The sequence below is a fragment of the Gorilla gorilla genome, chromosome 1 (assembly GCF_029281585.2).
Source record: "Gorilla gorilla gorilla isolate KB3781 chromosome 1, NHGRI_mGorGor1-v2.1_pri, whole genome shotgun sequence".
Classification (NCBI taxonomy): domain Eukaryota; kingdom Metazoa; phylum Chordata; class Mammalia; order Primates; family Hominidae; genus Gorilla; species Gorilla gorilla.
The window spans coordinates 44,981,369-45,125,547 of record NC_073224.2 but is presented as its reverse complement, the minus strand read 5'-3'; the positions used below and the strand labels follow the sequence as shown (position 1 = coordinate 45,125,547).

At 41.3% G+C, this 144,179-nt stretch overlaps 1 protein-coding gene across 10 annotated transcripts; it reads right to left on the bottom strand.

The window, feature by feature from the left end:
* Positions 1-52,899: 52,899 nt before the first annotated feature.
* On the bottom strand, positions 52,900-141,127 carry LPGAT1 (lysophosphatidylglycerol acyltransferase 1). Of its 10 annotated transcripts, XM_055370837.2 has the most exons (10): positions 140,883-141,097; positions 140,493-140,640; positions 139,372-139,636; positions 102,507-102,625; positions 97,019-97,114; positions 92,630-92,903; positions 88,561-88,617; positions 88,334-88,460; positions 60,409-60,515; positions 52,900-59,500 (listed from the first exon to the last, which is right to left on the bottom strand). In XM_055370837.2, exons 2-10 carry the CDS (start codon positions 140,562-140,564, stop codon positions 59,349-59,351), a joined length of 1,269 nt encoding a protein of 422 aa, XP_055226812.1. In that variant the 5' UTR covers positions 140,565-140,640; positions 140,883-141,097; the 3' UTR covers positions 52,900-59,348. The 10 variants fall into 10 exon arrangements, with proteins under 10 accessions (XP_055226812.1, XP_018885855.1, XP_055226833.1 ...); XM_019030310.4 differs by lacking the exon at positions 88,561-88,617 and having other exon boundaries at positions 140,883-141,127; XM_055370858.2 differs by lacking the exon at positions 140,493-140,640 and having other exon boundaries at positions 140,883-141,096.
* Positions 141,128-144,179: the final 3,052 nt, after the last annotated feature.

Here is a 144,179-nt window from a genome sequence, read left to right as displayed (position 1 = left end):
ACAAGGATGGACTGCCCCAACCGGTTTTTGTAATTTCCTGAAACCATACATTAATTTTACTAGAGGATCATAGCAGTTAAAGACTTAAAACAAACATTAGCAATTAAGACAGGATACCAAGATGCAACTGCCTGGTTAAAATGGATCAAATATTCCATCAGCATGTTAAACAAAAGCAATTGTTATGCTTGCACACATGGCAGGCCAGAGGCCCAGACTGTCCCCTTTCCACTAAGGTGGTCCTCCGTCGACCAGGTGTGGGCTGTATGGTAGCTCTTTTCCAGGATTCTACAGCATGGAATAATAAGTCATGCCAAGCTCTCTCTGCTATATCCCAAAGTCAGGCACCCTGCAGTTCAGCCCCCAAGGGCCATCCAGCTTCCGTCCCCCAACATTAAGTTCACTTCGTGTTTGTCACGACAGGGAGGAAACAGCATTCCTTGGAGACCTAAAGGGATGCAGTGAGCTTAAGAATTTTCAAGAGCTTATCAATCAGTCAGCCCTTGTTCATCCCCGAGCGGATGTGTGGTGGTATTGTGGTGGACCTTTACTGGGCACTCTGCCGAATAACTGGAGGGGCACTTGTGCTTTAGTCCAGTTGACTATCCCTTTCACCCTGGCATTTCATCAACCAGAAGGAAAAAAAATAAGACATCATAAAGTGAGAGAAGCCTCCTATGGGTCTTTCGACTCTCATATCTATTTAGACACAACTGGAGTCTCACGAGGAATACCAGATCAATTTAAAGCTTGAAATCAAATAGCTGCAGGATTAGAGACAATATTTTAGTAGGTGACAGTTAATAAAAATGTAGGTTATATAAACTACATCTATTACAACCAACAGCAATGAGCTTTTAATGAGTTAAAAAAAACTCATGTCAGCCCCAGCCCTGGGGCTACCTGACCTGGAAAAACTCTTTGAACTCTATGTGTCAGAGAAAAAATGGCAGTTGGAGTTTTAACCCAGACTATGGGGCCCTGGCCAAGGCCAGTGGCCTATCTCTCAAAACAACTAGACAGGGTTTCCAGAGTCCAGCCCCCAAATCTAAGGGCCTTAGCAGCAACAGCCCTGTTAGCACAAGAAGCAGATAAACTAACCCTTAGGCAAAACCTGAATATAAAGGCCCCTTTGCTGTGGTAACTTTAATGACTACCAAAGGACATCATTGGTTAACAAATGCTAGATTAACCAAGTATCAAAGCTTAAAATCCCCACATAATCACTGAAGTTTGCAATACCCTAAACCCCACCACCTTGCTCCCAGTATCAGAGAGCCCAGTTGAACATAACTGTGTAGAAGCATTAGACTCAGTTAGACTCTAGCAGGCCCAACCTCTGAGACCATCCTTAAACATCAGTAGACTGTGAGCGGTACGTGGACGGGAGCAGCTTCACCAACCCCTGCAAAGTGACTCTGAAGAAGACGACAAGCCCTGCTCCAGTCACACCCGGAAGCTGACTGGTCCACGCACGGCCGAAGCATGAGAAAACTCATCACGGGACTCATTTTCCTTAAAATCTGGACTTTTACAGTAAGGACTTCAACTGACCTTCCTCAGACTGAGGGCTGTTTCCAGTGTATACATAAAGTCACTGAGGTAGGACAAAAGGTTGCTACGGTCCTATTATTTTATGGTTATTATAAGTGTACTGGAACTCTAAAAAGAACTTGTTTGTATAATGTTATTCTATACAAGGTATGTAGCCCAGGAAATGACAAACCTGATGTGTATTATGACCCATCTGAGCCTCCCATGACCACAGTTTTTAAAATAAGATTAAAGACTGAGGACTGGAGGGGGCTTATAAATGATACGAGTAAAGTGCGAGCCAAAACAGAAAAAAAAAAGGTGCCCAAACAAGTCATCTTAAAATTTGATGCCTGTGCTGTCATTAATAGTAATGTTAGAAATAAGGTGTGGTTCTCTTAATTAGAAAAGAGGCTATATGGCAGAAAATAAGTACATCTGTCATAAATTAGGACTGTGTAGAAATAAATGTAAATACTGGTCTTGTGTCATTTAGGCCACTTGGATTTAAAAAAAATGAAAAGGATCCAGTCCACCTTCAGAAAGGAAAAAATGGCCCTTCCTGTACTAAAGGGCAATGTAACCCCTTAGAGCTAGTAATAAGCAATCCCCTTGATACTCGCTGGAAAAAAGACGAGTGTGTGACCTTAGGAATCGACAGGGCCGGACTGCATCCTTGAGTAAATATCTTGGTTCGAGGAGAAGTTTACAAACGCTCTCCTGAGCCAGTGTTTCAAACTTTCTATGATGAACTAAATGTGCCAGTACCAGAAATTCCAGGAAAAACAAGAAATTTGTTTTTGCAATTAGCCGAGCATGTAGCCCAGTCTCTCAATGTCACTTCATGTTATGTATGTGGAGGAACTGTAATAGGAAATCAATGGCCATAGGAAGCCCGAGAATTAGTACCTACAGACCCAGTTCCTGATGAATTCCCGGCTCAAAAGAATCACCCTGATAATTTCTAGGTCCTAAAAGCCTCAATTATTGCACAATATTGCATAGCTAAAGAAGGAAAAGAATTCACTCACCCCGTCGGACAACTTAGTTTTCTGAGACAGAAACTGTATAATGGTACCACAAAAAGTCACTTGGTGGAGTTCAAATCCCACAGAAAGAAATCCATTTAGTAAATTCCCAAAGTTGCAAACCGTGTGGACCTACCCAGAGTCCCACCGGGACTGGACAGCCCCCACTGGATTATACTGGATATGTGGGCAAACAGCTTATGCCAGATTACCCGGCCAGTAGGCAGGTAGTTGTGTTATTAGCACTATTAAGCCATCTTTCTTCCTACTGCCCACAAAAACAGGTGAACTCCTGGGCTTCCCTGTCTATGCTTCCCGCGAAAAGAGAAGCATAGCTATAGGAAATTGAAAAAATGATAAATGGCCCCCTGAGAGAATCATACAATATTATAGGCCTGCTACTTAGGCACAAGACAGCTCGTGAGGATACCGGACCCCCATTTACATGATCAACCAAATCATACGGTTACAAGCTGTCTTAAAAATAATCACTAGTAAAACCAGCAGAGCCTTGACTATTCTGGCCTGGCAAGAAACTCAGATGAGAAATGCTATCTATCAAAATAGATCAGCTCTTGACTACAGCTGAAGGAGAGGTCTGCAGGAAATTTAACCTTACTAATTGCTGCCTACACATAGATAATCAAGGATAAGTAGTTGGAGACATAGTTAGAGATATGACAAAACTGGCACATGTGCCCGTACAAGTGTGGCATAGATTTGATCCTGGGGCCATGTTTGCAAAATGGTTCCCAGCACTAAGAGGATTTAAAACTCTTATAATAAGAGTTATAATAGTAATAGGAACCTGCTTACTGCTCCCTTGTTTGCTACCTGTACTTCTTCAAATGATAAAAAGCTTCATCGCTACCTTAGTTCACCAAAATGCTTCAGCACAAGTGTACTATATGAATCACTATCGATCTGTCTTGCAAGAAGACATGGGAAGTAAAAATGAAAGTGAGAACTCCCACTATTGAGTGAGATTCTCAAAGGGGGGGAATAAGGGAGGAGACCACCCCTCATATTGTCTTATGCCCAATTTCTGCCTCCAAAGAAAGAAAAAGTAAAAACTAAAAGACAGAAATGAAATCCACAAGCAGGCAGCCTGGCGCCACACCCTGGGCCTGGTAGTTAAAAATCGACCCCTGACCTAATTGGTTATGTTGTCTATAGATTACAGACATTGGATAGAAAAGCACTGTGAAAATCCCTATCCTGTTTTGTTCCGATGTAATTACCAGTGCATGCAGCCCCCAGACACGTACCCCCCACTTGCTCAATCAATCATGCCCCTCTCATGTGCACCACCTTAGAGTTGTGAGCCCTTAAAAGGGATAGGAATTGGTCACTCGGGGAGCTCGGATCTTGAGACAGGAGTCTTGCCAATGCCCCCGGCCAAATAAACCCCTTCCTTCTTTAATTCAGAGTTTGAGGACTTTTCTCTGCGGCTCATCCTGCTACAGCATAAGCCGCCAAGCCCGGCCATAAAACATGTTTTAAATTAGAAGATGTTCTTTGCACTTTTGTTTTTCTGGAGGAATGTCATGGTACACAGAGTGAAGACCTAACTTAAGGAGGCCTTGGAGCCTGTCAAGCATACAATGATTCAGTTCTGTACCGGGCTGTGGCACTGCCTTCACTCCCCTCCACCCTGGGCAGAGGCAGAGGGCAGGAGAATCTGGTGAGCTGAGGCCACATGTCCACCTGGTGTGGCTGGTGTGGTCCACACAGCTGGAATGATAAAAGCACCGCTCTCATCCGTGCCAGGCCCGGTGCTACTCATGCTTCTCCTTCACTCTTCACCACATTCCCAGGACTGAAGCATTGGTTTATTCCCATTTTCCAAAAAAGGAAACTGAGGCTCATAGTGTTTAAGCCTCAAGCCTCAGGCCACCATGAATACTTCTCATCTGCAAAAGAGAACACCCAAATGTGCCCACCCACCCTACAGATTCTTGGAGGTCTGGCTCACTTATCTCCAAGAAAGCCCCCTCTGGACCATCCAGAAGCCACGAGATGGTAACAGTGCTTCCTCTGCAGGGGCTCTGATCGACCTTGGGTCTGCAAGGGGTAGCAGTCAGGGGTCGCCTGAGCCTAGCTCAGTGGGTGTGCTCCTCACACTGCATGACCGCATGCTGTGGGTGGGCCTGTGCACATGTGTTTGTGCACACAGAGGAAACGAGTGTAGGCGGGGATCGAGGTCATTTTTACAAACAGAAAAGCTGCAGCATCTCCATAATTCAGCTTGTGGGCTAGACACTCACCACAGAAAAAAGGAAGCCAGACCAAAACTGAACCACTGGACCACTGCAAGCCTGCCCCAGCAGGGAGCCAGTGCAGGACCCCTGTGAGAAATGGGAACTTTGTACTATCTTTATAGCTTTTCTATAAATCTAAAACTCTTCAAAAATAAAGCATTTATTAACAACAATGACAACAAAAGCATTGACTAAGCTCTGTGAACTGAGAATTTTGTTCTTTACCAAATGGGGATTTCTAACACATCTTTTCAAGTGGGTTGGCAGCATCTTGGAGCTTCCCATTGCTAACAGCGTGCTAATGACAACTGCCCTTAAAGGAGGCCTCCTGCAGAGCGCCCGCTGCCCCCATGACCCTCCTCCAGCTGTCTGTGAGATGAGCAGTGATAACATAGCTGCTCTTGGAGGAGCATTGTGTGACGGCCAAGGCCCAGAGGCCCCGAAGAGGAGACGCTGTTACCATCTCTATTTTACAGATGAGGAAACCCAGGCTCTAGAGGGTGAGAAAATGCCAGAGCTGGACCTACAGTTCTGCCTGATTCCAAAGTTCAAATCTTAACCACAGCTAAAGAAATAAAGCGGTATATATACATATATACATATACACACACACACATACATACATATATATGTATATATATACACACACACATATACATGCATACATATATATATATATATATATTTTATTTTATTTTATTTTTTTTTAATTGAGACACGGTCTCACTGTGTTGCCCAGGCTGGAGTGCAATGGTGCAATCATAGTTCACTGCAGCCTCAAACTCCTATACTCAAGCAATCCTCCCACTTCAGCCTCCTGAATAATTGTGATCACAGGCACACACTACCATGCCCAGCTAACTTTTTATTTTATTTTATTTTTGTAGAGACAGGCTCTCATTATGTTGCCCAGGCTGGACTCAAACTCGTGAGCTCAAGCAATGCTCCTACCTTGGCCTCCCAGAGTGCTGGGATTACAGGTGTGAGCCATCATGCCTGGCCTCATATATTTTATAAATATGAAGGCTCTCTGTACCTCATCCCAAAGGGTATGGTTTATTACCGTCTCTCAGGATTTTACACACTCAGGAAACCCACATACTTCGAGTTCTAGGAACCAAACCCATAGGCCAGAGTATGGCTGCCCTCCAAAAAGTACTGTGTGCAGTCTTTGTTGTGAAGTGCCTTCTCAGGGTGGCCCCAGGGTTTTCCCAGGCTCTTCCATATTGGTGAGGTTCTGTGTGTCTCCAGGGCTGTCAGAGCCCTCATGCCTCAGCCATCCCTGTAAGGGCAGGAGGACAGGCACAGACAGGTAGACACTGACTCCCTTTCTACCTAGGTCACATGGCACATGGCAGGGCAGACAGGACCACATCCAGACCAGGGCTTTGGTCACCAGGGAAGGCCATTAAACCACTGCATTATGTGACATTCTCTAGAAGCCACCTGGGCAGGGAGGCCAGGGCAACTTAGGTTTAGGGCCAGGTTAACTGCCATGGCTTTTGGGGAGAGAAAGTGACCTAAAATAAATAGATACAGGAATTTAATACAAATATGACAGCACACACTTGAATATGATTTGTAGGTTCTGACAACTCAGATGAACCTGGCTTTTCATGAAATCAGCGCTAACCAAACCAGGCATGTATAGCAATGGGAGCCCTTTCCTTCATCCCAACCTAGATCATTCCCTAATCCCTTTTCTATCCCATCCCGCTCAGAACTCAGCTCTCAAGAAGCTCAGTTTCATGATGACCTTGAATTTAATCTACCTTCCCTGGGTGCTTTAAGAGTATTTTTTCTACACTAGATTGATTTACAATGCCTTGTTTGTTTCTTTGTAAGCATTCTTGAGCCTTTCTCAGATGTCTATGTCAAGGCTTTACCTAAACTAATTGTATTGGGCCACAGCTGTGCACAGGGTAACCAAGAATTCTGGTCTCCCTGGGACCATCCCAGGTTTCAAGTCTGGGCAAACCTCTCAGCCCCAAGCAAACCAGGAGGGTTGGTCAGCTTAGCTATGAAGCTCCTCTTCAGAAGCCCTTCCAGCTGGTCATAGCTAGAGCAGTATTGTCAGTAAGTGGTGTAGACCCTCACATGTGGTCCTTGGAGAGCAACAAGGTGTCCCCTGGGAGCTTATTAGACATGCAGACTCTCAGGCCCCACCCGGCCCCGCTCATCAGAATCTGCTCTTTAGCACAGTCCCTGGGGGCTCCTATGCTTGTCACAGTGGAGAACAGCTGTGCTGGGGGGGAGACTTCCTGCTGAGAAACACAGTGTAGATGACATCTGCTTTTGAGGCACACTTCCAGGGGAGTCCCCCATTTGAACTTAGCCCAAAGCTTTTGGGAAGCCAGTAAAGCACTAGACTAGACCAATTTGAAACCATCCTAACTGGGGCAGAGATCAGTGATAGTCTCCAACAAGGCTCAGGAGGGCTGCAGGCATGTAGGGCACCCAGCAGAGCCCCCACACTGGCCTTTTCTCTCTGAGAATGCAAGGGAAAGAGTTAGAGGAATGGCCTCATATCTGCTCTAATTATACATACATATATATATATATATATGTGTGTGTGTGTGTATCACTCTTTCTATATATACACATTATATTATATATATATATATATATATATATTTCTTTTTTTTTTTTTTTGAGACAAGATCTCGGTGTTGCCTAGGCTGGAGTGCTGTGGAGCAATCACAGCTCACTGCAGCCTTGACCTCCAGGCTCAAGCAATCCTCCCACCTCAGCCTCTCCAGTAGCTGGGACTACAGGCACTCGTTGCTAGGCCTGGCTAATTCGCTTTTATTTTTAGTAGAGACGGGGTCTCACCATGTTGCCCAGACTGGTCTCAAGCTCCAGAGCTCAAGTGATCCTCCTGCCTCAGCCTCCCAGAGTGCTGGGATTACAGGCGTGAGCCACTGCCACGGGCCTCTAATTTGCATATAATGACAAATGATTCACAGGTGTTGGCACCTTAGCTATTGTTAGCTAGAAGTTATTTTTGACACCTCATTTCTGATCTTAATACCCTGCAGTTCTCAACTTGGGTGTTGATCAGAAGCTCTATAGAGCTTGTTGTTGTTGTTTTAAAATGCCTGGGGCACACCTCGTACTTCCTGATTCAGGGTCTGTGGTGAGGGTCCAGGTTTCTGTAATTTGGGGATGTCCCCGGGTGGTTCTGAGGGGCACCCAGGGACAAGGCCACCAGGAGAGGATCCTGCGCCGCGTTCAGCCCTGGCCTCTCGCTGCCATGCTGCCTGTAACCAGGTGGGGGCGCCCTCTCCCTCCTGGAGCTGAAGGGACAGCCCCGCCGCTCACCTACCTGGACCCGCACGCTCTTTTTCGCAGGGGGAGGGAGGTGTGGATTATGAGTCTGGACTCCGGAGAACTCAAACCCTCGGGAGGCCTAGAGACTGCGCAGTGTCCGGATATAGAAATATTGACCCCGTTACTGAAACAGTAACAGCAGACTGCAGCTTTTCATGGACAGAGATGTTCCCGAAGGTGCCACGGGGCCTGTTGGCCCAGGCCTGGGAGTGCTTTCTCAGAGCCCTTCACTCTGCACTTCAGTTTCTGCCCCCCGCCCGCTATGACTTGACTTTGAGAAGAGCTCAGGTGAGGTGAAGGCTCAGTGCAGGACTGTGGGACTTTTTCTCATAAAGTGTCATGAAAGCTCCTCCTAGGAGCCTTTGTGGACACAGCCTCCCCTACGGTGCCCTTGGGGCTTTAGAGGTGAGCTTCCAGGGGCCGGGCGACCCGCACTCCCTTCCCTCTAGACCAGATGGAACTGAAGGCGCTGCAGCTGAGGAGCTGCCTGTGGAGCACAGAGCGGGAACAGCGGTAGAGAGGGCAGACAGGGGGCCTGGCTCCAGCCCCGGCTTCCTAGGAAGTTGTGACCCTATGGCCCTCTCGGGACTCAGCTGTCCTTTCCATGTAGGATGGGTTGGTGCAGGTGATCTCCGCCTTGTGCTCTGGCTTTAGCAAGCCGTGATTCCCCGAGTGCTTTCATGTGGAGAAGGGTCCCTGTCCGCTAATGCCCCGGCAGAGAATACACGCAGGGCACACGCGTGCAAACAGACTTAGGACCCAGGTTCTGAGGAGTACGTTCCGGAAAGCTCCTCTGCCCTTCTTCTCTGCTGGAGGCACAGGCCACTCCCACCCCAGCAATGGTCCCAACACTGGGGACTCTCACCCATCAATGTCCTTGATGTGCCCGGCACTGTGCAAACTCTTTGCACATGAATCTCACTCCACCCTTCCCACAACTCCATGAGGAAGTATCACTATCCCCATTTTGTTTTATCTTAGTTTTAGAAGACAATTTTTATGTCAGTTTAAGCTATCAAATGTACCAGATCTGCTGAAATGTATAATTTTTGCCTTTTTCCCTGTTGGACTAAAATAGGGCCAACTGTGTCACCATTTGGCTTATAAAGTACCAAGCATTTTTCCATTAAGAATGAACAGATCACCGGGTGTGGTGGCTCATGACTGTAATCCCAGCACTTTGGGAGGCAGAGGTGGGCGGATCACAAGGTCAGGAGTTCGAGACCAGCCTGGCCAATATGGTGAAGCCCTGTCTCTACTAAAAATACAACAATTTGCCAGGCATGGTGGCGTGCACCAGTAGTCCCAGCTACTCAGGAGGTTGAGGCAGAAGAATTGCTTGAACCTGGAAGGCAGAGATTACAGTGAGCCGGGATCACGCCACTGCACTCCAGCCTGGGTGACAGAGCAAGACCCTGTCTCAATAAGAAAAGAAGGAAGGAAGGAAGGAAGGAAGGAAGGAAGGAAGGAAGGAAGGAAGGAAGGAAAGAAGAAGAAAAAAGAAAAGAAAAAAAGAACGAACAGATCTCCCCAGCACTTTGGGAGGCCCAGGCAGGAGAATCGCTTGACCCCAGGAGTCCGAGACCAATCTGGGCAACATAGTGAGACCCTGTCTCTACAAAAAAAGTTTAAAATTAGCTGGACGGGGTGGCACATGCCTGTGGCCCCAGCTACTCAGGGGAGCTGAGGAAGGAGGATCTCTTGAGCGTAGAAGGTCCAGGCTGCAGTGAGCCAAGATTGCACCACTGCACGGCACTCCAGCCTGAGAGATAGATCAAGACTCTGTCTCAAAAAAAAAAAAAAAAAAAAAAAAAAAAAAGAACGGATCTCAAGGTGGGACCAAATTAAGATTGGATTTTAAATCATCACCAAGTATTTAACACCTCTTTATCACATAACTGATCACCCTGAGAGGAAACTGAACTCTTCTAGAACATCAGGTACAGGCATGATTCAGTGTGACAGTGCATCGCAAAACAATGAATTCTAGGGTTTTTTGGTTTGGTTTGGTTTGGTTTGGTTGTTTGGCTGGTTGGTTTTTGTTTAGTTTTGTTTAGTTTTGTTTTGTGGGATTGGTTGTTTTGTCTGGTTGGTTTTTGTTTAGTTTGGTTTAGTTTTGTTTTGTGGGATTGGTTGTTTTGTCTGGTTTTGTTTGTCAAAAATTCTGGACATAAATGGCTCAAGATTTTGCTTAAAACTGCTGGAGCATCATCAATATATATTATTTCAAACCGCACCCTCACCTGCCCCACCCACCCTTCAGCCTCTGGGAATGGGAGTTGGGTGCTGGATTTTGAGGTCTGTGAAAACTCTTGAACAGTGAGATCTGATGAGCTTCTAGACTGCAGAACACGTGGAGGTGCTGGAGGGTGGGTGCCCAGAGAGGACGTGGAAGCCCTACCCGCTGCCCCACCCCTACCTCGCCCTATCCATCTCCCATCTGACTGTTCCTGAGTTGTGTCCTTTATAATAAGCTGGTAAATGTAGTGTTTCTCTGAGATCTGTGGGCCATTGAATCTGTGGGCCATTCTAGCAATTATTGAGCCCAAGGGAGGGGGCCATTGGAACCGCTAATTTATAGCTGTTTGGTCAGAAATACCTGAGACACAGACTTGCCATTGGCATCTGCAATGGGGGCAGCCTGGTGGGACTGAGCCCTGAAAGTGTGGGATCTGACAGGAGCTGCAGCTTGATAGTGTCGGAATTAAATTGTAGGACACCCAGTTGGTATTGGAGAATTGGTCACTGGGGGAAATAACCCAGACCTCTGGTGTCAGAAATGTTGTGTGGGTGTAAAGAAACTGTTTTTCTCATCTACCCAAGACCTTGTTTTCTGGCTAACTCCTACTTGACCTTCAAAACCCAACTCACGGCTCACCTCCTGGGGATCCTTCCCTGATCCCCAAGGTGCGAGGTAGGTGGTGCTCTTACATGTGTTCCCTGAGCACAAGCACATGTACTTACCTCTGTCAAAGCACGGAAGACACTAAATGGCCATGATCAATTTTTTTTTTTCTCTCTGAGTCTTAGAGAGCAAGACTGTGTCTTAGACAACTTGGGATCCCAACACCTGAAACACAGCTTGGCACATCACAAATGGGTAGTTTTGGTTTGTCAGTTCGATTACCTTGTATAGAGCCAGCGCTTGGAACAGCATGAGGTGTGGAAAGGAGCTGACGTGCTCACCTCGTCAGTAAGGCGGCACAGCATGCTGGCACTAGTATGGGCTTCGCGAACAGTCAGACTTGGGTCCAAATCTCTGCTTTACCATAACTCACTAGCTGTGTGCCTCTGGGCAAGTGTTTTAACCTCTCTGAACTTCAGTTGTCTGGACAAGCAACCAGGCGAGTGAATAATGTAACTTGCGATAAGGAGGAGGGAGGAGCAGGTCTGGGGAGGAGGATGTCGTTCCTGCAGACTTCCAACTGGAAACTCCTGTAGGCAATGGATAGATGATCTGGGAAGGAGACATTAGAGATCTGGGGTCACCAACAGGTAATGACAGTGGAAGCCACAGAGGTGAGTGAGGAGGAGGTGTCTGGAGGGGCAGGTGGAGGGGAGCCTGCAGGGTAGAGTGAGGTGAGCAGAGGGTCACAGGCGGACAGTCACCAGCGAAACAGAGTGTGCAGGGAGGGGGTCTCTATCTTCATGACTTTGCCAAGCTCCTATTCTGATGAATCTGAAACCAGCTAAATTCTGCAACATTCATTAAATGAGGAATCTAAAATAGCTCTCCAATAAATGATTTATGTAATTATTGGCTGCTGCTTTCATTAGGAGCTGTTGTTAACAGTGTTAAAAGTGAGGGGTTTTTTTAGCCTAATTGAATGAGAAAGAAAATTAGAATAGAGGAGCAAATTAGAGGTGTCCTCTTCTCCCCGCAATCCTGTGCAAGTATAAACACTGCCCACTGTGATTGTCTTGGAAGGAAGAGATGGGGGGTGGTGAAAGGGACTGAAATAGGGCCCCTAGGGCATGAGGAAAGATAGGTACCAGACAGCAGCAGCTCAACCTGGCCCAGCTGGGTCCATTTCCCAGAAATGACCTTCCTTTCTTTCTGTGCCAAATGAAAGAGGTAGTGGCGGGGTAGGGGGGAGGGGGTTATAATTTGTACCCACGATGGGACAGGCCCAGAAAGGGAAGTCCAAAATTGGAGGAGAAGCCATTCCTCTGGCCACTTTTGCTCTCGCCACGAGTGCAGCAAGCAAGGCTCTCTGAGGCAGCCTCCTTGGAGGACAGCTGTGTCCAGGACCTGCAGCACCTGAGCCAGGGGGCTTTACCTGGCCCCTCAGGCCCTCAGTCCTTACCTACCTGTCCAGGGAACAGCTGCAGCTGCATAAAAATTCCTGGGTGTGCGCCACTGCACTCCAGCCTGGGTGACAGAGCAAGACCCCATCTCAAAAAAAAAAAAAAATTTCCCACAGTAAATGCGCTGCCTGGGACACATAGTCCCTGCTCACACAGCCTAAAGGTAAAGAGCTATGGAGAACAGGAGCCTCCCACCACCTTCTCTGCAGGCCTCACAGGTCACAGCTTCCCACTGCTTCCAACACAGCTTCCTAACAGACGAAAAACCATTCAACAGAAGGCCTCCAGAAACTAAGGGAAAAGACCTATGTTTGTAAATTGTGCCTAGAAGCACAACTACTAACTACACCTCTGTTATGGGTTGAATTTTGTCCCTCAGAAAAGATATGTTGGAATCCTAGCCCTCAGTACTTCTCAATATGACTTTTATTTGGAAATAGGGTCTTTGCAGATGTATTTAGTTAAGATGAGATCACATTGGAATAGGATAGGCCCCTAATCCAATATGACTGGTGTCCTTATGAAAAGGAAAAATTTGGCTACAGACACACACACACACACACACACAACCCCATGTAAAGATGAAGACAGATTGAGATGATTCGTCTCCAAGCCAAGGAACTCCAAAGATTTGCCTGCAAACCACCAAAAGCTAGGGGAGAGGACTGGAGCAGATTTCTCCCTCACAGCCCGCAGAGGGAACCCACGCTGCTGACACCTTGATCTTGGACTTCCAGCCTCTTGGACTGTGAGACGCTAAAGGTCTGTTATGTAAACCTCCCATTCTGTGCTACTATGTTACTGCAATCCAAGCAAACGAATGCATCTCTGTCCAGATTACTGTGTGGGCAGGACGCAGAGCGTTACACCTTTCACACCTGTGAAAAGGGGGCCTCTTTCAGAAGGAAGAAGGGGAAGCTGAGTTTCCCAGCTTCCCCTTCTGGTTTCTCTATCCAGCCAAATTTTGCAGCTGCTCCCAGCAAGTCACATGCGTCCCTACTCCATGATCTGCCCGTGACCAGCTCTGCACTTGTTTATTCACTTACTCATGTTTCCTTGTCCACCTGTGCATTTGTTTTTTCGTTCACCCAACACATTCTCTTGCCCACACCTGTATGCCAGCTGCTGGTCCAGTTGCTGGGCACACAGCGCGAACAAGACAGAAAAGAGCCATGTCCTTGCGGAATATTCATTACAGTGGGAGGAAAGGTCGCTGATTAAACAATACTGACATCAGCGTAAAATGACAATGGTGGTTAAGTGCTGCCCATGACGGCAAGTGGATGCAAGAGCAATTAGCTGGCTGTCTTCATCGCCCAGCTAACCCTGACGTTGCCCCGGCCTGTTTGTGAAGCCTGTGCTTCCATGTGAGGACAAAGACCACTCAGGTGTAGAAGAGCCTCGTTGTGCTGTTAAGTGTTCTGCCAGTTGCAAAACATGCATCTTGAGCACAGATGTGAGCATTAGTTTGTGCCTGTCCCCACTGCAGCAGTGTTTTTGGCAGATGACTGAGGGATGCTCTGGCTGAAGTGGCAGGGATGCATGACGCCCTTTAGGGAGTGGATTTCCTGGATAAAGACCAAACAGTGATAACACTAGAGAGTTGTAAAAGCCCCAGGTGGTCTCTGCAGGAAGCTTGGGACCCCAAGTGTAGCGCAGGGCAGTGCTCTCAAAGGGTGGGTGCCGGACCAGCAGTACTGCCTGAGCTTTTGAGAAAGGCGAATCTGGGCCCCATGCAGACCTAATAATTCAGGAACTGGGAGGGCGCAGCAGGTGGCTTCACCATGCCCTCTGGGGGCCACTGATGCAGGATGCTGATGCTGCTGGAAGTTGAGAAGCCTGGGACGGGGTACAAACATGGCTCTGGGGATAAGCAGACTCCAGTTTAAGAACTGGCCTTCCACTTACTGAGGCTTAGTTCTCTTATCTTTTTTTCTGAGATGGCGTCTCGCTGTGTTGCCCAGTCACCCAGGCTGGAGTGTAGTAGCATGATCTCAACTCACTGCAACCTCTGCCTCCTGGACTCAAGCAATTCTCCTGCTTCAGCCTCCCAAGTAGCTGGGATCACAGGCGCGCTACCACACCCAGCCGATTTTTGTCTTTTTAGTAGAGACAGAGTTTCACCATGTTGGCCAAGTTGGTCTCGAACTCTTGACCTCAAATGATCCACCTGCCTGGACCTCCCAAAGTGCTGGGATTACAGGCATGAGCCACTGTTCCAGGTCCATTTCTCTCATCTTTAATAAGGACATAAAAATAGCACCTAACTTCTAGTACTGACTTCTAAAATTGCAAAGATTACATTAGGTAATGCATGTCAAGTGCCTGGGACCTAGTACAAGTTCCATAAACATTAGCTAGTTATTATTTTATTACAATGATAATTCTCCTGTGTGCTTATGGAGAACAGGCCTACTTAGCCTAAACATTGGAGCATTAGGAGGTTATCAAGCAAACCTCAGTATAACCATAGCCCTTTCTTGAGCTGGCTGCCTGCCTGCCTGGCCCTGTGCTCTCTGCCCACCAAGCAGAACTGGTGAGGCCAGAGATGCTTCCTGGCTCAGCACCTCCTTAGCCCGAGGGCTTATAGGACAAGAGTTGTCAGGAATCTGGGCCTCAACTTGCTCCAGGAACTGCAACCTACGATCAGGCTACATTGGCAAACTGTCATCACAACACCAGACAGTTCAAAATCAGTGCCTCATGCATGATCTAAACAAGGGTGTTGGCTTTGTGGGAGAAGAGGGCACGGGAGAGTGACATGCTAAATAGGTATGTGTGAAGGGCAGAGTGCCATAGAGTTTTCCATGGAAGAGCCTCAGCACTCCAGGGATTCATGTGCCAGAAAAGCCGAGTGTGTCTTGCCTCTTTGACTTCTTGATTAGTTTGTCCCTTTAAGCATCCCTATTTGTTTACCCAAATAGGAGGTTGCTCTAAGCTGTAATAAAGCTCTCAGCTGTGCCACTGCAGAGGACAGCTGCACAGGCAGGTCAGAAAGGCCAAAGGAGGCTTGCAAATGCACTAAGCTAATTTCCAGAACATGCACATTCTGTCCACCCCACTCCTCTGTACTGAAGTTTTAACTGAGTGATACTGGAGGAATCCTCCTGTGTCTTTAAGACTTCCAGGGCCTGCAGGGCTCAGTGGCTCATGCCTGCAATCCCAGCACTTTGGGAGGCTGAGGCAGGTGGGTCACATGAGGACAGAAGTTTGAGACCAGCCTGGGCAACATGGCGAAACCCTGTCTCTGCTAAAAATACAAAAATTAGCTGGGCGTGTGGTGCACATCTGTGATCCCAGCTACTCGGAAGGCTGAGGCAGGAGAATTGCTTGAACCTGGGAGGTGGAGGTTGTAGTGAGCTGAGATCACGCCACTGCACTCCAGCCTGTGTGATAGAGAGAGACTGTCTCAAAAAAAAAAAAAAAAAAAGACTTCCAGGGCTGGTTGCATGGTGCAACTGAGTCACGAACACACCTGCTTCCCCCACTTGGGGCCCAGGCACAGCCTTGTCAGAGGACACAGAAATGGGTTTTCCTCAGCACCTTCTACGAATTCCCTGGGAGGTTGTCAAGTTGTTGGGACAACATATCAGGTTCTCAGGTTCATCCTGTCCCAAAGGAGGAGACACAGACCAGTTTGGAGACGTCTTAGTCTGTGTTGTGCTGCTATAACAGAATACCTGAGACTGGGTACTTTATAAAGAACAGAGGTCTTACAGTTCTGCAGGCTGGGAAGTCAGAGGCGTGTGAACCAGAACAACTCCATCTTGAATAGGAGCTGGGTAAAATGAGGCTGACACCTACTGGGCTGCATTCTCAGATGGTTAAGGCATTCTAAGTCACAGGATGAGACAGGAGGTCAGTACAAATGCAGGTTATAAAGACCTTGCTGATAAAACAGGTTGCAGTACAAGAGCCAGCCAAAACCTGCCAAAACCAAAATGGCAACGGGAGTGACCTCTGGTCGTCCTCACTGCTGCACTCCTACCAGCACCATGACAGTTTACAAATGCCATGGCAACATCAGGAAGTTACCCTATATGGTCTAAAAACGGGAGGCATGAATAATCCACCCCTTGTTTAGCATATCATCAAGAAATAACCATAAAAATGGGCAACCAGCACCCCTCAGGGCTGCTCTGTCTATGGAGTAGCCATTCTTTTATTCCTTTACTTTCTTAATAAACTTGCTTTCACTTTGCACTGCGGACTCACCCTGAATGCTTTCTTGCGTGAAATCCAAGAACCCTCTCTTGGGGTCTGGATCGATACCCCCTTCTGGTAAGATGTTTCTGGCGACCACAGAAGTGACTATACAGCAGAAACCCCCGACCCAAAGGCTGACTTGGGGTAAGTGGTGGGGTCCAATAACATCTTTCTCTTGGACCACAAAAGGGACAATACTGAGGAGACCCCCAACCCAAAGGAAATAGACTGTTGCACTGATTTGGAGGACTTCGGGTAAGTGGTGGGGTACCCGGGTAAAGAATGGGATTGGGTTAGAGGCCCAACTTAGAGGGGTTAGAGTCTCTCCTAAGACAGAGTGGGTTAGAGGCCCCTCTCAATAAAAGGCAAGGACACTTTACCGACCTCGGGTTAGAGGCCCAACTTAGGAGGGTTAGAGTCCCTTTTAACGTTTAGGGGGTTAGAGGCCCCTCTCAGTAAAGTTCCTCTCGGCTAAAAACAGGTTACTGCTAATTAATCTGCCTTGCACTCTTTGCTGATAGTCGTGGGTGATGGGGGTAGGCATGTACAGGATCGTGGGACTTTGGCAGCTTTTTCCTCCCTAAACGGGGAAACTTGAGAGCTGATGGGATTGCTGGGAAAGATCCCTTTGCTACCGACAAGCAGCCACCTGAACTTTTCATTGTCGGCTGCAATGAGTGGGTCTTTCTCTGGCCTTCCTAAGCTCTTCACCTTCCCCACCCCGCCACAGCCAATACTTTCCTTCTCTACTTTTCCTTTCCTATCTTTCCTGTTACTCAGTGCAACCATCTTGCCCAGAGACCATGTGTTGAAACTCCAAGCCAGAGGCTGGATTAAAAATGACGGGGCCTATCTGGGGGCAAATTTAGGCCTTGCCAGTTTGATATTGGGTGCTACGCAGAGTGGATAATGTCTATGTTTTATCACACGTATTTTGCGATGGCCAGAATGAAAAAAAATAATTTTCCTTTATGATGCAACTTGGCCCTCAGGGTGATGGTGCCTCAAGCTGGATCACTAGGGGTACTCAGAGAAAGGGAACGCAGAAGCCTGGCATGCTGACAAAAGGTTAAGAATTTCTTACCAGTCGGATTTCTGGCTTCTCTCTCTCTGTGCAAACAGTTGAATGAATGGTTAAAAAAAAATGAAATAAATCAGTGTTTATCTCCTCTGTAAAGTTTTGATTAATGCGAAAAAGAATTCTAAGGCTAGTCTTAAGTTGGTGTGTTTTGCGCTATGGTTGGTTTTTCTGTGTTGAAGGGTACTCCAGGATAAAACACGGGCTTAGAACACCTGTAAGCCCGCTTTTCAAGATGACCTGCAAGCTGGTCAGTAACAAACTTGGCTGCAGGTCCCTGAAACAACCAAAAAAATTGGATGAAGTCTCCACCTTGTTTTATGTCCTTGGGAGCTTGACATTTTAACCATGTGGCCATACTTTCTCTTGGTCTCCACCTTCCAGGGAACAGGAATTTTAGGGTTCGTATCATAGTTAGCTCTAAATATCATATGAGATAGTTAAAAGCCTTTGCAAACTCAAAATTAATTACTCTAGACTCCTTCTGGGAAAGCACCTGGACACGGCCCTGTGCTCTAGCTCAGCAGTGAAGGTTTTGTCCTTTCCAGTGGCGATCTGGATTCAATCCCCAACCTAGAAAGTAAGTTGTTTCTGGTTTAATATCTTCGTGACCTTGTCTATTCTCTTCTCCTCCACAGACTGTTCTAAATTTTCCTTTCTCTAAGCACCTGGGAGGTTACCTTTGGTAAAATTCAAAAGCCAGAAATATCAGCCATTTGGCATAAGAAATTCTAAAAGTACTTTATTAAAGAGTGCTATGGTTAAAATCAGTTTAATTAAAAGCGAATATTCAAGCTCTAACAGCCTGGACCCCTTGGGAAAAGCAGGAAGCATCAGAGACGCCTTTCCTGGCCCCATTTTTCCAAGGGCTCCACCATAAAGCCAGTAATCCAATTAAGAAACAAAAACTAGCAAATGAAAAATCTTACAACTACCGTAGTAATCTTCTTCTGCCTTTCTGTGTAGCTACATATGTGTTGTGTGTAATGCTTATACAAAAGAGCTCTACTTAATTGGCTTAAACAAAAATAAGCACTTAAATCAAATATTTTGAAAGCAAAATAAAAACTGTAAATAAAAATTTAGTAATCTTTGGGAAATAAAAACAGCTTTAAAAATTATTGATAAGCAAGGCATGGTGCCTCGTGCCTGTAATCCCAGCACTTTGGGAGGCCAAGGCGGGCAGATCACTTGAGATCAGGAGTTCGAGACCAGCCTGGCCAATATGGCAAAACCCCGTCTCTACTAACAATACAAAAATTAGCCAGGTGTGGTGGCACACACCTGTAATCCCAGCTACTTGGGAGGCTGAGGCCTGAGAATCGCTTGAGCCCAGGAGGCGGAGGTTGCAGTGAGCCAAGAATGCACCACTGCACTCCAGCCTGGGTGATAGAGCAAGACTCCATCTCAACAACAACAACAACAACAGCAAATTATTGATAAAAACATTTAGTCTAAATTATGCAGGTTAGATATTAAGTTGTTAAATGCTTTAAGGTCATAAACTCCTTTTTTCTTTTTTTTTTTTTTTTTAGATGGAGTCTTGCTCTGTCGCTAGGCTGGAGTGCAGTAGCATGATCTTGGGTTACTGCAACCTCCGCCTCCTGGGTTCAAGAGATTCTCCTGCCTCAACCTCCTGAGTAGCTGGGACTATAGGCATGCGCCACCATACCCAGCTAATTTTTGTATTTTTAGTAGAGACAGGGTTTCACCATGTTGGTCAGGATGGTCTCGATCTCTTGACCTCGTGATCCACTCGCCTCGGCCTCCCAAAGTGCTGGGATTACAGGCGTGAGCTACCAAGCCCGGCCTAAACTGCTTCTTTAACTTTTAAAAATTGTTCAATTTACTTACCTGAAAGCCACTGGATTCTAGATAAGGCCTGGGACATGTGGAATTAGCCATGGCCCCTAACTATACAAAGAAGATTATAAAGAAAGAGATTTTATATAAGAAAGGATCTTGTGTGGTAAATTCTTGTCCTAAAGTAAAATGAATGGTTGTTTAAAAGGAGGGCAAGTCAGAAAGTCTGAGAATGTCTCAGATGGTCTGTGTAAGTCGTGAAAGGATTTGTGGAAGGGAATTTATATAAGAAATGTTGTATAATTCAAAGGTTGTTTGGCCTCCTAAATGCTTCATAAAATGCCACCGTGACTCTTACTGTACAACTTTCCTGCTTCAGTAAGGTAAGGCCTGGGGACATGTGGAGTTAGCTTGAATAGGTTAACTCTCCTAGCTGTGCTAGAGACTCAGCCCTTAGCTGCACTTCTGCCTGGTGTGTCCTAGGCTAGACTCCACACCTAGGATGCAATTAAAAACAATTAAAATTGCTTACTAGGAGAGTTAACCTATTCATCACCGCTATTCAGCCTGAAGAAGTGACAGAAGATGGATCTTTGTCCCTCTGCAACCCTTAGGATTAAGGGATCTCTTATAAAAGGAAGGGGGTCAATGTCAGGGGCATGTGAACCAGAGCAACTCCATCTTAAATAGGAGCTGGGTAAAATGAGGCTGAAACCTTCTGGGCTGCCTTCCCACACAGTTAAGGCATTCTAAGTCACAGGATGAGATAGAAGGTCAGCATAAGGTATAGGTTATAAAGACCTTGCTGATAACACAGGTTGCAGTAGAAGAGCCGGCCAAAACCTACCAAAACCAAGATGGTGACGAGAGTGACCTTTGGTTGTCCTCACTGCTACACTCCCACCAGTGCCACGACTGGTGTTTACAAATGCCATGTCAACATCAGGAAGTTACCCTATGTGGTCTAAAAAGGGGAAGCATGAATAATCCACCCCTTGTTTAGCATATCATCAAGAAATAACCATAAAAATGGGCAACAAGCAGCCCTCAGGGCTGCTCTGTCTATGGAGTAGCCATTCTTTTATTCCTTTACTTTCTTAATAGACTTGGTTTCACTTTGCACTGCGGACTCACCCTGAATTCTTTCTTGCTCGAGATCCAAGAACACTCTCCTGGGGTCTGGATTGGGACCCCTTTCCTCTAACACAAGGTCAAGGGGCCTGTATCTGGCGAGGGCCTCTTTGCTGCATCATCCCATGGTGGAAAGTGGAAGGGCAACAGCGCACTTGTGGGAGAGAGAGCAGGAAATCAAACTCACAGCCTCAAGCTCTTTTTTAATTGGCATAAATCCATTCATGAGGGTGGAGCCCTCATGACCTAAACACCTGCCATTAGGCCCCACCTCCCAACACTGTTGCATTGGAGATTAACTTTCCAACATGTGCTTTCACTTTCTAGGGGACACATGCAAACCACAGCAAGGCCCTTGACTGCTGGGATGAGGTCGTGGCAGGTTGGGATGCAATGGCCTTACTTGAGGCTGATGGGCCCTGGGCCTGTGTGTACAACTTGCTCTTGACTTAGGTTTCCCTCTGCAGGGGCTCTGATCCCTTCCCCCACCCCACCCCCTCTCCACTGCTGCACAAACAACCAGCAAAGGCTCCAGTACATTTCCCCATGTGCTCCCCTGGCTTCCCCACTGGGGCTCACAAAATGGGGTGAAAGAGCTAATACCCCAGCAAAAGATATGCCAGGCCAGGGTCAAACCAGAGGGAAAAAGAGTTATCTATCCCCTTTGACCTCACATTCAGATATCAATTTTCTCTGGTCATGCTGATTTCTGTTTTATTATTTATGTTTCTTTTGTTACTTGGATTCTTGAAAGCCACCTAAACTCATTTATAAAAAAAGACAGACTTTTTTTTCTTTTTCTTTTTTGAGACAAAGTCTCATTCTTGTCCCCCAGGCTGGAGTGCAATGGCGCAATCTCGGCTCACTGCAACCTCCGCCTCCCGGGTTCAAGTTCTCCTGCATCAGCCTTCCGAGTAGCTGAAATTACAGGCATCTGCCACCATGCCCAGCTAATTTTTGTATTTTTAGTAGAGACGGGGTTTCACCATTTTGGCCAGGCTGGTCTTGAACTCCTGACCTCAGGGGATCCACCCGCCTCAGCCTCCCAAAGTGCTGGTAATCCCAGCCCAGGCATGAGCCACCATACCTGGCCCTCTTTTTTTTCTTTTTAAAGTAAGTCTACTCTTATCTCAAAAGCAGATACAGTGTGATTCTGGGGGAGAAAATTATCCCCTAGTATGATGGGGCACAGTTACATCTAAGACATACGAGAAGGTGGGGGGTGCCTGTGGTGTGTTGACCGCTGTGCTCACTCAGCTTCTAGAAACATCCTTTTACCTTATTCCTCTCCCTTCTCCCTGTTCCTGCCACCCGCTTCCCCTATTCCCCATCCACAGAAGGAGGGTCAGATGCCGCTTGGGAAGAGACAGTTCTCTCCTGCTATTGCTTTGCCCCTCTGAGAGTTCTCACAGAGGTAAAGGAAGAGGGAACCCCCCTCTCATGGCCCCCACCCAGGCCCCTCATGCATAGGCCCCACAAAGCTCCTGGTGCACCCACCCTCACACGTGCTTCTGAAACCCTCCTCTCCCCACCTCACCGCAGCCTCAGGCCCCTCAGTGGCCCTCAGGCCTCCCCCTTGCCCCTTGTGTCTGACTCAAGCGCCCCAGCATCCTGTTGGATCTGACGCTCTCTCCCACTGAGAGCCCGGTGTGGGCTGCCAATCCCTGTTGGTAATAAACCCCTAAACCTGACTCTATGCCAGGCAGACACCTGTGTGATGGGGCTCCAGGCTCTGGGTCCATGTGACTTCTGTCCCAGGAGGCAGCCTATAGCACCGTGCACAAAAGCCTCCAGGCAGGAGCCCACTACTTGGGCTTAAATCTGCCACTTAACTGTGTGCCCTTGGTCAAATCACCTGACTGTTTTTTGTTGCTTGCTATTGTTTTTAAATTTTGTTAAAATACACACAACATAAAATGTACCATTTTAGCCATCTTTAAGTGTGCCGTTCAGTGGCATTAAGTACATTTACAATGTTGTTCAAATTACTACCATCCATCTTCAGAACTCCTTCCATCTTGCAAAACTCTAACTCTGGGAAATTCTGACACAGTCTCCAACACGGATGAACCCTGAGGACGTGTGAGTCGGTCATAAAAAGACAAATATTGTGTGATTCCACTTACATGAGGTACCTAGAGTAGTCACGTTCACAGAGGCAGACAGTAGCAAGGATGCCAGGGCCTGGGAGAGACAAGAGCAGGGAGTTGTTAAACCGGCACAGAGCTTCGGTTTTGGAAGATACAGAGCTCTGGAGGTTGATAACACAATAATGTGAATGTACTTAACTCTAATGAGCTATACACTTAAAAATGTATAAGGTGGTGCCAGACGCGGTGGCTTATGCCTGTAATCCCAGCACTTTGGGAGGCCGAAGAGGGCGGATCATCTGAGGTCAGGAGGTCAAGACCAGCCTGGCCAACATGGTGAATCCCCGTCTCTACTAAAAATGTAAAAACATCAGCCGGGCATTGTGGCGTGTGCCTGTAATCCCAGCTACTCAGGAGGCTGAGGCAGGAGAATTGCTTGAACCTGGGAGGTGGAGGTTGCAGTGAGCCAAGAACATGCCACTGCACTCTAGCCTGGGCAACAGAGCAAGACTCCATTTCAAAAAAAAAAGTGTAAGGTGGTAAATGTTATACTGTGCATTTTTCCACAATTAAAACATTTTAAAAACCCTGAAACTCTGTACCTCATCTCATTTTTTTTTTTTTTTTTTTGAGACAGGGTCTTGCTCTGTCACCCAGGCTGGAGTGCAGTGGTGTGGTCACAGCTCACTGCAACCTCTACCTCCCAGGCTCAAGTGATCCTCTTACCTCAGCCTCCTGAGTAGCTAGGACTACAGGTGTGTACCACCACGCCTGGCTAATTTTTGTATTTTTAGGAGAGATGAGGTTTCACCATGTTGTCCAGGTTGGTGAACTCCTGGCTTCAAGTGATCCACCCACCTCATCCTCCCAAAGTGCTGGGATTACAGGCATGAGCCAGTGCGCCCGGCCCCCTCATTTCTTTTTGCCTCTATTTCGTCATCTGTAAAATGAGAATAATCAGAATATCTACCTCCTAGGGTTGTGGTGAGGACTGGCCCAGGGAATCATTTTCCTTGGTGCCTGGCCATCTAATTGCCCTTGTGTTGGTGATTATGTTTCATGTTGAGAAGGGCAGGAAGCAGGTGTATTAGACGATGAACTTTCCTGAGGAAGCAGATAGGGGTGGAGTTGTAAGAAGGAAGTCCATTCCGAGTCCTTGGGCATCTACCCTGCAAGAGACAAGAGTTCATCAATATTTATTTGAACATCTGGATCCCAGGAGAACTGCTGAGTTTTCCTAATTATGTAGACTCTAATAATTTTGAATTTGTGATCATTTATAAAGAGAAGGCAGATGTTCCTGAGTCTTTAACCAGGCAACAGTGAGGCTGACCTCATTTTTGACACGTACTAGACACACACTAGGTTGAGTGCAGAAAATATTTCTAAATTTCTTTCTTTTTTCTTTTTTTTTTTGAGACAGGGTCATACTCTGTCACCCAGGCTGGAGTACAGTGGTGGAATATTGGCTCACTGCAACCTCTACCTCCCGGGCTCAAGCAATCCTCCCACCTCAGCCTCCCTGGTAGCTAGGACTACAGGTGCACACCACCACACCGGTTTTTTGTTTGTTTGTTTGTTTGTTTTTGCATTTTTGGTAGAAATGGGGTTTCACAATGTTGTCCAGGCTGGTCTCAAACTCCTGACCTCAGGTAATCTGCCCACCTTGGCCCCCCAAAGTGCTGGGATTACAGGCGTGTGCACTGGAGCCCGGTGATTTGGTGATTTCTAAATTTCTTAACAGAATAAACTGCCTCCCAAACCTTCAGCAGGGGTTTCTAGGAATACGGTTGTGAATTATCTCACCTTCTAGTTAAGCAGATATTCACAGTTATTTTTTCTTAATTCATTCTTTAAAAAAATTTTAATAGTTAATTTTGGTAAAATACACATAACATTTACTATCTTAACTTTATTTTATTTATTTATTTATTTATTTTTTGAGACAGAGTTTCACTCTTGTTGCCCAGGCTGGAGTGCAATGGCACGATGTTGGCTCACTGCAACCTCCACCTACCAGGTTCAAGTGATTCTCCTGCCTCAGCCTCCTGGGTAGCTGAGATTACAGGCATGTGCCACCACGCCCGGCTAATTTTGCATTTTTGGTAGAACGGGGTTTCTCCATTTTGGTCAGGCTGGTCTCGAACTCCCGACCTCAGATGATCCACCCACCTTGGCCTCCCAAAGTGCTGGGATTACAGGTGTGCGCCACCACGCCTGGCCTATCTTAACGATTTTTAAGTGTACAGTCCAGTAGCATTAAGTGCATTCACATTGTTGTGCAAACCATTTAAAAATATATATTCATAAAAAGTCTCATGAAACTATAAAATGTAATTACATTTAATAAAAAATTTTATTAAAAGGAATAAAATAGCCAGGTATGGTGGTGGTGCGCACCTGTAGTCTCAGCTACTCTGGAGGCTGAGGTAAAAGGATCACTTGAGCCCAGGAGTTCGAGGCTGCAGTGAGCAATGATTGTGCCATTGCACTCCTAGCCTGGGTGACAGAGCAAGACCCTGTCTCAAAAAAAAGCAACAAAAAATCAAAAACTAACAAAAAGGAAAAAAATCATACCTTTAAAATCTGGGAGATGTAGACCCCAATTCCGTGGAATCCCACCATACCAGCCAGAGGCCTGGACTCTCCCCTCCTCCCAGTACTCACCACATGACTGGGAGGGGGCAACTGAGCAGGGTCCCCGTTCTAAGGAAAGATCCAGCTGTAGATAGGCAGCAAAAGTAAATGAAGCAAAGAAAGGAGATTACTCCAAGGGGCTTTACAGCATCTGTTAAACCAAATGTTTTCTGACATTTGCAATAACTCTCTTGGGATCTTACTCTGAGGATGATAATGACCTCATTTCCCCCTAATTTCCTCCTCCAGCCAACCCTCAGGCAAGCCTGGGACATTCTCTTGAGGTGAAGAGATTGACAGAGCCTGAGGCTGAGAGGGGTGAGGGGCGGGAGGCGCTGCCTGCAGTCCAGTCCTGCAGATGTATACGTGCAAGCGAGTGGGCTGGCACGCTGCCACCGGGACAGAGACCTCCCAAGCCCCTCAGTGCCTCATCCCCTCCCTCTGCCCCCATCCTAATGTGGTGGCCACAGCACTCATGCTGGGAACCTGGAGACACTGGCTTTTCTTTTTTTTCTTTTTTTGAGCTGGAGTCTTGCTCTGTTGCCCAGGCTGGAGTGCAGTGGTGTGATCACAACTCACTGCAACCTCTGCCTCCCAGGTTCAAGTGATTTTTCTGCCTCAGCCTCCTGAGTAGCTGGGGTTACAGGCATGCACCACCATGCCCAGCTAATTTTTGTATTTTTAGTAGAGACGGGGTTTCATCATGTTGGCCAGGCTGGTCTTGAACTCCTGACCTCAGATGATCCGCCCCCCCTTGGCCTCCCAAAGTGCCGGGATTACAGGCCTAAGCCACTGCACCTGGCCAACATCAGCTTTTATCTTTTAGTTTATAGCTTTACTGAGATTATAATTGACGTACAATAAACTGGACATATTCGAAGTATACACTTTGATAAGTTTTGACATATGTATATACCTGTGAAACCATCACTACCAGATAGTGAGCATATACATCTTCCCTGAATGTTCCCTCCAGCCTTTTGTGATCCTTTCCTCCCCCTCAGTACCCCAGCCCCTTCCCCCCACTCTCAAGTAACCACTGATATGCTTTTAAATTATAGACTGATTTTCTTTTATAGAATCTTATATATATGGAACAGCACATTATGTACTTTTTTCAGTCCAGGTTTTTTCACTCAGCATAATTATTTTGATATCCATCTGTTGTTGCACATATCAATGGTTCATTCCTTTAATAGCCAAGTAGTATTCCTTTGTATTAATATACCATAATTGGTTTATACATTTCACTGCTGATGGATATTTGGGTCGTTTCCAGTGTGGGGATGATATGGTCTGGCTCTGTGTCCCCACCCAAATCTCATCTTGAATTGTAATCCAAATTGTAATCTCCACATGTTGGGAGAAGGACCTCATGGGAGGTGACTAGATCATGGGGGCAGTTCTCCCATGCTGTTCTCATGATAATGAGTGAGTTCTCACGAGATCTGATAATTTTATAAGGGGCTTTTCCCCTCTTTGCTCTACACTTCTCCTTCCTGCCGTCACGTGAAGAAAGATGTGTTTGCTGCCCCTTCCACCATGATTGTAAGTTTACTGAGGTCTCCTCAGCCATGTGAAACTGTGAATCAATTAAACCTCTTTCCTTTATCAATCACCCAGTCTCAGGCAGTTCTTTATAGCAGTGTGAGAACAGACTAATACAGGGGACATCACAGATAAAGCTGCTATGAACATTTGTGTACAAGTCTTTGTATGGACACATGCTTTTATTTCTCTTGGGTAAATACCTAGGAGTAGAAAGGTTGGATCACATGATAGGTGCATGTTTATTTCAGAAACTATCTCATCCTTTTCCAAAGTGGTTGTACCATTTTATAGTCCCACCAGCAGTGCACGAGAGTTCAGGTTGCTCTATATCCTTGCTAGTATTTGGTACTGAAAGTCTTTAATTTTAGACATTCTGCTAGGTGTCTAGTAATAACTCATTGTGGTTTTGATTTATATTTCCTTAACAGCAAATAATTTTGAGCATCTTATTTGTCATCTGCATATCTTTTGTGGTGAAGAGTCTATTTAAATCTTTTGCCTATTTTAAAAATTGGGTTGTTTATCTTTGAATCTTGAGAGCTTTAAAAAATATAACCTAAATACAAGTTCCTTATTAGATATAAAACTTGCAGTCTGAGATTTGTCTTTTCATTGTCTTAACAGTGTCTTATGAAGAACAGAAGATTTATTTTTAAAAGTCTAATTCATCTATTGTAAAATTGTATGGATTATATTTTGGTGTCATGTGTAAGAAATCTTTGCTTAACAGAAGGGCACAAAAGTTTTTCTTGTGAGTTCCTCCAGATATTTTGTAGCTTTGGTTTTACATTGATCAATTTTGAGTTAATTTTTGTATAGTAGTCACTCCTTATCTGAAGTCTTACTTTCCACAGTTTCAGTTACCCATGGTCTGAAAGTATTAAATGGTAAATTCCAGAAATGAACAATTCATAAGTTTTAATGTGCACACTGTCCTGCTCCGTCTCACTAGAGTTGTGAATCAGCCCTTCGTCCAGTGTATCCACGCTATGTAGTATGTATGCATAGGAAAAAACATGGTCTATACAGTATAGGGCCCTGTACTATCCCTATTCAGGCATCCACTAGGGGTTTCAGAATGTATCCCCTTCGGATAAGGGGGCTGCCTACTGTATATGGTAAAAGGTATGAATAAAAGTTTATTTATTTGCATTTGCATATCCAATTGTTGATCATCGTTTGTTGAAAATACTTTTTTCTTCATGGAATTGCCTTTGCACGTTTGTCAAAATGAGTTATGTATTGTTTTTGTTTCCTAGGGTTGCATAGCAAATTACCACAAATTTGGTGGCTTAAAACAACAGAAATTTATTCTCTCTCAGTTCTGGAGGCCAGACATCTGAAATCGATGTGTCGCAGGGCCACCCTCCCTCTGGAGGATCTAGGGGAGAACCCTTCCTGGCCTCTTCCAGTTTCTAGTGGCTCCAGACATTCCTTTGCTTGTGGTAGCCTCCATTTTTATAAGGCCGTCTAGCCATATGGCTCTCAGTGTGGCCCTCTTCTTATAAGGATACCTGTCATTGGATTTAGGGCATATTCAAAATGCAGGATAATCTCATCTTGAGATCCTTAACTTAATTACATCTGCAAAGATCCTTTTTCCAAATAAGGTCATTTTCACAAGTCCTAGTGAACACATTTTTTTGGGTGGGATATAAGTCAATCCACTACACACATTTATGTGCAGGTCTATTTCTGGATTCTTTTTTTTGTTCCATTGGTCTTTTCTGTCAATATTACACTGACTTAGTGTAAACTGTAAGCAAGGTATGTCTCTCCATTTATTCAGATCTTTTAAAATTTATCTCAGCAATATTTTATAGTTTTCAGTGTACAGGTCTTTCACATCTATTATCAGATTTATCCCTTTTAAAAAAACTTTTATTTATTTAATTAATTAATTTATTTTAGAGACAGGGTCTCCAGCTTATCATTCAGGCTGGAGGGCAGTGGTGCAATCGTAGCTCACTTCAGCCTTGAACTCCTGGCCTCAAGCAATCCTCCCACCTTTGCCTTCCAAACCTATTTCATATTTTTTATGTGCTTAAAAAGGGTACCTGATGGGGTTTGGCTGTGTCCCCACCCAAATCTCAGCTTGAATTATAGCTCCCATAATTCCCATGTGTTGTGGGAGGGACCCAGTGGGAGATAATTGAATCCTGTGGGCTGTTTCCCCCATACTGTTCTCGTGGCAGTGAATAAGTCTCACGAGATCTGATGGTTTTATAAGGGGAAATCCCTTTAGCTTGGTTCTCGTTCTTTTTCTTGCCTGCTGCCATGTAAGACATGCCTTTCACCTTTCACCATGATTGTGAGGCCTCCTCAGCCATGTGGAACTGTGAATCCATTAAACCTCTTTTTCTTTATAAATTACCCAGTCTCGGGTATGTCTTTATCAGCAGTGTGAGAATGGACTAATATAGTACCATTATTTTAATTTCAATTCATTGTTAGCATATACAAATACAATTGATTTTTGTATACCCACCTGAATCTTGCAATCTTGCTAAACTCACTTATTAGCTCTAGTAGCTTATTTGTAGAGTCAATCAGATTTTCTTCATATAATCTGAGAATAAACACAGTTTAACTTCTTTCTTTCTAATCTGTGTTTCTTTTCCTTCTTTACTTATGCATTGGCTGAAGTCTCTAGTAAAATGTTAATAGAAGTGGCAACAGCAGACATTCTGATGGGCTCTTGATCTTAGGAGGAAGGCATTCAGTCTTTCACCATTAAGTCTGATACTAGTTGTAGGTAAGGTGACCAGTGAGCTCGGTTTTCCTGGGACTGAAGGGTTTCCAGGGATGCACAACTTTCACTGCTAAAATTGGGATAGTCCTGAGCAAACCAGGATGTTTGGTCACCCTACTTGTAGGTTCTGGGTCTGTTTCAAGGATTAATTTTCCTCCTCATTATGGGTTGTATTTTCCAGTTTCTTTGCATGCCTGGTAAGTTTTTCATTGAATACTGGACATTGTGAATTTTACTTTTTGGATGCTGGATTTTTTTTTTTCTTTTTTAAACAGAATCTCACTCTGTCACTCAGGCTGGAGTACATTGGCACAATCTTAGCGCAATGCAACCTCCACCTCCTGGGTTCAAACAATTCTTGTGCCTTAGCCTCCCAAGTAGCTGGGACCACAGGCACATGCCACCATGCCAGGCTAATTTTTGTATTTTTAGTAGAGATGGGGTTTCACCATGTTGGCCAGGCTAATCTCGAACTCCTGACTTCAAGTGATCCGCCTGCCTCAGCCTTCCAAAGTGCTGGGATTACAAGCATGAGCCACCACACCCGGCCTGGATATTTTTTGTATTCCCATAAATATTTTAAAATTGGAATTTTGTTCTGGGATACAGTTAAACAACTTGAAACAGTTTTTTTGTTTTTCTTTTTTGTTTTTTGTCTTTTTTTTGAGATGGAGTCTTGCTGTGTTGCCCAGGCTGGAGTGCAGTGGCGTGATCTCGGCTCACTGTAAGCTCCGCCTCCCAGGTTCACGCCATTCTCCTGCCTCAGCCTCCCGAGTAGCTGGGACTACAGGTGCCCGCCACCACGCCTGGCTAATTTTTTTGTATTTTTAGTAGAGACGGGGTTTCACTGTGTTAGCCAGGATGGTCTCGATCTCATGACCTCGTGATCTGCCTGCCTCGGCCTCCCAAAGTGCTGGGATTACTTGCCCAGCCTTGAAACAATTTTATATTTCAGGTCTTCAAGATTTGTTAGGTGGGATGAAAGCAGTATTTAGCCTAGAGCTAATTCTTTTCCACTGCTGAAGCAAGATCCTCCTGAGTACTCTCCCCAATGCTCCGTAGATGATGAATTTTTCCAGGCTGACTGCTGGGGCTGGAAAGTAGTCCCAGCCCTGTGTGAGCTCTGGATACTCCTCTTTTATCCTTTTGGATGGTTCTTTCCTTGCACATATGCTGGTGAGTTCTCTGCTCAATACTTGCAGAGAAGGCTCTACAGATTTCTGGGGTTCTCCCTCTGTGTGACTCTCTCCTCTTGGGTACTCTGTTCTGTGTGCTGCAGCTGCCTCAACCTCCCCAGACTCCCAGCTCCTCCTCACTTACAAAATCTGCTGGGCTCCACTTTGGTATCACTTCCCTGCACATTTCTCTCCCAAGACAGCAAATAGGGCATTGTAAGGCTTGCCTTGTTTGTTTCCCATCTCTCAAGTATCACTGTCTTTTGTTGCCTGACACACAGGGTCTTGGAAACCATTTCTCCTATATCCCTCCATTGGGCTAGGAGCTCCCAGAAGGCAGGGGCTATGCCTTTTTTTTTTTTTTTTTTTTTTATTATCAGACTGGGTGCTACTTGAGAGCAGGCAAGATCTAAGCCTCTTCCTTCCTCCTCATCCTTCCCTTAGAGCATGCAAAACAAGCCCATTCCAACAGATACTTAACGCCATAGCATTTTATGGAGTGGTTATTCTCACCCAAGTCCATGTTTGCTTTCGTGTGACACAAATTAAGCTTCAGTCCCTTCAGTCTGCTGTTTCTTCCATTAGGTGGCTCCTGAGGTTACACATCCTCCAGGAAGTCTTCCTGGATGGAGAAAGATGACGTTTCTTGCCACGTTATCAGCCCAGGAGTTTGCAAATCCTCTTTCCTTTGTTTTCCATTATCACAGAGAACGCCTCAGAACTCCTCTCCCCAATCTCAGGCTTCCCCAGGAACATTTTAATCAACCCTACCAGTCCCATGAAACGTATGTGATTTACAGTTCAAATAACTTTGGGAAGTATTGCTGGCCACATCTCACCCATGAAGATTCACAGAGCATATGATGATTTTAAAGACCCTGATAAGTATGGTAGTACCGAAACCTGTTTGCTTTGTTGACACGTTTCCTAAATGTATTTGATCCCATTAACTCTTTTTGCTCTCAGAACCTCTCTGGATTATTTATTATTCCTAGGAACATACTTGAAGGAACACTAAACCAAGTCATCATGAACAAATATGAGATTCTTCTTTTTTTTCCCTTTTCCCTGAGAGCTCCAGAGATTGCATCAGATGAATGTTTGTTGGGTAAATGGTTAAATGAAATACGTGAAATCATTCTCAACAACCCATTGTGATTGTAACTGCCCTCATGGATCAGGTTGGATTACCCTGGGACTGCCCTTGGTCTCTCCCACTGCAGGTGCAGCTGCTCCCCCTACCCCGTGTTCTTCAAACCCCACTTTAGTGCATTTCCTCCTGTTTGGAATTGGTTGAATGCAACATGAGTAAGGCTGTGTGCGCAGACTGATAAGAACGCAGCTGAAGGGCAGGACCACAGTATTGCACAAGCTCAGGGGACACCCTGAAGTGTCCCTTGGAGTTGTAAGGGAGAGTCTACAAGTAGAAGCTCCATGGCTTTGTCATCTCTAGATCTCTGATCATACTATTCTTCTGCTTGGAATGCTGTTCTGCTCATTTATTTGTCAAAATTCTATCCAACCTTCATGGCCGGGCCAAATACTAACTCAATGAAATCTTCCTAGGTTCCTCAGGGAGCATTAGAATCCTCTATGTCCCCCCATGGCTTATCAGAGTCTGTCTTTGAACATGATTAGTTGTGTCCAGGCTTTTCTCCCAGACTAGAGTATGTATTTCATAAACATAGGAGCTATGTCTTACTCATTTCTGGATCTCTGGTTCTTAACACAGCACCCGGCCTGGAAGAAGCTCAGTGGTTGTTTCAGGAGTGAATGAATGAACAAGTGTACTGACACCCAGTGGAAACACAAAAGAGCAGGCATTCTCAGCCATTCTGGGAAAGTCTTAGGCGTAGCATAAAATAATTTTCAGGAACTCATGGCAGACTGACAAGGGAGGAAGAAAGTTTGGGACATTAGGGCACATGTGCATGTGTCATCTCTGGGTAAAGCCAAGGAAGTGGTGAGGCCCAGTTCAATGTCCAGCCTGCTGTGTGGATGTCGTCATGCTGCTGGACGTTAAAACCTGGTACATGAACACTCAGCATGTTTGCAAAAAAGGATCCAGAGTGCACACAACTATGCACACTCATGTATGCACAGGGACAACTTAGGCAAAAACAGGAATTGTCATATGTGATCACACCCACATGGATATCTGCAAACATACACTTGGATGGCAAGCCATGCAGAGATACTTGTAAAGTGCCCATGAACACACACATGCTCAGCAATCTTTGTGGCCCAAGAAACAAAGCTGAGTGTGATAATGGGTGTTAAGGGGCAAGGACATGAGAATCCCAAGCAAACATCTGAGCTCTCTCTTGATCACCAAAGTCAAATAAAGGTGTAAAAGCTAAATGTTGAACTACTCCCCACCCTCCTTTCTCTTTTCCAGAAAGTAGGACTTCAGGCAATAGGCAGGTGAGATCCTTACAGCTATTGCCGCCTATAAGGAGCACAGCATCCTGTGAGGATGCCCAGCAAGCAGCAAGCCAGTTCAGACCTTTATTTGCACAGCTCTGCACTAGATGGTAGGGAGGCCTCAGGGAGGTGGGCAACTTCCATGCTAATCTTCAACTTTGGGCCATGCCCCTACTGCAGTGGGGTTAGTTCTGCCTCCTGTTCAATGCTTATATCTTGCCTGTAATTTGTTCCAGCTCCTATCAATAGCAATCATGGTGGGGTGTGTGTGTGTGTGTGTGTGTGTGTGTGTGTGTGTGTGTGTGTGTGTGTGTGTCCATGTCCTCTGTCTGGCCAGGAGCTTCCTAAGAGCAGGGGTCATGCCTCCCACAGTTAGGCTGAGCATCTCTTTAGGGGAGACCATGCCTCTCCTGGGATCCTCCAGTGGGAAAAAAGCATTGTTTTTTGTTTGTTTGTTTGTTTTTGAGACAGTCTTACTCTGCCACCCAGACTGGAGTGCAGTGGTGTGATGTCAGCTCACTGCAATCTCCACCTCCTAGGTTCAAGCGATTCTCATGCCTCAGCCTTCTGAGTAGCTGGGACTACAGGTGTATATCACCGTGCCTGGCTAATTTCTGTATTCTTTTGGTAGAGACGGGGTTTCACCATGTTGGTCACGCTGGTCTTGAACTCCTGGACTTCAAGTGATCCTCCGGCCTCAGCCTCCCAAAGTGCTGGGATTACAGGCATGAGCCACCATGCCTGGCCAGAAAAAAGCATTGCTTTTTCCTTGTCTTCACACTCGCCAAGGGCCCTGAATAAGCGTGGTTTCTGAGTTGGGTTTCTGTCGATGATCTGTTGCTGTCTCACCCCTACAGATCTTTTGAGAAACCCTTGCTGCAGATACCTTTTCACATGGGGCCCTCGTGAGCCATCAGACTTTGGGATTCAATCTTTGGCAGGCTCAGAGGCCTGCAGGCCTGGGAACTGATGCCAGCTCAATCCTAGCTGCAGCACCCCAAGGGCTGAGCGCTCTCAGGTTTCTTGGCATATTTGAATCGCTAGGGAATTGTTGAGAACCTGAGATTTCCTTAATAATTTACATCCATGTTCCTCCCTTTACAGGATCACAGGGCCCTGGACAAAGTCAGTGAACATTATCCTGGGGTAACCCAATCTCCTAGGTCTGGTAACAACAACAAGGGAAACAATCCAAAGGATTACCTTGAACTCTGGCCAGCACCATGGGAGACTTGGACCTAGTGAAGGCCAGTGACCCAGAAGGGCCCCTTAAGCTCAGTAACGGGCCTCCACTTGCTGGGAGGTAAAGGGTAATTCAGAAAAAGAAAGCCAAATGCTTTGGGAGACTTAGGAGAAAAGATGGAGGCTCTGTTTTTCCCAACCTCGTAGCCTGGTGGGAGGCTGAGTGAGGTTACTCTCACCTTCTAGGGCACTGTCTAAACTGGAGTGTCTGTTGGTCATTCTTGTTCCTTTTCCTTCCACCTGTGTTCTGGGCCCTCCCCTTGTCCCATGGTTTTGCTTCTACTCCCTCCTCCTCCTCTCTCTCCACTGGCTCCATCCCCTCAACATAGAAACACTCCAGGTCTTTGGAATGTTAAAGTCCCTTTTGTCCTTCCAGTTGCTACTCTACCTCTGTCCTTCCCTTCCTGGATGAGCCACTGGAAAGTGACTAAGGACTCTATCCCCTTCCTCTCCTCCCACTGCCCACTGCCCCCTGGTCTCCTCCTCTTGCTCCACAGAAGCAGAGCCCCTCTGTGATTTATTTTATTTTTATTTTTATTTTTTTGAGTTGGAGTCTTGCTCTGTTGCCCAGGCTGGAGTGCAGTGGCACGATCTTGGCTCACTGCAAACTCCACCTCCCAGGTTCAAGTGATTCTCCTGCCTCAGCCTCCCAAGGAGCTGGGACTACAGGCATGCACCACTAGGCCCACCTAATTTTTTTATTTTTAGTAGAGCCAGAGTTTCACTATGTTGGCCACGCTGGTCTCAAACTCCTGACCTTAGGTGATCTGACCACCTCGGCCTCCCAAAGTGCTGGAATTACAGGCATGAGCCACCACACCCAGCCCCCTCTGTGATTTAAATACCCAAATACATCACAGACACCTGGGTGTTCCACAGGAAACTACAAACTTGATATTCGTCAAAAGCTGATTGAACACATCCTCTGCACCAGACATTGAACTATAAAGTCAATACAATGAGGGTCAAGAAGCTTATGACTTGATGGTAAACAGAGATGTAAACTGACTATTACCAGTCTGGTTGCTAAGGGATACAATTGATATATGCCCAGATGTTGTGGAACCCAGGGAAGACCATTGTACTGGGAGAGGAAGAGCAACTCGTCCTTCAGAGAAGGCTTACTGGAGGAATGGGACTGGAACTGAGGTCTGAAGGATGTGTAGAAAGTAAGAAGAAGAAATTGGGATTTGGGATATGGAATGCTTTCAGTTTCAAATGACAGAAACCTTACTCAGGCCACAGGAAGCAAACCAGGGAACTGTATAACTGGGACGACTGGGTGAAGCTGGCCTCAGACACACAAGCATTCAGGTTTGCTGCTCTCCTCAGACTTATCTCTGCTGCTTCTTCCTCTGTATTGGACTCATTCTCTCCTAATCAGGTTAGCTTCCTCCAGGTTTCAGGGGCAGCAGGGCCCTGGCCACAGGCAGTTCCAGGCTTATATTAACCGAGTTTTTTGGCTCCAGAAAAAAGAGAGAACTTTCCCAGCACCCATATGTAAAATCCCAGGGAAGGGCTCTGATTGGCCCAGCTTGGGTCATGTGCCAATCCCAGGTCAATCCTGTGGCTGGGGGATGGGTACTGTGACTGAACGGGCCTGGATCTGCTACCCAGCACTGGGAATAGGGGACAGGATACTGTGGTTGGCAGTTCCATTAGGACCACATGGAATGAGGGGGGATGCTGAGAACACTAAAGCAACAGATGTTCATAACAGAGAGCTTTCTAGACAGAGAGAATCACACATGCAAAACCATTCAACAGCCAGGGAACGTGGCTGAGAATTACTAGTAGTTTTATGTTGCTGGAACTAAGGATGAACTTGGGTGAGTGACAAGAAATAAACCTAGAGAAGAATGAATGTGGAGGGCCATACGTGCTAAACAATAGAGTTTGAATGTTATCCTGAAAGCTATAGAGAATCTTTCAAAAATGTTATATCAGATATTTGTATGATCAGGTTATATTATTTGTGGAAAAATCCTTTTGCCCATAGATCTATTCTCTTGCTTTCTTCCTTCAGTTAATGGTATCCTCCATCCCTGCAATGTCATGAACTAGAAACTGGGGGAATCTTGGGGCCATTTCCCTCTGCCAAGTCCTTTTTGGGGCCCCTCTCAAGGAGCCATTCCTTTCTATTCTGTGACGTTCCCTGTGTCTGTTCAGGCCTCTGCCTGTTCTTGCCAGGACTACTATGGTGGGCCCCCCTAACTTGTACCAAGGCATCTGCTCTTTCAGGGAATTTCCTGTTCCCCAACCTAGCCTGGGGCAGACTGGTTCTCTCTGCTTTGGTAGCTAATACGGTTGGATGTTTGTCCCTTCCAAATCTCATGTTGAAATGTAATCTCCAGTGTTGTAGGTGGGGTCTGGTGGGAGGTGTTAGGGTCATGGGGGTGGATCCCTCATGAATGTCTTAGTGCCCACCTCGCAGTAATGAGTCTCATTCTATTAGTTCACAAGAGAGCTGGTTGTTTAAAGAGACTGGCACCTCCTCCCTTCTCTCTCTTGCCCTCTGTCACCATGCGATGTGCCTGCTCCCGCTTCGCCTTCTGCCATGATTGTAGGCTCCCTGAGTCCTCACCAGAAGTAGATGCTGGCGCCACACTTCCTGTACAGCCTTCAGAACCATGAGCCAAAATAAACTCTTTTCTTTATAAATTACCCAGTCTCAGGTATTTCTTTTTAGCAATGCAAACAGACTAACACAGTAGTCCATATCCCTCTCCTAGCAGTTATCACCCTGCCTCATAACCATTTACCATCTGGCTCTGCACCATGTGCTGTGTGTGCATATGCTCTAAGGATGCCTCAGGGGCAGGAGCTCTGTTTTCACTGCTCAGCCCAGCTGCAGGGATAGCACCCAGTGCACTATAGACATTGCATACACGAATAAACCAACCCCAGCCCTTTAATAAGATTGGCAAATGAAAGCACCCTATAGCTTTAAAAAAAAAATGAGAAAGAAAAAAGTTCTAAGGCCTTAGAGAACCACTCTGAAACAAAGGTTTTTCCTCATCAACTTCCAAGCTTCCAATGCTCATGTTTTTTTGTTTTTTTTTTTTTGTTTGTTTTTTTTGAGATGGAGTCTCGTTCTGTCAGCCAGGCTGGAGTGCAGTGGCACGATCTCGGCTCACTGCAACCTCCACCTCCCGGATTCAAGTGATTCTCCTGCCTCAGCCTCCCAAGTAGCTGGGATTACAGGCATGTGCCACCACACCCAGCTAATTTTTGTATTTTTAGTAGAAACAGAGTTTCACCATGTTGGCCAGGGTGGTCTCGAACTCCTAACCTCAAGCGATCCCCCTGCCTCAGCCTCCCAAAGTGCTGGCTTACAGGTGTGAGCCACTGGGCCAGGCCCATGTTCTTTTTCTCTATCCTTCTGTCTCCCCTGTGTAACTCTCTACCTTGTCCGACTATGCATGATATAGAACTGCAATCTGCACTGTGTGTGGATGTATGTGTGTGAGTACATGCAATGCTTTATTTACCTGTTTTAATTTGAAAATGTGAACAGTCATGTAGTTTTTCTGAATTGTGTGGTGAGTTTGAGTTTTAATTTTCATATTACAATAGCCCTTGGTGGTTTTAATTTTCATATTACAGTAGCCCTTATAGTAGGAATACAGGTTTTGTATTCCTAACATAGCTGTATAAAAAACACTCCTTAAGGTGCGTGCACACACACACACACACACACTCATAGTCACTCACTGTATCCTTATTGTCCATGTTACAGGTATTGATGTAAAGTCCTTTAAGTATTTTTGTAAGAAAACGTTTCTAAGTTGAATCCTCTGAACTGAATATCGTGCCATAGAAAAGATATTCTCAAAAGCATCTCTTTGCAGCTCATGGGACTGAAAACATCCATGGGCTCAGCACAAATGCACCTAACACATTCCACTCCTTTTTCAGAGGTAACCATACGGAAATAAATGATAGGAATAATGCCGAATATATTTCAGTTATTTAAAAGCAAGTTATTTACATACTTAAGTACTTTGAGTACACAGAACAGCACCTTGACTTCACTTCTATTTGTTTACTCTGTTGATTTTTAAAAAATTCTGTCTGCTTTTTATGTAATGGGACTTTTATTATCAGAGTTGAATTCAGTATCTATTGCTTTGTAACAGATTACCCCAACATTTAGTGGTTTCAAACCACACGCGTGTATGATCTCCCAGTTTCTGTGTGTTGGGAATCCAGGCATGGCTTCGCTGGGGGTCTTACCCAGCTGCAGTCAAGGTTCAACTGGGCACTGATCCACTTCTAAGCAGTTGGTGGCAGGATTCAGCTTCTTACAGGCTGCTGGACCAAGGGCTTCAGTTCCTGGTCGGCTGTTGGCGGAGGCCACCCTCAGTTCCTGGCCATGTGGGCCTCTCTAACATGGCAGCTCACTTCATCAAAGCCAGCAAGAGAGAGAGCCTGCATTACAACCTCTTGTGACCTAATCACAGATGTGATATTTCATCAGCTTTACTATATTCTACTTGTCAGAAGCAAGTTACCAGATTCAACTCACACTCAAGGGAAGGGAATTACACAAGGATATTAGTATTGAGATATGGGGGGTCATTGGGGAAAATTTTAGAAGGTGGTCTTCTACAAGATGAAGCCATTAAAAAAAGAGACTATTTGAATACGTCACCTTTGCTCTTTTATATTGAATGAGAGCTCCATCAATACTTTTTTGTTAACCCCCTGATTAAAACACACTGGTTTACTTAAATACTTTATTCTCAAATATTAAATGGAAAACAAAACATGATTTCTTTATTTTTTATTTTTTTTTTAGATAGGGTCTCTTGCTCTGTCACCCAGGCTGGAGTGCAGTGGCACAACCATAGCTCACTGCAACCCTGACCTACTGGGCTCAAGCAATCCTCCTGCCTCAGCCTCTTGAGTAGCTGGGACTACAGGTGTGTGCCACCATGCTCAGCTTGATTTCTAACATTGCCCGGCTTGATTTCTTTTTTTTACTGACCTCTTCATTACCAACATGAGCTAACATTTATTTTTACAATGCGATGATAATTCAGACTGCTGTGGTTGCCAGTGACAGAAAACAAATGTGAACCTGTTTAGGCAAAAGAGGGGAAAGGGGAAATATGTTGGCTCAAGTAACCAAGGCATGGGAAGGGCCTTAGGCACAGCTGCAACTAAGATCCCCAGGTCCATCAGGCCTCCCTCTGCAAGCCCTGTGTCTGCTCTTCTCTCTGAAGGCCTTGTCCTCGTGGCCACCAGCAGCTTGATCTCCCAGCTTTGCCATTAGGATGGAACTGAGACTCACACTGTCAGGCCCTGATGTCTAAATTGCCAATTGGCTCTGTTTTCCTCAACTTGAATCACACACCCATCTCTGGACAAGTTGAATGCAGTCAAAGGTGTCAAGGGTTGGGCCCCAGAGAGTCCCTGTGCCAGGAAGAGGGCCCTACTAGAGCATGGTGGCCGCCATGGAGCCACATGATTGGAAAAGGCCAAAGCTGATCTGCCAGAATAAGAGAGAGGAGAGCTGGACAGGCAAGATAGCAGCTCTTTCCTGCCCTCACTGTCTGTCTTCCTTGCACATAACATACATACAAGGTGTATGTACGTGTGTAAAACTTGGGTGAGGGCCAGGCACTGTGGTTCACACCTATAGTCCCAGCTACTTGGGAGGCTGAGGCAGGAGGATCACTGGAGCCCAGGAGGTCGAGGCTGCAGTAGGCTATGATAGTGCCACTGTACTCCAGCCTGGGCGACAGAGAGAGACTCCATCTCACAAAACAAACAAACAACAACAACAACAACAACAACAACAAAAACAAAAAACTTGGGTGGGGAAACAGTCCTGGAAGAGGAATTTAAATCTGGGATCTATTCCCACCAACTAACTATATAACCATAGGCCAGTTAACTTCTCTTCTCTAGACCCTGGCTTTCCAACTTATATAAAGGCAATAATAGTACTTGTCTTTCTTGCTCCAGTGGGCCACCGCAAAGATAGAGTGGGTTGAATAGTGTCCCCCTAAAATTCATGTTTACACCTCAAAGTGTGACCTTATTTGGAAATAGGTTATTTGCAGATAAAATTAATTTCGGATCCTAAGAGGGAATCATCCTTGTTTTAGGGTGGGCCCTGAATCCAATGACTGGTGTCATTAGAAGAAAAGTAGAGAGCACAGAAAGAATCAGAGAAAGGGGTGATGTGCAGATGGAGGCAGAGATTGGAGTGACGTGTGACAAGCTGGGGAAAGCCAAGGATTGCTGGCAGGCACCAGAAGCCAGGAGAGGCCTGGATGGTTTCTCCTCGACAGCCCTCAGAAGGGTCCAACCTTGCTGACACCTTGATTTTGGACTTCAGGTCTCCTGACCTGTGAAAGAAAAAGAGTGTTGTCTGAAGCCACCAGGTTTGTGGTAATTCATCACAGCAGCCCTAGGAGAGAGATTAATACATAAGATAGAATGAAAAGTGTGAAAAATGCACAGTGTCATGGGATCAAGGATGTTATTACAGCAAGCACAGTGATTACATAGGCTCTATGAAACTCACAGTTACTGTGCCTGATTCAGAGCACAGATCTGTGCCTATCTGTTGCCACACCTTAATCCAGTCAGCAGCCATCTTTCATTTGTGCAGGAGTGACCTGGAGCTTGGAAGTCAATGTTCAATCAGAGGCAGATGTGAAATGGCCTCAGTACCAGCTCAAGATTCTGTTTACTGAGTGTTTGCTACATGCCAGTCATTGTTCTAGGCACCCCATGAGCACACTGTGTGCTTGGTGCTCTTCTGCAGACAGGGGAAAAGGCACAACAATTAGTACATGGTTGAACTAAGATTTGAATCCAAGTGGTCAGGCTCCAGAACTTGTGCACTGACCGCCTCGCTATGCTGCTTCAAGGCAGAGGAATCATCCCTTCCTGATTCATTGGGCACAATACAGCTACCGCCAGAGCCCTGGGCTGCCAGCTGGTCCTTCCTCCTCCCTCTGTCTCTTTCCCCATTACCTAAGGGGAGAACAGGCTCTGAACTCCCACGTTCTCTAACCCAAGTCCTGCTCAGGCCAACCCCTGCCTTTCTTCCTCTCACTAGATGTCTAGCCCAGTAGCAAAATATATTTTACATAGGGAAATGAGCTGGTTAGAAATACGAGCCAGCTATAATCCAGCTCAGGTGCTTAATGTCAGGTGGGACAGAATGAGGGCCTGGAGGAGCTCTGGATGGGCCCCAGGCTGGGTGGTAGATCCTGTTACTCACGGGGAGGCTGGGTTCCTGCAGCATCTGCAGAGCAGGGCTGCAGCGGGTGCCTCCTCAGTTTCTAAGCCCTGAGATTCCACATTTCTCAGATCCCCTTTTACAACTCTCACAACCAGAAACATCAGCTGCCTCTCAGCCTGTACTCCCACCTCTGTGGACCCTGTCTGCACACCCAGCCTCTCTTGCCACAACCCACTTCTGTCTGAATCCTGCAGAGGTTCCCAAGTGCCCACCAACCTTCAGTGACCTCATCCAGTTTAATTGCTTCTCAATTTCTCTCTCCAATTCTGACACACCCCTGAGCTTGATTCATGTATTCATGAATACATGTCCTTAGATATTTAGCAAGTGTGTGAAACCTAACATGGTCATAATTGTCCTGCCCTAGTCATCCCCATCTCAGCAAATGGCAACACAATCCATCCAGCTGTTTCAGCTCAAAACCCAGGAGTCATCTTAATTCCTCTCTTTCACTTTCTACATTTAATTCATCAGCAAATCAAGCTTAACTCTTCCTCCAGAATAGACCTGAATCTGTCTCCAGTGCCACAACCTTGATGGAGGCTATGCCGTCTCAAGCCTGGATAGTGCAGTCACCTCCCAACGGGACCTTCACTTCCAGTCTGGTCACTTTGGCTCATTCCCCACACAGCAGCCGGGTATCTGTGAACACCATAGATCAGTTTCGTTGTTCCACTGAAAACTTTCCAGTGACTTTCATGGAACTAAGAATCAAAGCCACAGTCCTCATGTGGCCCTCAGGGGCCTTCTGTCTGCCTCCTCTTTTATTTTTATTTTTTAAATTCTTTTGAGATGGAGTCTCACTCTGTTGCCCAGGCTGGAGTGCAGTGGCGCCATCTCGGCTCACTACAACCTCTGCCTCCCAGGTTCAGGCGATCCTCCTGCCTCAGCCTCCCAAGTAGCTGGGATTACAGACATGCACCATCACGCCCAGCTAATTTTTGTGTACATATATATATATTTTTGTTTGTTTGTTGGTTGGTTTCTTTTAGTAGAGATGGGGTTTCACCGTGTTGGCCAGGCTGGTCTCAAACTCCTGGCCTCAGGTGATCTGCCCACCTTGGCCTCCCAAAGTGCTGGGATTACAGGCGTGAGCCACTGTGCCCGACTCTCTGCCTCCTCTTGTGTGATGCTTTCCTCTTCCAGTTGCTCCACCATCCAGCCGGGCTCTCAATCTGCCCCAGCCATGCCCACCATAGCTTTCCCACCCCAGGGCTGGTGCCCCTGCTGTCCCCATCCCCTGGAATTCTCTGCAAAGGTCCTCACATGGCTGCCTGCTTATTGTCATTGGGTCTTAGCTCAATTGTCACCTCCCCAAACAGCCTCCTGGATCACCAGCCCCCTTCCAATCATACTCTAATCTATCCCCACTTGATCTTCTTTATTGCACTTATAAATAAAATTACTGTCCTTCCTCATTATTTGGGGTAGCTATGCTTTATAAAGTCACCATGAACACTGAGCTAGTGAGTACTGAACTATTGGGTAAATGGAGGTTAGGTTTTTGCAAGCCACTGGCAACAACATTTCCATCCATCAAGCAATATATAACCTTGTTTTATGTGTGTTTCTGCTTAAAGACACCTTAGTTAATACAGTTGACCCCTGAACAATGAGGGAGTTAGGGGTGCATGTCAAAATCCATGTAGAATTTTTGACTCCCCAAAACTTAAATTACTAATAGCCCACTGTTAGTTGGAAGCCTTACTGATAACATAAACAGTGGATTAACACTCGTTTTATATATGTATTATATATACTGTATTCTTATTACAGTAAAGTAAGCTAGAGGAAAGAAAATGTTATTATATTAAGAAAATCATAAGGAAGAGAAAACATATTTACTATTCATTAAGTAGAAGTGATCATCATAAAACGCTTCATCCTTGTCTTCACCTTGAGTAAGCTGAGAAGGAGGAGGAAGAAGAGGGGTTGGTCTTGCTGCCTCAGTGGTGGCAGAGGTGGAAGAGGTGGAGGTGTTGGAAGGGGCGGCAGGAGAGGCAGGCACACTTGGTGTCACTTTTATTGAAAAAAGTTTGCATATAAATGGACCTATGCTGTTTAAACTCGTGTTGTTCAAGAGTCAACTGTGTATACTGCTGATTCAGTTGTAGTGAACTCACGGCCAACAGCACTAACTCACACCTGAACGAAGCTTATCTAACATACGTATTTTCTCTGTCAGGCCTGTCACTGCCTCCTTGCACTCAGAAACACGAGACAGCACTTCAGCACTAAGCTTGGGGGCCTTTTTAAATAGTGAACTCACCAAATAAAAACACAACAATGCAAAAAACTGCAGCATCAAACAGACCGTGAAAAGGATGATTGTTTATGATATGAGAGCAGAAACAAGAAGGTCTCAAGCAACTCAAAATTACTGCTTCTCTGCACTTCCGCGAATGGCTCCGAAAGTCTGTGAGTATTGATTTTGGTGTTTCAAGTAAGTTTCATTGAGTGGGCAAATTTGCAAATATGGAATCTGTGAAGAAGGAGAGTCAACCGTATTTTATTCAGTTGTTTTCCATCTCTCCTGAGTAGAATACACGCTCCAGGAGACCTTGTCTGTTTTGCTCCCTACCGTATGCCCAGCACCTGGCACAGTGCCTAGCATGCAGTAAGTACTCAGTACATATTGACTGAAAGGAAGTGGAGAAGGAAGAATAAAAGAATAAAGTCCAGGCTCCTTTTCACTCCCGATTATTGGTGATGCCTGTGTAGGAAGCTCCTGCTCCCAGAGAGACCAGAGGGCCACTGCCCACCTTGTCCCTTCACACAATTATATACCATTTCAAACCACCACCATGGTTCTTTGGCTTCTTCCAGGCAACCTATGTCTTCCTTCCTTCCTTTGTCTCTCTACTGCCCACCTATATGAGCCTGCATGTGCCAGGGAGTCAGTGGCCCCATGCTTGGGAAAGACAGCCCGCCCTTGCTTTACGCTTTCTCAGCTTTCCCTCCTTCCCTCTAGGTGCTTCTTGCGTGGTGCAGGAACGAACGTGCCACCTCCTTCATCTGGCCACCTCCCCAATCCTGGGCTGTCTGGTCCCCTGCTGTCTGGCTCCTCCCTTCGGGTTCCTGCCAGTCCTCCCAAGACTTCTTGACATTTTCTTCTTCCTTTCCTGGGACTCAAATTCCACTCTATCCCCTCCCCTTTTCTTTGTTCTGACCCATAATAACCTTAATACAACAACCACCACCATAATGGTAAGGACTAACGTACTCCTGCCTAGGAAGAGGGTGAGTGTTTATTTTGTGCACTAACTCTCAGATGTTCCAGAAAATGTTTCCAGATCTTGTCTCTGCCTCCCGGTCCACATTAGGCCTGATGAAAGGATGTGTGCTGTGGAATCAAGGTAGAAAGCTTTTCCCCCCAGTCATTACCCCCTGCATCTCTGCAGCGCTTGACCATCTAGCATGCCCCTGTGTAGAACCATTCACATCTAGCGTGACCCTCCTGGGAACCCAGGAAGCAGACAGGGCAGGCATAATAACCTCCTTTGTCAGATGAGTCACGAGATGAGTCACAAGAGGCGATAGAAAATCAAGGAGTTTGCCCAAGGCCACGGAGCTCCGAAGAGCTGGATCTGCGCATTCCTGGCTCTGAACCAGGATCAAGTGCCCCTGCAGGCCTGAGACAACCCACGATCGGCCTGTTTGAGTGTCCAGTTTAGACTCCAGACCAATGGGAGTTTGCCAAGATAATAAGTTCCACATAACAAAGCCCACTGTGTGTGCCACGGGAGAGCGTAGGAGAAGGCACAACAGCAGCAAACGGTGGTTATTAAATGTTATGTTTACATAAAACTCCATTGGTTAGAAAATTCCATTCTCAGGTGCGATTTCATTTGATCTCATGGCAGCTGATTATTGTCTCAAGATGTGGAAACTGAGGAAATGTGACCCATCTGGCTAGAAAGGAGCTGAGCTCGGGTATTTCCCTAAGATTCCTGTTTCCTATGCCTGGATCCTTCCCCCTCGAAGACTGATTAATAACTATGATCAGCTTGCTTCTCTGCTCGAAGATTCAGGGGTTCTGGCCTGGGTAGTTTGCCAGCCCATTTCTCAGAACAATGTGGGAGGCAACAAGGGCCTAGAAAGTGGTTTCGAGGAAATGTGGCCAAGAAAGAGGGCCTTGGGGATGGAAGAACTTGGCAAGGAGATCTGAGCTGGCCTGCTGGATCCAGAGCAGTGTCAGGCAGCCAGCCAGGTGGAGCCTGGATGTGAGCTGCTGCCCGGGCAACTGAGGATGGAGGCAGCACAAGTCTCCAGCCCTTCTGCCAGCAGTGAAATGTGCTCTGAACCTTTCCCTGAGCTTTGTGCCTCTCTCTCTAGGCAGCCCCTAGGGATTAACCCCTGCCCCGAAGCCCTTCAGCACCGCCACAGCTAATCTCTGTGATGCCATCTGCACATGTCAACATGTGACTGTAATGGTGGCAGAGCTTGCGTCCCATCTTCAGGCCCCTTTCCAGTCTACCCAGTAGACACATTCTGCAAACACTAGCTGACTGATCCCACCCCTTTGTCCTGTTTTCCTGTGCAACCTGGTTGTCGTTCCATGGTGTGACTGCGCAGTGGGTGGGAAAAGGGGCAGCTCAAATAATGGACAACTGCAGTCAGTGAGGAAAGGAAGGGCACGTTAATTCACAGAGCACCACAAATGTTATTTTGTTCACAGACCTTGCAGACCCCACCCCATGCTGCACTGGGAGGCTGGTTCCTCGGGAAGTCTAGTGGCCCCTGTGCAGATGTCTTAGGCGCCCCTGGCCATGTTCCCTTGGCTCAGTGTTCAGCTGCCCTGTGGCAGGTGGCTCCTGCTCCGTGGGACTCACGCCTACCCCAGGCAGCATCTTTCCCACACCTAGAGCCTTTCAGCTTCGGACCTTGAGGTTTCTCTGGTGCCATGGGAGACTTTTCCACCCACTGCAGGGGCAGCCCTTAACCACCGGGGGATGGTCGGTGGATGCCTGGTCTCCTGGCCTTCAGGGCACAGTTCTGGGATGCCTTGGCGGGCTGAGCTTCCACACCCTACAGTTTGCTACTCACATCTCCTCCTCTCTAAGAACGTCTTGTGCAGTACCTTGGCAGGAGGGACAACAAGGGGACATGGACCACCCCCAGGGGCCTGGCTCCTTCCCATTCCTCATTTCCTCCTTCGTGGTTCTCATGACAGGGCAGCCTTCATGAGATGCCTGCGTTTTACTGCTCTTCTGCTGCCGACTTGAAATTCGTAATGCTCTTTGAACAGGGAGTCGCATTTTCATTTTGTACTGGGTCACACAGACAACGTAGCTGGTCCTGCCTGGTAGTTTGCTGCTTGGGGAGAGGCCTCTGCAAGTGATGAGAGCAAAATGAGACCTGTCCTCTGGCCAAGCTGAGCTCATTGTTTCTTCCCTCCTCTGAGCACAACAGAAACCCAGGCACAGTGGGAGCTTTTATCAGGGTCCCTGTGACAACGGCGCATGGAAGTTGGGGGCTGGGTGGAGACAGGCCTTAGGGGCCAGGGGGAGACAGGCCTTAGGGGCCAGCTGGTCCATCCCCCAACCAGAGTGGGTTTTCCCACCCAGCACCCTGGCACAGGCTCACCCAGCCTCTTTGTGAATTCTTCTAGTGACAAGAAAGGGCCTTTTTTTATTTTATTTTATTTTTTTATTGTGGACTCGAATTGTCATTGCCCCTCACTCTGGTGAAGTGTTATAAGGTTCTCCAAACCCTTCCACGAGGATTCTCTCACTGGATTCTCACCACCCTCTCCTTGTGCAGCAGACATTTTCTAAAGAGTGGAAATTAAGGAAATTCCGGTAATTTTCAGATTAGCAGCCCTTGCACCTCCCACTCAGCCTTTTCCCTTCCTTCAACCAGCGATGGAAATCTCACCTAGGAAGCCTTTCAGCCTGTCAAAAAAGAAGAAATGCCTCCTAATTCCTTGTACTAAATTGTTCCCTCCCCCCTCCACCCTGGGCTGTAGGTAATGTAATGTCTTTTTTCAGATGTCCTTCACTTTGAATAACAGTCAGAAAATGGCATGAGGTAGGCAGCCTTTTCATAGGCTTGTTAAATGTATTAGACCCCGGTGGAAAGATGGGAGAATAAAGGAGGATCACAGAGCCTCCCTCTCCTAGTGATGACGGTAGAGCACACACCTTTTAAAGTGCCAGTCAAGGAAAGAAACAGAGGCTTCTAAAAGGCTGTGGTTTTTACGCCACCCCCACCTGGAGGAAATACGCCCACCAAGAACATCCTGAGCACTTCACCAATACCCGTCAGTTAGGAAAGCGACTGCCAGAGGGGATGGGCAGGGACGGTACCCAGAGTGGAGGTCCCCGCCAGCTTTGGCTTATGTCTTCCAGTGGGCTGCAGGGTTGAGGGGAAAAGCTGGAGCCCATGCCAGGAGCAACCCAGGCAGAGGAAGCCTCACCATGAGGCCCCCCTGGGGTGCACTGGCAGACAGACACACACACTGAGCCTTGAGATGTCTGGGGCTGAGGCTGTGGCAGGAGCCCCTGGAAGGAGACACATGTGTCCACTCCCACAGGCCCAGTGCTCCTCCTGCTAATGCAGCTTACAGCAAACCCTCAGATCTTTACTTTCACTTGCTTCTTGTCTCTGGTTTGCAGATTCCTAGTACCTATGCTCTGCCCACCCATGCCTGCCCCTCCTCTCCTCCCACTCTCCCCTAACAGTAAATACCTTTCAAATGAGAAACCCTCTGAGCACCCCTGCTTGCTGGCACCCTCTGTGCTAGAATCTCCTGCTGCAGTCAGACAGGTACCTGGGCGGGGGGTGAAGGGGAGCTGGAGCTGGGCTGGTGAGGTAACCCTGCTGTCCTTCCTCTCCAAGGCCTAATAAAGAGGAAGACAGAGTCTGAGGCAATGCTTCCTGTGACACCAGGTCTCTGCATCCCTCAGACATCGCTCCAATGACAATTTCAATTATTATTCCTGATCTGACATGGCACAGATTCTGAAGGCTGGTTTTCAGTAGTCAGCTGTTCCATTTCTCTGCCTCCAAGAAGAAATGCTTTATTAATTCCACATTCATTAACTCATTCATTCCCTTGCTTTTTCTAGCCATCCTTTGGGAAAACAAGGACGGGTCTTCTTTATAATAAGCCAGCCCAGAACCACTCTGAATATCGTAATGCCTGAGCAGCCATCTCCATATCCATGAGTTGCTGTTTATGCCAAGCTTCCCACCAGATGATGGTTTGAAGTGTTTCCAAATCTTCTCTAAGAGAACAGTTCCATAACCTCATCATGGCCCTGAAGCCTCTCTCTCCTGGAATTCCCAATTTCTGGTGTTACTCTGAAGTTCCGTGAATGGTGGGCTGGACAGCTTGTTGGATATTTGTCTGGGGAATCAAAGGCTCTTAGGGCCAGATGGGGCTTTGAAACATCACCTGCTTCTCATCTCCTCACCCCCACCCCCAGCAGGGCAGAGCTTCGAACACACACCTGCTAATCCAGCTTTGCCTCGTTTCTTTGTGCTCTACCATGATAACCTCAATAGCCATAAGCAATATCTTATTCTAATCTGCCCACTTCCTTCTGGTACCCACTAAGAACTGAGCACCCAGAACTTACCACTGGAAGGTAAAGTGTCAATTCTCAAGATATAAACTTCTGAGACTTCTGCAACTAGAAAGGAGAAAGGTTTTCAAAATTACTTTCAATTTCCTGAAGCATTAGGATACTTTCAATGTAGTTTTATATTTAGAATCATATGAATTATACAGAGAACCGTGGGCTGGTGGACAGCTTCCAAATACTAGAAATTATATTTCCCTCCATTTTGATAATTAGTTCAAGGTCTTCACCACAAGTGACATCATGTCTCAGAAGCAAAAATAGGTCCCTATTAAGCCTATGTAATGTCTTGTCTAGCAGATCTGATTTCCTCTTTATGCCCCAGTCTCCTCACCTTCCTAATTGGCGCTCCAACCTCAAAGCTTTTTCTCACTGCTGTCTGGAGCCTTAGATATATTAAATATAGTCTGACTGTGTGGGGTTAGGGACTTGGCTATGCTGATTGCATGTGTCTAACTTAAAAACCCAAGAGACCTAGGGCATGATAACGCTCATTGCAGCCTCAATTCTCTCAGGCTCAAGTGATCTTCCTACTTCAGCTTCTCGAGTAGCTGGGACCACAGGTACACACCACCATGCCTGGCTAATTTTTTTTTTTTTTAAGTAGAGACGGGGTTTCACCATGTTGGCCAGGCTGATCTCCTGTCAGCCTGGTGTCAAACTCTTGGGCTCAAGTGATCCTCCTGCCTTGGCCTCCCAAAGTGCTGGGGTTATAGGCATGAGCCACTGCACTGGGTATGCATGGAACACATCACTTGGAGTTTAGGCACATCTCAATATGAGAATAACTTACATCCTCTGTTAAACCCAGTTGGGGTGAGATAAAAACAGCCTCCTTACTGCACATTCAGTACAATGTGCCAATGTCTTATGTGCTTCCTGTATATAATCTCACTTAATACTGAAAAGAAGTCTTGGCCAGGCATGGTGGCTCACGCCTGTAATCCTAGCACTTTGTGAGGCCAAGGTGGGCGGATCATGAGGTCAGGAGTTCAAGACCAGCCTGGCCAACATGGTGAAACCCCGTCTCTAATAAAAATACAAAAATTAGCCAGGTGTGGTGGTGCACACCTGAAGTCCCAGCTACTCGGGAGGCTGAGGCAGGAGAATCACTGAACCGGGACCCGGGAGGCAGAGGTTGTTGCAGTGAGCTGAGATCGCGCGGCTGCACTCTGGGCTGCAGAGCGAGACTACGTCTCAGAAAAAAAAAAAAAAAAAGAAGTCTTTGAGCGTTTCCCATTTAACACATAAGGAGAGTGAGGTTGAGAGGATAAGAAACTTGCCAAAGGGCCAAGGTCGAAATGAAGTCCCCGGTTCTGCTGCTCCTGGGCTCCTACTTGGACAAGCCCTTAACACTTGATGGCGCCATGACAGAGGGATATTTGGGCACTAGTGGCAATCGTGGCCTAGAATTTATTACCTACTCTAGTTCCACACTAGAATTCAGAAAAGAAAGAAACTATTATGAGATTGAAATCTGTATCCCCTTTGGTCTAACATAAAAATGTTCTTTTTATCTTCTACTATATAGGGCAAAATTTTTAAAATGCACTTCCACATCCAAAAAAAAAAAAAATTAATTTCAGGGCTTTTTTCATGGTTAATTGTATCTCTGCAGCAGCTGAGAGGAACATTAATAAAAATTATCTTTTGGGGTTTTGGGATTATTAAAATTGAGGATAAGGATGTTATGGAAGCTTTAGCTTCTAGATCCATCGCCCTTTTAACAAATATACTTGTTCCTTTAGATTTCACTCTTATTTACGAAATACATAAATCTGAACCAAAGCAATATGCTGTTTTGGGGAAAATATATGAATGCAAATAAAAGAAAGCTGGTTCTAGTCCCCACAATTCTACTAACTAGCCATTTGATGCTACCAGCAATGCACCAAAATTGTATCAGAGTGAAATCTGCCATCCCAAAACAAGGTGACTACTTGCTCTGAAATTCTAAGAGCCAATGAGTCATGCATCAATCGGTGCCAAAAATAATATAAAGATTATGTCCAAACAAAACCTCCATTCTTTTAGCTAGGTGTCCATTTGATTAATGTGACTTATATGAATGAGGGATGGATCAACAAATCTAATCCTCTTAAGGTATTTGGGAACTCAAAATATTTCTAACTAATGGAAATTATGGGCAAGCCTGCCAAAGGGCAAGAACTCTTTTAGACCCATCTAGTGTTCTTTATTCAAATAGCTTAGGATTTTTTTTTTTTAACTGTGGTAGCTGATCTTCAAAGACAGCTCCCAATGAAGCATGCCTCTCAGTATTTGATAGTATTCTATCCATTTATAGACCTTCCCACATTGAATCTGGACTGGCTCTGTAACATGTTAACTAAAGGAATATAGCACCAAAAGTGACTCTGTGCCAGTCTTGGACCTATGCCATTAAGAAGTCTTGGTACCTTCTACTTCTGTGAGCCCTGAGCTGCCATTGCTGCCACTGTCCCACACTAAATATATCAGAATTCAATACAGCCAATGCAGGCCCAAATGCACCATTTTTAATGCCATCCTTTGTCCTTACTGAAACAAGCATAAATCAGAGAAACACAAAAAGCCTGATTGTGGGCTAAGATGCCTTGATTGAAAGAAGCTTGTGTCATCAGTATTTTGAATTGTCCCTTTGTCACCCTGGAGGGGCATCCCTACTGGCTGCGGTATGCCTTTCCTCAGTAAAATGGGCAGTTATCTGAAATGGGAGGTGGGATCTTTTACAGGTGAGTTCCCAGGGAAGACACTCTGGGTCAGAGTTCTCATGGAAGTTGATTTCTTCCTTGGAAGTCTTTGTGTATCAAGGATATATGTACCTGTTTGTGGACAGCAGGCTCTGGTCTTCCTTTTGTCTTCCAGCACTCCTGGCTTCCTCTTCCTAGCACTCCAAGCTCTTCTGATCTCTCCACTTCTAGGTACCTATTTGCCTTTCCCTCAACTGTCCATCAGCTGGTCCTGATAGTGTGCACTGGTAAGAAACTGAAGGTAAGACCCCTTTCAGGGATATTTTCCCATCAAAAATGCAACAAGGAAATAAAGATGCAACCACTGATATTTTAAGGGAAGTATCCCAGTGCCAGGTTTTTTCAATGACACCACACAGACAGCTGCTACAATCAAAGAATGGCCGAGTGTTCTCTTGCCTCGGTAAGTCAACAGTGAGAACTTTACCATCTCCATCTCTAATGCTCCCACACCCAAAAGGCAAAAAGTATTCCAAAGTGGGGCACTAAAATCTTTCCAGGGGAGAACTCAGAAATGAGCTCTGTGATATGCTCCCTGCTCACTAGTAGAAAACATTGTTCCAGTTTCTTCCTTTGTACCTACTAGAGAGTGCTTTTCTGATTATGAAAGGGGCCCATCTCATTTCCAGCGGTTAGCCAACCCTCCTCCCACGTTCCATATGTCTGTCTGTTTCTATGTGATCTGAACTGTTGAGACTTGGTTTATGTTTCTCAAGCCTCTAAGAGTTAAGAACAAGGTTACCCAGATCCTGAGAGGTAAAAATTTATTGATTTCTATCATATCAGCATATGATATGGTCACGCCTGCTCATACAGCTGACTTCTTAGAGCCAAAAGAGAATTTTTTTTTTCCTTTTAAAAATACATTTGTTCAGCAGGAAAAAACATTTTAAAAACAAGCATTTTCATATTAAGTGGAAATTAAAAACAATGGCTTTCCCCCCGCCAACTCATGAGGAATAGGGCTGGTCAGCAACAGATCTCTGAGTGCTTCCAATTTGTTTTCAGGCCTCTGTCCCCAGTCTGTTCCTTGTCTTCCACAGAAAGTAGTTCCAGGGGAAAAAGAAATTAGAATCTCACCAAAACAGCAGCCTAAATACAGATAGAAAAATAAGAGGTAGACACGACTGTAATGATTTAACTCATTTGGTAGACTGTGCAAGATATTTTAATATTTAAATTTTTCAGTGGGATCAAATAAGGTCTACAAATACCTAAACAATTGATGTTTTAAATGCTAACATCTTAGAGATGCCTATACCACAGTTTACTTAGCTTTGAGAAATGAAAAGTATAAAGACGACTTTAGAAATATGCAAGCTTCCCATGTATTTCAGTAAACATTTTCTTTCTGTCACATTCTTCTAAATCAAAAGTTCGCTGTGTAGGACTGACATTAATGCTTTTCCTACCCTTTAAAGCCCTTGCCAGGGTCAGTGATAGGAATTTCCTGAGTTCAGCAAGTAGATTAACTATGAGAAGTTTATTCAACACTAATAGTTAAGAAAAAAAGGATGGGGCAGTGGTGTGCTGGATACAGCCCCTGCTGATTCCCAAGACCCAGTGGTCACATTTTAGAATTTTGCTTGCAGTTGTAAAGCATTGGTTATTAAAATTGAATCATATAAATTTACAATTAATGTTAAAACTAAAAGTGGTTTCGGCTTAATGAGTCTAATATGTACCATGGTAAGAAACAGTTTTAACAGTAGATCACATATCAGATTGAATGATAATAAATTTATTGGGAAATGAGTTAGATTTGGACAGTCTGCCATTTTTCAAATCACAGTTGAAAGACAATCAATCATAGGTTGACTGTAGGAGTTGAGCAAAAAGCAATTAAGTATCCTTTTAAAAAAGCATTTTAGTTCTTTCCTGAGCAACTAAGTATACTGTGAGAATCAACTGGCTATATGGGATTTACAATAAAGTATTTGTATCTTATTATTTGTTAATTGTGTTATATGTTCTTGCTATCAGCAAAATTTATAACAAACATGTATAGTTGAATACATAATTTTTTCCCAGAAGAGTGGACTGCTAAACATTTACCAGCACACCACTGGATTGGGAGAATGGGGAGAAAGGGGGAAATATTTTTAAACCAAAGAAGGAAGTCTGATGTTTTTTCATTTGGTTTTTCAGTTTGCCTTCAGCATCCAACTGCCACAGTGTGCTTTAAGTACATGCCTGCAGATATTAATGCCCAAGTAGCTCTGGTAAAACACACATGCCCCATCCCCACTGCTAAGAATTAAAAGCACTTTAATTGAAAAAAATCAACTTTATTTTTTCTAGGTTTAAAAAAAATAGAACCAGCTATTAATTTTTGTTGAGAAAATGCTTCTTTTGGTGTTCACATCTAAATTTCTGAAAAGGTGATCTGGTTACCAAAATCATCCCAAATGCATTCATAAACCAGATCCACGTGTGACCAGCCCTTTACAAAAATTAATTACAGTTGCCACAGCCTTTACATTCATTCTTATCACACGTTACAACATGCAGATAACACAAAGAAAGGTCAACAAGCTGAAGTAAACATTACAGCATCAGGAAAATGAAAACCCATCTGTATAAAATAAATACAATTTTGTAATAACTGTAAAGAAAATGAAAGCACTTAATAAAAATAATGGCAGTTGAAAGTATAACTGTCTCATCACCCAATCATAAAATAAGTTACTGTAAAATGCATAGACTCCTTACACGTAAAGAATTTGTGCATCACAGTCATGTGTTCAACAGTTTTACACAATAAAAATAAAGCCATTCAAGATATGTGTGCATACTTTGCAACTAGAATACACTTAAAAAACGTTTGCTCTTTAAACTGTCTTAAAAAAATATTAAATGTAAAAACCCTCAGATGGAAATTTTGCAGAAAAACCCATATTTTATCTTCCATATGGCTACAGTCACCCTTCCCCAACAGTTCAGCACCCTCAGCTTATTCCCAGGGTCCAGTTCCTAATTGTTGGGGATTGGTGCAAAATGATTACAATAAAGCACCAACCAATGACTGCTCCAGAGAATACCCAGCCCCTCTGTGATCTGGAAATCTCTAACTTAGATGGTTTTGGTCCCAAACATATTAGTCTCTACCCTTCCTGCTACCCACTGCTGCTTTTGACTTTGTCCTTCATATTAACAGATATAAGGCTCATAGCACTGCAGAGCAAAAAAACATAATAAACCATTTTTATCCATCCTCTGTGGACCAGAGCTGAACACACTCATAATGGTAACTCTGGAGTGAAGTCCTGTGTAATGACTTCAAAAAAAGAACAAAGAAAACAATTAACTCTTCCTACTCAGTAGTGCAAATAAAACATTTTCTTTTCAAATATAAAAATAATCCAAGAAGACTATCCATGATTAAAGGCTACGCTCTATGATTAACCAGGTCCAACTAGTTCAGAAGAGTCTTTAAGGAAGTGATTGTCAAAAAACACTCAGACAAATCCACAAGAAGTGGGCAACATGAGCAAAGAATGAAGACGCTTCTTAACATGAATCCAAGACAGCAACACTAGAATAATGTTCCCAGGTTTACATTTGGTGATTTCAGATCTCATTTTCATAAAAAGGCTTGAGAACAATGCCAATACTGCCAATTTTTGATTATTCAGGGATGCTTTTCTAACCCATAGATTATTCAGGCTTCTGTATTTCCTCTTCCTGATAGCTGTCTGTCTTTCTGCATCATTTCACTACTCATTAACACAGTCATAAATATATAGGCAAAAAACCCCTAAGCAACAACTTAAATCATTTAATTAGTAAGCATCCCTAGAAAAAAAAGTCTGATGAGAATAAGAATTCAAACTCCTAAATAAAAGTAATTTTTGATTTACCTATCATTTATTACCAGATTATCTATCCAGAAAGTAATTAATCTAGTAATCCTTCCTTTATAGTGGAAAGTTAAGGATTGGTTGTAATATTAAAGACCAATAAGATAGATCTGAACTCATAGCTATCTTCTTTTTTAATATACTTTTGGAATTCTCAGTGAATTTGTTTGCTTACCCAAAATATTATTTTCCATTCTGTAATTTTTCTTTACCTTCCATTACTTACAGGTTTCTCTGCAATTTAAGTACAGTTCACCACCAATAATTGTTTCTGAAGTTAAGGGTGACCTGCTGGCTTGGTCACTTTTGCAGTGACTGGACCTGCCTGTGGCCAAGCACATGTTCCATCACTGTAACTCATCAATACCAAGATTCCAGCAATGGATTCTCAACCTTGTCTGCTGTGGGAATCTAGGCAGTCTAGCCAAGACCAAGAAGAGCTGAGCTTCTACAAGCTATTGATATAAAACTGGCATAGTTTTATCTTCTTTCCTCTTGACAAAATATATATACTTTAAACGTCCTTTCATCTCCCTTCACAAAGTACAAATTAGGAACTTTTCTTCAGTTTTGTACAGTGGCATATTGCTGCTTCCCCAGATTGCCATATAAGAATACTGATTCTCTCTTTACCTTCTCTAGTGCAAGCAGGAGAACTCCAGTTACTGATAAGGAAAGCACTACCAATGCTTTCAAACATATTTTGCAAACAGAAGAGAGAGAACATGTTAAAGACTCAAAGAAGGATAGGGCAGATCAAATACACATCTATTTACAACTCACGGAGATATTTAAAAAAATTAACTCACATATCTATTGGCATTTGTCACCCTGGAGACTGTGAAAATGACACTGTACTTGAAAAGTAAAGCATCTTATAGAATAATTTAATGTGTACAGTATATTTAACAATATCATGTTCCTTTGGAGCACAGTGATGGCAAAAGTGGCCCTCAGCCACATTTATGTATGCATGTTCGCATTTATTTTTGGATAGGAGAACTGGTCACTCTACCCTGTGGCTTGCTGTAGCAATGAGGAAAAGGTCTATCAGCTAGGACCGTGCATGCTGTATTTGACAGTGAGCAACTTCTCCCCCAAATGGTTGACTAATCCCTCAAGTGAACAATTTCATTTCATCCAGTAATTTAGTGGTGCTTGCTGGGCCTCAAACAGAAGCATCATTAAGCTTCTATTGGGCTTTCTGTCATCATCCATACCTCTAAATTGAGATTGGTTTCATTTATTCACTGACACTGTAGAACACATAATGAAATGCTTAGATTTCAAAAAAATTGCATTTTATAACAACCAGTCCCCAAACCAAACACATTAACACTGTCTTCTGCATTTTACCAGTAGTAGTATAATATTCAATGAGGTATTTCAGTTAATGCATCATTCTCTTTCACATATGCACTGAGTTATCCTAAAGATGAAGCTGCTGTGGGCTTTTATTTGGTGTTGCTTTACCTTTCCCACATAACTGGGGAAAATTCACATCTTTTCTGTTTTTTTTTTTTTGGTTTATTTAAAAATAGAAAACAGCAACCTTTTTTTGTTTTATAGCCTACTTCTCAAAATTGTTATTTGTGTGATTAGTGACAACAGGGGAATCTACAATGCTCACATCATAGTAAACTACCACTGACTTACTAGGATCTTAATAGCCTTACAATCCCAAACAAAAACCCTACTCATCTCACTGATGCAGTACCAGCACTTTTGGAGAAGGGTGTGGTTCTCTCATGAGGTAAATTGTACAAACATCGCAACAAATTTCTAAAAAATGTTTTCTAGAAATAGAAACTTGACTTTACCCTCTTCAAAAGCAACTGGAGGCCGGGCGTGGTGGCTCACGCCTGCAATCCCAGCACTTTGGGAAGCCGAGGTGGGCGGATCACCTGAGGTCAGGAGTTTGAGGCCAGCCTGGCCAACATGGTGAAACCCCATCTCTACTAAAAATACAAAAATTAGCCAGGCATGATGGTGGGTGCCTGTAGTCCCAGCTACTCGGGAGGCTGAGGAAGGAGAATCCCTCGAACCTGGGAGGCAGACACTGCAGTGAGCTAAGATTATGCCACTGCACTACAGCCTGGGTGACAGAGTAAGACCTGTCTAAAAAAAAAAAGAAAAAAGAAAAAGCAGCTGGAAGAGATTGGCGGGGGAGCCTTTTGTGCTGGTCTCTTTCCTAATTACACTCACCCTGACAGGGGCAGCTCCTTGATGTAATGATTCACCAGACTACTGTCTGCACAGGTCCTAGGGGTGCCACATGAGAACCTGTCACCATTATAAGCCACTAGCTCTTATTTTTCTATAAACTAGCCTATTTCCCCTTAAACTGATCATTTAAATGTTCTATATTAATTTGTTTTAACCATCCCCAAATGCATTTAGTGCCAATGTCAAAATGGAGAAAATAAAGCCTCTGAGCTGCAATAGAGGCATCACGTCAGGGTGGTGTCCAGGGCAGGATGGCGCTGGAGAGCACTGGCAGGCAAATAAACACACAGAGACAAGACAGTTCTCGAGAACCTCACACACTGCTATGCTCCCATTTGTTTTCAGGCTATATTACTAATCCTTTGCTATATCTGCATCTCAAAAAAGTGTATTTTGCAAAATTATCAATTTATGATATGCCTGATACAAAATGAGAAGTCAGATAAGGAAAAGCACGAGTGTATGTAAACACAGTGTTGGACTGAGCTAGCCTTTGTAAAGAACACATCCAGTACCAGAAGGGGTCCAGTGGACACTGCTTTTCCCCCACAGAGAATGTCAATATTCTGGAGTTTGTTACTGCAACAGACTGGAGTTTGTTACTGCAACAGACTGGAGTTTGTTACTGCAAACGACAGGGAAAGAGTTCTTCACGAGGTGCCAACCAGCTCCCCTCAAGTTTACTGAGTTGGTGGAAATGTGGGCGTTCTAGAGAACTGCCCTAATATAGACTACAGCTAAGAGGGATGAATATAACTTTCTGAGCTTCAACTAAATTGTCAAGTATAACTGGTGGCAACAGAATTTCTCTCAGATAGTCTTCTAGGATGATTTTATGATTTCCTCTTCTCCAAATGTGATGTTTGCTTAAATATGTGATAGAATGTATCTTTTTAAAACATGTTCTTAAAATATATTAGCAGGTCATTATATTACTAATCCTCATTTTAGTAGAGTTTTAAAATATCCCAAAGGGGGATAAATATTAATCCATCCATTGAATTTCTTTTGCTTTTTTTTTAAATATATTCTGATTTGCACATGTAAAATAATGCACACTTATGAAAGAAAGTCTGAACTCCTACAGTGACCTTGACAAGTCCACGTCAATTCCTAAAACAGGCAATGGTAAAAATACTGAATGATGTTGTACCACATATAGCCTGACAAAAATGCAAAAGACTGTATGAGAAATATCCACAAGTTGCTGAGGGTCATCTCCCTGGAAACAGCTTCTTTATGGCCCTTGGAAGGTGGAAAAGCTCCTAAAAGACAAGATAGAAATATTAGTTTGTTTTACTGTAATGGTAGGTCTCCTGGAATAAAAGTTGAATATTAGCTTAACTACATTTGTACATGTTAAAGCACCTTCAGTGACTTTCCAGTGCCCCAGAGGAGAGATTTTATTTGAAATACAATTTCTGTACTACCTAGCCCCTTCTTGCCTCTGAGCCTTTGCCTTTTCTCTGCCTGCAATGCTCTCCTCCTCCACTTAATGAATAGCTGGCTCATGTGCATCCTTTCCATAACAGAAAAGATATTCCCCCTCCCATCTCTGTTTATCTCCTTCCTGGAACTTTTTCCAATTGGTCATGATCCCAATTCTCTTTCTTTCTGCAGACTTGTTTGCCATGTCTCCCACTGGAATATAATCTGCATGAGAGCAGGCACTCTAGCTGCCTTGTCTCTGCTGGATCCCTAGATTCCCACAGTGATCAGGACCCAGGATTATGTGAGATTGACATGAAATAATTTCTGAAATAGCACACTTTATGCTGATTCCTCTATTTACACATTTTTTGTCAAAAAAGTAGTTGTATAACACTGACATTATTTTTAAAAGGCAATATGCTTTATGAAATATATCTTAATAATAAAAGAAATACAAAGTAAACAGATGTCTTTAAATTCGTTTCTGGAAAGGAATGCTAGATCACTTCATAGAGTAATATTACCTAAGGTCATCTTGATAACACTCTTCAGCATTTCAAGCAGTCTTTGTCCTTGCTGATAATCCCCAGGGTAAGCTGATTCATGAGGGGATTTGCTTCTCACAGGCAATTTACAGAGTGCATTTTCAAGTTTCAAGATCTAATATGCAAACAGCTTTCTTTAAAAGAGGCTTCCATTACTGTTGCTATAATTTAGCAACTATTTAAAGGTTACTGTGTACCTGTTTCATAAAAATGTGATAAGAGGTCTTCTTTTTCAACAAACCGCTGATAGAGCCAAGTGGTAAGGTCGTCAGTCTCCAGGGGTACATCTTTAATTGGAAAGATCCTATTAAGGGTTAGAAGAAAAGAACAAAAACTATTTAGTTCAGAAGTCAAAATCATTCAGAACCACAACTTATGATGAAAAGCTGAATAAAATTGTGTTATCATCTTTTGCTTTAACAAGGGTTGGTTTCTTCAGCTTTTCAGGTATCTTGGTTATTAAAAATTGCTGATTACACAAGAGTTAATTTATGCATTAATTCAAACATTTACTAGCCTACTATGTTTAGGTCCAGTGTTAGATGCTGAAAACATACTATTAAATTACCTTATATCTATGAATAACTACAGAGAATAACTATGTCTTCCCATGTTTGTGGGTTTAAGTAGAAATGGTATTTAGAACAGATGAAGTTTTAAAATGCAGTTAAATCAGGATGTTCAGTCATTTAGTTAAATGTCAGGCAATGTTCTTTTGGTGGGAAAGTCTGAGAAGCACAGAGACTCTGCCCAAATTGGTAATATCAGTAGTATCAGAGATACTGCTTTCATGAATAGGGGTAACTTACCGGTTGGGAGTGGCTACCAGAACACTCTTCTCAAGATCTGAGACCATGTCCTGACTCACCAGGAAACACGATTGTGATTAGTGATACCCATGGACTGAGAGGGGACAGGCAGCATGAGGACTATGTATTTGCTGACCTTGAAAAATAGTTTTATTTTTTGTTTTCTAATTTAGTGGGGGATTTTTTGTCCCCTTTATCAAAGGTATAAAGGCACATGGTTTAAAAAGTCAGCAAAAAATGTGTTTGTATGAAAAATGGGAGTCCTGTCCCTCTTCCCTTCATTTCTGCCCTCCCCAGAATTGATTATCACCTCTTTTAGCTGATTATCTTGGTATTTATCACTATGTTTCTTCTGTTTTAGGCCTTCTCTACTGACTTCCCACTATGGAACATGAGGATGAAGTTCTTTCCTCTTCCTACTCCCATAACATACGCACATTCTTCCCATCTTCCCAATACAGTTGTAGAGTAATTTCAGTTAGCTCAATATTAGGCACTTATATTAATACAATCATGTAAATATATTCATTGCTAAGCCACGGAGTAAATCATAGCTACTTTTCCTTTCTTTACCAATTTTTATTTTCCCTGGATTGAGCAATTATGTATCATTTTTCATTTGCTTAATTTTCCATGTACATGTAACAAATTCAACCACAAACTCCAGGCAATTGTCTATCATCAATGCTCTAAATCAGGTCTGTAAGCTTTTTTTTTAAAGGGCCAGACAGAAAATATTCTACGCTTTGCAGGTATAAAAATAAATAAAATTTAAAAGCTATTGGAATCCCCAAAACACTTTAAATCTTGAGAGAGATGTGACCTTGATCTGAGTCACGTAGCATGTAGTTGCAACTTCTGCTTCTTATAGATTAATTCTCCTCCTCATTGTTCTTGTTCTGTAAATGACTAGGAGACACCAGAGACCAGACCTCCTGCCCTTCTAATCTCTGACCTTTGTTAGAGATTAACTACCTCCTTTATTGTCCTGTACCTAACTCAGACCAGATGGTACAGAAGACCCCACGACGGTTACACCTTCGGTGTGGAATGCTAAATATACCTTTCCGGAAAGAAAAAGACCACCTTGCCCAATCAGATCACTGTAACTATGCATTAAACCTTATGTAGAAAGGTGCTGAAATTTTGTTAAGCTTCCCTAAACCTTTTCTATATAAACAACCCCAAACTTCTACACTTTGGAATATTGACTTCCAATTTTTGGAATCTGTGCTTCCTGGGTGGCTGTCCTCAAGCTTTGTGCCTAATAACCTTTACATTTGACATATTTCTTGAATCTTGTTATTTAAAGTTGACACAGGCTATACTATCCTGTCACAACTACTCAATTCTATCTTTGTAGTATGAAAGCAGCCAGAGACAATGTATAAATAATACACAGTAGCTGTGTTCAAATAAAATTTTATTTAAAAAACAGGCAGTGGGCAGGCAGACCTGTGGTCTAAATCTTTCTCCTAAGCAATCCCCTTGCATCAGACATTCTTTCAATTTCACCTTCCTAAAGAAATTTCACCCAGATGCTGCCTGTAGTCTCACATTAGGAGGTCCCTTCACCATTGTCCTGGTGAGTCCCTGCACTCCTAAATCGAATAGAATGTTAAATATACCTCATGTCTCTTTCACTGATTACTTTTGATGAGGACATCCTTTAGCAGTTTCTTGACAAACAGTATTTGAAATCTTGGATGTCTGCCAATGTCTTTTTTCTGTCCTCAAACTTGGTTGATAGTTTGGCTAGATATAGGATTCAAGGTTAAAAACCATTTTCTTCCATCTCTTATCTTTCTGACCTCCTTTCTGGAAGATTTCTTATTTAACTTCTAAATGTTTTATGGAGTTTTTATTTCCTTTATTGTATTTTATTTTTTTGCTTTTTTTCTTTTTATAAATGAATAAATTGCTCACACTCAGGTCTTTTTAATTTTTAAAGAGCTCTTATTGTTCTCGTGCTTTTTTATAGTATGCTATTATTGTTTTATTGCTACAATATCTTATGTTTATAATAAGTTTTTAAAATTATAATGGAAATTTTTAAACATTCACAAGAAGAGAGAAAAAGGTTAATGAACCCCCATGTACTATTAGGAATTCTAGAAGCAGACCTTGCCCTGTATAGTCTGGTCCTCCATGTCACCTTCTTGTGTTTGCTTTAGTCTTTATCTTTCAACAGTTCAGGTCCATTAGATTACTAGTTATCTGACATTCTTTGTTGTTCCATCACATTTACAGATGTGGGACTGAATGGCTGATTGAAAGCTCTCAGCTTACAAGTGGAGTCTGTTGCCTGTTACCCTCACTGAGGATTATCTTGGATGGGCCATTAAAATTGGTCTCTTCTCTTAAACTCATCCCCTTCCCCAAAGAAACATCCTCCCATTTCCTGCTTAGAGAGTGAAGGCCCGATTGCTAGCTTTCCGGTAGCCAGTGAGATAAGAGGGCTGGGAATGTTAGCATTCAGCACACTGACATCACTTCACCACGCTGTTTTAATTATGAGACCTCTGCCTCAGTTGTATCTGTTGTTCCTCAGTCCACAGAGCCCCTATTTCCCTCTCCAGAGTAAGCCTCCAATGTTTGCCAGGGTAGGGAAAAGTAATTACCCAGCTGTGGGATATAGGGTAGGGGCTGCGGGATCTGCATTCTTCTTAAACAGATTTCAACCAGTCTTCCCAAGTTTAGTAATGCTTTCAACCTCATTTCCACAGGTGCTGATGCTGCCAGACTTTTGGAAGTTCTATGGTGTAAGGTTGGCTCCTGGCTTTCCCACAGCTGGCTTGGGGTTCTGTTATGTTATTTACTGCTCGTTCTTTTTTCCAACTTCCCAACTTTTGCTGCCATTGTCTTTCAGGCTGTTTTCCTCATCCTTGTGGGTTTACACCTTTAAAAACCCATTTAGTGTTATTTTATGGGGGTTTTAGGAGAGCAGGAAGTAAACATAAGTCCAATCTACTATGTCCTTTGAAAAGTTCACCTGTTATTTCTGAAAGATCTAAGATGATTTGCTATCTTTGGCCAGGGCCTACCACTTATCATTCTTAAAGGGGCCTCCGTTGCTATTTTGGGTTTAGGCAAAATGAGTGTTAATTCCTTACTAGGGATTTGAAAATTATAATGATGCATACCATTATAAAAACATCTTAGGCCAGGAGCAGTGGCTCACACCTGTAATCCCAGCACTTTGGGAGGCTGAGGTGGATGGATCACAAGGTCTGGAGTTCAAGACCAGCCTGGTCAAGATGGTGAAACCCCGTCTCTACTAAAAATAAAAAAAATTAGCCAGGCGTGGTGGCAGGCGCCTGTAATCCCAGCTACTAGGTAGGCTGAGGCAGAGAACTGCTTGAACCCAGGAGGTGGAGGTTGCAGCAAGCCGCGATGGCGCCACTGCACTCCAGCCTGGGCGACAGAGTAAGACTCAGTCTCGAAGCGACAGAGCAAGACTCCGTCTCCAAAAAAAAAAAAAAAAAAAAAGCCAGGCGAGGTGGCTCACGCCTGTAATCCCAGCACTTTGGGAGGCAGAGGTGGGTGGATCACGAGGTCAGGAGATCGAGACCATCCTGGCTAACACGGTGAAACCCCATCTCTACTAAAAATACAAAAAAATTAGCCAGGCGTGGCGGCATGCGCCTGTAGTCCCAGCTACTTGGGAGGCTGAGGCAGGAGAACTGCTTGAACCTAGGAGGCGGACGTTGCAGTGAGCCAGGATCGCACCACTGCACTCCAGCCTGGGCGACAGAGCAAGACTCCGTCTCAAAAAATAAATAAATAAAAATAAATAAAAAATTTTATAGTATAGATAGTAGAACATGATGTTTAGACCAGCAAATAAATATTGAAAAAAAAATCAGAAAAGAATATTACTTATGAATTACATTATAATGATATCTCTTTCTCTTGTTATTTAAACATTTAAATATCAGATTGGGGGAGTATTTTAAAACCCAAATTTAAGTGCGAGTAGACAGAAAAAAAATAGAGGAAAGAAGGAAGGAGTGTGGCATGAAAAATCTATTAAAAACCAATTTGAAAATCACACAGGGCTGGGCGTGGTGTCTCACACCTGTAATCCCAGTACTTTGGGAGACTGAGGTGCAAAACTCCATCTCAAAAAAGAAAAAAAAAAAAAGAACTCACATGCTTTTGATTAAAATTTTACTTTCAAAAATTTGAAAGGATGAAAGATAACAAAAATAGAGTTTTATTTACACAGAAAATAACTCTCCCATTCGTAATAATCTTCTATCTCCCAAAATACAATACTACATTGCTCTACAGCTGTAATATAAAAGCGTTTTGGTTGATGAAATATTTTAATGGAGTGGGAGATCCTAAGGTCCAGAAACTTCAAGTTTCAGCTTGCTGCTGTAAAATCCCCTATTATCTGCCTCACGCCTATAATCTCAGCACTTTGGGAGGCTGAGGCAGGTGGATCATGAGGTCAGGGGTTTGAGACAAGCCTGGCCAATATGGTGAAATCCCGTCTCTACTAAAAATACAAAAACTAGCCCGGCATAGTGGTACGTGCCTGTAGTCCCAGCTACCCGGGAGGCTGAGGCAGGAGAAATGCTTGAACCCAGGAGGTGGAGGTTGCAGTGAGCTGAGATTGCACCACTGCACTCCAGCCTGGGCAACAGAGGGAGATTCCGTCTCAAAAAAAACCAAAACAAAACAAAAAAAATCCCCTATCATCCCTTATTATTACAACTTGAATTTACCATTGTTCTGAATAAGCTAACAACAGAAAGACGAATTAAAGAATGTCTTTTTTTGGTCTCACTCTGTCACTCAGGCTGGAGCGTAGTGGCATGATCACAGCTCACAGCAGCCTTGACTTCCCAGGCTCAAGTGATCCTCCCACCTCAGCCTGAGTAGCTGGGACCACAGGTGCGCATCATCATGCCCAGCTAATTTTTTTGTTGTTGTGTTTTGTAGAGACGGGGTTTCCCCATATTGCCCAGGCTGGTCTCGAACTCCTGGGCTCAAGAGATACACCCTCTTCGGTCTCCCAAAGTGGTGGAATTGAGTGAGCCACTGTGCTCAGTCAACTTTTAAAAAAAGAAAAAATATTGGAAATGCTGATGCCACATAAAATCATCCTATCGGTTAGCATTTGTAGCCCTTTTAACACCTTTACTCCTAAGTAATTTAAAGATCTCTTTCAAACTAAACATTTTTCCTCTGCATTCTCCAGCTCAGGTTCTGATATGCCTCATTGAGTGAGTGAGTGGGACTCCCTGGCTGAGATTCCCTTCTACAAACAGTGTTTGCTTTGGGTTTTTTTTTTTTTTCCACACATGGAGAGTCTTTGCTTTTTGGGCACAATTAAAATAATCCCAGAAGACAGTGTGGCCTAGTGATTAAGCAAACTATCAGGCCAGGTGCGGTAGCTCACACCTGTAATCCCAGGACTTTGGGAGGCTGAGGTGGGCAGATCACGAGGTCAGGAGCTCGAGACCAGCCTGGCCAACATGGTGAAACCTCGTCTCTACTAAAAATACAAAAATTAGCCAGATGTGGTGGCAGGTGCCTGTAATCCTAGCTACTCGGGAGGCTGAGGCAGAAGAATAGCTTGAAACTGGAAGGCGGAGGTTGCAGTGAGCCGAGATCATACCACTGTACTCCAGCCTGGGCAACAAGAGTAAAATTGTCTCAAAAAAAAAAGGCTATTGGGCAGACTGCCTGGGGTTGAATCCTGATTCCACCACTTGCTAGTTGCGTGACCTTGGGAAAATTGTTTAACCACTGTATGACTTACTTCCCTTGTGTTTAAGACGGGGCTAATCATATTACTTACCTTACAAAGTTGCTAAATATGTAAAGTGCTTACATATATACATATATTTGGCATATGGTAAACACTCATACAAATGCTAGTATTGGTTGTGCTGATTAAGTGCCAGATCATTTAAGGCCAGCATTATTGTGCTTCCGGGTTTTTTGGGTTCAGCAATAGTTGTAGTGACTACACTGGATCTGCAGGTGTCATGGGTTTAGCATTCCATGACTATTTTCATATAGTCAGATAATAAAGTCAATACCAAGAATTTAAAAGATGAAGTCTTGACAGATTCTGAAGACGCTGTTAATATCAATATTGATATAATCAGAGGAACAGAGACAAGGAGATAAAATTTCAAATGAAGAGTCTCTAATTAAACAAGTTTAACTTTCCATCTCTTCAAAGGGTAACTTCCATCTTTTGAATTGTAAGAAATGCTCATGTTAGAAAAGATGTCTCAATAATTTTATTGCCTCCTCTTTGTGCCCCCTACATTTTAACCAAAAATTCTTATGGTGGGAAAGTTATAGGATATAGAAGATCCTAAGTTTGCTTTGATAGGCTACTTCGCTTGCAGTGTATATGAAATTCTACAGAATTCAGCCACCAGGCAAACATGTTTCCATGGAAAAATGTTCTGTGTTCACCATATAATGCTAGGCTTACATCTCCTCACCCTGCTGTATCTTGGCTCCTTGGCTGCAAAAGGCCAAACTCCTGTCTCAAGCCACCATGTCCATTTGAAGTGGATTTGAAAAGATGATTTAAAAATAGTTTCATAAAGTTCCTTTTCCTAAATTCTTTTCTAAGAAGTTTCCAGGTATCTGGTTATATGAAATAGCCATTTACATATAAGGGTTAGGCTCAATTTGAGTCAGTGAATGATTGAATGTCTGTACCTACCAAGGAACCTTACAATTTTAATTTGCAGGTAAAAGACAAATTAATGCAAATAGTGACAATTTTGTTTTTACCTTTCCTGTGTTAACACTTTTATTTTTCTTGTCATATTGCTCTGGTAAGAACCTCTAGTACAGGGCCAGGCATGGTGGCTCACACCTGTAATCCCAGCATTTTGAGAGGCCGAGGTGGGCAGACCACAGGGGTCAGGAGATCGAGACCATCCTGGCTAACACGGTGAAACCCCGTCTCTACTAAAAATACAAAAAATAAGCCAGGCGTGGTGGCGGATGCCTGTAGTCCCAGCTACTCGGGAGGCTGAGGCAGGAGAATGGCATGAACCCAGGAGGCGGAGCTTGCAGTGAGCCAGGATCGCACCAATGCACTCCAGCCTAGGCGACAGAGTGAGACCCCGTCTCAGAAAAAAAAAAGAACCTCTAGTATAATGTTCTAGTACAGTGATAATAAGCATCCTTCTCTTTCATTCTTAATCTTTCAGGGATAAATATTCAACACAAGTATATTACTTGCTGTAAAATTTTTTATAGATACCATTAATCAGATTAGCCTTAATAGAAGAAATTCCCTTCTATTTCCAATTTGCTGAGTGTTTTCTTTTTTATCATCAATGAGTTGCATTTTATTAAAAATTTTTTTATCGATTGAAATGCGTATGTAATTTTTCCCTATATTTTGTTAATACGAACTACTTTGATTGATTTGAATTTTAAACCAAACTTTCAATCCTAGGATGTATGCTGTCACTATATAACATTACATATTTTAATATATATTGCTGGGTTTTATCTTGCATCTATAACCATGTAAGAGGTTTGCCTATAAATTTTCCTTTCTTATAACATCTTTAGTTCAGGTTTTGGTATCAATGTTATGCTATCCCGATAAAACAAGCTTAGGAAGTATCCTTTCTTCTTCTATGCTCTGGAAGAGTTGTGTTTAATGTCCTTTTACTATTTTGTTTTGGTTTTTTTAGAGATGGGGTCTTGCTATGTTGCCCAGGCTGGTTTCAAAGGATTCTCCTGCCACAGTCTCCTGAGCAGCTGGGAATACAGGTGCACATATACCATACCCAGCTCCTCTTTTTAGTAACTATAAGATTTGTAGTGATATCCCCCTTTTCATTCTTGATACTGGTAATGTAGTTAATAGTGTTTTCAAAGAAATGAAATTGTCTGGTATTGCTATTTCTACCATATGTTTCCTATTTCAACAAATTCTCCTTCATTTTTCCCGCTTTCTACTGTAATTGGATTTAATTTGCTTTTCTTTTTCTTATTGAGATAAATATTTAGATTACTGATTTTTAGCTTTCTTACTTTCTATAATATTAGCATTCTAAGGCTATAAATCCTTCCTATGCATAGATTAAGCTATATCTCACAACTTTTGATAGATAATATTTTCATTATCATTCTGCGAACAATATTTTTGAATTTTCATTGTAATCTCAATACACAGTAAACATTAAATTCCTCTTATGCTCTACTGATAAACAGTTTCTCATCTTTTGTTATTAGAAACAATGTGACAACAAATAGCATTATACAAATGTTCATTCATATGTAAGTTTATAGGATAAATTTCCAGAAGTGAAATTGCTGTGTCAAAAGCTAAATGTAGTAGTAATTTTGAAAGATATTGCTATATTATCTTTATAAAGATTGTACCAATTTATATTTTCGTTAGCAACTTGTGAGACTGATTCTTACTGAAAGATTTTTAAATTGGAGAATTACCAAGTCAGAAGGCTCTCGCTTAGGTATAGAGGATGGCTAGTAGTGTTTCTTAACTAACTGGGCTATGCCTGACTGGGGACATATTCATGGACATCCATCCATGAAGTCTCTTTAAGAATAGAGATATCGGGCCGGGCGTGGTGGCTCACGCCTGTAATCCCAGCACTTTGGGATGCCGAGGTAGGCAGATCACCTGAGGTAGGGAGACCATCCTGGCTAACACAGAGAAATCCCGTCTCTACTAAAAATACAAAAAATTAGCCAGGCGTGGTGGCACATGCCTGTAGTCCCAGCAACTCGGGAGGCCGAGGCAGGAGAATCACTTGAACCTGGGGGGCAGAGGTTGCGGTGAGCCAAGATTGCATCACTGCACTCTGGCCTGGGCAACAATAGCAAAACCCCAACCCCCCGACCCCCCTCAAAAAAGAATACAGATATATTGTTTTCATTTCAACATTAATCTTCATTAATAAAAACATTCTGAATCATAAGATAAGTATCTATAATTAAGTACTACCATTGGAATTTGGTGCCTATATTTATAATAATTTTGGTACAAAGCAGTACTAAAAAGTAAAGGTCCAGAAAAGTAAATGGGTGCATACTTAAAAGCAAACTCTATTTTCTCACCTCTTAAAATTGATGACCTCTGAACTATGTATGTATGGGGCAGACTCCGAGCAGAATAAAGCTCCGCAATTCTTAGCTAATACATTACGGTTCTAGACAGAAGGGTGCTCGGAGCAACATAGGAACTATTAACTATTCAGGAAATCTAATTGTTTCTTTCTCTTTCCTCCAATTTAAATGTCCTTAAATGTTTGGATGTTTAGGAAGGTCAATTAACTTCACCTTGATATTAGAGGCATGTCTTAAAATTTAAAAATCAGATTTTTCTTAAGTGAAAGGTATTACAAATTACTGAGTTTTTACTTTTAGATAATTTAATATGGTCTTAACACATTTTTGCAGCCTATGTAGCGCTTTTTTAACTATTCACCTTTACCATGCTGAGTAGCAGCCAAATACTTGAATTACTTTTTGACTCCTAAAACTATTCTATTTCTGCTTTGTTGACACTCACTGCTTAGTATAAAAGGCTTATGCATGCCACCACTTGCAGGAATCCTCTCACCAAGGGAAAGGATTATCTAGCTTTTCTTTAAAAAACAAAATAAATTTATCCAAAGCAAATGTCTGCCAATCTGTTATCACTCAGCCAATTCTGGTAGTCTTGGCACCCTTCTCATTAAAAACCCATGTCAGACCTGTCATCATATATCATTCTCTTCATGACAAGTATTGGGGTGTAGCAATGGGCTCATAACCAATTAGGGCCAAGGAGATGATAATGAAAGTTCTGTGGGGCTTTAGGGAAAAGTTTAAGACGGATTACAAGAAAAATATAATCTATTTTTTCTCTTGTCTTTATCTTCATGGAAGTGTGAGGTCTTACATTTCCTCACAGCTACTGGCTGAGGATGAAACCAACACAGAGAGGAAAGCAGAACTGGGAGAAACAGAGCTTGAATCACCAGATTAAGTACATCATCCTGTTCTATTTTCAATGTCCAATTATGTGAGCTAATAAATTCCCTTATTCTGAAAGTCTGTTTGAATTGGACTTTGAGTTACTTAGAGATACAAATAGTTAGCTTGGCTTTTAACGTATACCAAAATCTGAACTCAACTTTCCAACCGTATTTCCCAGAACTTCAATTTACGTATGCATATTACACACAACTTATTGTTCCTAACACGTGTGCTATACTTCCATAGTTCTGTGTGTTTGTTCATAGTTACTACTGCACAAAATGCCCACCCATCTACCTGTCCCATCTCTAGCTACCTAAATTCTATCCACCATCTTCTAAATCCTAAAATAAATAAAGCTTCCATAAAGTTTCCTCTGGTCTAAGAAGGCCATAGTCCCAGTGGTTAGCACAGAATAGGTACTCTTTCTAAGACAGATAAAAACTTGTTGACTCACATCAGGTAATACTTGCAGTATGTAATTACTTTATGAGATTAATTTAGCTTCTGTTAATATAAAATTAGGTCTAATCAACTTAAGGATAACTTAGCAAGGGCCACAGGGCTAAAAGAGATCTCAAAATAGTATCTAAAATATCTTTATAAGGAGAAAATTGACATTAAAAGTAAAGCTGAATTAAACAGAAGAACATTAAAAATAAGGCTGAATTAAACCGAGGAAGTTTGGGTTTACCAGTTGAATTCACGAAAGAATGCTGGTGAAGTATCTATTGCTTCAATAGGGTTGAATACGGGGACGGGGCTATGTGTTGAAAGACAACCTCCTCTACCATCTGCCCAGAATAGCTGGGATATTCTCTTCTCTTAGGAGACAGCCAGGAGGGCAGACCAAATGCTCCCTCAAGAGCAATCTACTTCTATTACTCTGATTGGTCACCATAGGATTAAAATATTAAAACGACTAATCCCCTAATATGGCAAAGGATTAAATACATTGAATACCAGTACTCTTGAAATCAAATAAGAGGAGTGCTTGTGGGATTTAAATAAGTAAATACATATACACCAGAAATAAACCTTTACAATACCAATAGCTACCCAAATGAAAAACTAGCTCCTAATTTTCAAGAAATGAACATTCTTATTATCAATAATTCAGAATGTGCTCTTAAATAGAGAATATACTACCAAAATCCATAGTCAGATTTAAAAGCACTAGATGAAATTACACTTTCAAAAAAAATGTAAAATAATACTTAGCAGCTGGCACCCCCTATACTGGAGTTGGAGCGTTTGAATTTTTACGTCAAGACTCCAAAATGTGAGCTGACAAACAACATGGCTAAACCCTCAATTCAATTATGTCAAGAGTGTGTAAGGAACTAAGCACCGAAGAAGATTCTGAAATAAACAATTCCTGCTTTCAAATAGCTAATCATCTAGCTGAGGGAAAAGAAAAGTAACAACCAAAATATGATAAATATTGTGTGAGGATTTTAGAGAACTACTGTGTGAGTTTAAATGAGGGAATGTGTGTATCTACTTATGGCATGGGACATATAAAAGAGATATCACTTGAATTTGGCCTAAAAAAGTAAGAAGAATGCTATGGTTTGAATGTGTTTGTCTCTGAAACTCATGTTCAAACTTAATCTCCAATGTCAGTATTAAGAGGTGAGGCCTTTAAAAGGTGATTTGGTCATGAGTGTTCTGCTTTCATGAATAGATTAATCCATTCAAGGATTAATGGATTAATGAGTTATCAATTAGTAGGTTAGTTATCACAAGAATGAGTCTGTTCTAAAAGCCACTTTGGCTCTCAGTGCTTCTCTCTCACCCTGTGATGCCTTCTGCCATGTTATGAAGCAGCACAAGGCTCTCACCAGAAGCCAACTAGATGCAGCCACCTGATCTTGGACTTCCCAGCCTCCACAACTGTGAGAAAGAAACTTACATTCTTTATAAATTACACAGTCTCAGATATTTTATTAAAGCAATAGAAAATTAACTTAGATATAGGATTTTTTTACTTTGTTAAGTAACATACGCATATAATTTCTAAAAGTAAAAGCATACCACAGGGTAGACAACAAAAAATAATGGCCCTATACTTTCCTCCCTCAGACACCTGTTTCTCAGATACAAGCCCTCTGTTTCTTTTGCTGTTTATTTCCATATAGATTATAAATGTTTTAATAGCACTATTTCCAGATTATCCTATTTAAAATTTATCTGTTGGTTTCCTATTATGGCAGGTAAGGATTTGACTATCTTAAACCATTGTCCTCTTCTCCTTCAGCTTCCTCCTTCTCCTCTCCTAGATAATTAAAAATTCCTTCTTGGGCTGGGTGCCATGGCTCACGCCTGTAATCCCAGCACTTTGAGAGGCCAAGGCGGGTGGATCACCTGAGGTCAGGAGTTTGAGACCAGCCTGGCCAAAATGGTGAAACTCCGTCTCTACTAAAAATACAAAAATTAGCTGAGCGTGATGGCACGTGCCTGTAATCCCAGCTACGTGGGAGGCTGAGGCAGGAGAATCACTTGAACCCAGGAGGCAAAGGTTGCAGCAAGCTGAGATCATGCCACTGCACTGCAGCCTAGGCGACTAGAGAGAGACTCCATCTCAAAAAAAAAAAAAATTCCTTCTCGGTGCCAACTCTGTCTTTTGTAACTGTGTCTATGATTATACCTATTAGTTTGTGCTCTATTTATTTTCTCATGTGCCTGTTTTGTCTAACAGACTGCGCTATTCTCAGCTTTGCACCCAGTGTATAAATCAGTGCCTAGTCCTTAGTAGGAACTCAGGTTTGCTGAACAGAATTAAATTACAGTAATCTGTGAGCACAAAACTTTATGTGGTGTCATCTGTAGACAATCATCAATGTTTACGGACACTACCAGGGTTAGTGTGGCAACAATAACTCAGAAATCCAGAAACTACTTGTTACAAAAAATAGATTTATGGACAAAAACAGAAACTGTCAAATTTAACGTATCAGAATATCTCCCAGCATTCAATTCCCAGAAGTTTTACTTTAAGCCATTATCCTGAGCTAAGCTGTTAGGCCTAACAACATACTAAAATGTAATATTTATAGCTTCCCCCTGGAACTATTAGAACAGTTTAAAAAAGAAACCACTCAGTTATCTGAAAATAAATTTCAGAAACTCAAATATAAACTTTTACCTACTTTAATATAGGAAATAAACCAAGGCAGATATTTCCAAAGACTATACAGGTAGCAAACCTAGGGACATACCAGCAGATACTTTTGAGTGACTTTAAAGTTTGTGTAGATAGGAAGATGGCAAATACTTAGCACCTAGGCCACTGCTTCCCCTTCTCAGTCAAGGATAACTGAGCCCTCCTCTTGAGCCTTGTTCCTTGCAACAGTCAAGAGCCCTCAAAATGCCATTTGGAGATATAAACAATGAGATGGCATTTTTAGAACTGGAATTATATCTTTATTAATTTTATATCCTTTGAGACACACAGTAAGATGCTTAACAAATGCTTGCTTGCTGATTGAGCAGAAGTCAACTCTCCAGTAAGCAAAATCTGACATTGGTTTCTCTGCTTAAGAGAATCACTATTACACTTTCCATGTGTCTAACGATGTTTTTAAACTTTTTATTTTGAAATAATTTCAGACTCAAAGAAAAGTTGTAAAAATAGTATAAAAATTCTCATATGCTTCACCCAGATTCCCCAAATGTTGATATTTCTCACTTTACTTTGCTTTACTTTATCATTCTCTCTATCCATATCTATTTTTTCTGTCATTTTTTTCACTCAAATTTTGAGAATAAGTTAAATGAAAAGGTTAGACAAAAAGATCTAGGTAGTCCTTCCATTTCTCAGATTCAATGACTAAGTAAAAAATAAACAGCAATTATCAGTGAGAATTATGTTTAACCATTGTCCAATTAAAATTAAAAACCTAGGAATTTTTGTATTTGGGGGCATAATATTTCCAACAAAACTATATTAGAAAATAAGAGGTATTTTTGGAATAACAATGGCACTTTGCTAGACCTTAAGGAGACCTAAAAGTGAAAAAGACATGGTAAACCCCCAAAGAGTCAAGGAGGTGGGGAGAGAATTCTTTATTTCCAATGCTTATTTCCAGTTACTTACCAAACTATAATATTTTCAAGATCATATATCCACATTCATCTTTTGATAATAACCCAGTAAATTAGCTTTGTCTGTTATTATTTTAGTTCTATGTGTATAGGTTAATTTTTCATATCTGGGCTAAGTCTAGACTGGGCTAAGGGATGCCCAGATAGCTGGTAAAACATTATTTCTAAGTGTGTCTGTGTGTGTGTTTCTGGAAGAAAATAGCATCTGAATTGATGAATTGAGTAAAGTGGACACTCCCTACCCCCTCAATGTGGGAAGACATCATTTAATCCATTGAGGGCCCAAAGAGAACAAAAAGGTAGAGGAAGGGCAAATTTACTCTCTCTGCTTGACCTGGGCCATACATCTTCTCCTCCCCTTCAACATCAGTGCTCCTGGTTCCTGGGCTTTCAGACTGAGACTGGGACTTACACAGTTAGTACCCCAATTCTCAAGGCCTTTCGACTTGGACCAGGACTTAACACCATCAGCTCTCCAGTTCTTCGGCTTTCAGACTTAGACTAGAACTGACAGCGTTGGCTCCCTTGGTTCTCAGTCCTTCAGGCTTGGACCGGAACGACACCACTGGCTTTCCCAGGCCTCCAGCTTACAGACAGCAGACTGTGGGACTTCTCAGCAGCCATAATCACATGAGCCAATTTCTCATAATAAATCTCTTTCTACATATCTTTATACAGATGATCCTTGACTTACAACGGGGTTACATTGTGATAAACCCATTGTAAGTCGAAAATGCATTTAATACACCTAACCTACTGAACATCATAGCTTAACCTAGCATACCTTGAATGTGCTGAGAACATTTACATTAGACTACAGTTGGGCAATCATCTAACACAAAGCCTATTCTATAATAAAGTGTTTAATACTGCACACAGATGGGCATTTTGTAGAGATGATGGGATGTGAAAACAAAAAACACAATATCCAAAAAGTACTGGCAACACAGTACACTGTGGAGTATTGGTTGTTTACCCTCATGATCATGTGGCTGACTGGGAGCTGCAGCTCACTGCCACTGCCCAGTATCTCCAGAGAGTAGTGTACTGCATATCACTAGCCTGGGAAAAGATCAAAATTCAAGATTCAAATTGTGGTATCTACTGAAAGTCTATTACTTTCACACCATCATAAAGTCAAAAAATCATGAAGTTAACTACCTTAAGTCAGGGACCATCTATATGTCCTATTGATTCTGTTTCTCTGGAGAACCCTGACTTATTATGGTAACATAAAAAATTTCTTTCATGTATACTTTTTCTAAATATCTGAAATTAGGCATATCTTCTCATCAGAGAATAGAAATTTTACCTTATCTGTAAGGATGATTCACCTGATTCTTCAACATCATTACAGAAACACAGAATTTGATTCACAATATAGCTAAACCTCAATTAAGACCACTTATTTCATGTCTCCATCCTGAATGGCATCAAACTGAAAAGTTTTTTTATTTTTTTCTTTTGAGACATGGTCTCACTCTGTCACCCAGGTTGGAATGCAGTGGCATGATCTTGGCTCACTGCAACCTCTGCCTCCTGGGTTCAAGTGATTCTCCTGCCTCAGCCTTCCAAGTAGCTGAGATTAGAGGCACATGTCACCATGCCCAGCTAATTTTTTTTTTAGTAGAGATGAGATTTCACTATGTTGGCCAGGCTGATCTCAAACTCCTGACCTCAAGTGATCCATTCACCTCGGCCTCCCAAAGCGCTGGGATTACAGGCATGAGCCATCATACCCAGCCTGAAAAGTTTTATTAGTTTTTTTTGAAGCAAAGGGGGAAAACCTGCTGGTGTGGAAAATAAAAACTTTTAGGCAGTGAACATTTAAGAACAACAGCGAAGCAGAACTAAAAACTTGTTTAAATTTAATATGTAATTTTCCATTTTCCAACTGGTGGCTCTGAACAGTGACTGATGGCAAAAAACATACAGACTTCTCTAGGGAAAAGCAGGATATGGAGGCAAAGCAATAAAAAACAAGTGATGATAAGAAAAGCAGAAAAGAAGAAGAAAATTATTAGATAGCTGAAGTAGAGATGAAATTATCAATAATTATAAGCAATGATAGAGAAAAGTCCTAGCATAAGAAAAACTAAAGATAGGACACTGTTTCCTTCTACTGGGGAAAAAACGCAACTATTTAGCTCAAAAATCCTTAAAGGCAATATTATCATTAGGTGAGTAATTTTGGGGCTGGGGCTGAGGGTGGCAAAGACCTGAACATATATCATTACTGTACCTGAGGGTGTATACCTTAGAGTTACTCTCAGTTATTACAAAAAGTTGACCTAAAACTTGGTCCCCAATATGCTGAATAACTGATTTTTACTATATTAATTTTATTTTACTTTGTTCTAACTTTTATGTCAAAAAAGAATTATGTAAATTAAAATCTCTTAAAGCTCAGTTTTAAATTATGGATAAAACACTAGAATATGAAAATCTAGACTATGTAATTTGAGTATTTCAATATCCTTGATTTAAAAGGGAAAAACCTATTTAGTACCTTATTAAATGGTATGCATTTGAAATGTGAGCTTATTAAATTTTTATACCTACCAGATGAAAATGCTTTTGTTGCAATTATTCAAATAGTTATTAAACCAAAATCCTAAATTCTGTGGGCAATTTCTTTTTTGAATTAGTTATTTTTAATTGAAGAATACATGCATATTGTAAAAAGCACTCAAACAGTACAATGAAAAGTACGAGTCCCTCCCCAGAGGCACCCACTGTCAACAGTTGAGCTCTAACCACATGGCAGCCACTATGCTGCCTGCTCCTTTTTTGTGGGGCAGGGAAAGGAACAGCGTTTATCGTTTAGACTTTTGTTTGAAGTGCTGCCTGCCAAATGTCCAATTAAATTATAGCCAATGCATTATGACATTGATTTTAAGATGTCTCCCAATTTCAGAGACGTTAATATGTGTCAAAACACATATCTCTATTGTGTGGTTTTCAGAGCTTAATTCTGGTATCTATGGTGTGACATTATCTCAATGAAATGAGCTTTGAATACCATTTTTATAATGCTCAAATACAAGAAATATCATTAGAAAATCATCCCAAATCCTCTTAAGCATATTAGACCGAGGGGAACAACTGCAATTTGAAGTAGGGTGGTAAGAGGACATTTGAGCAGGCCTGAAGGCAGTGATGGTGATTTTCATACAGATTTCCAAGGGAAGACTTCTCGTGGAGGAGGAAACAGTCAGTAGGAACATGAAGTAGGAATACGTTTGGGATGTTCAGTAACAGCAAGAAAGCCAGTATAGACACAGGGGAATGACTAAGGAGTAGAAGGAAGAGGTCAAATAAGGCCTTAGATACCACTGTAAGACTTGAGGGGTTTTTAGATGGGAAGCCATGATGGAATTCTGAGCCTAGCACAGACACAATTTGACTTTTAAAAGGAGCACTCTGGATACTATGTTGGAATTCTCCAGGGGACAAAGGTAAAAATAGGATGACACACTAGGAGCTTATGTAGTAATCTAGGAGCAGGGTAGAGGTGATAGTGGCTAGGACCAGGGTGAAAAGAAGTGGTCAGGGGATATGTATTTAAATTTAGAAGCAAAAAGATTTCCTGACTGGGTGGATGTGGAATATGAGAGAAAAAGAGGAGCCATGGATGACCCCAAGGCTTCTGATCTAAGTGACAGGAAGGATGGAGGCTGCTACCAATAATGAGATGGTAAAGGCTATGAAGGAGTATATATTTTTAGGAAAATCCACAGTTCAGTTTGAGACAGTGTTATGGGAAAGGGGTCCTGATCCAGCCCGCAAGAGAGGGTTTTTGGATCTCGGGCAAGAATTCAGGGTGAGTCCATAGACTAAAGTGAAAGCAAATCTATAAAGAAAGTAGAGGAATAAAAGAATGGCTACTCCATAGACAGAGCAGCCTTGATGACTGCTGGTTGCCCTTTTTTATGGTTATTTCTTAATTATACGGTAAACAAGGGGTGGATTATTCATGCCTCCCCTTTTAGACCATATAAGGTAACTTCCTGACATTTCCATGGCATTTGTAAACTGTCATGGCGCTGGCAGGAGTGTAGCAGTGAGGAAAACCAGAGGTCACTCCTGTTCCCATCTTGATTTTGGTGGGTTTTAGCCAGCTTCTTTACTGCAGCCTGTTTTATCAGGAAGGTCTCTATGACCTGTATCTTGTGCCATAACCTCTTATCCTATGACTTAGAATGCCTTAACCACCTGGGAATGCAGCCCAGTAGGTCTCAGCCTTATTTTACCCAGCCCCTACTCAAGATGGAGTTGCTCTGGTTCAAATGCCTCTGACAAGAGGACTATTAGACATACTAGTGAAGGAGTCAAACACTCATAAATAAAAATCTGTTAAGTATATTCCTTTGAAGAATACATATTTTTAATGCTCTCATAACAAAAAATAATACACAATATTTTATTTAGTCATCCCTCTACTAATGGACATTTAGATTATTTCTAATTTGTTACTCTTACAAAATATCTTGCAGTAATATCCTGTCTTTCTCTAGGATATATAGCCCCAAGTAGAACTGCTATGTCATAGATAATTTAAAATATTGCTAAACTGCTCTTCAGATTGGCTGCATTGATTTGTGTGTGTTAATTTCCCTAAAAGCTCACCAATATTTGATATTGATGAGTAAAAAATAGTATTTTGCCCTGTTTTGCATTTCCCTGATCTTTTCACATATTTTTATTTCTATAAACAATGAAAAGTCTTTGTGTCTTTTGTACATTTTTCTTCTGGGTTTTAAATACTATTATTGATTTGTAAAAACCATTGAGCTGTTTACATACATAGTCATGTGCCACATGACATTTCAGTCAACGACGGACTGTATATATGACAATGGTTCCTGTAGATTATAATGGAGCTGAAAAATTCCTGTTGCCTAGTGATGTCATAGTCATTGTAATGCCATAGCACAATTACTTTATTTTTAAAATAAATTTAGTGTAGCCTATGTGTACAGTGTTTATAAAGTCTACAGTAGTATAGGGTAATATCCTAGGCCTTCACATTCACTCATCACTCACTGACTCACTCAGAGCAACTCCCAGTCCTACTAGCTCCATATATAGTAGGCGTTATCATTTTAAGACTCTTTTATACTGCCCGGGCACCGTGGCTCACACCTGTAACCCTAGCACTTTGGGAGGCCAAGGTGGGTGGATCACTTGACCCCAGGAGTTCAAGATCAGCTTGGACAACATGGTAAAGCCCCATCTCTACTAAAAATACAAAAATTACCTGAGCATGGTGGCACATGCCTATAATCCCAGCTACCCGAGAGGCTGAGGTGGGAGAATCACTTGAGCCCAGGAGGTGGAGGTTGCAGCAAGCTAAGATTGTGCCACTGCACTCCAGCCTGAGCAACAGAGAGAGAGACACTATCTCAAAAAAAACAAAACAAACAAAAAAAACTTTTATACGGTATTTTTACTGTACCTTTTCTATGTTTAGATACACAAATACTTACCATTGTGTTCCAATTGCCTACAGTCTTCACTACAGTGATATGATGTACAGGTCTGCAGCCTAGAAGCAAAAGGCTATGCCATATAGCCTAGGTGTGTAGTAGGTTATACCATCTAGGTTTGTCTAAGTACACCCTATGATGTTCGTACAATGATGAAATCACCTAATTTCACATTTCTCAGAAGGTATCCCTGTCATTAAGTGACACATGACTGTATACTCAATACTTATTTTTGTTATGTGCACTTCAAACACTTTATTGTGTCTCTTGAACACTCTAGTTTTTAGATTTTTTTTTAAATTGGACATTTTATTTTTATTCACTTATTTTTATTATTTTATTTTTTTGAGACAGAGTCACACTCTGTCACCCAGGCTGGAGTGCAGTGGCGCTATTTCAGCTCACTGCAACCTCCACCTCCTGGGTTCAAGCAATTCTCATGCCTCAGCCTCCCGAGTAGCTGGGATTACAGGCGCTCACCACCATACCAGCTAATTTTTTGTAGTTTTAGTACAGATGGGGTCACCACATTGGCCAGGCTGGTCTCAAACTCCTGACCTCAAGGGATCTGCCTGCCTCAGGCCTCCCAAAGTGCTGGGATTACAGGCGTGAGCGACCGTGCCGCCCAGCCTAGTTTTTAGTTTTGATGTACTCATATTTATCTTTTCCTTAATGACTTATGACTTCTGATTTCTGGGTCTTGTAAGGAAGGGGTACCCTACTTGAAGACATTAAGAGTCTCCTATATTTTCTTCAAATATAGGAGAAATATATATATTTTTTTTAGAGAAACCCTGTTTCACTATGTTGCCCAGCCTAGCCTCAAACCCCTGGGCTCAAGCGATCCTTCTGAGTAGCTAGGAATACAGGCACAGGCCATTGCACCCACCCAAATACTTTAGGGTCCCATTATTGTTGTTGAGATAAAATCCACCGGGAATTTATTTTGGTATACGGTATGGAGTAAAATTCTAACTTTTCCTCCCATATTGTGAATCAACAGTCCCAAAGCCATTTATTGGATAGTTTGTCCTTTCTCCATTGATACGAAAGGGCTACTCAATCATAACGTGAGTTCACAAATAAATCTAGACCTGAACTTTCTAATCTCTCCATTGATGTGGACTTCCTCCTATAACCACACTGTTTTAATTACATTAGTGTAACTAAACTTGACATCTAGTAGGAAGAACTCCTTTGTTTTGTTCATCTTCAAAACTATCTTAGCTATTCACTTATCTTGACTCTCTCAAATGAATTTTAGAACCAAATTTTTGTCCAGTGTCTTGAAAAACCATCCCGAATTCTGTTTGGAATTACGTTAAATTTATAGGTTAATCTGGAAGAACTGTCATCTTTATAATATTGAGTCTTCCTCTCTGTGAACACAAGTATCTTTCCATATATTCAGGTCTTTCATGTTTTTACATTTTAAAGAATACACAATGAAATATTTACAAATGACATTATATGATGTCTGAGGCTTGCTTCAAAATAATCCACTGGGGTCTGAAAATAACGTAGAGGAAATAACATTGACCATAATTTGGCAATTGTCGAGGGGGTGTGATGTGCACATGAGATTTCATTTACAAGTCTGAAATTTTCTGTAATAAAAAGATTTTGAAGGAATAACTATTTCTGAAATTACAGCCCCTAAAACGTATAAAAACTCATGACTGTTTTGTTGTCTTAGGGAGTAAGGGTAAAAGCAGAAGGAAAGACCAAAATGATATATTAATGAAAAATACATACAAGTTTAGGCATAAAATTATGAAATATTGTTCTCTGTTTTTAAGTGTTGGTAATTTTTCTCATAAATAACTTTTCCCTCATCTCTTTGACAATAATTCTCACTGTGCAGATGTAATTTTAATAATACTCTGCAAACTAATGTAGGCTATGTATGTGCCCAGCCATGGAAATTGCTAGATCACAGAGTATGTGCATTTTCACCTTAATAAGTATAGTCAATTAGTTCTCAAAGTGGTCACAGTAGATTATAATCTCATTAGCAGTATATCTGAGATCACCTTTTCTCATATCGGTGTCAAAGTCACCATCTTTGATTTTTCCAAATCTGATCGGCTTGAAATGGTATATCATTTCTTTTATCAATTACAAATACCCTAAAGCAAATATGTCAAAATGTTAATGTTTGTTTACTCTTGCTAGACAGCATATGTATCTTTAAAAAATATTAATATTTCTTTTCCAAATTAATTCCCCCTCCCCAAATTAAAATAAGTTATTTCCCAAAGTTCATACTTGAATGCCTTCTCCCAAGTAACCAAAGTCCTAATCAAGTTACACATGAAAACAACACCTCTGCTTTTAGTAATCTATCTATGCCACTACACTTATGGTTATATCTTTTCTCAAGATTTTAAACATGAAAAGATAAGCTACTTCTGCACAAGGATCGTTTTCTCTAACTCACTGTCCTAATTGAAGTGAAACGGACATTTATATCAAGGACAGACATTACTTTTGCCTTTACCCCTATAAATATTCTCCCTGTAATTAAAATCTAATCATGTTTAATTTTCCTATTAACCACTGAACAGCAGTGCACTGTGCCCACTACTTGCTTAGCAGGAATAAGCTGTCTTCCAGTTTGATAGAAATAAAAAGAGCAGAGGAGGAGGAAAAAGTTCTTTACTCTCAGATGTTTCCCTTAGGTAAGTCTTAGTTCTTTTAAAATAAGCATTACTTTTGAAAAAGTTCAATAATGTAGTTGTATGCATCCTAATAAAAATATTTACCTAGTTAAACAATAAATAATATTGGTAAGAAATGAATTTTTTAAAAAGTATCTTTTCTCTTAAAATAATAAATGGCTGAGATCCAATATATGGAGAATGCTATTTATAAACACCAGACATCAATAATCTATCATTCTTTATATATCTTAATAATGGTGCTTTATATTTACAAAGTGCTTTGTGTTTTTTAAAAGTCTTTTTTTTTTTTTTTTTTTTTGAGACAGAGTCTTGATCTGTTGCTCAAGCTGGAGTACAGTGGCACAATCTTGGCTCAACACAACTTCCATCTCCCAGGTTCAAGAGATTCTCCCGTCTCAGACTCCTGAGTAGTACACCACACCTAGCTAATTTTTGTATTTTTGGTAGAGACGGGGTTTCACCATGTTGGTCAGGCTGATCTTGAACTCCTGGCCTCAAGTGATCTGCCCATCTCAGCCTCCCAAAGTGCTGGAATTACAGGCATGAGCCACCGTGCACAGCCTAAAAGACTCTTTTACCTGTACATCATTTGCATCTCACAACAATGCATCCGCCAAAGTCAGGGCAACTTCTGGCCACCAGAGTCCCAGCATTAGCAAAGTTGCCTGGGCACTTAATCACCATTTGCCACAAATTTTCTGAGGAATATGCTCTAAATGCATGCCCTAAAAGTTCAATTTTTGAAACACAGCAATACTACCTATTTGTAAGACAGGCTCTAGTATACAACTCTGCCACCAATGTTTACTTTCTCATCTATGTGGTATTTTAAGTGCTTCAGTAGTATTTTATATAAAAATAATGTGTATTTTATGGTGTTTCATATATAACATGTCATCTCTTCTAGAAATCCTAAAAACCAACATAAGCCTGAGTGGTAAATTAATGGGGAAAACTGCTATTGGAAGAAATAAACAGTTTCAGAGTATTTAAAATAAGTTATTACATTCTTTTGCTTTTTCCTAAGTGTCAGTACAGAAATTTCGAATCAAGAAAAACATTCTGCTCCACATTCTGGCAATCTAGATATTCTTTTTCTACTTAAATAATTTTTTTTTTTAAAGAACTTATTAACACAGTATGAAGGGAGTTTTACTCTGTGGGAAAACGCCACTTTTGCTCAGAGATCTCCATATACTTGCTTGTCACATTATGTTCCAATGAGGTACAGAACAGGTAGCGGAATTTATTTGGTAGCTTGGACTATAATTTATAAGAAGTGAAAGTAAATGTATTATAGAAAAATAAAATCTAGCCAGGCGTGGTGGCAGGTGCCTGTAAACCCAGCTATTTGTGAGGCTGAGGCAGGAGAATTGCTTGAACCCACAAGGCAGAGGTTGCAGTGAGCGGAGATTGCGCCACTGCATTCCAGCCTGAGTGACACAGCGAGACTCTGTCTCAAAACAAATAAATAAATAGACAAACCACTGATTAATGTTAAATAAATTATGCTAACTATATTGTTTCCCAAGTGAATTCTGACGGTAAGGAATGCTATCGCATAACAATGTAATATCCCAGCCACCCAGAGCCACATTTTGTGGCTCTCAGCAGACACCAAGATGTACTACGTAGGAGAGGACAGTTATTGCCCTCTATGAAATCCACCTAAAATATAATAAAAGTATCTCAAATATATAGAAACTTATTATAGATTTAATACTTATGAATTGTTAACCTTTCTCTTAATCTGTACTTTCAACTGGGAGTTTCTCTTAGAATTGTTTCATGGCCGGGTGCGGTGGCTCATGCCTGTAATCCCAGCACTTTGGAAGGCCGAGGTGGGCGGATCACCTGAGGTCGGGAGTTTGAGACCAGCCTTACCAACATGGAGAAACTCCATCTCTACTAAAAATACAAAATTAGCCGGGCATGGTGGTGCATGCCTACTGTAATCCCAGCTACTCAGGAGGCTAAGGCAGGAGAATCGCTTGAACCTGGGAGGCAGAGGTTACGGTGAGTCGAGATCACACCATTGCACTCCAGCCTGGGCAACAAGAGCAAAATGCCATCTCAAAAAAAAAAAAAAAAAGTGTTTCATTTAATTACTACTACCTATGAATTTGTTTTGATTTGATCCATAATAACTGCCTTTTAAGTGGTACTAATGTTCTAGGACTTATCTATGTTAGCTCTTTTTTTTTCTTTTAATTACAGAACTCTAGGCTTCTCATGCTTGTCAGCTCTATAGATAACATTTTACCAACTACATTATTTCTTTTAAAATGGAGAAATTGAAATACATGAAATATCTTAAGTGGGATCTAATAAAAGCTGAGCAGGATGGATTAACTACTTTCTGACTGTCGTATGTCACATTTCCCAAGATTACACTAAAAAACTAGCAACAGGCCAGGCGCATGGCTAAAGCACTTTGGAAGGCCGAGGCTGGCAGATCACTTGAGGTCAGGAGTTCGAGACCAGCCTGGCCAACATGGTGAAACCCAGCCTCTACTAATAATACAAAAATTAGCCAGGCATGGTGGCATGTGCCTGTAATCCCAGCTACTCGGGAGGCTGAGGCAGAAGAATTGCTTGAACCCAGGAGGTGGAGGTTGCAGTGCCCACTGCACTCTAGCCTGGGCGACAGAGTGAAGCTGTGCCTCAAAAAAAAACAAACTAGCAACAGTACTGACTTGCCCAGCTATATACCAAAATCACTAAGTGATCACTTCAGTTAAATTCTCAAGAATGAGGGCTGCTTTATTTATTTATCTTTTTAAGTCTGCTAAGATGAAAACAAATCCTTTCTACATCGATGTGAAACGAAATTGGCTGGTACCATATGGCTTAATAGTTCTAGAGTTCTGGAGAAATTACGCTTAACTGCAGAAAAAAAAAAAAACCTTCATGAATAGTTTTTCAAATCTCCCCATAGGTGAAGATAAGGAAGCCAACACAAAACAAAACTACAATTTTTTAGTGAACTTTATAGTTTCCAGACAACCTTTTCCTACACTTTGGGCACCCACTCCCCACTTTAAGCAGTTGATACTACCCAGTTTTTCTTGCCAACCTCCTCACATTACACGAGAAAGGGATCTAATCCCAATTATTTATATTATTAACATTTGTATATATAATGTGATTTCTAATGCTGCATTTAAAAACTTTTATTGAAACACCTTGTCCTTGTTTAAAATTTTTAAAATATAACCAAATGAACGAAAAGTCTGAATTAAAACCATTCTTTCTTTCCCTACGCCCCTTGGTGTCCTGATGGCCAAAAACAATATACGAGAAGTCACTCTACAGTTGATAGACACTATTCCTGGGAGCTGCTAAAGACATGGCCCAAATCCCCTCTCACAAGTTTCTTGCAAAACCACAGTACTATCCTGACACCAGGATACCTCTGTTCTTTCTTGCTGTTTTCATTTGCTCTCCATTTCTGAACACAGGTACTACCTCTCCTCTAATATTGGTTAGACACTAATCTTGATTAAATCCTGGGAAGAAAAGAAAAGTATATCTCCTCACTTGTCCTTGGTAGTTGCCACGGGTTGAGGTCTTTCACATGGAAACATAGTAAGGCTAAAAGGCCTATAAAGTGATCAAAACCAAACAGGCCTTATCATGAAGCCTATGCTTCATACAAATACCTGTCATATTTATATAAACTCCTTAAAAAAACTACATTAAAAAAACAAGAAGCTAGCATAGATAGTCAATAAATGTTTTTGCTACTGTTGTTTATGCAAATGACATATTAAAATGTTAAAAATTTAAAAGTGTAAGTCATAGCTAAATTACCAATTTAATCATTCAGAAAATCTTATGTGGATTAATGATTTAAAAACAAATTCAATTTCTATCACAGGTGTGTGAACCAGAGCAACTCAATCCTGAATACGGGCTGGGTAAAATGAGGCTGAGACCTACTCGGCTGCATTCCCAGATAGTTAAGGCATTCTAAGTCACAGGATGAGACAGGAGGTCAGCACAAAGTACAGGTCATAAAGACCTTGCTAATAAAATAGGTTGCAGTAAAGAAACCAGCTAAAAACCACCAAAAGCAAGATGGCCACGAGAGTGACCTTTGGTCATCCTCACTGCTATGCTCCCACCAGCGCCATCACAGTTTACAAATACCATGGCAACATCAGGAAGTTACCCTGTATAGTCTAAAAAGGAAAGGCACGAGGCTGGGCGCGGTGGCTCACGCCTGTAATCCCAGCACTTTGGGAGGCCGAGGCAGGCGGATCACGAGGTCAGGAGATCGAGACCATCCTGGCGAACACAGTGAAACCCCGTCTCTACTAAAAATACAAAAAATTAGCCGGGCGTGGTGGCGGGCGCCTGTAGTCCCAGCTACTCGGGAGGCTGAGGCAGGAGAATGGCGTGAACCCGGGAGGCGGAGCTTGCAGTGAGCGGCGCCACTGCACTCCAGCCTGGGCCACAGACTGAGACTTTGTCTCCAAAAAAAAAAAAAAAAAAAAAAAGGAAAGGCATGAATAATCCACCCATTATTTAGCATATCATCAAGAAAGAACCATAAAAATGGGCAACCAGCAGCCCCCAGGGCTGTTCTGTCTATGGAGTGGCCATTCTTTTATTCCTTTACTTTCCTAATAAACTTGCTTTCACTTTACAGACTCGCCCTGAATTCTTTCTTGCTCAAGATCCAAGAACCTTCTCTTGGGGTCTGGATCAGGACCCCTCTTCTGTAATATCTCTATTAATACATACCTTCTTAACCCAAGTGAGTATATATTTATCCTTGATGTTTGCCCTTTGAGTTAACTTTTACTCAAAAGTGTCAGGCAACCAAATAATCATAGTGCCTCTAGAATATCACTTTTAGAGATCTTTATAACTGAGCGAAATACCTACTTCAAATGATATTTTAATATTAAAAATGCAGCATAAGAATGAACTTGAGCCAACTATTTCTACTGTGTGATTAAAAACTAAATATTAAGACATTCATACTGTCCTGAGGTAGTATTGTTGGATATATACTGAGTACTAATATAGAATTCTTACCTGTAATGTACATGTGTGACTGTTGGTTTCCTGTATCCAAGGATCCAGGTTTGAATATCTATAGGTTCAGCTTTGGGATAAGCTATCGTTGTATCTATTATCCACTGGAGGCCTTTTGATTTGCTGTCTGAGAACAAAGAAAAAAAGACTTAAAATTAAATCAACTTTTATATTATCTGCAGCAAATAACATAGATTACTTGACCAGTGTAAGATATATCACTATACCTTTTGCTTTAAGAAAAATTCTAAGGATGAACTTTGGTGCTCCTGTTCTATAATGCTCTTCAGAAGAAATTAAGCATTACTTATGTTATAGAACGGATGAACCTCGAAACAAAGAACACTATTATCTACTGGACATGCACCATTCAAGTATCTGATACAATTATGCACTATGAAGGTCTAATTTATATTTAACATTCCTATAAAAAACTAACCTATGAAAAGGTCAGAAGCTAAACTCACATCACAGAAACAAAAAACAGACTTCGAAACAAAACAAAATCATTCACTAAATATAATATAATATATAATATAATATAAACACCAAGACTTATGATACTGAGGATGGGCATTAATAAATATTGGAACATGGCAACAAAATTAAGCATTCTTTATGTACACATTTTGTTGCTGCTCTTGTTTAAGACAAAGCAGGCTGGGTGCAGTAGCTCACGCCTATAATCCCAGAACTTTGGAAGGCAGAGGTGGGCGGATCACCTGAGGTCAGGAATTCAAGACTGGCCTGGCCAGCATGGTGAAACCCCATCTCTACTAAAAATACAAAAAATTAGCTGGGTATGGTGGTGCATGCCTGTAGTCCCAGCTGTTTGGGAGGCTGAGGCAGGGCAATCGCTTGAACCCAGGAGGTGGAGGTTGCAATGAGCCAAGATCGCCATCATTGCACTCCAGCCTGGCCACAAGAGCAAAACTCCGTCTCAAAATAAATAAATAAATAAACAAACATAAAAAATTGGCCGGGTGCAGTGGCTCACGCCTGTAATCCCAGCACTTTGGGAGGCCGAGGCGGGCAGATCACCTGAGGTAGGAAGTTCGAGACCAGTCTAACCAACATGGAGAAACCCCATCTCTACTAAAAATACAAAATTAGCCAGGCATGGTAGTGCACGCTTGTAATCCCACCTACTCGGGAGGCTGAGGCAGGAGAATCGCTTGAACCCAGGAGGTGGAGGTTGTAGTGAGCTGAGACCGCACCATTGCACTCCAGCCTGGGCAACAAGAGTGAAACTCCATCTCAAAAAAATAAAATACATAAAAAATAATAAATAAATAAATAAAGCAAAATATCTCCCTCAGTTTTAGCAAGAGTTATATACACAGAAAGCAATAAAGCTTCCTGCCCTTTGGAAGGTACAACTGGTGACTACTGTTGTAGAGAGGGGATGGTAAGTTCTGCTAAGTTTGATCCTTTGCACACTGGTTTTATCCCAGCATGGGGTACAAAGGTGAGCGAGAACTGAGAGGGGAAACATCACAGAGGATACTGATGGCCAGACTTTAGAGTATAATGGTCCATTCTTTATTTGAAGTATGTAAGAAATCCCTAAAAAAAGAAAACTCATTTTCAAGCATAAGTTCAAATGTGCATTAGGAATCAACGATATATTACTTTTGTATGTCAAATAATTTAAAACTGGCCTTAAATTCTGTAAAGATTTTAGAATAACATTGTGAAGGAGAAAAATATACTTGTAAAACAAGTAAAAAATTAATTTTTAAATAACATATTGCTAAATGAATGGAGTTTATGTAAAGAAACACACTTTACCAAGCTACCAATGATATACATGCTGAAATGTTTAGGAGTAAAGTATACTAATGAAGTTTATTTTTAGACACATTAAAAAATGAAACAACCAAGATGGATTAATGGATAGATAGAAGGATGAAGAGATAATCTAGTTAGTCAGCTCACAGATATCCACTGCAAAATTCTTTCAACTCTTATGTATGTTTGAAAATTTTTATAATTAAATGATGAGAAAAAACACCAAAATTCAGTTTAATATCTGTTAAATCATGTGATAACAAAAAAACTAATCCTTTTAATCAGACAGAACTTAATTTTGGTATATAAGTATGCATCACATATTAAACACAAAGGCATGGTTTGCGTATACATGGAATAAAATGCTAGTGAATATAAACACAATAGAAAATAAAATGCAAAATACCAACATATGGAAAAGAAAATAATATAGGTAAAACCAGTTTTCAAGTACACTTATAATTTGTCTTCTAAACAGGTAGAATGAAAAGCTTTCAGGTAGGATTAAAAAATAAACTACTCTGCTTTAGTTATAAACTAGTTCTCTCTAAAAGAAAACAACCACTATTATGCAATCAGTATAACAACTGCCCCTACATTTGAGATCTAGACCACTACAGGATATTGACTGGGTGGAACCATTTTAAAACAGCAGTCTTTATTAGTGCAACTAATCCTGTTTGGAAGACATTTGCCTTCAAGCTTTGGCTCGGCTGCCATTGCCACAGTGTCTCTCCAGTAGTGAAACTATTCTGAACTTTCCTTTTCTATTAAAAGACTCTTTCAATTTGTCTTTTTAATATATGATGAAAGATTGAGAGCTGACTGCCAAGCAGCTGCTTGGGAAAAACAAATAAAAGGAAAACTCAGTTAAATCTGAGTTAAATCACAGACATTATTTCTACGTCTGGTCCTGATTGCCACTTAAAAACACATTGTTTCTGAGGGCCAATCATTTCAACTCTTATTTTATTTTATTTAAAGAATATGAAAACAAATAGCAAAATACTGCAAAGGAAACAGGCCTAGTGAATGCCTTTCAGCTTTCTAACTTATAATCAAACTTTCACAGTAGTATCTTAGATAACTTGTTCAAAACAGTCTCCATGCTATGGGCACAAATATCTTCGGCAAAACTTTGTAATTTACCAGACTATCTGCAAGATAGTTGCATCTTTGAGAATGATTTGCTTTTTCCTGGTGAGAAGGTAATACATACACATTATTTTTAAAAATGGAAAATTCAGAAAAGCATTAATAGAGAAAAATAATACATAATGTTACAACTCAGAAAAGCAATCACTGCTAACATTTTGGTGTCTTTCCTTTCATGCATTTCCTACTGCCTTGTTGTTTACAGACTTGAATTCAAATTGTTTTCATAAGAGTTGTATGTTTGTCCACCCTATTAACATAAGAGCACAAACATTTTTCCAAGCCAATACAAACACTCCATAAACATCATTTGTAACAGCTGTGTTGTATTCCGTTGTATGGATATTTGATAATTACTAATCCATTCTCACTTCCGGCTAATTCCAATTTTTTGGCTATTATAAATAATTGGCTATTATAAATAATGTGTAATAAACTTCTTTGCCTGCATTTCAGATTATTTCCTTTTGATAAATATTTGCAGTGGAATAACTGAGTCATTTATTAACACTTAATGCTCTTAATACTATCAAATTGCATTAAATTAGTTCTCTGCATTAAAAACAAACAAGGCTGGACATGGTGGCTTACACCTAATACTCCCAGCACTCTGGGAGGCCAAGGCAGGAGTATCACTTCAGGTTAGGGGTCTGACACTAGTCTGGTCAACACAGTGAGACCCCATCTCTACAAAACAACTAAAGAATTAGCCAGGCATGGTGGCATGTGCCTACAACCCCAGCTACTCAGGAGGTTGAGGTGGGAAGATCGCTTGAGCCCAGGAATTCAAGACTACGGTGAGCTATGATCGTATCACTGCACTCCAGCCTGGACAACAGAGCAAGACTGTCTCCCAAGAAAACCCAGAAAAAAAACAAAAACAACAACAAAAAACCCCCCAGAAAACCAAAAAGCTTTCTCAATTTGATAAATGAAAATATGTATTATTTGATAAATGAAAAGATTAGTTTTTCAAACATGTTATTTCTATAGTTGTATCTTTTAGCCTAGCAATTCCACTTCTAGGAATCCGTACTACAGAAATAGTTCCACCAATATGTAAAGATGTTTATAAGAATGTTTACTGCAGCGGTGGGAATGGCTCCATATAAGTAGGACAGGAGAAAGATATCTTTGACTTTATGCATTTCTGTATTATTTGAGTAAATTATTATAAGCATGGACTACTTTTGTAAATGGAAACATTTTTTAAAAATTACAGTTTCATCTTCTCCCTGAGTATTATTTTTAACAAAAATTATAAATATAAAAAAGAACAATGATCATCTTCTGTAACTCCAGAAAATCCTTTAACTCCAACAAGGTAAAAAATGCTAAAAACCATCATACCTAATTCTTTAGCATCTCCTCCTGCTGGACTTCCATTTTTCTGTTGTGCTACAAGTGCATTCAAAATAATTTTTGTTGCCCCAGACCTTGGCAGAGTAACATTTGTAAGAAATGGCAAGTTATTTTTCTTGGCAAATGCCTGACTTGTTTCTCGCCTCTTCCTGAGGAAGCCCCCTTCTGGAAACAAAACAATCCATTTTCGATCTCTGCTCCTGTAATTATTTTCTAAGTGCTTCTTGAGAAGCAGCAGCTGTTGGTCACGATAAGATCTTCCCTAGAAGGTACACACACATGTAATAAGTACAGGTATATCCAAAATTAAAATGCCATAAAATTAAACAGAAATTACAGCTTCTAAATTAAAATCCAATCACAGAATAGAATAGTGATTCCCCCACCCCACCCCAACTTACTGCCCTTTTTGACCACAGGGGTAAAAAGAGAGAAGTTATTAGCATTTATATAAATAAACCTTTCTTTCTGAAGGAAAAGGAAATTGTTCTGATTGCCCTTGAAAGTGCAGTCATTCATCAATTCAGTGACTACTTACTGAGTGCCTGCTATGTGCCACGCATTGTCCTAGGCACTAGACATAGAGGAGGAAATAAAGAGACTTTCACGGAGCTTACATTCTAGTTTGGGAAGATGGTAAATGTGGAGTGCAAATTCAACTAGTAATATGTGTTAGGAAGAAAACAGTAAAAGGATAGAAAGGGTCAAGAGGGTCAGAGAAAGCTGTTATGAGGAGGTGACATTTGAGCAGAACTGATAATGTGAGGGAATAAGTCATGTGAAGATGCAAGCCATAATATTCCAGGTGACAAAACAAAAAGGACAAAGGTCATTTGGTGGGAACGAGTATGGCATGTTCAAAGAACAGCACCAAGGCCAGTGTGGCTGAAGTGTGATAAACAAGGAAGTCAGGGGTAGGAAATGAAAGCTGCAGAGGGAGGTGGAGACCAAATGAGAAAAGCCTTATGCATGGTAAGTAGTTTTGGAGGGGACATCTTTGGATAGTTTTGAACAAGGAAGTGTTATAATCTTATTTCTGTTTAAAAAAATCTGACCAGCCTGGGCAACATGGTGAAACCCCGTCTATACAAAAAATACAAAAATTAGCCAGGTGCGATGGCACATTTAGTGGTCCCAGCTACTCAGGAGGCTGAGGCAGGAGGATCACTTGTGCCCACAAGTTCGAGGATGCAGTGAGCCCTGATGGTACTACTGTACTCCAGCCTGGGTGATAGAGTGAGACCCTGTCTCAAAAAAAAAAAAAAAAAGAAAATCTGCTGGTTCCTGTGACCAAAAGACCACAGGAGATAAGTTAGAAGACTTGCAGTATTCCACGCAAGGGAATTTGATGAGATTCAATTATATTGTATTGATAATAAGTAGTTACATTCAGGAAAAATGTGAAAGTAAAGCTAAAAAAGACATTCTAATGGACTGTATCTTAGTTGAGAGGGAAAGAGAGAAAAGAAGATGACCTGAAGTCTAAAAAGAAGAATCCAGAAAAATTTGTAGGAAGGCCCAAAGCTTACAACTAAATATCACAAAGGTTCTTTCTTTTTTTTTTTTTTTTGAGACAGAGTCTCGCTGTGTTGCCCAGGCTGGAGTGCAGTGGTGCGATCTCGGGTCACTGCAAGCTCTGCCTCCCGGGTTCACGCCATTCTCCTGCCTCAGCCTCCCGAGTAGCTGGGACTACACGCGCCTGCCACCACACCCGGCTAATTTTTTTTGTTTTTAGTAGAGATGGGGTTTCACCGTGTTAGCCAGGATGGTCTCGATCTCCTGACCTTGTGATCTGCCCCCCTTGGCCTCCCAAAGTACTGGGATTACAGGCGTGAGCCACCGCGCCCAGCCGGTTCTTTCTTTCAGTGTGATCAGTTTGCCAATATTTTCCAGCCAACAAAATTACAGAAATTCCTCAAAATAATTAGTATGCTTTCAGTCTTTAGATCAAATGTATCCCAAATGCAAAACATGTAAGACATTTTGTTAGTCAGTTTGCTGAAGTGAACTGATTATGATTAAGATAGCTATTAAGTTCTCAAGATTATACGTAAAATATTTTTACTATTCTTGGAAAAGCTTGTCAAAATGGTCTAGTAGCAAAGTCTCAAGAGAATTTTTCTTTTAAACATTAATGCTTTTTCCCTTCCTTCCCCTCATGTTATAGATTTTTATTACTAATCTATCAGGGAAAAACACGTTGCTCTTTAGAAATAAATTTGTAAACTTTCCAGAAACTTCGAAATATAATCTTTATGTATGCAAAACTTCACATAGTAATCACAAGAAAATATTTTGGAGTACCTAATTTTCAACTTTTATCTAAAAGTACACCGATAATCTAGTATAATTTAGCCTCTTTTTTTTTTTTGAGATGGAATCTTGCTGTGTCACCCAGGCTGGAGTGCAGTGACGCAATCTCGGCGCACTGCAACCTCTGCCTCCCAGGTTCAAGCGATTCTCCTGCCTCAGCCTCCCAAGTAGCTGGGACTACAGGTTCATGCTACCATGCCCAGCTAATTTTTGTATCTTTAGTAGAAACATGGCTTCACCGTGTTGGCCAGGCTGGCCTCGAACTCCTGGCCTCAAGCAATCTGTCCACCTCGGCCTCCCAAAGTGCTGGGATTACAGGCATGAGCCACCGAGCCCAGCCCCTCTTCTTGATGCCTGATGATCATCATTAGAATCAACTGTTACACTACACTATAAATTCAATTATTTCCTAAAGCTGGAAATGAGGTAAGGTGCTCAGCTAGCTTTTCAGATCCCTGAGACTGCTAAGCTTTCTAATTGTTGGTTCCGCTGCCTTCTCTGAGCTATTACACTAGGATCTTTGTTAAGTTGTCCTGATCAGTTTATTTTGTCTTGACCTTGTGTTCACTCCCCATTGCCACTTCTTGTGGTTCCAGGGTATGCTTATATTTGTTTCTCTGCTCAGAAGAACAAAGGGTGTTTCCAAAATGAAATGATATAATGTCCAGTACATAAAACTGTCTGGAGTAAAGTACATGTGTTTTGTGACACTTATTTTCACAGAACTTAGAAGTTTTTCTACTCAATTCCAGCTTATTTCTGAATTTGTGGTTCTTGGAAAAGGCTTAATTAGATTCACCAATTATTCATTAAGTAATAATTATGTGCAAAGCACGGCACAATCCAGGTTGTTAAATATGTAAACACCAAATAACTGTGGTATTGTCATGCATAAAAGCTCGTACATACCATATTTCAGTTATCCATTCTGGTGAAAATAAAGCATATAATACTAGTAACAAGTCAAGAAAATAATGTAGTGCTGATAAGAGGCTATCATTCTTCTTCCTACACTAAACTATTCCTAATGCTTGGGACTTCCCAATTCACCTTCCTCCATCAAATCCATACCTATTCTTTAAAACTTGTGCCAAATCTCATCTTCTCGTCTGAAGTTTTTCTGGATTCACATAAAACTGATATACTTATTTTTCCTACTATGAATTCCCAAAACATCTCCCATTATTATTATTACATTAATATTTATTAATTTATTTAATAATCTGCCTACTAGTAATTCAGATATCTACTATATTATACAACAATGCCTTGTAAATAAAAGTGATACAATAGTAGTAATCAAGATAAAAATGATGATGAAGGTAGTAGGCACTGTTCTGAGTGCTTTATAGGTATTACTTCATTTAATCCCCACAACAACCATTGTGGGGGATACTACATATTATTCAAGTTTGGAAAACAAGAAACTTGAGGATTTAAATAATTTGCCCAATTCACATAGCTAAGAAACTGAATAGTGGGGAATGTTTACTAAACTAAAAATGTACCTTCTAAATGGGAGAAGAGTAGAGATTAGAAAATTTGCATTTTAAGTATTTTAATACTTATCCATACTCAGATTTAGATTGAAATAAATGGTTAGGGAACAAAGATTCAGAGAAAGAGCTCCCTGAGCCTGGCACAGTGGCCAGTGGCTCACACTTGTAATCCCAGCACTCTGGGAGGCCAGGTGGGTGGATCACTTGTGGTCAGGAGTTCGAGACCCTAAACAACACAGTGAAACCCCATCTCTACTAAAAATACAAAAATTAGCTGGGCATAGTGGCATGCCTATAGTCCCAGCTACTCCAGAGGCTGAGGCATGAGAATCACTTGAACCCAGGAAGTGGAGGTTACAGTGAGCCGAGATGGTGCCAATGTACGCTAGCCTGGGTGACAGAGCAAGACTCTGTCTCAAAAAAAAAAAAAAAAAAAAAAAAAAGCTCCCTGAGACTGGTTAGAAGCAGCCCTGCCTATTATAATTGGTTTTGTTATACCTCTTTTTATAATCAAGAATCAATTTGACCAGGCTATCACTGTGGGGAAAAAGTGCTCATTACTTACCTGTCTTATAAAGAAGTCTCCATGAACTAGAGAAACAATTCCAAAGTTTGTGTACTTAAAAATATGATCCATCAACCACATCATCTGAGCAACAACCTAAAATATTTAAAAGCAAGAAATAATATTGGATAGAAGAAACCTGACTATAGTTGAGCCGAGTCTCCAAGCTTTAAATATAATCATCCAAGCATACTTTTAATTAACCAAAATATCTTAAGTCTAACTCTATTTCTACAAACAAAGCACAGTTACTAATAGTGCCTACATGAAAAATTACAGGTCTTGATTCCAAGTCTTCGAATCCTAAGTCACAGGTACATATATCACTATATAAAAAATGAAACTCAATTAACTTCTTAAATTTGGACTTAATGATTTCAAATTTGTTCTACCCCAAAGTCTCTGATAATTCTTACATAACTTGCAAAATTATTTTGAAACAATATAATAAAATGGTTAAGTTATCAAACAAGACTATATATTTAATGAACATTCACTGTGGCTTTATAAAATCTGAGTGTAGCTTCATGGCAAAGTATAAAAAGGTAGTGTCCCAAATAAAACATTTAAAAATTAATATAATAGAATGATTTACATATTCTATTATGAAGAATATTTATTAGTTTATGCAAAATCATGGTCTTTGCCAGGATAAAAATATTTGTAGTGCCTCAGTCCTTAAACAAAAAAATATTATCCACAGCTGATAAGAGTGGATATCAATACCTATATTGAGGGCAGAAGACTTTCTTTCATGCAAATTTAAAAATTAAAACTACAGGCCAGGCACAGTGGCTCACGCCTGTAATCCCAGCACTTTGGGAGGCAGAGGCAGGTGGATCACTTGAGGTCAGGAGTTTAAGACCAGCCTGGCCAAAATGGTGAAACCCCGTCTCTACTAAAATAAAAAAATTAGCCAGGCATGGTGGTGCGTGCCTGTAATCCCAGCTACTCGGGAGGTTGAGGCAGGAGAATTGCTTGAACCCGGGAGGCAGAGGTTGCAGTGAGCCAAGATCGAGCCGCTGCACTCCAGCCTGGGTGACAGAGAGAGACTATTTAAAAAAAAAAAAAAAAATTAAAAGTACAAACCGGATCTAATTAATGAATCGGTTAATTGTTCTTTCCTGCTGAGGAAATAGCATTCCTTGTTATAAGCCTTAACTAAAGTGAAAGCTACAACCTCAGTCAAGAATGCAATAAGCTCTACTTTGGTTTCCCAGGGGAACAGTAGATGTAAACATTATCTCCAAGAACCAATTGATGTGAACCTACACATATGGAAAAAACTAAAACACATATAAAACATATAAACACATATAAAACATATAAACACATAAAAAACATATCCATGTGCTTTTATAAAAGCATTATAAAAGCCCACAGATGATATAATATTACAGCTTCTGCCTTAGTTTTCCAGCTACACAACTCCTACTCCATCAGCTTTACAATATTAAATCTTTTTTTAAAAATGAAGATGTATGCCTAGTAAAGGAAGAACTGATTCCTCAATCAATTAATATAGAGTAAGATAATCACCAGCATCCCATCTTGTTTTGCTTTGCAATGATGATTACAGTACTATGTTTAAATAAACTGAGATTTGGACTAAATGAAATTTGTTGAACAGTGTCCCCAAAACAAACAAAAAGCAGTGGATTCAACCTATAAAGCATTTTAGCTTTAGACACATTATGAAGTGTAGTTGTAATTTATTGACTTCTGGGTTTTAAATGCCAAATAACTAGCTTTTATATTTAACCTTTCATTCATGGTGGATTTATCTCTTCAGTTAGAAGGGTCACTTAAAACATAAATTCAGTAAAGATAGCCAAACTATTTCCTGAGATTTGTAAGGACAGCTCTGTTCCAACTTATTTTAGGGGAAATGTTGTAAGTCAATAAATGTTTATAAAACATTTAATAAAGTTCTTTTGACAGAAATAAAAATTCTTAGTTTTATCATAAATTGTCATAAAAGGCCAAGACAATTCACAGACACTTATTATAAGGGTACCAGGCTGGGCACGATGGCTCACGCCTGTAATCCCAGCACTTTGGGAGGCTGAGGTGGGCGGATCACGAGGTCAAGAGATCGAGACCATCCTGGTCAACCTCGTCTCTACTAAAAATACAAAAATCAGCTAGGTGTGGTGGCGGACACCTGTAGTCCCAGCTACCCGGGAGAACTGAGGCAGGAGAACCACCTGAACCCAGGAGGCGGAGGTTGCAGTGAGCTGAGATGGCACCACTGCACTCTAGCCTGGCGACAAAGCAAGACTCCGTCTCAAAAAAAAAAAAAAGTACCAACACTTTCAGAAAACACAATTAATCCTTTGTTTCATATTCTTCAAAAGAAGGATGAGTAAACATAAGCTGCCTAAATCAACTCTGTCAATGTTTGATAGGTCTGTCACTCAGAACTTTTCCATTATTTCTAACAGACAAAATCAATCTATATCAATTATTCTTTATCTGGATGCACAGATTTTCTACGTATCAAAACATCGTCTAGAGACTTAAATGACTGCACTCTTTTTGTCCTTTTGAAATTATAATAAGGTCAATGGTTCTTCATTGGGTGAGTATGGAAACTGCAGGATAATTTTGGTCCTTGTGACAACAAGGACTAAGGAGTGCTACTAGCATTTAGTGTGTGGCAGTTGGGTACACAAAACGTCTGGCAATGCCCAGGACAGTTCTCAGCAACACTGTTGTCCTATTAAAATGCCAACAGTACTCCCACTGAGAAACTAATGGGGGCTTCAAGAAGTCCCCTGAATTCAAAAAGCTATGTTATAATTACATTACCATCAAAGTAATATTTTTCAACTGGCCCACAATAGCCTTCCTTCTTCGAAGGTATCCATAAAGTATAAAATAAATCAAGTAAACATTCCTACTAGTGAATACAAATTATATTGCTCTGTAATTATTAGGCAGCAGGGAGAGATTATAATGCTTCCACCCTTATATTCTCAGTTACTCCTTTATGAAAGAAAATAAAATATTCTTCTAGATTGCAAAGTATTCAATATTATCAGAGCATTATTTAGTATTAACTAATCTCAAAATAAAAAAAAATTACTTGGGATAGAAAAATGAACCTAGCCAAACTAACTTAAATATTTTTATAAAGGCAAACAAGCCAACCAAACTTTCTTTTGTCCACATGACTGGGGAATTTTAAATTACCTAATATTCTAGTTAATACAGTTATCATCTATGCCAAACTGGTGTTAGAATACAGTTAGACATATTTATATTGACCATTTTAATCACGAGTTTCAAAAAACACTTAAGGACATTGTAGGCCCTCAGGATAATCACTATAAATGTAATGATCCTATCTGTAAGAGTTACAATGTTAACTAATTGGAGATTCTCTTTTATAGAAAGCCAAATCAACTAGTTTTGCAAAATTTTGACGTCATGAACTTAGAGGACAGGCAATAAATATTATTATAAATGCAAATATATCTACATGGTGATACTCTTTTAACAATTCAAGATCCTGAATCTACGAAAGGATTTAATTTATTCCACATTCCAGTGAGATTATGCCTCTGCTTTTCAGATAGACAAGAAAAACAGATTCTGCAATAATAAAACATATTTTTATTTAATCTCCTCTCATTTTCTGACCCTACCCTAACCTAGTGAATCAAAATCTCTGGAACCTAAACACACCAGGGCTTATTCTCACTTTGACGTTTTTGCCAAGATTGTTTCATTAAGAAAGAAGTCCTTGCTTTACCAGTCTACCTAAATTCTACTCATCCTTCAAGGCCAAGTTTATGTCCTCTCCCCTTCATAAAGTTTTCTATGTCCATGAGGTACACAGTGCACTTAACCTCCACTGAAGCCATCTCACTTGTCAATTAATTATTGTTTATGGCTCATGCCTGTAATCCCAGTACTATGGGAGGCCAAGAGTTGGTGGATCACCTGAGGCCAGGAGTTTGAGACCAGCAGCCTGGCCAACATGGTGAAACCCCGTCTCTACTAAAAATACAAAAATTAGCCAGGCATGGTACCCGTGCCCATAGTCCCAGCTGCTTGGGAGGCTGAGGCACAAGAATTGCTTGAACCCAGGAGGCAGAGGTTGCAGCGAGCCAAGATTGCGCCATTGCACTCCAGCCTGAGCAACAGTGCAAGACTCCATCTCAAAAAAACAAACAAACAAACAAAAACATTGTTGGTGATACCCTTCTTCCACCTGCCACTAGGCTGTCAGCACCTTGATAAGATGAATTGTATCTTGCAGGATGGTGTTTACACTTCCTATAGTCACTGATCATAACTACTAAGCCCTTAATGAACTTCCATTGATTTGATTATTTACTGTTAGGTCACACATTAACTCCATTAATTTATACACCTTATTTAGTTTTCTATGAACATAACCTCTTTAACTTCTAAGGTGATAATTCTCCTAAGGCTAAAGACTGAATTTATTTTTTAAATCCACTCAGTTTATAAATATTTATTCTATCATAAGCAATATTCCCCCAACCTTCTGTTTTAGAGATGGGGTCTTGCTGTGCTGCCCAGGCTGGAGTGCAGTGGCTCTTCACAGGCATGATCCCACTACTGATCAGCACAGGAGTTTTGGCCTGCTCCATTTCCAGCCTGGGCTGGTGCACCCTTCTTGTGTGACCTAGTTGTTCACTGCTCCCAGGAGGTCACCATATTTATGCTCAACTTAGTGCAGACTGCCTATCAGCATAGAGAACTACAGCCCAAACTCCTGGGCTCAAGCGATCCTCCTGCCTCAGCCTCCCGAGTAGCTGGAACTACAAGTGGCACCACTGTGCCAGGCCAAAGCTGCTTTTTGTGTTTATATTTTTCAAACTAGCAATCCACTGCTTCACCTCCAGACAGCCCTCAATTTGAACTATATTAACCTGCTTTCATCCCAGTTACTATTTTTTAAAACAGTCTTATTGAAATATAATTCACATTGTCCCAGTTTTTTGTTTTTTTTTTTAAGTCTCTACATTCCCACTTCTGGGTGACTTAGAATGATATATTTTTCCTTTTATTATTTTCTAAATTTTTATTTAAAGTATACATATTAAAGTCTATGTCTATATTTCAAAGCACAGTAAGATATTTGAATCGATTCCCTTTTTTTTTTTTTTTTGAGATGGAGTCTTGCTCTGTTGCCAGGCTGGAGTACAGTGGCATGATCTCGGCTCACTGCAATTTCTGCCTCCCGGGTTCAAGCGATTCTCCTGCCTCAGCCTCCCGAGTAACTGGGACTACAGGTGCACACCACCACGCCCAGCTAATTTCTGTATTTTTGGTAGAGATGGGGTTTCACCATGTTGTCCTGGATGGCCTCGATCTCTTGACCTCATGATCCACCCACCTCAGCCTCCCAAAGTGCTGGGATTACAGACATGAGCCACCATGCCCGGCCAAATGGGATTCCTTTTTAACCTTCCTTTCTGGATGTCTATCTACTGCCTTCAGGGTAGCTTACCAGTCCTTTGTCCTGGAGGCACATCATCAGTGTGCACACATCTCCTGTTGCCTGATGATTCACCAACATCACTGCTTCATCTTTTGAAACTGCTTTAATATCTTCTCCCCATTCCATCACTGTAAGAACAAAAAAGTTTCAAAGCTGTCATTTTAAAGATTTTTATATTATCACAAACCTTATATTAGAAAAAATGATGTATATTAATGATGATATGTCACCTAGCTAAAAGATCCGAAAGTTTAGAACTAAGTTTATTTCCTATGCAAATCAGAATGTTAATATAACTTTTATAGAGCCCCCAAATATACATTAAAATATAAAATTATCATACTTTATTTATTTATTTATTTATTTATTTATTTATTTATTTATTTATATTTGAGACAGAGTCTAGCTCTGTCACCCAGGCTGGAGTGTAGTGGTGCGATCTTGGCTCACTGCAACCTCTACCTCCCAGGTTCAAGCAATTCTCCTGCCTCAGCCTCCCAAGTAGCTGGGATTACAGGTGCACACCACCAAGCCCAGCTGATTTTTGTATTTTTAGTAGAGACGGGGTTTCACCATATTGGCCAGGCTGGTCTCGAACTCCTGACCTCAAGTGATCCACCTGCCTTGGCCTCCCAAAGTGCTGAGATTACAGGCGTGAGCCACTGTGCCCAGCTATGGTCATACCTTTGATCTAGAAGTTCTGTTTCCTAGAATTTATCCTACAGAAACTTGTTCAAATAAGCAAAGATATATGTATAAAGAATGTTTATCACAACTTAAATGTTCACCAACAAGGGAATGGACAAGAAAATTATGATGTAATAGGGGAGTATAAACCCATTAAAATAATGGAGGATATCTCTTATTCATTAACCCAAAAAAGATGTATTATCAACTAACAAAGCAAATCACAAAACAGTAAATATAGCATGATCCCATCTTTTTAAAGCAGGAATACCATCCATGTGTTGTTCAATGCACTGAAAAAAGTCTAGAAAAATAAATTTCAAACTGTTAATACCGATCATCAATGAGAGGTGGTTCCCAACCCTTCAGATTCTATTTTATAAGAAAACATTCAGACATAATAATGCATACTTTCACCTTAAAATAATAAAACTAATAAAAATGCCAAATTATTTGAAGTTATCAGATGAAAAGTCACTGCGCCAAAATCTATACGTACATTCTAAGGGAAACAGTGGTTATTTCTATGTAGTTATGCCTCATTTCATTTTATATTTATTTTTAACTTTTTTGAGACAGGATCTTGCTCTGTTACCTTGGCTGGAGTGCAATGGTGCAATCACAATGGCTCACTGCAGCTTCAAGCTCCCTGGGCTCAGTGACCCTCCTACCTCAGCCTCCCGAGTAGCTGGGACTACAGGTGCATGTCACCAAGTCCAGCTAACTTTTGTATTTTTTTTGTAGACACAGGGTTTTGCCATGTTGCCCAGGCTGATCTCAAACTCCTGGGCTCAAGCAATCCACCGGCTTCAGCCTCTCAAAGTATTGACATTACAGACATGAGCCACTGCACTCAGCCACCTCATTTTACAGTAAATTTACTTCAAGCCTCAGTTTTCAAACATCAGAATTCTGCAAAGAATCTTCTAGCATTTTTTGATATGAATTATCAAAGGCCAATTCTACATTAGTATTCACCTTTACCCTAACCTTATCTCACTCACTGCTGCAAGGAAAGAATTCAAGCCACCTGTGTGTAAAAGCTCAGGATGAAATAGGGATAGGGAGACCTGTTTAGAAGCCAATTTTGCACCATATTTCAAAATTAATAAATGCACAAACCTTTTTACCTAGGAATTCTACTTCTAGAAATGCATCCTACAGATATACTCATTTATGTGCAAAATGACATGTACACAAGGCCACTCACTGCAGCTTTGATTGTAAAAGCAAAGATGAAAACAACTAGAAAGAGAAGCTAACTCAAATTCATAGAAACAGTAGAATGGTGGTTGCCAGGGGCTGGGGGAGGGGGAAATTCTTGTTTAATGAGTACAGTGTTTCAGTTTTACAAGATGGAAAAGTTTTAGATATTGGTTCCACAACAATGTGAATATACTTAACAAGACTGAACTGTACACTTGAAAAATTAAGATGGTGAATTTTATGTTAGCATATTTTACCACAATTAAAAACATTTTTAAGGGAGACTAGCTAAATAAATTATATCTATGCAATGGAATATTATGCAAACACAGCACTTATGTACTAATATGAAATGATATACTTTAAGTAATAAAAGCAAAGTGTAGAATAGGATGATGGATGCCACTAGTTGTGTTTTTTGTTTGTTTGGTTTTTTTGTTTTTGAGACAGAGTTTTGCTCTTGTTGCCCAGGCTGGAGTGCAATGGCGTGATCTCAGCTCACCACAACCTCCGACTCCCAGGTTCAAGCGATTCTCCTGCCTCAGCCTCCCGAGTAGCTGGGATTACAGGCATGCGCCACCACGCCCGGCTAATCTTGTATTTTCCGTAGACGGGGTTTCTCCATGTTGGTCAGGCTGGTCTTCAACTCCCAACCTCAGGTGATCCGCCCACCTCGGCCTCCCAAAGTGCTGAGACTACAGGCCTGAGCCACCGCGCCCAGCCTAGTTACGTTTTTAAAAAGGACAGAGAATATACTAACCAAATGAAAACTCCCCATATGCCCCTGCTGACAACCCTCCAATGGAGACACATGCACACACACACAAACACACAAACACACACACACATGCACAACATTCTTTCATTAATACAATCTTCATTCAATAAATCAGCATCAGGCATGGTTAGGTGTTGTGGATATAAAATAAGTAAGAACATTTCAAGTATTATTCTAAAGTGAACAGCAGTTAAAACTCAGGAAAAGTCTAGCTTGGTTCTATAAATAGTGGGCTATTAAGAGGTAATGTGGAAAGTTTTCTGGCTCTCCATCTGTATTAATAGATGTCTCATCACCAAATAGTCCTTTAACGCAATCTGTGCTACATGAGTGGAAAATACTAGATACCTAGGCCCATGCAGTGGGAAGGCATATATGTCAATATAACTGCAAATAAGAATAAGTTTTTACATAAAATATATCTTACCTGTTTGCTTTATATAAATCAGATAAATCTAGTAAGTGTGACTGGTTTAAATATGAAAATATAAATTGAATTTGGAACCCTCTGTACTGGGTTGAAGAGTATACTCCAAAAATTCATGTCCCCCCAAAATCTGTGAATCAAGATGAGGTCATACTGGATTAGGGTGGGCCCTAAACCTAAATCCAATAAGACTGGAGTCCTTATAAGAATAGGAAAATGTGGGTCAGAGAGACACACAGGGAGACCACCACGTGATGACAGAGGCAGAGATTGAAGTGACGCACCTACAAGCTGAGGGACACCAAGGATGGTGGACAACCACCAGAAGAAGCTGGAAGAGGCAAGGGAAGAGCCTCCCTGAGAGTCTTTCGAGAGAGCATGGCCCTGCTGACGCCTTGATTTCAAGACTTCTAACTTCCAGAACTGTGAAAGAATAAATATCTGCTGTAAAACCCAGTTTGTGGTAATTTGTTATGGCAGCTCTAAGGAATTAACATAACCCCTCCCTCAATTTTCCCCATCCTCTCTCTTCCCTTTCCATTCTATTTTCCCCAAAATTATAGTCTTTCTTTTCTTATCAAGTATAGGAAAAGAATTGCATTCTCTTTTAATATTCAGCACATTATATATAATCTAATATTATGTATTATAAATGGTTTTTAATGTTCACTTCTAAATACTTTCAGAAATTATACTTTAAAGTATGATTATTAAGAGTTAATCCACTACATGTTTTATCTCTCAATCAGAACTTAGCCAAAATTTATTTTCAGACCAAATGTCAATTTACCAAGACTCACATAGCATGCTGAATCAAAAAAGTGAAGGTGGTCAGGTGTGGTGGCTCATGTCTATAATCCCAGCACTTTGGGAGGCCAAGGTGGGTGGATCACTTGAGGTCAGGAGTTCGGGACCAGCCTGGCCAACATGGTGAAACTCTGTCTCTTCTAAAAATTACAAAAATTAGCAGGTGTGGTGGCATATGTCCGTAATCCCAGCTACTTTGGAGCCTGAGGCACAAGAATCGCTTGAACCTGGGAGGCAAAGGTTACAGTGAGCCAAGATTGAGCCACTGCACTCCAGCCTAGGTGACAAAGCGAGACTCTGTCTCAAAAAAACAAAACAAAACAAAATGAAGGTACCTAGATCAACTTTTCTTTTCTTTTTTTTTTTTGAGTCAGGAACTCCTGGGCTGAAGCAATCCTTCTGTCTCAGCCTCCCAAAGTGCTGGGATGACATGCATGAGCCACCACACCCAGTTTGGATCAACTTTTTGCCAAGAAATTATCCTGAGGTAGCAATAAGGTCATGTTGAATTTTATAATAATTCTAATTTTATTCAACAACAAATTTAATTTCCAATATATATGGTATTATTCTTTTAGAGCATAATTTAAGGACCACTATTAGAAAGTTAAATGACTAACAAAATCAGTATTAAAATGTTTGTAGTGAAAGAGCAATTTATTACACAGATGAAGTAGCTATGCTCCTCAGATTATGCCTTGCTATTCCAGGACCAGTAAATATAGTAATAAAGCTAACATCTTAACCAAGGGATAGAAAAGAAGTTATGGATGTCTACAGTTCTTACACTGCACTTGATTAGAAGAACAAAAATATTCTAACACGCTGCTCTATGAAATGAATTCTCAAAAAAGAATTGGGTCAGGTCCACTATTTCCAAAGGGAAAAAGGACAACTGAATAAAAACTGGAGGAAAAATTTTCTAATTGTAATAAATTTTAAAATTCTTATTGAAAACAAAAGCTAAAGGTTATCATCCACTACATACACACAACACACACACATACACACACACATTCTAACATGTATATCAATATACTTTTCCCAAAAGTTATAGATTAGAATTAATCTGGACAGTTCACATCTCAAAAAGAAAACAGAAACAACAACCCATCAAAAACTCCTTAACAACAGTGACACTAAAGCCATTATACTGGCCTACAAAACAGAATTAACAGAGAGAAGAAAGGTTGCTTATTATGCCCGCAAGCTGATGCAACAAACTATTTTATCCTTCTGTGCCTTCATTTTCTCATTATGAAACAATAACATCATTAATGCTACTTAAACATGTTGCAAAAATGAGGAAGATCTAATTGACAGTACCATAGAGATCCTGAGTAATGGGATTAAAGTCACTTTTGGAATCACTAGTAACTAAAAGAGCCCTATGCCTACTGTGTCATATGAAAATCAGTCTAATAGTAAAGATTAAAAGAGCCAGCTGGGCACAGTGCCTCATACCTGTAATCCCAGCACTCTGGGAGGCCAAGGCAGGAGGACCCCTTGAGGCCAGGAGTTCAGGACCGGTCTGGGCAACAAAGTGAGAATCTGTCTCTATAAAAAAATTAAAAATTAGCTGGGTGTGGTGGCATGTACCTGTGGTCCTAGCTACTCTAGGGGCTAAGGCAGAGGATCTCTTGGGCTCAGAAGCTCAAGGCTGTAGTGAGCTGTGATCATGCCACTACACTCCAGTCTGGTTGACATATATAGACACTCTCTCTAAAAACAAACAAACAACAACAACAACAAAAAAAAACAAATAAAAAATTAGAGAGCCAAAATAATCCATAAGTGAATTTCACATAGCTGGAGAACTGTGGCTTTCAGCAGTCCAGGTTTGAGGCGGACAGGATTGGATTCATCCAAGGGAGGGTGTTAGTTCATTAAAAGTGGCCATGAGAGAGTGGCTTAAAGTACTGATTAATGGAGTGGAGACTGGTGAGGAAAAGAAGCCTTGCAAACAAACAGCTGACTACCTAGAAAAGAGAGGGAGGGAGGGCAATCATACATAGAGATGCTGATGCCACCCCCATCTCCACAACATTCTAGTCAAGCTTCCCAAGGGAAGGCCCAGACTTTTGAAAAACCTCCTAATACATACTTCTAAATAAGAACCACTGGAATTGAAGTGCTGATAAGTTTAATTTTATTTTTTTTTAAGCAAGTACATTGTACACACTAGGAAATCACGGTCAGTGTCCCTTTGACTCTTAAATTTTAAGAGGTTAAAATTTGAGAAGGCAAGGCTCAAGAGGTAGCTTTTGGAGGGGTTACATAACTAAAATAATAATAGTAGCAGATATTATTAAATAGATATATAAGTAATAATCTTAATAGCTAACATTTATGGAATGTTTATTATGTGCCATGCACTAGTAATTAGTAACAGAAAATAATTTACATTATTTTCTGATTTAATCTTCACAAAATTCCGAATGTACAGATAGTATCATCCCCAATATGCAAATGAGGAAAATGAGGCACAAAAGGTTAAGCACTGTTTTCAAACTTACATAGTCAGGAAGTAGGGGAACTGGGATTAAAAACCACAATATCATATTGTCACTGCTGGCATGCTTCATGTCAAAGAACCTTAAGGACAGGAACTTGGATAAATGCCCTTGCAGCCCCTGAAGTTGCCCATGATTATGCCAGGGAATAGGGTGGACAAGCCAAGTCCCAAAGTCCTCAACAAATAAGGATGGTGGATGGCAACAATAAGGAGGGGTAGAGAGGTATATAGCCAAATAATCAAGCATTTTTCTCAATGACAGTTGAATAATAACCAAGTCTAAAGGGGCAGGTATCTAAGAAAAAAAATCAACATTGTCTTTGGACCCAGATGGGATTGTCTTAAATATAATCTGCTCAATACAGAACTGGCTCTTTTCCCTAGTCTTCCCCATCTTAGCAAAGAACACTGCTGTTCACCCAGTCATCTGAAGATGAAACCTAAGACTATCTTTCATTCCTCCTTTTCCTTAATCTTCCACATTCAATCCATCTCTAAGTCCAGTGGACTCTACCTTCAAAATACATTCAGATCCTCTATTTTTCTTCTTCTTACTACTACCATTCTTTATTATTATTATTATTATTGAGACAGAGTCTCGCTGTATTGCCCAGGCTGGAGTGCAGTGGCACAATCTCGGCTCACTGCAACCTCCACCTCCCAGGTTTAAGTGATTCTCCTGCCTCAGCCTCCCGAGTAACTGGAACTACAGGTATGTGTCCAGCTAATTTTTTTTTTTTTTTGTATTTTAGTAGAGATAGGGTTTCATCATGTTGGACAGGTTGGTCTTGGTGATCTGCCCACCTTGGCCTCCAAAGTGCTGGGATTACACGCATGAGCCACCATGCCTGGCCCTCTCTACTACTACCATTCTAATCCAAGCCACCAATAACTCTTGCCTAGACTTCTGCAATGACTTCCTAACTAGTCTTCTTGCTTCCACTCCGCCTATCTATGTAAAAGAAATCTTTAGAATTCCAATTTCAAATATCATTAAAATCAGAAACACCACTGTCAAGCATGAATTAGGGAAGAGCAGGAAAATCAAAGATAATAACTGGGAATTAACTTTCACTGTCATTAAGATTTAGTTTAAGTTAAACTTGTACTGTTTTCAAAAGGGGAGCTAGTGGCATTTTGGGTGAAGCAATTCTTCCTCCTACAGCTCATCAGTATTGCAAAACTTTTAGCTTGCCTGGCCAATAGTCTGTTACAATCCAAAAGGTAATTCCAAACATCCTGACTCCACCCCAATCTCCTTTGAGAAGCACTAAGTTAAAATTATGTCAATATAAGCCTGTGGTAAAATCAGGGTGAGGTTAAATAACAAGTGAGAATCATCCTAACAACATTAGGACTAAATAAACACACGTTTATAGCAAACAAAGATCCATCTCTATGATTCCCTTCCCTTCACCCACTAAGCTCCCAGGATATGGCAGCCAAGAGTTTGGAACAATCTCCTCTAGGGAATTTGATCACCTCAAGAGGAAAGACCTAAAAATACTGACATTTGGGGTTCCCCAGTGAAATATTCCAATAAGATCACCCTACAATGAGGCTCAATGTTGATAAGCCACAGCCACTTGCTTGGCTACAAATCAACATTTTAATCTCTCACTCTTAAAACAAGAACAGACAGTTGAAGGGGATGAGAAAAGCAGATGTGTGAAGGGCTCTATGTTATCCCCACTTTCAGCTTGAAACAAGGCATAAACTCCCCATGCAAAAGTTACCCTCCTGATACTAGGAAGAAAAGAATATTCTTATCACCAGGAATGGGGAGTCAATGCAGGGATGAGTCTGCACAACAAACCGTACTAAAATAATCCTTTCCTTCCATTAGTTTCCCCCATGTAGTTCCTAGTCACTTTCCTACAATTTGCCACCCTTAGAAACTCAAACCCCTTTCCTTCATCCAGTCATTTCTCTTCAATTTATTACCCTTTGTTAAAATGGTATATAAAGCCAGGCTTGGTGACTCACACCTGTAATCCCAGCACTAAGGCCAAGGTGGGAGGATTGCTTGAGCCTAGGAGTTCAAGATCAGCATGGGTGACAAAGCAAGACCTCATCTCTACAAAAAAGATTTTTAAAAGAAATTAACTGGGCATGCTTATAGTCCTAGCTATTTGGGAGGCTGAGAAGGGAGGATCACTTGAGCCCAGGAGTTCAAAGCTACAGTGAGCTATAATCACGCCACTGCACTCCAGCCTGGGAGACAGAGCGAGACCCTGTCTCTTAAAAAAGGGAAGGGGAGGGGAGGGGAATAGAGGGGAGGGGAGGAGAAAGAAAAGAAGGGAAAAGAAAAGAAGAGAAGAGAAAAGAAAAGAAATGGCACGGTGGCTCACTCCTGTAATCCCAGCACTTTGGGAGGCTGAGGAGGGTGGATCACTTGAGGTCAGGAGTTCGAGATCAGTCTGACCAACATGGTGAAACCCCATCTCTACTAAAAACAAATTTTTTTTTTAATTAGCCAGGCATGGTGGCACACACCTGTAGTCCCAGCTACTCGGGAAGCTAAGGCGGAAGGATTGCTTGAAACTGGGAGGTGGAGGTTGCAGTGAGCCAAGATTGCACCACTGTATTACAGCCTGGGTAACAGAGTGAGACTCTGTCTCAAAAAAAAAAAAAAAAAGAAAAAAGAAAAAGAAAAAGAAAGAAAGAAAAAGGTATATAAAATCCTGAATCTAAATGCTTCTTTGGAGTTTTCACTTCTTTTCTATGAAGCCCCCTGTGCCACATAAAAAATGCTAACATCAAATAAAATGTGTATGCTTTTCTCTTATCAATCTGTCTTTTGTTAGCCTAATTAGGTTAACAAAACAGGCGATAGCTACAAAACCTGAGGGCAGAGGAAAAGTTTTTCCTCCCCTACATAGTCATATATTGCCGGAGACCTGAAAAAGGCTGTTAATGTGAAAGAGAGCACAGCAAACAGAAAAATAAAGAATCTGAGGAAACAGAGGCATTACACAAAAAAGAAAACTTCAAAAGACCAGCATTAATATCTATATTGAGGTAAGAGATGAGATGATGATAATAACCATGAGACAAGAACAAGAAAAAAAAGGACCTGCTGGAAATGAACATAATTGTAAAAATAAAAGTCTCAATAGAAAAACTGAGAGATAAAGTTGAGATAATCTTCCAAACACGAGATTTAAAAACAAGATGAAAAACAAGAGAAGAAAGACTTGAACATTAGAAGACAATTCCACAACATCCAGCCTTCAAATAACAAGAGTTCCAGAAAAAAGAACAGAGAAAAAGAAATCAAAGATGTAGTTAAAGAGCATTTGAGGGTGTGGATTTCCACTCTGACATGGGACATCAAATAGCTAGCACAGTGGATAAAAACAGACCTATACCAAGACATACATCCCCATGAAATTTCAAAACAATAAATCAAAGAGAAGAGCCAACAAACTGTCAGAAAGGAAAAAGAGGACACATATAAGGATAAGGAATCAGATTAACTTGGAATTTCTCAATAGCTTCTGAAAGCAAAAAATATTGTAGAGATTATTATTAAAATAATAATGACTTCAAAATTATGAAGAAAGGCTGGTCCAAAGGTAGTGAGTTATTTCAACTGATTGTTCAAAGACTGAACTTGTTTTCCTCACTACTGCACTTACCTGGGGAAAAAAAAAGAGAAAAAAAAATTCCAAAGAAAAACTACTTTCAACCCAGAATTCTCCACCCAGCCAAATAACCAATCAGGTGCAAGCACAGAAAAATATTTTCAAGTGTGTGACATTTTGAAAAATTAACCTCTTGCTCTCATGAAGATATTGGATGATATGTTTCACTAAAATAAGAAATAAACCAAGAAAGAGAAAGACGTGAAAAAAGAAATTGGGAACACAGCCAAGGAGACAGGCAAAAAGGATTTTCAGGATGATAGGGAAGGAAGATAATCAGGATGTCGGCTGTATACCAGGCTTAGTGGATAACCAGTCCAAATTGGAGCAAGTTAGGCATTTCCCAGACAGACTTTCCAAAAAAGATGAAATTGGTAGAGTAGTATCTGAATGACTTAAGAGGAGATCTAAAAATGAAAAGGAGTTGGGGGTGAATTAGTGATCATTTCATACCAAAGTAAGCAAAAGAAGAAACAAAAATTATTAAATCTAGGAACAACTCTGTGCAGGAAAGTAAAAGTGAACAGTTTTATACATAGCTCAGCTCTGAGTAGATTTACATATTAATAATAAAGAAAAACTCCAAATACTGACACTACCAAAATTACAATAAAATTCAAATACAAACTAGAAAATGTATTTATTTTTCAGTTTTTCTTTTTTTTTTTTTTTGACACAGTCTTGCTCTGTCACTCAGACTGGAGTGCAGTGGCGCAACCTTGGCTCACTGCAGCCTCCACCTCCCATGTTCAAACAACTCTCCTACCACAGTCTCAAGTAGCTGGGACTGCCAGCATGCATGACGAAATACAGCTAATTTTTGTATTTTTAGTGGAGATGGGGTTTTGCCATGTTGGCCATGTTGGTCTCAAACTCCTGACCTCAGGTGATCTGCCTGCCTCGGCCTCCCAAAGTGCTGGGATTACAGGCGTGAGCCACCACACCCAGCCCTCAAAATTGGCTTATTTTTATTTTTATTTTTGAGGTTGGGTCTTACTCTGCTACCCAGTTTGGAGTGCAGTGGCACAATCAAAGCTCACTGCAGCCTCAACCTCCCAAGCTCAAATGATCCTCTTGCCTCAGCCTCCACCACCATGCCCTACTAATTTTTTTTACTTTTTGTAGAGACAGGGTCTCGCTTTGTTGCCCACACTGGTCTCAGATTCCTGGGCTCAAGCAATCCTCCCACCTTGGGCTCCCACAGTATTGGGAATACAGGTGTGAGCCACTACGCCTGACAAAAATTTATTTTTAAAATATTATTTTAAATAGGTTTCTAAAAAGATAAGGCTTTCTGAATATTAAAATAACATATATTCATTGTAGTAAATCAGAATACTAAAAAACACAAGGCAGAAAATTACCCCAAATCTCACTATCCAGGGATAAGAAAACACTATTAAAATTTTACAGTATATCTTCCAGTTATTTTTCTCTGTGTATAAAGACAATTTTTTAAATCAAAAATGAATGATTCTTAAATTCTGTTTTATACAATTTGAAATTCAATATATCATATAAAATTGGCTGTCATTATTCTCCCACAATATGATTTTTAATGGCCACATAATAATGTATTACATGTAAGTGCAGAGATTAGTTAGTTCTCTAATGTTGGGTACTGGCTATTGATTATAGTAAAGTGCTAGACCAATAAGTATACAAACCAAAGAACTAATGGGTGTGTGTTACAAAAAGTACTATGACTTTCCTAAAATAAAGAGTAAAAATATTCCTACCCACAAACGTTAAGTCACCAAAGCAAATAAATCGAAAGTATAAAAATTTAGGAGGTAATGGGACTGTGGTAGTGGTCATATAACTGCACATTATAGAAGACATGAAGACTTTTAAAAATGTTCTTCAAGCCAGCCATTGAATAAATTCATAGAGAAACTTAAAATTGGGGGGATGTAAATAAGTTCCAGATTGACAGAATACTAAATACCAAAGAATCAAAAAACAAAATACCAAAGTCAAAAGCAAACACAGAAATCAATGAAATGAAAAAAAAATGGAGAAAATCAATGAAAGCAAAAGTGACTCTTTGAAAAGGCCGATACAAGTTATCAAATTAATTTTTAACAACAAAAAAAACATAAAAACCATAAATCACCAATAACAGGAATGAAAGAGAAGACATCACTACAAACGTTCCTTGATTTATCATGGGGTTCCTGATAAACCCATTGTAAGTTGAAAATACAGCAAGTCAAAAATGCATTTTAACACAAAGCCTATTTTATAATAAAGTGTTGAATATCTCATGTGATTTATTGAATACGGTACTAAAAGTGAAAGACAGAATGGTTGTATGGATACAAGCATTACTGAATGCATGTCACTCTCATCCCATCATAAAGTCAAAAAATTGTAAGTAGAACCATGAAAAGTCAGGGACCATCTGTACTATGAACTACTTTAGAAACTATAAATTTGACAACTTAGGTGAAATGGACCAATTTCTTGAAAACCACAAATTACTATCAAAACTCATCTAAGATGAATAGATAACCAATTTCTATTAAAGAAATTGATTTTATAGTCAAAAACCTTCCAAAAATAATTTGGCCCAGATGGTTTCACTGGCATACTCTACCTGACATTTCAAAAAAGAAATAATACAAACTGTATGCAATCTCTTCCAGAAAACAGAAAAGGAAGGAATGCTTTCAAGTTTATGAGGCCAGTATTGCCCAGATACCAAAACCAGAAAAAGACAAGCAAACAAAAGCTACAGACTAAAACCATCATGAATACAGGCAAAAATTATCAATAGAATATTAGCAAATGGAATCCAACAGTATATACCATGACCAAGTTAGGTTTACCCCAGGAATGCAAGGCTGGTCCAATATCCAAATATCAGGCCGGGCACAGTGGCTCATGCCTGTAATCCCAGAACTTTGGGAAGCCAAGGTGGGTGGATCACTTGAGGTCAGAAGTTTGAGACCAGCCTGGCCAACATGGTAAAACATCATCTCTACTAAAAATACAAAAATTAGCCGTGTGTGGTGGCACATGCCTGTAGTCCCGGGTACTTGGGAGGCTGAGACACAAGAATTGCTTGAACCCAGGAGGCAGAGGTTGCAGTGAGCCGAGATTGAGCCACTGTATTACAGCCTGGGAAACAGTGTGAGGGTCTGTCTCAAAAAAAAAAAAGAAAGAAAATCAATCAATATAATTCACCACATTAACTGTCTAAAGAAGAAAACCTTCCACAGCAATAAAAAAAAAAAAAAGAATGAAATCATGTCCTCTGCAGCAACATGGATACAGCTGGAAGCCATTACGCTAAGCAAATTAACACAGAAACAGAAAATCAAATACCGCATGTTCTCACTTATAAGTGGGACCTAAACATTGGATACGCACAGACACAAAGATGGGAATGGTAGACACTGAGGACTCCAAAAAGGGATGGGATGGAGGAAGGGGGAAAGGATGGAAAAGCTACCTATTAGGTACTGTGTTCACTACCTGGGCTGGAAACCCAAACTTCAGCATCATGCAATATACTCATGTAACAAACCTGAACATGTACCCTCTGAATCAAAAATTTAATACATAAAATTTTTTTAAAAAAGAAGGTCTCATGATCATATGAATTGACGCAGAAAAAGCATTCAATAAATTTCAGTATCCATTCATCATAAAAACTCTCAGCATACTAGGAGTAAAAAAATTCCCTCAGTGTGATAAAGTTTTAAACGTAAAACCTACAACAAACATAGTATTTAGTAGTATTTAGAATGCTTCTCCCTAAGATTAAAAATAAGGCAGAAATGTCCACTCTCATCACTCTTATTTAATATTATACCAGAAGTCCTAGCTAGCTTAATAAGAAGAAACAAAAAATGAGAAAGGAAGAGATAAAATTCTTATTCACAAATGACATGATCGCCTATGTAGAATATCTTAAATGATTTACAAAAAACTCCTATTCCCAATAAGTGAGTTTAGCAAAGTTGCAGGATACAAGACTGACATAGCTATCAATCATATTTATTTATATGAGAAATGAACAACAGGAAATTGAAATTTTTTAAAAATACTATTTACAAAAGCTCCTCCCCAAATGAAATACTTAGGTATAAATTTAAAACACATGAACAAGATCTATATACTCAAAACTACCAAATGCTGAGAAAGAAATCAAAAAAGCCCAAAATGAAGAGACATACTATGGTTATGGATTAAAAGACTCAACATAGCAAAATGTCTATTCACCCTCAACTCGATCTACAAATATAACTCAAATCCAGTCAAAACTGCATTAAAAATTTTTGCACATAAGTGGCTTTTAAAATGTATATAGAAAAGTCAGCAAACTAGACTAGCCAAAATAACTTTGAAAAAAAAAATAAAGTTGGAAGAATTGCACTACCCAGTTTTAAAACTTACCATAAAACTACAATAATTAAGATGGTGTGGCATTGGTGAAGGGACAGACACATAAATCAACAGAACAGAAAAGAGGATCCTGAAATAGACTACATAAGTATAGTCAAATGATCTTTGACAAAGATGTAAAGTCACCTGAATGGAAAAAGAATAGTCTTTTCAACAAATAATGTTGCAAAAAAAATGTGAACCTTGACCCAAACCTCATACCTGATAGAATGATTAATTCAAAATGGATCACAGAGATGTATGTAAAATGCAGAACTATAAAACTCCTAGAAGAAAACACAGGAGAAAATCTCCATAACCTGAGTTTGGGCAAAGTACTCTTAGACATGACATGAAAAACACAAGCCATAAAACAAAATAACATCAACGAACTGGGGAGTCTCTCTCAACCTATTCTGGCTTGGGGGCTGCCCAATTTTTTAAAAAAATCAATAAATTAGACTTTATCAAAATGTAAACATTTTAATGAGGAAAAGACACTGTTAAGAGAATAAAATGAGAGAAAATAATATGCAATCACATATCCAACAAAGGGTTTATATCCCAAGTATATAGAAAACTCTCGGCCGGGCGCAGGAGCTCACGCCTGTAATCCCAGCACTTTGGGAGGCCAAGGGAGGCAGATCACTTGAGGTCGGGAGTTAGAGACCAGCCTGACCAACATGGAGAAACCCCGTCTCTACTAAAAATACAAAATTAGCCGGGTGTGGTGGCACATGCCTGTAATCCCAGCTACTCAGGAGGCTGAGGCAGGAGAATCACTTGAACCCGGGCAGGGTTGTGGAAATTGCAGTGAGCTGAGATCACGCCATTGCACTCCAGTCTGGGCAACGAGGGCGAAACTCTGTCTCAAAAAAAAAAAAAAAAAAAAAAAAAAAAAACAACTCTCAAAACTCAGCATTAAGAGAACAAACTACCCAATTAAAAAAATTAAGAAAAGACTTGGACACTTCACCAAAGAGAACACAGATGGCAAATAACTATATGAAAAGATGTCCAACATCATTAGCCACTAGGGAAATGAAAATTAAAAACATGACAAGCTACCTTTATACATTTACTAAAATGAGTAAAATTTTAAAATATTGGCAATACCAAGAGCTAGTGAGGGTAGAGAACAACTGGAACATTGCTAATGGAATGAAAGATGGTATAGCCACTCCAGAAAAGAGTTTGGCAGTTTCTCATGAAGTTAAACATACATTTACAACGTGACTCAGAAAACCCACTTCTGGATATTTACCCTGGAGCAGGACTCAGCAAACTTTTTCTGTAATGGGCCAAACAGTAAATATCTTTTTTCCTCCAGATCAAAGTAATAATGGGAGGCATTACTAAATGGACTGCATTCTTTTTTGTTTCGTGTTTATTTTCTTCCATTTACTATCTAACAACCTCTCCCCCAAAGTAGCCTGGTTCAAATTAATTGTGTTGGCCAGGCACGGTGGCTCATGCCTGTAATCCCAGCACTTTGGGAGGCTGAGGCGAGCGGATCACGAGGTCAGGAGATCAAGACCATCCTGGCTAACACAGTGAAACCCTGTCTCAACTAAAAATACAAAAAAAAAAAAAAAAAATTAGCTGGGAGTGGTGGCAGGCGCCTATAGTCCCAGCTACTCGGAAGGCTGAGGCAGGAGAATGGCGGAACCTGGGAGGCGCAGCTTGCAGTGAGCCGAGACCACACCACTGCACTCCAGCCTGGGCGACAGTGCGAGACTCCCAAAAAAAAAAATTAATTGTGTTAAACCACTGAGAGCTGAGGTAGCTAAGACTTTACATCTTAAGTTTCTTTCTATAGTATCTCCCAATAACAGCACTTCCACCTGTACAAAATCCCCAACTTGCTCAAAGGTTTCTTGTCTCACCCTTTTAAATAGCTCCTTTCATTTATGTATAAGTTGAGCAACAACACTGAATTCAGAGATTCAAATGTAAATCAAAGGTCTTTTAATTTTATAACATTGGGAAAACTTTAAGTAAAGGAATTTAGCAGTATCGGCCTTAGATTCCTGATATGGTTTGGCTGTGTCCCTGCCCAAATCTCATCTTGAATTATAGCTCCCATAATTCCCATGTGTCATGGGAGGGACCTGGTGGGAGGTAACTGAATCATGAGGGGTGGGTCTTTCCCATGCTGTTCTCATGATAGTGAATAAGTCTCACGAGATCCAATGGTTTTATAAAGAGGAGTTCCCTTACACAAGCTCCCTTTTGCCTGCTGCCATGTAAGACATGACTTTGCTCCTCATTCGCTTTCCACCATGATGGTGAGACCTCCCCAGCCATGTGGAACTGTGAGTCATTCAAACCTCTTTCCTTTATAAATTACCCAGTTTGGGGTATGTCTTTATTAGCAGTGTTAAGAACAGACTAACACAATTCCTAAAATGAGTAAATGGAAAAAAGGAAATTCCAACATCTCCTAAAGGTAAAGGATTACACCAAATTGCCAGGAATACGTGTACAACACGAATACCTCTCTGTTTTGCTAACAGAGCTCTAAAAAGCTTTAGAACTGAACTATTATATATAGTAAGGGTTTTGATCTTAAAGAAATGTAGAGCCGGAAAGGAATTTTGAGATATTTTAAGTCAAGCAGAAGAAACGTAACTCTATGGTTCCTCCCTGCCTGACTGAATTAGTTGAAAAGAAAAACACAGATGGTAAATATAATTAATTTACACCACCTCCTGTTCACTATCCCCCAAAGCACTAATTGATATGTTCATTCATTCAACTGGTTTTATTTTCTTCAGAGAGACACAGGGTTCTACCACTGCAGAAGATATAAAAGTATACTAGAATTCTATCATGAAGTAATTAATGCAATTCAAGAGAAAGTAGAACGTGACGCAAGATAGAGGGTGGAAGGAAAAAAGAAAAATTAAAACAGATAAACATTTTAAATAGTATACACAATTTGCCTGCCTTTCCAGTCAACAGATGTATGCCCTGGAGTACAGATAGACTGGAATCTTGAATATGCTGTTCCCTGTCATATTCAGCTCTCATGCCCATCATCATGTCAGCATCTCATATGCCCATCATCATGCCAGCATCTCACTTAGCTGTGTGATTTTTGCTTTTTAAAGGTATGTTTTCTTCCATATAAAACTTAAGTCAACTTTTTAATTGAGGTAATACAATCCCTGTCTTCAAGAAGTTTGCTCACTTATTGGGAATAAAAAACAAACTGTGAAATAATACAATACACACAAAAATATGTACCACAGAAGCTAGGAAAAGAAGTCATTGTGAGCTGAAATATGAAGGGAAGAGATACAAAAGACAGCGAGAACATGCCTGGGTAGTAACCTTCTTGGGGAGACAGCTGGTACTGAGAAGAAGAGGAAATAAGATTATATCTATAAATACAAATTCAGATTATAGGATTACTTTTAAAAGTCGGATACTAGACTTTAGGCCAGGGAATACAAAATTCCTGTTTTATCACCACACAGGTGACAACAGAGGGAAGTAGGCTGCCTATATGACAATAGGGAGCAGTGGGACTGTGTTTAAATAAAGAGAACATTCACCACCCAAAGTGGGGAGACACTATTCAGCTCTAGTCTCTTGCTGATATTTGGAAACACAGACCCAGGCTACCATATCCTCCAATTCTTTAAAAGTAATTGGAAAGTCAAGAGTTTTTATGAAAGTTAAAGAAAGAGGACATTAACAATGAAGGAAGGTTTATGAGCAAGCAGGGAGGAATGAAATCCAAACAAAAGGACTGGGTCTTGATAGGAGGGACATTCTACACTGCAGCAGAAAGAATAAAGGGAGGGAGCACCCAAAAGATAAGGTAGGCTTGGGCCAGGTTATTAAAGCACCAGAATCCTTAACATTATGTTATAAACAACAGAAAGCCAGTAGGTAAAAGGAACTGATAACATACGGGTCAGAGGGAAGGAATGAAGAGCTGTCGGGAATGATGGAGGCTAGTTCGCTAAATGGGGATTTTTTTAAAAGATGGGAGTATCTTGGCTGAGTGCAGTGGCTCATGCCTGTAATCCAGCACTTTGGGAGGCCAAGGTGGGTGGACCACTTGAGGCCAGGAGTTCAAGACCAGCCTGGCCAACATGATGAAACTCCATCTCTACAAAAAATACAAAAATTAGCCAGGCATGGTGGTGTGCACCTGTAGTCCTAGCTACTCAGGAGGCTGAGGCACAAGAATTGCTTGAACCTGGGAGGTGGAGGTTGCAGTGTGCCAAGATCCCGCCACCCGCCACTGCACTCCAGCCTGGGCGACAGAGTGAGACTCTGCCATCCCGCCACTGCACTCCAGCCTGGGTGACAGAGTGAGACTCTGCCTAAAAAACAAAAAAGATGAGAGTATCTTTATATCCTGGAGGATAAGAGCAAAGATAGAAGGAGATAGTACTAGTGAGATGAAGAAAGCAAGATGGGATATTAACCATGCAGAAAAGACTATCTATAGATAAATGAGGGTTTGAATAAATTAGGGGAGGGAGACAAGAAAAAAGAGGAAGTCTCCAGAGCACAGTTCCAAGCCACCAGCTAAAACCATGGCAAAGAGGTAATGAGAGGAGGTAAAAACTGACCTAGGAAAGAGAACTGCTCAGAAAGTTACCACAAATGTAGATATCCTAAGTGGAACTGAGCTACACAAAGTTGGGGATGCCCCTTGAAATAAAAGAGCAGAAAGCAGAATGTAAGAATTCACAACAGCCAAATACCTAAGAGGTTTTAAGCAAAGAAATTCATAGTTGGGGTTAATGTATCCTCTGGTTTCAGGCTTAGCCACATTCCCAAATCTTGAAATCTAGAAAAGGAAAAGAATAAAGTATTAAGAATATTCTGAAATGAGAAACCAATTAATTGTATTTATACTACACAGTAGCAAAATTTTTCTATTTGGAGGGGCTTTCAGTCTATATTTTCTCAATTTCTACCACAGCCCTAAAAGACATACCATCCAGGTATTAGTGTTATTTAAAGCTAAGGATCAGAGAAGATACTTGTGCAAGGTAATACTGTAAGTAAGCACTGTAAATCTAACTAGAATCCAGTGAAACCAAAACACAGGTAGCCCCTGTCTAACGAGATTACTAACCATTTAACTAAAAGTGAAGTGTGCTGTGTTTTCATGGTATAATGAAAACACATGGGCTTTAGAGCAGCCCTTCACTCAAAGACTAGCTCGGCTCTTGCCAGCTCTATCACTCACATTGTGCACATTACTTAACTTCCACAGACCTTCATTTGCTCACTGATACCACTTCCCTTGACAGGATTGTTTTCAACATTAAGTAAGAAGCCATGTGTAAGCACTTGTTAAAGGGCCTGGCACAGCAGATACTCAATCAAGGTGTTTCTTCTCACTAGAAGCATTACTGGTTATCTGTGTTGGCACAGAAGTTAGTCTCCCTACTGCAGAATGAAGTAAAAAGGCTTGGGAGGGCTTTCTTTTTAACAAAAAGTCTTATCAAAGGATAAACAGTTTCTAAGGGAACCAGAGAAATTAACCTAACCAGGAAACTATACATGGAAAAATCTAAGGTTACAAGAAAAAAACATCATTTTGAAAATGGTATTAATAGGATGATTAATGTAAGCATATGACACAGAGACAGGAAAGAATAAAGAGATTAACTAGAACACACTATAGGTATAAGGTTCTCACTGAGCAAGGAGCCCAAACCTAGAGTCCATAGGATCCATTAATGGACTTCAGAGTTGTGACTCCTTGAAACTGTAAAATTGTGACCATGTGCAAAGGTTCTATGGAAAGCTGAAAAATGCACCCCTCCACAACCCCAAAGATATCCATGTCAAATCCCTGGAACCTGTGAATGTTACTTTATATGATAAAAAATGTGATTAAGTTAAGAATATTGAGAGGAAGTGCTTATCCTGGATTATCCAGATGAACCTTAAATCCAATGACTCGGGTCCTTGTGTAAGAGATACACAGAGAAGAAAGGGCAGTAATGTGACCCTGGAGGCCGAGGCTGAGTGGTGCAGCCACAAGCCCAGGAATGCAGCCCAGATGTTGGAAGAGGTGAGGGCTCTCCCCCAGAACCTCTGGGGGGATCTTGGCCCTGCTGACACCTTGATTTGAATGTCGGGCCTCTAGAACAGTGAGAGAATAAGTTTATGTTGCTTTAAGCACTTCTGTAGTAATCTGTTTTGGTAGTCACAGGAAATTAACACAAGTGCACCCTTCTAGAGGGAGGGGCTATTTACTTTCATCAGATTCTTAAAGAGGTTCTAATAAACCTTCAAAGGTAAAAGAACTACCACTGCAGAAAGTAAGCAAAACTGTCTATAAATAAAAGAATTAAAAAATTTTTAAACCAGCAAAACAAGTAGTTATTTGGATAAGGTCTCATAGCTACTAAATGCTGAAGTAAGAATTTATCTATGAATATAACTCAATATTCATTTCATTATCTCTTGGGGTTCAACTCTATGAATGCATTAAAAGGAAGTGATTCCCAAACAATTCAATAATTTGTTAAAAATATAAGTTCCCAGGCTCCACCCCGATGTACTGATTCAGAATCTCCAGGGTACAGGAATATATATATTTATGCTTATAAATATGTATGTTTTCTTACTTAAAGCTCCTCAAATAATTCAGATGTTTAGACAAGGTTAGAAATTATGACTACGAAGCAGGGGTCCTCAAACTTTTTCTATAAAGGATCAGATAGCAAAATTTTCAAATATGCAGGCCAAGAGGCAAATGAGGGTATTATGTCGGTACTTATGTAACAAATTTGTTTTCTAACAAATTTCTATGAAAATTTTATTGACAAAATTCAAAACAAAAAATTAATAATAACTGAATACAATTTATATAATGCAGGTCTACTAATGACAAGAATGGAATTATTTCTCAGGAGAGAACATTTTGCTTAATTGGAGTTCAAAGTTAGTGTTCTCTTAGCATCAGGTTGATTGCAAATGTTCATCTGTACAAGCTTCTTAGCTGGAGGGGAGTTATGAAACAGGCAGTGAGCTGGATTTGGCCCAAGGGCTGTAGCTTGCCAACCTCTGCAGTAAGGTACAAGAAAGAAGAAAGAACCACAACCCCTGCCCTTAAGCAATTTACAAGTCTGTTAAAGAGACAGGAAAAGAAAAGGTAATAGTCAAGAACATGAAGGAGAAATCTGAATGTTGTAGAGCAATGATTCCTAACCTTGTCAAGTATGAACATTCTTTGCTAAGGTCAAAAAATGTGTCCAGCCTTAACATATCAGTTCTTTTAGAATTGAGTGAAAATATCCATAATAAAAGTAACAACAAAATTTAAAAGCTTTTAAAGGATTTCTTATTAATCAAAACAGCAGCCACATATATTTGAAAAACATTAGCACATATTTACAAGACACATTATTTATTCATCCACAGATGGTACTTAATATGCATATGGATTCCTGCCCCTTGAGATAACTCTGAAGCACTGCAGGAAATCTCAGCCCAATAGTTAGGAACCACAATTACAGAGTTGATGCCAAAGAGGTTCAGAGGGAGGCAAAGAGTGGAAACTGGAGCAGTGTGGAAGGGTGTCACGAGGTTAGATAGGCAGGTAGAAATTTTCAAAGAAACAAAGAACAGATTTTGGGGAGAGGAAGAATGAAACTGAGAAAATGCGGAGGGGTTGCAGGAGAGCAGCCTTACTAAAGAGCTTGGAACAGGACCAGATCCATGGGGGCTCTGGACCACTCAGCCTGATTCTGCCAACAGAGCCAACATTTAAGTGCTTTCCATGTATGGAGTGCTGATATGCATTCTTTCATTCAATTCTCACCAAGAATAGTTTCCTAATACACTAGCTGTGTAAGTAAATGATCCTGGTCTCATCAGGTACAACCCTAAGTGGGTCAGGATCTAGACTTTTCCACGTTAAAAAATAAAAAATGTAAAAAGTCTTCCCTTGACCCTATATCACTCCCTCCAGTATCACCCTCTACTCCTTCACAGCCAAACTTCTGGAAAATCATAGATTCTTGTTTCCATTTTGTCCTCTCCCATTCATCATTCATCTTCGACCCACTCCAATCTAGTTACACTTCTACCACCTCAACAAAGCTGCTCTTGCTAAATACAATAAAAGATCTCTCAGCTCTCATCTTGGAAAATGTAAATAAATGCTCAGCTGCATTCAGCAGGTCCCTGCCTTGAAACACTGTGGACTTCTGTGACCCCACACTCTTAAGGCTGGCATTCCTTCCACTTCTTCTCTTCCCATCTTCCTCTCTTAACCTCCAAATGGTGGCATTCCCTCACAAGTTAATCCTGGGCCTCTCATCACTTCGTACCGAGATATCCCTAGGTGATCGCAGCTTTAAACACCATGGATAATTTGCCAATTTCTCTTTCTAGCTCAAGTTTCCCTTACAAGTTCCAGACTGCACATCCATGTCAATTTCACAGCTCCACTTGGATGTTTTTCATATACCCTATGCTAAATTTTTAAATTTTTAAAATCTTTCCTCTCAGTTACCTCCTCTCTGAACTTCCCCATCTACCCAGCAGCTCACACCAGAAACCTCAGGGGCATCCCTGTCACCTCTCTCTCTACCTCATCCTCCATGTCTAATCTCTCAGCAACTCCTGACAATTTTCCCTCCTATAAAACTCTCCAATCAGTTCACTTTCCATCTCCACTGCCATCATCACTAGACCAACCATCACCCTCACCTGATAAGGTGAGAATCTTCCACACGGTCTCCTGGACACACACACTGGCTTCTCTTGAGTCCATTTCTACAAAGCTGCAGAGTAGAATTACAAATGGGAATCTGATTTCATCATTCCCTTACTTAAAACTCTTCGATGGTTTCCTCAAGATAAATTTCAAAATCCTTAATATGCACTACAAAGCTTTAAAGGATTTGGCCTCACCAGCTTCCCTCAACCACTAAACTCCTCTCCCCCTCACTCCCTCCCTGCTGCAGCCACTGGCCTTCCCTTTGTTCCTCAAACATGACAAATGCTTTTCTTTTTTTTTTTTTTTTTTTTGAGACTGAGTCTTGCTCTATCACCCAGGCTGGAGTGCAATGGCACAATCTCGGCTCACTGCAAGTTCCGCCTCCCGTGTTCACGCCATTCTCCTGCCTCAGCCTCCCGAGTAGCTGGGACTACAGGCGCCCGCCACCACGCCTGGCTAATTTTTTGTATTTTTTTAGTAGAGACGGGGTTTCACCGTGTTAGCCAGGATAGTCGCAATCTCTTGACCTTGTGATCCACCCACCTCGGCCTCCCAAAGTGCTGGGATTACAGGCGTGAGCCACTGCGCCTGGCTTTTCTGCCTTTGTGCATGCTGTCCCTCCTCCTAGCTTCACCTGGCCAACTCCTACTGATTCCTCAGGTCTCAATTTCAGTGTTCCTTTCTCAAGGGCATCCCTCCCTGGCACCACTAGTCTCAAGCTCAAGTCCTCTGTCTCATCCTCTCATAGCCCTTTTCACATGTGATTCCGTGGTTATGATGTGACTCCTGTTGTCTGTCTCCCACACTAACACGTAAACTTCTTAAGAACAGCAACTATGTTGTTTTGTTTGCCACTGTACTCCCAGCCACCAGCACAATATCTGACACAGAGAAGGCACTCAAATTTTTGCATTAGAATAGGTGACTGAATTAATAAATTGCTTTGAAGCACTACAAAATTTACAAACATAAAATCTAATTAGATAATATTTTATTTAGACTACGGCCTAAATTATTTTTATTGATTGATTAAAGCAAGAACTCGATTGAGCTACACTACTAGCTAGGCCTGAATAGCCTCAGATATATTTCTAAGACTACCTCATAAGTTAGCTTTTATTCATTTACACATGCCTTTTCCCAAAAGGCTAACATAATTATTTTCCTAGGCATTAATATAATAATGATCATTCTAATAATAATGAAATTATCATTTATAGAGTGCCAAACACCAGGCTTCACTTTACATTCAAGTTTCATAACCTCCATTTTTACAGATGATGAAACTGAAGCTCAGAGAAATTAAGCAACTAGCTCAAAGATAAAACTAGCAAGTGGGAGAAACAGGATCCAACCTCATACTAGCTCAAAAATCAATGTTTTTTCCCCAACACATCATGCTATCTCTAATATACTTATTTTGCAATATCTATTATTTGTTGAAAATACATCTATATACAAGTATCTGAGGCTTAACACAGCTTAGAATGATTATTTACACTTTATAATGGTTGCTCAATTCAGAGTCTCATATACAAAAACAAATTCTATCCCAACCATATAAAACAGCCTGCAACAGTTATTCCAAATGACATCCTAGTTCCTTATCCATGTAACCTATACTTATAAATTTAGCCCCCAATTAATTTTCTTCCCTTCAAGGACCTCAATTAACTTTAAAAAATGGAACCATCATATTAGGGGGAAACGTATATATTGATCTCTGTTTTTCAAAAAACTTGTCACAAATGCATTTTGAACATGCAGTTCATAACGAACTCAACTATTCATAAAACCATCCATCGCTGGGCATGGTGGCTCACACCTGTAATCCCAGCACTTTGGGAGGCAGAGGCAGGTGGATCACCTAAGGTCTGGAGTTCGAGACCAGCCTGGCCAACATGGCAAAACCTCGTCTCTACTGAAAATACAAAAATTAGTCGGGCATGTGGCCAGCGCCTGTAGTCCCAGCTACTCAGGAGGCTGAGGCAGGAGAATCACTTGAACCCAGGAGGTGGAGGTTGCAGTGAGCCGAGATCGTGCCACTGCACTCCAGCCTAGGTGACAGAGTGAGGCTCCATCTCAAAAAAAAAAAAAAAGAAAGAAAGAATTTTTAATAATCTAGATTTTAGATAATTATATTCTTAAGAAGAAATGAGACATTCTACTAACTAATGAGTGTATAAACAACTGGCAACATTTTACCATGTCAGTAATAGGATACATGAAACTTGAAAAATCTTGTGACCACAGCTTTTGGTAATGGTGCTTCATTTTTTAGTTCCTATTAAATACCTCTGCTTCATAAAATCAGCAGTTGAGATTACTAACAAACTTTCAGGTTTTTTGTTTTTGTTTTTGTTTTGAGACAGAGTCTCACTCTGTCCAGAGACAGGCTGGAGTGCAGTGGTGCGATCTCAGCTCACTGCAACTTCTGCCTCCTGGGTTCAAGCAATTCTCCTGCCTCAGCCTCCCGAGTAGCTAGGACTACAGGTGTGCACCACCACGCCAGTCCAATTTTTGTATTTTTAGCAGAGATGGGTTTTCACCATGTTGGCCAGGCTGGTCTCAAACTCCTGACCCCAAGTGATCCACCTGCCTTGGCCTCCCGAAGTGCTAGGATTACAGGCGTGAGCCACCGTACCCAGCCAACTTTCAGTTTTTAATGGTAGAGTTCATTAGTCTTAGGCACTACTAGGGCATATAAATGCAAAACCATGCTTAACAGAAATAGACTAGTAATTATAATTTAAATATTTTAAAATGAACATCACCAAAGTCTCTGGGATCCAAGCAAGTATCCTTAATAAGTAAAGTAGGCCCAAAATAAGACAAGAAGCAGGATCTTGGATAAACTGGACAGTAAAGGGGGTGGTCATCACGCAGCTCCAGCAAATCGTTACTATGCAGGAACGAGGGCTCAGCATGGCCAGATCTCTAATTTCTCAAGAATAGCTGGAAATGTGGAATTTGTTTTCATGTTTTGTGAAATCTCCCTAATTTGAAATGTTGACAACTAATTTAAGTTTAAATAGTGCTAAGACAAAATAAAACAGATCAGCTTCTGAATATGGCCACTAATTTGCAAACTCTGAAAAGAAACTCCTAAAACAAAGCCTAAATACTCAGCAAACCCTAGTTTTAGATTAGGAATGGTAAACTCTTATGTAACAATATTTGTCAAACTTTGGGGTGCACTAGTGATCTTTAAAGTTCTCAAGGCAGACCAGACCCTAGAGCTTTACTGTATTAATGTCACATTTATTTCATATTCCTTACTAAAGTACCAAAGGTAACTCACTCCTTCCATTCGTTTTGATGACATTTTCTTACTGCAGCCAAATGGAAATAGAGTGGATGTCTTAAACATATGCTACTGGTAAGCAGTCTAAGAATCAAAACACGTTGGAAACCACTGGGAGACAAAAGAAACACACTTTGGAGGCTACTTTATGCTTTTCAACAGACCTCAAAGAAAATTAATTAGATGGTAAAATTGCTCTCCATTCTATAATAATCAACCAGTGTACAATAGGATGGTGGCAGTGCTATTTTAATTATAATTACACAGTTAAACAAAAATCTTGTGTTGTACTTTTTGGTATGGACATAGCAGCATTATAGGCATGAATCTTCTGGGAAAATACAGATAGCAACAAGGAGAAAAAACTGCGCAAAACTGCTTTTTCAGAAAACCTAGGAGAAAAACAAAAATATAAAAATCCCAGGCCGGGTGCGGTGGCTCATGCCTATAATCACAGCACTTTGGCAGGCCAGGTGAAAGGACTGCCTGAGGCCAGGAGTTTGAGACCAGTCCGGGCAACTTGGCAAGTCCCCATCTCTACAAAAAAATTAAAATAATTACCCAGGCATGGTGGTACATGCCTGTCGTCTTAGCTACTTGGGCTGAGATGGGAAGGATCACTTGAGGCCAGAAGTTTCAGGCTATAGTGAGTTGGAATGCACCATGGTATTCCAGCCTGGGTGACAGAACAAGACCCTGTCTCCAACAACAACAACAAAAAAAGCCAAAAAATTTAAATCTAAAAAATAAAACCACCAAAGTACCTGAGAACAAGGCTGAGATCAAACAAGGCAGACAATCTATGCTGGGGTGGAGAGCAGCTTATAGGGCAAGACAGTGTGGCATGTGATGAAGAGGGCCTGACAGTGGCAGATCTCAGAAAGCAACAGGAACAATACCTTTCCTTAAGAAAAAGGTTGCCAGGCATGGTGGCTCACGCCTGTAATCCCAGCACTTTTGGAGGCCGAGGTGGATGGATCACCTGGGGTCAGAAATTTGAGATCAGCCTGGCCAACATGGTGAAACCCCGACTCTACTAAAAATACAAAAATTAGCCAAGCATGGTGGCAGACGCCTGTACTGCCAGCTACTCGGGAGGCTGAGGCAGAGAATCGCTTGAACCCAGGAGGCAAGAGGGTGCAGTGAGCCAAGACTGCACCACTACACTCCAGCCTGAGCAACAGAGTGAGACTCCGTCTCAAAAAAAAAAGGTAGGCAGGGGGGTGGCTTACATTGGCATGCTGGAGCCATGTCCCTCCAATCACAGCTGCAAAGGAAGGAGTGGAAAGTTCAGAATTAGCGGCAAAAGACCTTCTAGACTTGTTCTGGTTTAGAGAGGCAGAAGACTTGTGGCAACACAGAGAAACACACCCAGGTGTCATATGTGAAAAAGACACCTCTGAGGCAGAAATCTGGAAATCTACCCTGGCCCCATCCAAACCTCCTACAAATAACAGATTGAGGAAAATCCAATTCATTAAGTCACAAGGAAAAAAAGGTAACTGGCATGGTACTGACTGAGAGATACTTTAAGAAAAATGATAGATAATGTACCAACTGTCAAAGTACACTAAAAAAAATTACAATGGAGAAGACAAAAATTATAACTGAATAATTTTGCTTGATTTTAAGAAAATCAGTGAAGCCATCATCACTAAGAACAAGACCACAAATAAGAAATACAAGAACTCAAGGGAGAAATGTCTAGATAACAGGAATAGGGAAGCATGAATTGGTAGAACTAAACAAAAAAAAAATAGAAGAATAAACAAAGCTATCACAGAAATGAAGAAGAAACTGATAGGAGAACAAAGAAGAGACATTGCAGAAAACACAGTAAAAGACATGAAAGAAACAAACAAATGAAAAAGGGTTTAAAAGGATTAAAGGAAAAATAACAGATATAAAAGACATACAAAAGGAGATTCAACATACATATAACTAAGGTTTCCAAAAAGGAAAACCAAAACAATGAGACAAAGTAAATATTTAAGGATATGATTAAAGAAAACTTTCCTGAAATGAAAATACGTTTGAATCTAAATATTAAAAAGGCACACATGTACCAGGAAAAATTGAGCTACACAGTCAATACCACTATATCCTAATAAAGTTACTAGATATGAGAGATAAAGGGAGAATCCCTTTGGGCAGACAGGCAAAAAGACCAAGTCAATAATAGGAAAAAATTCAATCTGGCTTCATATAATATTTAATATCAGAAGACATTTGTATAATACCTGTAAGATACTCAAAAAAAAGAAAGTGTGAGGCAAGGACTTTGTAACCTGCTAAGTTATCCTTCAAGCATAAAGCAACGGGCTGGGCGTGGTGGCTCACACCTGTAATCCTAGCACTTTTGGAGGCCGAGGCAGGCAGATCACCTGAGGCCAGGGGTTCGAGACCAGCCTGGCCAACATGGCAAAACTCCATCTCTACTAAAAATACAAAAATTAGCTGGGTGTGGTGGTGCATGCCTGTAATCCCAGCTAATCGGGAGGCTGAGGCAGGACAATTGCTTGAACCCAGGAGGCGGAGGTTGCAGTGAGCTGAGAACGCACCACTGCACTCCAGCGTGGGAAACAGAGTAAGACTCCGTCTCAAAAAAACAAAAAACGTATAAAGCAACAAAAGACAAATTCTGAAAATGTTGTAAGAATAATATCCTCATCTTGTTCCCCTGAGCCCTTATTGAGAAACTGCTAGAGGATAAACTTCAGCCAACCAAAGAATGACTCTGCACAAAGTACCTGGGTGAACATTACATTTAACTAAAGAATTAAGACAAAAACAGATGGAAATGAAGCTGATAAAATAGAATGTAAATATTATAGGCTATAACACTGTATAAACTCAAATAACATAAATTGAAAGAAGTGAGAAAGCAGAGAGAAGTATAATAAGCTTACTGATTACCTTGATGTAATAGCTGGGAGTCAGTGTATAGTCTTAAAGCTCAAGTAGTAGAAGCATAAGCATACATAATAGCACAGATGTATACGCTATTTTAAATAAATATTACTGACTAAGATTGGGTGAGGAAGAAGAGAAAGGGGAAGACACAAGGATTAAAAAGAGTTTTACCTTTGGTCATAGAAGAGAATGAATGGTTACTATCAATAGAGAACTAAGAATATTAAAGTAATAAGACTGAAATACAAACCTTCCTAAATATCAGAACTGAAAAGCAAAGAAAAAGATACTACACAGTGAAAGACTTAACATTCATATGTATATATAAATAGAAAACATAAAATACAATGGCAGAACCATGACAAATTTTTGACATATGAATAAATATAAATATGGATTCAACTCATATTAACAGAGATTTTCAAATTCACTCACAAAGCAAAACCTAACTCCATGCTGTATACTAGAGACACATCTAAATCAAAGCAAATTATAAAAATTGGAGTTTGAAAACAAAAGGATTGGCAAAGATATGCCAGGCAAATGTAAACAAAAATAAACCAAAAACTATTTTACCCAGCTCTTTCTGACTCCAGAACTTGAGGTCTTACTACAAACACTACAAATACTGCCCCCTGAGCTTCTGTAATAGTCTATGTGAAGGTGTGTGCATGCATGATTATATTTCAAAATAAGTATCTAAAATAAATTATTCAATTATAAACTATCTTTGAAATAAGAACAGACATCAAATTTGTAGTACCACCAAATTGCTGAGTTTAAAGCATTTAGTAATATTTACCTTTAATTACCTACCACAGGGATGGAGAAGAACAAAAATATTTCCTTTCATGATATATTTTCCATAGAAAAATCAAAACACTACTGAAAACTCTTCTCCTGGATTTATGTCAAGATCAGTCGTCGGCCAGGCGCAGTGACTCACACCTGTAATCTGAGCACTCTGGGAGGCTGAGGCGGGTGGATCACTTGAGGTCAGGAGTTCGAGACCAGCCTGGCAAACATGGTGAAACCCCATCTCTACTAAACATACAAAAAATTAGCCAGGCATGGGGGTACACGCCTGTAATCCTAGCTACTCGGGAGGCTGAGACAGGAGAATCACTTGAACCCAAGAGGCGGATGTTGCAGTGGGCCAAGATCGTGCCATTGCACTCCAGCCTGGGTGACAGAGCAAGACCTCATCTCAAAAAAAAAAAAATCAGTTGTCAACCTAACATCATGCAGTAACTCCTCACTCTGATGACAATCTACTTTCAAGCACCCAAAACCAGAAATTCCAGTGGAGTTTTTGTTCTCCACATGAGTAGAGAGCCTTAAGGAAGTTAGATTTTATGAAATTTCCATTATACTACAACATTTCCATTGAAGCACCAAGTTTTTAACCTCTTGAAGAAATCTATAGCTAAATTACTTTCAGATGTTAAAGAGTTGCATCTTCAGAAAGAGATTCCATGCCTCAAAAGCAAAAGGGCATATGGGTAGTAAAAATTAAGAAACACTCCAGGAACATTATCTAAAGGTCAAAATTGGCTCTTCAAATACAAAAATCAACTTGTGGCAACATCAATCCAGTTAATGCTTCTGGGGAAGTAACTGTGAAACCTCTTTCAATTTCAACATCTATAACAAAAGGAGAAGTGATAACAGTACCACCCTGATAAAATTATTGTGAGCATTAAGTGACCGAAGCACTTTGGTCACTGCCTGGTTTATTTTTCAATAAATCTTAGCTAATATAATCACCACAAAGATACATATTGCATCTCTTAAATGAATTATAATTATTACGAATTCAAAGGAATTCAAATTCCTTCAAAGCCTCTCCCTAAGTCCCCTATTCCCTCCCTGTCACCACCTACCACTGATGCTAGATCAGGAGCCCCTCCTTTTACCTCCCCTTGTACCCCTGTATATTTTCATTGTTGGTGCAGTCTCCCCACCAAGGCTGCTGTGAGCTCCTTAAAGTCATTGATTACATCTTGTGCCTATCAGGTACCTCCAGGGTACCTGTTCCCACAGATAACTGAAGTTCAATAAAGGTGTGTTAAATTAGTAAATGTGGCCAGGCATGGTGGCTCATTCCTATAATCCCAGCATTTTCAGAGGTCAAGGAAGGAGCAGCCCTTGAAACCAGGAGTTCAAAACCAGCCTGGGCAACAGCAAGATCTCATCCCTACAAAAACTTTTTTTAAAATTAGCCAGGCACAGTGATGCACACTTAGTGTCACAGCTACTTGAAAGGCTGAGGCAGGAGAATCGCTTTTGAGTCCAGGAGTTCAAGGCTGCAGTGAGGTAAGATCTAGCCACCACACTCTAGCCTGGGCAAGAGAGTGAGAATCTGTCTCTCAAAAAGAAAAAAAATTAACAAATGTGGTATTGTAAGAGATTATATATATTAAACATGATGTGATTCAAGGTTTCATATTTTGTGGACTGCAATGACCTTGATAATAGACCTTTCAGGAAGGTAGGCAGCTAGGGAATCTCAGAACCAGGAAAGGAAAAAGAGAACATTCAGCCCGGTGCAGTGGCTCACCACGCCTGTAATCCCAGCACTGTGGGAGCCAAGGTGGGCGGATCACTTGAGGTCAGGAGTTCAAGACCAGCCTGACCAACATGGTGAAACCTTGTCTCTACTAACAATACAAAATTAGCCAGGCACGGTGGTGGATACCTGTAATCCCAGCTACTCGGGAGGCTGACACATGAGAATCACTTGAACCTGAGAGAGAGAGGTTGTCGTGAGCCAAGACTGCGCCACCGTACTCCAGGCTGGGCAATAGAGTGAGACTGTCTCACAAAAAAATAAAAAAGGATCATTCAAGAACTAGACACTTATTGAGTACTCTGTGAGCATCAGGTAACAAATCAGACCCTAGGGTTATAAGGAAGTTCCATCCAGTGGGCCCAGAGTAGGTAAGGATCTCACCCCTACCAGTGATAACAGATTTAAAGTTAAAGCTAGACCACTGACTCGCAGAGTTTTCCAAAATCCCAGTGCTCTTTCCACTAGAACAATGCCTCTCAAATGTTGACTGCACTCATAGTAAAAAATACATTCTGAAGCACCACTCAGTATAAACACATGCATTTCTGATATATTCTACTGAATTCTATTTTATTTCACATTCTTAAAATGTTCATCTTCACATACTAAATTGGTTTTATGGCTCGAAGGTTACAAGACATTGCTCTCGAAATACATTTTTGAAACTTTCTGTAGAATTTCAAAGTCAGAAATAATTCCTAAAAATTACTTTTTGTCACACAATGAATATGTATCCCTCCCCGAAAAGCAGGACACTATCAAATAATCACATAACCCAGAAAGACATGGCAGCTGTCAGTTGGGGAGCAGGAGGTAACTAAACGTAATCTCCATCAGCTTTCCCTAAAGCCCCCCCCCAAATAATGCCCAATTTAAGGAAAACTGTTTGCTACGTAAAAACAGTTTGGCAGCAAGTCCCCTGGCATTCCAGCTCCCTTCCAGCCAGACTTTGGCCCATGACTCTCTCTCACCCTATATAAAAATAAAAATTCTGGAGTTTCTATTAACAGTAAATATTTTTAAAGTATTTCATGCACAGTCTTTTTTTTTTTTTTTTTTTTTTTTTGAGACAGGTCTCTGTTGCCCAGATTGGAGTGCAGTGGCATGATCACAGCTCACTGTAACCTCGAACTCCTGGGCTCATGTGATTCTCCCACCTCAGCTTCCCAAGTTGTTAAGATTACAGGCATAAGCCACCGTACCTGGCTAAGACTTTAATTAAATGTGTTTGGATGACAATTCCTTTATTAAAATAAGTAAATGAAAATAAAAATAAACTTTTAAATAAATAGAATACATTTTGTTTGGTATGAAACCTTTCTCTGACATTTACCAATCATCACTTAAACTCCGGGGGGTGGGGTACTGATTTATCCTAGATCCAAATAAAGCATGCAGAAGTGGATCATTAGTTAAGCCAGTATCTCTTTTGGTTTGCCCTTGAAATATTAAGACAAAGGCAATATAAAGCGTTTCCTCAACGTGAGATCTATCTGTACAGCACTTCCTACTAAAGAAAATGTGAAAACAGGCCGGGGCGATGGCTCACGCCTATAATCCCAGCACTCTGGGAGGCCAACGTGGGCGGATCACAAGGTCAGGAGTTCGAGACCAGCCTGGCCAACATAGTGAAACCCCCATCTCTACTAAAAATACAAAAATTAGCTGGGTGTGGTGGCACAAGCCTGTAGTCCCAGCTACTCAGGAGGCTGAGGCAGGAGAATCGCTTGAACTCGGGAGGTGGAGGTTGCAGTGAGCTGAGACTGTACCATTGCACTCTGGCCTGGGCAACAGAGCAAGACTCCATCTCAAAAAAAAAAAAAAAGGAAAATGTGAAAACAACAATCATTACTACTTTAGTAGCAAGCCGGGGATGAAAAAACCCCAGTGTCTTCAGAGTACTTTTTAAAATGTGTAACTCAAAGTCAGAAACAGACCAGAAAATCCCTTTTCCATCTTCTGTGCCTACAGACAGTTCCCCAGCTCTGAGAATGCAAATTAAAGTACAAGAATGTTCATTTAAGTTCTTGGGCTTACTGGCCTCACCATTCCTCATCCAAGAAGCATGTATGAATTTACAGGGCTCATTTTTGTGATGAGTTAAGAGATAGTTTAATAAAACTTTAATAAATCTTGTCTTTCACAAAAAAAATCTGTTTAGAACTAAGGAAAGATTTTTTAATAAAAATAAAATTTAGTTTTCCTAAGAAAAGAAAACCATGCTTACTATATCAGCTTTGTCCAGTAGTACTTGCTGTGATGATAGAAGTGTTCTGTATCTGCACTGTCCATACAGTAGCCACTAGCCACCTAGTACTGAGCACTTGAAATGTGGTTGGTGTGCCTGAGGAGCTAAATGCTAAATTTTATTTCATTTTAATTAATTTAAATTTAAATAGTGACATGCAGCCAGCGGCTACTATATGGGGCTGTGTAGGTTAGATAATCAACATAAGTCCTCATCAGCAGAGCTGAGTAATTCACTCATATTACACAGAATGTCATAATTTGGAAAAAGATATATATATATATATATATATATATATATATTCTATACCAATATACCAATATTCAATTTTTAGCTTCCTAATTAGTATTTAAGGTTTCCTCATAAGTGGTTTCTCAACAAAGTTTTGGCAATTTTTATTCTAAAACATGAACATACTTAATCTGCTGAGCAGAATTCCTTTGGCAATGTTCAATTTTCCATCTGTGAAATTTGGGCATAGGGAAAAAAGAACTTCTTCACAAGCCCACCCTCCTATTGATGTAAAGGGAAGAACTGAAATATATTATCTAAAGAAAGGCTAATATAACACCTGAGATTATTTTATGGGTACACCTGTTCATCAACCTCTGCTCAGATGTGCTTCTTTAAACTCAGCTGAGGCTTTCAACCAAACTCATTCCTACATTTGTTTGACTTCTTGACTATTTTCTGTTATGATCAGACTATGACCAGGCTCTCTGAAATCAAGTATTCTACCTATAGGAAAACCTTTTAAAATATATACATTAAAACAGTCTATATTTAAATGAGACAAACTGATCAAATTGTCAAAATTCAGTAGCCTGAAGAAGAGCAGATGCTTCAAAGAGACTAAAATATGCAGATCATGCCAAGATCACATTCCAAGCAGGTGGCAAAAGAAATTACACAGTTCTATAGTCAGCAAGGAAGAGATACCCCAAGAAAATATGCTTAAAAATACATTGCAGCTATGCTATGGCCATAGGACAACTAACTTTGACTTCAAGCAGCACCACTGCACTCCCAATCTCAAGGTCAATGCCAAATTAATTTAACTTCCCACCATGCTAACAATTAAGTACACTATACACAAGCACAAACATTTCAGTAATTTCATTTTAAGCAGAATGAACTTCTAGAACGGGTTTCTGAAAATACTATAAGCTAATTTAAAACAAGCAAACTTAAGTATACTATATAAGAATAAAGCCACTAGTACCATATAACATATATTTGGGAACACTCAAACTATACCAAGCCAAGCAACTCTAAGACAGCAGTGCAATTCAGGTAAGAATTCAGCACCATAGATTAGAACTTCGTTTTTTCTCTACCACTGCTATTGCTACCACCAAGTCCTAAAAAAGGGCTAGAAGCTCACCTACTATATCCAAAAAGCATTGGAATCTCAACAAGACAGATGACAAGGAAGCAACGCATACACTATCCCAGGGGCTTCAGCTCTTGCATTATTATGCCACTGCCTGAAGGAGAAATAAATAAATAAATGCCACTGCCTGAAGGAGAAAAGGCTTCATCTGGGGCAAATGAGAATACTCAGACATAGCAAGAGTCTGTCAGACTCCATAAAAGCTGTATACTATCAGTCCTTCTCTTGTGTGTGTGGATAAAATGTGCAGGTGCAGCCTGGGCAGGAAAGAGGGAGACAGAATTTCAAATGGAGAACTGCCATACTGCTTGACCCTGGGAGTACCCCTCCTCACTCTGCCAAGCTATGAACTACAGCCTCTACTGACCACAGCATCTGCATGATCTCCAAGGAGCCTGCCTATCAGGTAGGAATTTCTGTGCTAAAAGCCTCCACATCTGACAAGTGCTAAAAACCTCTATGATTTTTTCATTATCTTAATTCTTAAGGGAAAAAAATCAAATAAATACAATAAACGATACAGAATTTTCACAGCAAGGGCATAAGTTCTCAAAGCATATAAGGTTTATCTCAGAAAATAAACACTTCTCATTTAGTTCTATAAAAGTCCACTTCTGAATAGTGTTACTCTTGCTTCCCCAAATGCAATTTAAAGGCAGAAATCACAATCTATTTAAAGACACTCAGAAGATAAATTAGCTTAACAAAGTTAACTTAATTTTTTATATTTAATACTCTCAGATTTATGAGATAAAATAGATTCTAATAAACAAAAGAAACATACATAAGAGAAAAGAAAGCCATTTTTGCTTGCTCAAAAGGCTAACAGTACAATATCACGTTAAATGATGAAGAAACTTATTAAACGATCTTAGCACAAACATGGTTCCATTGTTTTTCTAAATTTCCAATGTTTATGGGCATCTTCCATGAAATAGATGAAATATCTTACATCTTCACTTTATAAGCTCTCGAGTCCTATACAACGCATTCCTATTCCTCTACCAGAGCTTTTGCAGACCAGTTTTAATAAATGTATGTCAATCACAATAAAAACACTAAGAAATTTACCAATACATAATTATGAAATTATACTTCTGAAAACATCGGTCTTCCTGAGATTCTGAAGAGAAACCCAATAGAACTGTTTTCTTTTTATTTTTTTCAATAGTGAAGACAATGAAAGCATCCTCAACCCAAAGTGTAATATACATTTAATCATGGTTCCTGACAAATTTTTTCTTATGCATTAAAGAAAAGTGTTCTCACTCTTACCTGTATATCCAGCATACCATCCCCAGGAAGCTACCATTCCTAAAAGCCATTTATACATGATTCCTTCGATATACCAGAACCGCTTACTGTCCAGCACTCGAAGGGGCTGAAGTATAATTACATAGCAGATGTAGGATGGAATAGCAACCAGGTTGTTGACGACCATGAAGGCAAACCTCATCAGTGCTTTCACCAAGAGCCAGCCCAGCCACGGAGCTTCTTCCAAAGTCATAGCCATTCTCACATTGGACTCCGTCCTGTCTTTCTGGGGTGAAAGAAAAATTCACTTAAAAAGAAAAATTCATTAAATACATCTAAACAGTCACCAACATAGAAATCGCCCCCAGCACAAAATAAAACAGCGAGGGTCGAAGCTTTCCGGGTGTAGTACCTCGGTGATCTCTCAGGGGAAATTCCAGAGGGGGACAGAGAGCGAGGGAGGAGGAGCTGCACAAGGTCAAGGGAACTGTTCACCGAGGCACGAAGTATGTCACAATATATTTAGCAAATGATAACACAATTCCCATTCAGTAATCGGTGGCCGTCCCCGCACCGTGTCTCACTGCGGTCGTCTATTGGACTTAGAAAAATAGATCCACTCGCTTCAGACAACCTCAGGATCTCCAAACTGAAGACACAAGTGACATGACCGAAACAGGGTCCCCTCAATAAGATTTCCCAGATACTGAGGACCTCAGTCTCCTCACCACCACGATTCCTGCACACCGATGCATTCCTTTAAAAGGTCTCTGGCTCTAGCGAAGTTACCCTCAAAATTCTCATTTGTAGCAATAGGGTTTTTGTTCCCCTTTTTTTTTTAAGAAAAAAAATGGGGGGCCTAGAAAAAAGCTTACAAGGTGAGAGGAAGAAAGTAGGGGGTTATAATGCGAAAAAGAGGAAGGACAGGAGTAGGGGGAGGGGAGCAAAAGCCAGAAAGAGGTAAAAGCCAAGGGACTGGGGATGAAGAGAACGAGATTTCCGACCAGAGGGCAAGGAAGCGGGGGATGATGAAAGGGGCAGAGAAGAGGCGAACGCAGCGCGGGGAGCCGGTGGAGCCTGCAGCGGTTTCCGCGGATGTGGAAGGGTCGTGGCGGCGGGCGCGGCCCGCGCGCCGGGCTCACCTCGGCGGGCGCGGACGGCGGGCGGCTGCGGAGCGCGGGGGCGGGTGTCCCCCGCCGAGGGGTCGCGGTCATGGACGCGGTGGCGGCCCAAGCGGCCCGAGGCGCTGCGCGAGCGGGCGCGCTGGCGCCCTACTCCCCTCGCGGCTGCCTGCGGACAGAGGGACGGCGGGGACTCAGAGGCCGGACCTGTCACCGGGGCGGGTCCCGCGGAGGCGGGCGGATGCCCCGCGCCCCCGCCTCCTCCCCGGGGCCTACCGCGCCCTCGTCCCTCAGGCCGCTGCCGCCTCCCCGGGCCACGCGACGACGACACCCCCTTCCCCGCCCCCAGCGCCTCCCCTGGCCCGGCTCCGCTGCCGCTCCGGGGCCTGCGACCGCCGAGCCGGGGGTTACCTCGGGCTGGCCGGGCCCCGGCCGGGGCTTTGGGAGTCAGAGGAGCCGGAAGAATGCATGGCCGGCGGCGGGGCCGGCGGAAGAAGGCGGTGGCGGGGCCCTGCCCCGCTCCGGCTGTGGCGCGGCCCGCGCCCGTTCCCCGGCGGCGCCGAGACTCGGTCCCCAAGGGCCCGGCCGCGTTCGCCGGGACTGGCGGGGAGGGGCGGCGGGAGGAAGCGGCGGGAGTCGGGACTGCGGCGGAGCCGCCCCCACAGCGCCCTCTAATGAAAGCGCCGCCGCCGCTGCCTGGTCCGCTTGCCCCGCCTGGCCCGCTCCCCCTACCCCTGCGCCAGCGAGTCGGGGCCCTCGGGGCTACCTGGACGCTCGGCCAGGACCTCAGTGAGTCCAGAACATACTGAGGGAAAGGGCCGCCCGGAAAGGTCTAGGAATGAACACCCATCCTCACACCCCAGGAGTGCCTTGGTTTCAGTTGAGAGCCCCTTTTCAGCCAACACGGCCGCCTTTCATTGTTAGGGCTCTCTTCTCTGCCCAAACTAGGAACCTGTCTCCTTGACGGCTAAATGTCCACTTTTCATTCTTAATGAAACCCGGTTGCACTCATGGCTTTTCTTCTTAACCTCTGCAGTGTATTATTGTCTAGAGTTTCAAATTCATTCTTTTTACGGTCAAAAGTCTTGTTTCAGGAAAGCAGCTGGAACATTAATGGCAATTCCACTTTCCCATTCATTCGCCCCCGCCCCCACCACCCCACCAAGAAACTCAGTGGGAATGAATGGTCTACACAGAGAAACTGAAATCTGGTTAGTCAAGAAGGAAAAAACAACCAAGTGCCTAGCATTAAGTAAGTACTCACCCGCCCGCCATAAAAAGAAAAACCGAAAAGACAAAAAACGGTGGCCATGGGAACTCCTAGACAGACCCCGTCACTTGGGATACTATAGCTGCATTCTGGTTCAAAGGCTGGACCACCTGAAGGAAAATAGAGAAATAGTCCATTGACCTACCCCCTTGAGCATTCTTAAATGATCTGCCTAAATTTTAGTTTTTAAAAATCCTGTTTATAAAACCTTATGTCCCTTAAGCACGTTTGTAAATGGAGGGGATGGGGCAGGGCAGATTTCACACTCCCTAGGGAACTGCCATATTTGAATCAGAATGCCACCTATTCTGCCTATTTTGAAAATGTTCATCACAGCATTTGCTCTGGACTCTCAACTTTCTCTAATTTCGGTTCCTCTTAGGTCCACAGGTGAAGGAAAGATATGCCCCATTCTATTCCTTGCATTCTCTCTTTACTGACAAGGTAGTAAGATCTTTAAATAAATCTCATGAGAGAGATAATATGTATACTTTATTATTCAAAATATGTCATTATATTCTTAAGTAAGATAGGTGAGGCACATATTTATTTCCACAATCAAGAATAAACTCTAAGGATTCCATCTGGTCCATCCAATTCAGCTTTCCCACATGCTGCGTAAACGTTGGCTGACACCTGGAGAGAGAGAACCTACAATGGGATTTACACGTGATTCCTGGATCAGGGACCATCTGCCAGAGGACCAGACACAGCAGCACTTGATGAAATGCAATTAGTACCAGGCCCAGAATTCATTTTCAGGCTCAGAAAAGAGCCAGAGGTTGGGCAGGACCTCTGGCTCTTTAGTGTACAAAAACAACACTTGAAGTGTCTACCAAAGAGACAGATTCTTAGGCATCATACCAGAACATTTTAATAATCTAGGTCCAGTGGACCTGAGAACCTGCTTTTTAAAAAGCGTCATCGGTGATTCTGATGCAAGTAGTATGCAGACCTTGCTTTAAGAAGCCCTGACTTAGAGGTATTCTGAGATGATCACATTCTCTTCTAGACCCTTCATAATTTTAAATCATTTGATCATATGTGTTCTCATGTGTGTTAGTCAGCTAGAGCTGCCATAACAAAATACTGCAAACTGGGTGGCTTAAGCAACAGAAACTTATTTTCTCAAAGTTCTGAAGGCCAAGATCAGAGATCAAAGTGTGGGGAGGTCTGGTTTCTTCTGAGGCCTGTCCCCTCGGCTTGCTGATCACCATCTCTCATTGCAGAATTCTGCCATTTCAGTATCTCCTTATGGAAGGAGTAGGGAAGACCTAATCTCCTTGATCTTTTCAGATATCCTCCTATTAACTGCTTCCAACTTCATTAGACTTTTCTTGAAACTCAACCAACAGTACAACACATTATGTTCCAGGTATAGATATGCCCTGGTTTTGTGCCAAGAGTGTAGGAGAGGGGTTATCTTCTTAACTTTCTGACCACAATATCACAGTTTCAAGATAATTCAGCTGCTATAATAGATAAGAAACTGTTAGGGCTGACTTCTTAAGGGAACAATTTCAGATGATGCTTGTGTTTATTTCTTGCATTTCGAAGTTCGTTTTAGTTAGTTTTACCTTCCTCTTGCCTATACTACAATTTTTTTGCCCTGCCTCCTTTCAACCACTTAGGAAGCCTCCTGAGATTGTTCCATAGCCTATTTTATTGCACCATGGACAGAGAGATGTATGAATGCTCTGAATGACTGTAACAGGAAGATTGGAACAGCCAGTTCTCCAGGGTAGACTGTTCTATGGAAAACAAGGATCTTCATCAATGACTAGTTAGCTTCTAGTCCCCTATCCTGCTACCTTAGAGCCATCTTTATCAAAACACAAACATGAAACCAACAATTTCAACACCTTCATGTACACTCCAATAGAGAAAAGAGGGAAATGAACAGACCCCACCCTATAGCCACAGACATTATTGTTTCTGTTTCAAAAGCCCACATTTGAACCACAAGAGAATGGTCCTTTGAAAAAGAAAGAGGATTTCTTACATTTCTTGGAATCGCCAGTCATTTGAAAGCAATCTAACCACAATACCTTAGAAGGTTGAATTCCACCCATCTAGTCCACATACACACAACAAATTAGGTTATAACCAGGGAGAGGTTCCCTTGGGCAGAAGAGTACCCCCTGGGCCCTCTCTTTTTCCTAGTGGCAATTATAAAAACATTTTACCTACCTGTGTTGGTTTCTGCACTAAAGCTCCAGTGAACTATTTCCTGTCTAGGGAGAAACTCTACCAGCAATAACCTTCAATGACTTGGCACAGGCCTCCTACATTACTAGGAAACAGTTGCAGGCTTGAAATCAGCAGCCCAAAAGAGTCATGCATTCTGACTGCTGTCAGCTTTAACTTCAAACAAAAAATGGAAATATATATGGATGTTCTCTTCTATATTCATGTCAATAATTATTTTATATAAAATG

What these genes read in the sequence shown, in the direction of transcription:
- LPGAT1 (XM_055370837.2), bottom strand. Translation starts at nt 140,564, where the DNA reads ATGACCGCGACCCCTCGGCGGGGGACACCCGCCCCCGCGCTCCGCAGC. An exon ending in CGCCGTCCGCGCCCGCCGAG is followed by an intron (nt 139,637 to 140,492) that starts GTGAGCCCGGCG and finishes CTTTCACCCCAG; the next exon opens with AAAGACAGGACGGAGTCCAA. An exon ending in AGGAGATGCTAAAGAATTAG is followed by an intron (nt 88,618 to 92,629) that starts GTATGATGGTTT and finishes TTTCTTCTGAAG; the next exon opens with AGCATTATAGAACAGGAGCA.